Source organism: Salvelinus namaycush, chromosome 23 (assembly GCF_016432855.1).
Source record: "Salvelinus namaycush isolate Seneca chromosome 23, SaNama_1.0, whole genome shotgun sequence".
Classification (NCBI taxonomy): Eukaryota; Metazoa; Chordata; class Actinopteri; order Salmoniformes; family Salmonidae; genus Salvelinus; species Salvelinus namaycush.
Window position 1 is genome coordinate 26,431,722 of NC_052329.1, and position 143,642 is coordinate 26,575,363.

The following is a 143,642-nucleotide window of genomic DNA, read 5'->3' on the forward strand; positions in this document are numbered from 1 at the left end:
CCCTCCCTCTGGTTAGAAACTCTTTGTTTTGAACATCACTGTTTTTGACTTTTAATCCTACCCTGTGGTGACAGATCTTCTCTGTTTACCCACAGATCATAGAAACACACTGGTTTCACATCATGTGACACTGGTTTGGTGCTGAAGAGGAGGAATATGAGGTTGAAAAGTGGCGGAATTGCCCTTTAACTCCCCCCCCACACACACACCACCCTCCCATCAGTGTGTGGTACCTTAGGTCTCTTCCAGGTGATGGTTCCTATGCTGTTGGTCTTGTAGAACAGAGACTGGTCCGTAGCCGGAAACACAGAGTCTTCAAACAGGACCCGACGCTGCTGGCACTGCTTACGCAGGGAGGAGTAGCCCTGGCCTTCAAATGGCACCACCATCACCCTGCTGGAACACACACACATACACTGTCACACACACAACAGCAAAACACTGGTTCTCATACGACACAACCATCTCCCTGGAACACACACAGTTACAGACAAACAAGTCCAAACAGTGTAAACAATTATATTTTCAGGAAGGAAAAACACTGTGTAAACTTAAACGACTAATACCAGACAAAGCATGTAGAAATTATAACGGACCTATAACGTTATATTTATATAAATAAGAGAGAACTAACAGTCCCCTACATAAAAGCAAGATAATCAGGGAGAATTAAAAACAATGAATTTAGCAGTATTGATTTGGCTATTATGTTTGAACAAAAGAACGCTGAATTAGTCATGGGAAAATGCAAAGAATGGCTGGATATTAGCTTCAAACTGCAACATTTTCTCTCAGCTCCATGACAAAATTACAGCGCCAAGATGGGGGCCCGCGCGCCCATTCCCACGCCGACCACCTAAGCCACTTTTGATCCAGAAAAAAAACTGATATTGGTAATGGTAGCACAGGAGGTTGGTGGCACCTTAATTGGGGAGGACGGGCTCATGGTAATGGCTGGAGGAGAATGTTATCAAATAAATTAAACATGGTTTCCATGTGTTTGGTGCCATTTCATTCGCTCCGTTCAGGCCATTATTATGAGCCGTCCTCCTCTCAGCAGCCTGTGAATGGTAGTTACCGTAGCTTAAAGGCCATATTTTTCTGGTGGGGAGTCTATCAGATTTATGCCCAGAAGAGGGCAAACAAGAGAAGGGTGTATGTGTGTGTGTATGTGTGTGTGGTGTGTGAGAGTGACAGAGACCCATTATCTACATTCTACACTGACTCCTCCCATTGAAAGTAGAGAAAAAGAACCACCGTTGTTCAATGATATCCTCTTTTCAACACACATGACATGACAATGACACCATGACAACATAAGACTCCAGTCACATGACACATACACACAACAGACACTCCTAGTTTACCAATGGATCACTGGGAGTAACCAGCTCCAACTTTACAGTCTGAAGTTTTTTACCATTGAGTCTGTCTGCTAAACACACAAATTGCTGCTGTTCACTGGTCAGACAGTCAGCAGGACTCTCTTGTAGTCATGGAAATGCTTATGGGATGTAGCCAGGCAGTATAATCATGTTAGTGTTTGACAACCCTGTTAGAGACAGAACACACACACAGAGTTTACCATAGACAAGGAGAGGGGTGAAGGGAGTGGTCGGTTCACAACAGCTAGAAGTACTAACTACACTGAACAAAAATATAAACGCAACATGTAAAGTGTTGGTCCCATGTTTCATGAGCTGAAATAAAATTTGTTTACATCCCTCTAAGTGAGCATTTCTCAGTTGCCAAGATAATCCATCCACCTGACAGGTGTGGCATATCAAGAAGCTGATTAAACAGCATGATCATTACACAGGTGCAGCTTTGTCACACAACACAATGCAACAGATGTCTCAAGTTTAAGGGAGCTTGCAATTGGCATGCTGACTGCAGGAATGTCCAGCAGAGCTGTTGTCAGAGAATCTTATGTTCATTTCTCTACCATAAGCGGCCTCAAACGTAGTTTTAGAGAATTTAGCAGTACGTCCAACCGGCATCACAACCGTAGAATACGTGTAACTATGCCTGACCAGGACCTCCACATTCAGTAAAATCTTTGAAAATGTTGCATGTTGGGTTTATATTTTTGTTCAGTATACACTACTTGTTTGGATAACCTTTATTATTATGTATAGAATTGTATTGTTTTTTTTTTTTTAACTTTTTATGTGATGCACACTGCAGAGACCACCGGAAGAAGAATTATCACAGTCAATTATTGTAAAAAGTTTGTTTCTGTGTCAATTAATGCCATAAGCAATGGGTTTGCCAACTGGTGATTTGACACAAAAATAAAATGTAATTCATTCATTCCCTACAGGAATACTATATGCAGTTCAGTCAACCACCGCTACTGGTTGGACTTAGTCTACTGGAGGTCTAGATGGAGCTATCACGGTACTACCTACAACTATATATTCCTTGCAGATCTGAGGGAGTAGGAACTAAGGAAGGGGACTAGAGGTATGAATGGAATGTGGCCAGCCTAGCTGTGGTTTCTGTCTAGGAAGGGGACTATTGGGTTCTGTCCTGACAGGAAACATTGTCATCTCCACATGTCAAAATCCCTACTACTACAGAGGTCCCCTCCATATTCATCTCTATCGCTCTCATTCTCTTTCACGTACACTTCATCTCGTTTGTTTTAATTCTGTCTCACTTTCCTTTCTTTCCTTCTCCATACTACCCTTCGTTCTATCCCACACTCATCATGTATCTCTCACTCTTTGTACAGAGCATTTGGAAAGTATTCAGACCCCTTGACATAACATTTTATTACAGCCTTATTCAAAATGTATTCAATTGTTGTTGTTTTTCCCCCTCAATCTACACCCAATACCCCATAATGACAAAACAAAAACAGGTTTATAATTGTTGTTGTTTTTTAAAAGTGAAATATCACATCTACATAAGTATTCAGACCCTTTACCAAGTACTTTGTTGAAACACCTTTGACAGAGATTACAGCCTCAAATCTTCTTGGGTATGAGGCTACAAGCTTGGCACACCTGTATTTGGTGAGTTTCTCACATTCTTCTCTGCAGGTCCTCTCAAGCTCTGTCAGGTTGGACGGGGAGCGTCGCTGCACAGCTAATTTCAGGTTTCTCCAGAGATGTGCGATCGGGTTCAAGTCCGGGCTCTGGCTGAGCCACTCAAGGACATTCAGAGATTGTCCTGAAGCCACTCCTGTGTTTGTCTTGGCTGTGATTAGGGTCATTGTCCTGTTGGAAGGTGAACCTTCGCCCCAGTCTGAGGTCCTGAGCGCTCTGGAGCAGGTTTTCATCAAGGATCTCTCTGTACTTTACTCCATTCATCTTTCCCTTGATCCTGACTAGTCTCCCAGTCCCTGCCGCTGAAAAACATCTCCACAGTATGATGCTGCCACCACCATGCTTCACCGTAGGGATGGTGCCAGGTTTCCTCCAGACATGACGCTTGGCATTCAGGCCAAAGAGTTCAATCTTGGTTTCATCAGACCAGAGAATCTTGTTTATCATGGTCTGAGAGTCCTTTAGGCAGTGGTGTAAAGTACTTACAGCACCAGTCAAAAGTTTGGACACACATACTCATTCAAGGGTTTTTCTTTATTTTGACTATTTTCTACATTGTAGAATAATAGTGAAGACATCAAAACTATGAATTAACACGTATTAACCAAAAGTGTTAAACAAATCTAAATATATTTGCCTTGACAGCTTTGCACACTTCTATTTATTTAATTTAACTAGGCAAGTCAGTTAAGAACAAATTCTTATTTACAATGACGGCCTAACCTGTACGACACTGGGCCAATTGTGGGCTGCCCTATGGGACTCCCAATCACGGCTGGTTTTGATGCAGCCTGGAATCGAACCAGGGTCTGTAGTGACCTCTGCGCCACTCAGGAGCCCAAGGCTGTATTGTTGTCTCTACCTTCTTGCCCTTTGTGATGTTGTCTGTGCCCAATAATGTTTGTACCCTGTTTTGTGCTGCTACCATGTGCTGCTGCCATGTTGTGTTGCTACCATGCTGTGTTGTCATGTGTTGCTACCATGCTGTGTTGTCATGTGTTGCTGCCATGCTATGTTGTTGTCTTAGGTCTCTCTTTATGTAGTGTTGTCTCTCTAGTCGTGATGTGTGTTTTGTCCTATGTTTTTATTTTATTCAATTTTAATCCCAACACCCATCCCCGCCAGGCCGTCATTGTAAATACGAATTTGTTCTTAACTGACTTGCCTAGTTAAATAAATAAAAAATAATGGAGCGAGCATCACATTAGTCTGTAACAATCTGCTAGCTACTCTAACCACAACACCAACCCAATGTTAGCGGAGGGTGTGACTGGCATGGTGTGAGGGTTTCTTCAGGCATAACACCGAAAGACATGGTACAGACTGAAATGGCAGAGACAAACTATACTACAACCGTCTCTTTGTTCACAGTTTAGTCCCCATTTACCATACTCAAGAGTATAGGACTGCACTGACTAGTTGAGTCCTACATGACTCATCAGGCTTTAGAACTTCTACTGAGGAGAAACGAGGTGGGGATGGAGAGAGAAAGTCAGGATTCATAACAGACCTCCACAGCCTGGGGTAAAGGTAGTAGCTCTGCTCAGTAAGTCTAAACACATTTTACAGACTGCAGCTGCTGGGGGAAAGAACGTGTATATTCTGCTCTCCAGCGAGTAAACTAAGCATATCAACCACACCCACAAGTAGATAGTAGACTATTGAACTGAACTAACGTCAAAACGTGTTTTATACTTGCTGAAGACACAGCAGTTGGTAGCCAAGTAAAACTCAACTCCACAATGTACTGTACTTCACATCAACGGAGTTGCGCTACATCTAGTGTGGGCTCCGACATCACATACAATTCATTTTTTCATAAAACATTTTTTAATAATGCTTTTGTCCTGTGTACATGTGGGCTATTTTGGGGGGTGTTGAAATAGGTCGTTTATTATTTAAAAATAATAATTATGTAACTTCCGAACTCCAGTCCGCCCACTCGCGTCTTCACTCTCGTCTTCGTTCAACTCCGTTGATGTGAAGTAGGTCTACATCGTGGAATATAATTTCACTTGGCTAGCAGTTGGTAAAATCGTATGCTCTAGAAAAGTTTAAATACATTCACAGAGACAAACATATGCATAATTGCTGTAGGCTATGCTCTACAAAAGTTTAAATAAGTTCATTCATCGTCATACATTTCCGAAAAACCGACTGGCTGATTTAATTTGGGCTAGTTTACCTTGGAAGAGTTGACTCCCTCGGTGACGTATACGTTTCTCTCCGGTACTACTGGGGCATCAGTCGGTGAGACCCCCTGTTCCCTCCCGGAGGCTGCTCTTCTGATGCACGAGCTCCTTAGGGCTCGCTTGCTGTCTCTTTCTCACTCGCTCTCTCACACACAGGGGAGGGCTGAGTCTTACGGTGGGAGCTGAGCTCTGGCTACTCCTGTTCCCTGACCATGTTGATCAGAAACATGTGGTCTATTTTAGTGTCGACTAGACCTACTGCTCCAATGACATGATCAGGTTGAATCAAAGCTCTTGAAAATATTAATTGGAGCCTACTGCTTCCACGTCTCTTTTGGAAAGTGCCTATTTCGGCAAATTTCCAAACAGTAGTCTATTTCTGCCGTGTCATTGAAAAAAGTGTGATGTTTAAGCAATAAGGCACGAGGGGGTGTGGTATATGGCCAATATACCATGGGCTGTTCTTACTTGCGACACGGAGTGCCTGGACACAGCCCTTAGCCTTGGTATATTGGCCATATATCACAAACCCTCCAGGTGCCTTATTGCTATTTAAACTAGTTACCAACGTAATTAGATCATAAAAATAAATTGTATATGGTCTGATTAGTCACGGCTGTCACCCATTCAGGATTCAGGGCTGAACCATCCAGTGAACCTTTAGATTCTGGGCAAAACTCCTCACCTCACTCTTCATAAAGGATTGTAACTAAAGCAACTTCGCAACTCAATATTTTATTTTTCTCCAGAATTAGGTCTAATTCATTTCAAAACTCACAAAGAAAGATATAATGTTGGTGTACAATGTTTTCGAAGATGTATGCCTGATGGCACAGTGGCATGCGTTTGGGCTGCTTTCACACAGGCAGCCCAATTCTGATCTTTTTCACTAATTGGTCTCTTGGCCAATCAGATCTGACAAAGCTCTAATGTGAAAAGATCTGATGTGATCGGTCAAAAGAACAATTAGTGGAAACAATTAAAGAATTGGGCTGCCTGTGTGAACAAATCAAATTGCAGCCAGTATGCAGCAGATCAATCAATTTGCCAGTCTGGAAACAATGTAACACTTTCCCTATCCCATTCTGCTGTCCCCACATGCTTCAAGATGGCCACCATTGTTCCCGTACCCAAGAAGGCAAAGGTAACTGAACTGAATGGCTATTGCCCCGTAGCACTCACTTCTGTCATCATGAAGTGCTTTGAGGGACAAGTCAAGGATCATATCACCTCCACCTTACCTGTCACCCTAGACCCACTGCAATTTGCATACCGCCCCAATAGGTCCACAGACGATGCAATCGCCATCATACTTCCCTATCCTATCTGAACAAGAGGCATACCTATGTAAGAATGCTGTTCTTTGACTACAGCTCAGCATTCAACACCATAGTACCTTCCAAGCTCATCATTAAGCTTGAGGCCCTGGGTCTAAAACCCACCTTGTGCGATTGGGTCCTGAACTTCCTGACAGGCCGACCCCGGGTGGTGAAGGTAGGAAACAACGTCTCCACTTCGCTAATCATCAACACTGGGGCCCCAAAAGGGTGCGTGCTCAGCCCCCTCCTGTACTCCCTGTTCACCCATGACTGCGTGGCCATGCACGCCTCCAACTCGATCATCAAGTTTGCAGATGACACAACAGTAGTAGGCTTAACAACAACGAGACAGCCTATAGGGTGGAGGTGAGGGCACTCGGAGTGTGGTGTCAGGAAAACAACCTCACACTCAACGTCAACAAAACAAAGGAGATGATCGTGGACTTCAGGAAACAGCAGAGGGAGCACCCCTCTATCCACATCGACGGGACAGTAGTGGAGAAGGTGGAAAGTTTAAGTTCCTCGGCGCACACATCACAGACAAACTGAAATGGTCTACCCACACAGACAGTGTGTTGAAGAAGGCGCAACAGCGCCTCTTCAACCTCAGGAGGCTGAAGAAATTTGGCTTGTCACCTAAAACCCTCACAAACTTCTACAGATGCACAATTGAGAGCATCCTGTCGGGCTGTATCACCGCCTGGTATGGCAACTGCACCGCCCACGACCACAGGACTCTCCAGAGGGTGGTGCAGTCTGCACAACGCATCACCGGGGGCAAACTACCTACCCTCCAGGACACCTACAGCACCCGATGTCACAGAAAGGCAAAAAAGATCATCAAGGCCAACAACCACCCGAGCCACTGCCTGTTCACCCCGCTACCATCCAGAAGGCGAGGTCAATACAGGTGCATCAAAGCTGGGACCGAGAGACTGAAAAATAGCTTCTATCTCAAGACTGTTAAACAGACATCACTAACACAGAGGCTGCTGCCTACATACAGACTTGAAATCATTGGCCACTCTAACAGATGGATCACTAGTCACTTTAATAATGATGTTTACATATTTTGCGCTACTCATCCCAGATGTATATACTGTATTTTATAACATCTATTGCATCTCGTCTATGCCGGTCGATCATGGCCCCTCCATATATTTATATGTACATATCCTTATTCCATCCCTTTATTTAGATTTGTGTGTATTGGGTAGTTGTTGTGGAATTTTTAGATTACTTGTTAGATATTGCTGCACTGTCGGGAACTAGAAGCACAAGCAATTTCACTACACTCGCAATAACATCTGCCATGTGTATGTGACCAATACAATTTTATTTATTTTATTTAATCGGCATAAGGTAATAGTTTGCTTAGAAACAACACGTTTTTCACGTCTCTGCTATTTACAGTACTGCAGCTCCCACCTGTGGCCACCGGGTAAAAGGACAGCAGCGTAAAGTATTGCCGTGTAGAGCCAGTGGCCGTGACCGAGGTGCCTGTCTGTCGCGCTGTGTCATTAATGTTTAACACTAAGGGACTGGAGTCACCGGACATATGAAAAGTAATGTGAGAAACTGCACTTTACTGAACTGAAGAAAGACAACATTCACATCAGACAATGGGAGAGATGGACATGAAACATCTAACGTGTTAGGTTAAATGAAGACGGTTAGTTGTTTAAGGAGATACACTTAGAACAAACTACACAGTAAGTCATAATGATATTGTGATGAGGAGCAATGTATTGAAATATCATTTTTCCCACAAGGCTATTACTTATTCACCCTGTGTGTTTTAATGAAGTATGCCAAGAGAACGCATGTCAGATACTTGATTGGTTAATTTATTGATTGGTTGATTGCTTTATTATTTCTCTGTGGAATATAAAAACATGTTACTCAACATGGGTCCTCTGGGAAACATTTTCCTTACTCTGTGTGTGTAGAGTGGTGGGGATGGGGAGAATTCCAGGGTATCTGCTGATTGGCTCAGCACTCTGTATGGGCGTGGTCAGTCTAACCCTAAGCTACACCTCCAGGGTCAGAGTTCACAAAGGGAGGAGCCTCACACTGCCCTGCATGAACACAACACATGCAGGTGAGATAACACACACAAAAAATACTACCTTTTTGGAATGTCCCCATACCCCTGTTATACTGGTGTGTGTGTAGAAGTGGTCCAGTACTGGCAGACCCCATTCAGTCAGGTCCTGAACAGCAGTCTTCATGCCAACCAGAAAGATGTGGTTACTACGCAACGAGATGGTAGCCTGCGGATCCACATTGCCTGTGCTCACCACAGCAGCCTGTACTACTGCCTCCTACTGACCGGAGGACAAACTACACTCATCCTACCTGCTGTAAGTACTGTTGTAAGGCATCCATGTTGTGTTATGTTGTGTTTACAGTAGTGCACTATATAATAGGGTGCCATTTGGGACTCACACATGCATTCACTCTTTACCTCCCTCAGGACTGCCAGCAGTCGACAGGACCGTGCGGTCGAACCCAGGCGTGTGGTCAGGAGTGTTCTGGGTGGTCATGGAGAGGGATGTTGCCATGGTTTCTGACGGTGTGTTTGCGGCGGCGGTGACGGCATCAGTAGTGGTGACGTTCCTGGTGGGGTTCAGCTCTGGAGCTCTAAGCAGGAGTCTACTGGACAGGTGCATGATTTTATCTACCTATATTAAATATTACTTCATGTTAATGTTTCCTCATCCTGAAAGTAGAATATAGGCCAGGAGAAACTAAATCATGGTTATCTGAAACTTGTAGTGGTTGTTTAAATAAAACTGAACCATGCATTAGTTTCTCTTGGCCCATAGACTGCTTTCAGAGTGAACTTCCCATTTAAACATCATCAACATTAAATACAGATACATTTTACCAGCACTCCTAAGGTGTGTGAATTGGGTCCGGTCGTAACCATGGTGAAACAGTCAGCGTGGCATTCCGGCAGGATGTGGAACAAGAGGATGAGGATAACTCTGCCTCGACGACAAGCATTATCATGGATAAAGTCAGCCCATCTCCACCGGCCAAAACTCAGAAGCTTCAGGATCAAATGTCATGAAGAGAACAGTACTTATCCCCCGCCCCCTGGGCCAAGCAGTGCTCGCTGTTCCTCACCAGGCTCAACACCATCATGGCTGCTGCCAGCGCCGGCCCCCTCGACACCCAGAGCCCCCCGGGTAGAGACTCCGACCCCCAGGACTCAGACCCAGACAAAAGGGATACAGCCAGTCCATCCCAGGGCCAGGAGAAACCAGTCTTTCAACTGGAGATGTGACATACAAGATCTGGGCCTGTATTCATAAAGCGTCTCAGTATGGCTGCTGATAAATTATCCCATCCTGACCGGTTCATATAAATCTTAATCATTACGAATTAAAAGGCAGAACTGTTTCTAGATCAGCCCTCCTAGTCTTGATAGATGCAGCCCCTAAGCAGAAAGATCAGGGTCATGTTCAATAGGGCATACAGACACACCGTACCAAAATGGTTTGGAACAGAAAACAAAAATGAGTTTCTTACTGGACAACTTTAACAGATAGTGCCTTGCCATTTCACTCCATTGTAAAACATTTACTCAATCACAAATTCCCAGACAAATGTAAGATTCTAACTTGTCATCAAATCCAGCAGATTCCATTAATATTTTGTAAAAATGTTAACTTTGGATGATTGTGTTGTTAGTCCCAGTGTATATGGTTCTAACCTTGTCCCCAGGTTACAATTGTGCAAAGCTCTAATAAGCCTGGAATAACATCTATAGTCTGGCCTATGTAGAAGTGAACAAAAAAATATTATTTATTTCTACATTATTTGAGCTTAGCGAATCACACGACTGCAAGACAGGGCTCCAAATTAGAGGTACACAACATGTGAGGAAGTGTTCAGAGGGAAGTGATTGATTAAATATAAAGCAGATGGCTATTGGCTCGGGACTTTTTCGTCTTCTTTCTATTGGGTTAAAGGCCCAGGGCAGTTTTAAAAAACGTGATTTCCCTGTGTTTTATAGACACTGAGTGTACAAAACATTGGAAACGCCTGCTCTTTCCATGTCATAGACTGACCAGGTGAATCCAGGTAAAAACTATGATCCCTTATTGATGTAACTTGTTAAATTCACTTCAAATCAGTGTAGATGAAGGGGAGATAGTTAAAAAAAATTAAAAATAAGCCTTGAGACATGGATTGTGTATGTGTGCCATTCAGAGGGTGAATGGGCAAGACAAAAGATGGTAGTAGGTGCCAGGCGCACCAGTTTGATTGTCAAGAACTAACGCTGCTGGGTTTTTCCACGCTCAACAGTTTCCCGTGTGCATCAAGAATGGGTCCACCTCCCAAAGGGCATCCAGCCAACTTGACACAACTGTGGGAAACATTGGAGTTAACATGAGCCAGCAATACCTTTGGAATGCTTTCAACACCTTGTAGAGTCCATGCCTGACAAATTGAGGCTGTTCTGAGGGCAAAAGGGGGTGCAACTCAATATTAGGACAGTTTTCCTAATGCTTTCTACACTGTGTATATTTCCATACTGAGGCTGGAGAAATACTGTGAACATTCTGATAATGTACTTTTAGTGCAAGAGCTGTTCGAAAAGACCACCTGTTTTGTTGGGATGGAGTTTTGGCCTGTCTGGTGACATCACCAGGCAATACATTTGTTAATGGACCAATAAGAAAGAGTTCCCAAACCTCTCTGACAATAACATAGTTCTCTTCTCCCCACTCACTTCCAGACAGACCTAGCAAAATTCTTGCTTGAGAAAGTTCTGTTTCTTTTTGAGCATTTTAATTTAAAACAATCACATTAAAGGTATTTAATTGTTAACAAGAAAATATTTGATATCGATATAAAAACGTCTGCATTGGACCTTTAACGAAGGCCATGTTGATGTTGAGCATCACGCAAGTGTCTGGTAAACAAGATTCATTTGGTCGTACCAATCACAGCCCAGTATATTTGGTTGAATTCCATTCTTTATTCCTGTTCTGAAAACATACTATAAACAAGGTAAGACTCAAAAATGAAGGGAAAAAATGTTCAAGGAAACCGAAAAATTCCCCAGTCAAGCTTAACAATGGCTAGAGAACTGTGGCCACAGATGCAATATATATGAAAAATAGTTCCCCCTTTCGTTTAGCTTTTTGTTTGTTTTCTTCTTGTTGAACTTGTTTAAATTAACACTGAAAAAGTATCTTCAGAGAGAGGACTTCACTGTTTGGCCCACTAAGCACAGAGGCCGTCACTGGAAGTGTATCTGCGCTCCGTGACACCGTATGGGTGGGTGTGTGCGCACAGTCCATGGAAGGTGTGTGTGTGTCATCTCTGTATAGTGTGTGTGCCGTTTCTGTATATTTCAAACGGAGGGAGAACATCTTCATGTGTGCTTCTCTCTTTCCTCCTGCTCCCTCTTTCTCCTCTTCTGCGGTTTGGCGAGTGTGTCCTCAGCTATAACGCTGCCAGCCGAGCTTTCTGCCACTCCACAAACTCATCCAATAACACCGGCCCTACAGAGAGAGAGTAGTGTTAGTGTGAGAGGGACTGTGTGTGTGTGTGTGTTTTTCGTGTGTTTTTGTATGATTTAGTGTGTGTGTGTACGTACTCACAGGCTCCATCCTCGTCATAGTTACTGAGGTCTGTGCTGACTGTACGACTGAACTCTAAGACGTTAAACCACTGGTCCTTATTCATCACCTTGTACTTGGACTGCTGCAGGGGAGGAGAGAAAATAGAGGAGCGTGATAGGGGGAGGACAGGGGGAGGAGAAAGGAGATCGACATTAGGAGCGAGTCATTGCAGGAACCACACATTTGTGTTAAGCATAGGGTGTGTGTTACCTCCAGAAACTGGTTGAAGACAGGGAAGAGTGGCCATGTTCTCCCCAGTAGCAATGCTAGCATGGACTTAGCTGTGTCCATGTCCAGACTCCTCTGGTCCTTATCCTGGGGGAGGGAGGAGAAAACAGAGAGAGTCAGAGGGAGGGGTAAGGGAGATGATAAAGAGGAAGAGGTAATGTATGCATTCAGAAAGTATTCAGACCTTGACCGTTTCCACATTTTGTTACTTACAGCCTTTTGATTAAATTATGTGTTTTCCTCATCAATCTACACACAATACCCCATAATGACAAAGGGAAAACAGGTTTTTGAATTTTTTGCAAATGTATTAAAAATTAAAAACAGAAATACCTTACTTACATAATAAGTATTCAGCCCTTTGCTATGAGTTTTGAAATTGAGCTCAGGTGCATCCTGTTTCCATTGATCATCCTTGAAGTTTTTACAACTTGATTGGAGTCCACCTGTGGTAAATTCAATTGATTGGACATGATTTGGAAAGGCTCTACAAGAGAGCAAAAACCAAGCCATGAGGTAGAAGGAATTGTCCATAGAGCTCCGAGACAAGATTGTGTAGAGGCACAGATCTGGGGAAGGGTACCAAAAAATGTCTGCAGAATTGAAGGTCCCCAGTGGCCTCCATCATTATTAAATGGAAGAAGTAAGGAACCACCAAGACTCTTCCTAGAGCTGGCTGCAACACCATCATGACTGCTGCCACTGCCAGCCCCCTGAACACCCAGAGCCCCCCGTGAAGAGACTCAGACCCGAGGACTGGCCGCCCGGCCAAACTGAGCAACCCGGGGGAGAAGGGCCTTGGTCAGGTAGGTGATCAAGAACCCGATGGTCACTATGACATAGTTCCAGAGTTCCTTTGTGGAGATGGGAGAACCTTCCAGAAGGACAACCATCTCTGCAGCACTCCACCAATTAGGCCTTTATGGTAGTGGCCAGAGGGAAGCCACTCCTCAGTAAAAGGAACATAACAGCCCACTTGGAGTTTCCCAAAGGGCACCTAAAGGACTCTCAGACCATGATAAACAAGATTCTCTGGTCTGATGAAACCAAGATTTTACTCTTTGGCCTGAATGCCAAGCGTCACATCTGGAGGAAACCTGCCACCATCCCTACGGTGAAGCATGGTGGTGGCAGCATCATGCTGTGGGGATGTTTTTCAGCGGCAGGGACTGGGAGACTAGTCAGCATCGAGGGAAAGATGAACGGGGCAAAGTACAGAGATCCTTGATGAAAACCTGCTCTAGAGCACTCAGGACCATCAAAGTACTTATGTAAATGTGATTCCAGTTTTTTATATTTTATACATTTGCAAACATTTCTAAAATCCTGTTTTTTTTCTTTGTCTTTATAAGGTATTGTGTGTATATTGATGAGAGGGGGGGACTATTTAATCCATTTTAAAATAAGGCTGTAACATAACAAAATGTGGAAAAAGTCAAGGGGTCTGAATACTTTCTGAATGCAACCAGACCCTCTCCTCTCTTCTCAGGAGGTCAAACCATTTCCTGGCTGTGAACCAGTGATCAAGGACTCACCCTGGCAAAGTCGAAGGCGTATCTGTAGATGTTTTTAAAGATGATCGTGTCATTGAGATGATTGTGCAGGTAGTCCAGTTTCCCCTGTAACCTCTCTATGCAGTCACACCTATTATAGGGGGGGGGGGGGGGGTGTAGTGTCACTAACACACACGGTTTCCCAGTCACACCTATAGAGTGAGAAGCGTCAGGAACAGACATGTGATGTGGTAAATCAAGGTTACTCACTGTAGTAGAGTCATTCCCTTAAGCCACTCCTCCTTAGTGAAAAATCCCATATTTGGCGCTTCTAGTTTCCAGGCTATAACTAACATGATTATCTGAAAAAGAGAGAGATGGAGAGCGGGGCGGGAGAGAGAACATACATCATAATTATCAACGATGGATGGATGAAGAGAAAAGACGAGGAAGACTAACGTTTTCTGGTTCCACCCCAATGTCTTCACAGAACTTCTCCATCCCCTCTGGACCCAACACCTCATCTGGACCTGGTACACAGGAAGCATGTACAAAAACACACACACACACACACACACACAAAATGGTATAAATGACTCATACTTAATACTTAGTGACCAATAATCAGCTTCAGAGTTCCTTGCAATTTAAAAAGAGTTCTGAGTGTGTATCCAAGTTAATAGGCCATCTTATTTTTCTATCTATGATCATCATGACATGACATACAGTGCCTTCAGAAAGTATTCACACCCCTTGACTTTTTCCCACATTTTGTCATGTTACAGCCTGTATTTAAAATCGATGAAATTGAGATGTGTCACTGGCCTGCACACAATATCCCATAATGTCAAAGTGGAATTATGTTTGTAGACATTTTTACAAATTAATGAAAAATGAAAAGCTGAAATGTCTTGAGTCAATAACTTTTCAACCCCTATGTTATGGCAACCCTAAATAAAGTTCAGGAGTACAAATATCCTTAATAAGTCACATAATACATTGCATGGACTCACTCTTTGTGCAATAATAGTGTTTAACATTACTTTTGAATGACCACCTCATCTCTGTACCTCACACATACAATTAATTACCTGTAAAGTCCCTCAGCCGAGCAGTAAATTTAAAACAGATTCAACCACAAAGACCAAGGGCGTTTTCCAATGCCTCACAAAGAAGGGCATCTATTGGTAGATGGGTAAAACTAAACTAAAGCATACATTGAATATCCCTTTTTGAGAATGGTGACGTTATTAATTACACGTTGAATGGTGTATCAATACACCCAGTCACTACAAAGATACAGGCGTCCTTCCCAACTCAGTTGCCGGAGAGGAAGGAAACCGCTCAGGGATTTCATCATGAGGCCAATGGTGACTTTAAAACAGTTAGAGTTTAATGGCTGTGATAGGAGAAAATTGAGGATGGATCAACAACATTGTAGTTACTCCACAATACTAACCTAAATGACAAAGTAAAAAGAAGGAAGCATGTACAGAATAAAAAATATTCCAAAACATGCATCCTGTTTGCAATAAGGCACAAAAGTAAAACTGCAAAGAATTTGGCAAAGAAATAAACGATGTCCTGAATACAAAGCATTATGTGTGGTGCAAATCCAACACATCACTGAGTACCAGTCTTCATATATTTAAGCATGGTGGTGGCTGCATCATGTTATGGGTATTTGTATTTATTATGGATCCCCATTAGCTACTGCCAAGGCAGCACCTACTCTTCCTGTGGTCCAGAAAAATAAGGCAGTTTATACAATTTTAAAAAACATAATACATTCACAACACACTGTGTGCCCTCGGGCCCCTACTCCACCACTATCACATATCTACAGTACTAAATCCATGTGTATGTATAGTGCGTATGTTATCGTGTGTATGTATGCATGTGTCTGTGCCAATGTCTGTGTTGTTCACAGTCCCCGCTGTCCCATAAGGTTTTTTAAATTGTTTTTTCAAATCTAATTTTACTGCTTGCGTCAGTTATTTGATGTGGAATAGAGTTCCATGTAGTCATGGCTCTATGTAGTACTGCTTGTCATCTTCAAGGACTAGGGAGTTTTTTTTAGGATAAAAAGAAACAGAATAGAGCTAAGCACAGGTAAAAGCCTAGAGGAAAATCTGGTTCAGTTTGCTTTCCAACAGACTCTGGGAGAAAAACGCACCTTTCAGAAGGACAATAACCTAAAACACAATGCCAAATATACACTGGAGTTGCTTACCAAGACGAAATTGAATGTTCCAGAGTGGCCTGGTTAGTTTTGACTTAAATTGGCTCAAAATCTTTGGCAAGATTTGAAAATGGCTGTTTAGCAATAATTAACAACCAACTTGACAGAGTTTTAAGAATTTAACTTTTAGACTTAACCAGAAAGACTGACAGACAATGTTCCCTCTAACCTGCGTGCAGACTTGCAGCTCCCCCCACGCAGAGAAGCACGAGATTGAAATGTTCCCCTTTAGTTAACTATTTCAACGATTCCCTCCTTAAAAGTTTTTTATTTTTATTTAAGTTTTATGGAATGTAGGTCTACATTGAACACCACACATTGGCTGCTACTGTAGGCTGAATGATATAACAGCTATTTCCATGTAAACATGTTATGGGATGCATTTTCTCCATAGTTTTTTATGGTAGACCACTCTGATAGGCATACATTATGATCAAATAGCAACAGTAGCCTACTTGGAGAGAGAACATTGCTCATAGCTGTAATCGCTGCCAAAGGTGATTGTCTAACATGTATTGACTCAGGGGTGTGAATACTTATGTAAATGAGATATTTCATTTTCAATAAATTTGCTAATATTTCTAAAAACATGTTTTCACTCAGTCATTATGGTGTATTGTGTGTAGATGGGTGAGAAAAAAATATAGTTAATCAATTTTGAATTCAGGCTGTAACATAAAATGTGGAATTTTTATTTAACCTTTAACTAGGCATGGATACTTTCTGAAGGCACTGTACCTGTGTACTCGTAGAACCAGGCCAGACATCTCTTATTGGAGAACTGGTCCTCTGGGCTGATCAACCTGCCTGGAGCCTGGGGTCTGCAGAAGCTACAACACACAGGATAGAACAGTCAGAAACTACACCACACAGGATAGAACACAGTCAGAAACTACACCACACAGGATAGAACACAGTCAGAAACTACACCACACAGGATAGAACAGTCAGGAACTACACCACACAGGATAGAACACAGTCAGAAACTACACCACACAGGATAGAACACAGTCAGAAACTACACCACACGGGATAGAACAGTCAGAAACTACACCACACGGGATAGAACAGTCAGAAACTACACCACACAGGATAGAACACAGTCAGAAACTACACCACAGGATAGAACATGGTCACTAAACAGACTCAGACACATGCATTAGAGGAGTTCTTAGGATATTCAGTGTCACACACACTCCTCCCCCTCTTCTTTCCTGTGGACTGACTGAGGTCTGTGCTGCATAAGGGGACAAATATGTGCTGAGTGTTGAGTTCCCCAGTCAAGCAGCAAGGCTCACTGCACAGAGCAAAGCCAGCAAGCAGCAGCTGCAACACACACACACATACGGTGGAATGGGTGAGGAGAAGGAAGGTCTACAGTAGAACGGTTGGGTGAGGCAGAGTTCCACTACAGCTCTAAATACAGCAGGTTTTTAAGGGGTGGGAATCATGAAATGGGGTGTGTGTAGGGGGTGGAGGAAAAAGACCAAACATCCAATAGTGAAGGATGATAGGAGAAGTGGTGAGGAGCAGGAGACGTGAGGAACAGGATATGTGAGAAGCAGGAAAGGTGAGCAGCAGGAGAGATGACGGGTGGTGGGTGAGGAAGGGTTCCTCACCAGGTGATTTTACACTTCCTGAGTCCCGGGTCATCTGACCCTGAAGACTTCCTCTTTTTCTTCACAGGCATCGCGGAGTTTCCACACGGGTTAACTAGCTGAGCTGGGTCCACACACACACACACACACACACACACACACACACACACACACTGAGTCTGTCAGCTCACCGAGCTGAGAGCCATCCAATAAACAGTATACTATTTACAGATAGTATATAGGAGAAGTACCTATGTATTTCTGGTCTCCTTGTCCATTCAAATCTATAAGATTCTATAATAAAAACACAGTTTACAGTGAGACTTGAGGTGATGAACTACATAGTACCATAACATTATAAAGCATATATAAAGACAAGACAATATGGTCACATCACATAGCTAATCAACTCTCAGAATGCCCCTGCTCTGGCAGTGGCTCAACTAGCTATCTAGCTACAGTACTGGGTTATCCCAATAGTTCACTCATGAGTCTGTTAACTTACAAATCTGTCCAGTGTCTGTGATACCGTCTGTAGCTGTCTCCTCAGCCAGTACGAACACTGTGTACTATCCTACAGCAACAGACAGAGAGAGTGGGAGGGAGAGGGGAGATGACATAGTAGCTAATATACTCGCAAGCTAGCTTCGTCTTGTGTAAGTGGTTTTCGCGGTTGTAAGCCAGACAAGGCGTAAACCACAGATCAGATAACTCCTATGTTTAATGTTAGCCAGTTGGCTGTATATAGAAGCAGCTACCTCGTCTAAACAAACCGATCTCATCCAATGCATGCATTGTTAATTGGCTAGCTTCTATCTGGTCCATAAGTTATGTGGACCGTAGCCCATTCAATAGACAGTAGCTGCAGTGGTGTCTGGAGAAGTGGGTATACTCTAATTTTCTAAAAGGAAAGGCGCACTGTGCTGAAAATTGAATGTTTTCCAATAGTATGAGTTTTCCTCTCAAAATCACAATTCTTGATAGAAAAACAACAAAAATTTGATGTTCCAAGTCTACAACAATGCTTAAACCACACCAGGAGACCATTTATGAGGTCTGGGAATATCAAATAAAAAATTTGGGGAGGGTGTAGTTTCCCTTTAATTAAATTGTGCGCCTAGCAAGGGACCATTTGGCTAGCGGTGTTCCTGTACATACAATGTAGGCCTACAGTACAGTACATGCGATGTCAGAGTTTGCAAAACAAATGCCCTCCCGATTGATACAAATCATAGATATCATTCTGCCAGGTAGGCGTACTTTGCAGTCAACATTTAATTGGGTAGACTTTATAGGAAAGGCTTCAGAAATGTTCATTCAAACAGCGCATGATGGCTGAATTGCACATGGCAAAGATTCAACCAGGACTTCAGACAAAACTTTTTCAATACCTGGTTTGCATACCCATTGTTTCCTTAGTTAGCATTTACTAGTAGATATCCTGACTTGAAACGTCTTTCCTACCTTCCCTACCTGCTACTGATGTCGTTATTTTGTGAGATGCTCCATGCGACAACCAGTTTAGAGCCGCGCTCTTGCTGAAACTAGGCTGTGTGCGGCGGACATGTGAATACATTGAGTGTACAAAATAGTAAGAACACCTGCTCTTTCCATGACTGACCAAGTGAATCCAGGATATGATCCCTTATTGATGTCACTTGTTAAATCCACTTGTGTAGATGAAAGGGAGGAGACAGGTTAAAGAAGATTTTTTAAGCCTTGAGACAATAGAGACATGGATTGTGTATGTGTCATTCAATGGGTGAATGGGCAAGACAAAAGATTTAAGTGCCTTTGAAAGGGGTATTTTAGTAGGTTTCAGGTGCACAGGTTTGTATAAACTGCCTCCACTGCTGGGTTTTTCACGCTCAACAGTTTCCTGTGTGTATCAAAAATGGTCCACCATCCAAAGGGTAACAAAGCTCTAGAGACTGGAAGGGAGAGCTGACCAGCCACCATTTTTTTTATGGGGGGGGAGGGGGGGGGGTGTAGGCAATGCCCACTGAAAAAAACTGAGTATACTGCGCACAGCCCCCACTACACCACTGGGTAGATGGGTATACCCCCTTTGGGTTCTCGAGACCTGTGGACCTTTCTGTTTGAAGCTGATAAACAAACGTGAAATAACTGGATATTGTCAAATCAGAGCTAGAGGACAGATTTCATCCAAGTTACTTTGATAGTCTGGTTATCTAAAGTTACATTTCTACCGGATTCTTTAATGTACAGATAGCATATATATCAATGATCGCTACTCTAATAGTTAACGTTAGTTACCCAGTTAACGTACACAGAACTACAACAAATAACGATATGCATCGACACACATGCAGGAGTTTCCCCCAATTATTGTTGTAGGTGCTAACTAACGTTAAACAACGCTGGTCAGAATAACTGCGTCACCGTAATGCCGAACGATGCGAAACATTCAGAAACCCACTGCACTGGGTAACTAGCTAGATATAGTCTAAACTATTAACTATAATACAATGCCAAAGTACGTTATAACGGTTGTTATCAAATCCAATTTAAAAAAGATAGGCTAGACCTGTCATACGAAATATTGTCAGAGTACTAACGTTAGCTAGCGGCTAGCCAACTTAACTGCGATTGCAAAGGCTAACTAGACAGGTAGCTTACAACATGCATTGCTTTTCGAAATAAAATGTAATTCATCACATGAGCCAAATACAACAGGTGTAGACTTTACAGCGAAATGCTTGTTTACGAACCTTTCCCAACGATGCAGAGTTTCAAATGTAAAATTACCGGATCAACGTTATTTGGCAATCAATTACCTACTAACGTTAGTAAGTTAGCTAGCTTAGTGAAGCAAACAACGTTGTTATCTTGATCTGGCTGAATCAGGACTATACATGTGATTAATCATCTTAACCACAAAAGTAATTATCTGCATAAAGATTATACCAATACACACACGACTGGGGCTTAGAGTTTTTGTTGTTATCAAGAAAGATAGCTAGTTCGAGTTAACTAAAAATGTAAGCTGATTAGCTAGCTACCTAGCCAACTAACGCGGGTAGCTAAAAGCCAGCTACTTTAGCTAGCCAGTTTGCAGGTTATTTCTGTCATGATGACGTTTAAAAGCCAACATAATCGAATACGTGGGACCAGCCAAGGCGGCTGTATTTAACTAGCATGTCTAGCTAAGGTTAGCTAGAATACACTGGGTAAAGAGATCAATCGAATTCGACCAAAACAATGGAAACGATTAGCTGGAATACTAACGTTTGTCAACTTAATTTCTCAACAAGTCAGAAAACATATTTAGCCGTTGTTGGCTAACGTAGCTAGCTAAATATTTGCCACAGGTTTACGTCAGTGCATCCACCCAAGGGGGGGGGGGGGTATACAACAGCGTTTTGGATATTAAAAGTATGTGAATATTTTATGCAAACCTTGGATTCCAATAGTTGTGTTTCTTTTATGCGAGTAGATCATGTACTTTTACGGTTGCAACCTCGCGAGCTGATCACTTTCCAAGTGGTAAAAGCAAACTGCTTTCTTCCGGGGCAACAGAGAGGTATGGAACGTACCACATGATTTCAAGGGGTGCGCGATTGAGTCGTACTAGCTATGGAAATAAATCAAATTACAGGTCGAATTATTCGAATATGTATTTTACCGTACTTGATTAAAATAATATCGAACGCATGAAATTGGTAAGAAATATAAAATAACTAACGATTATGTATAAATAAAACGCCCCCTTCATCCCAATACCAGAAATGACGAATACCTCAGGTCTGCCTGTGTCTCAGCTTATCTCTTTCCCACATGTCCCTACAGTGTGAGGTATCTTTGCGTGTCAAAACAGACGTCAAATAACACTATTTTTAACGTGTTTATTACATAAGGTTGTTGACCAGTCAGGACCTGAATATGACTGCTCGTCACAATAATTTGACCCGTTCATTATTTTTTGTACGTAGTTATTACACATTGTTTACACTATCACTTGTATTTCACATGTCACAACGATTCAAAACTGGGACCGAGAGACTGAAAAATAGCTTCTTTCTCAAGGCCATCAGACTGTTAAACAGCCATCACTAACATTGAGTGGCTGCTGCCAACATACTGACTCAAATCTCTAGCCACTTAATAATTACAAATTGGATGTAATAAATGTATCACTAGTCACTTTAAACAATGCCACTTTATATAATGTTTACATACCATACATTACTCATCTCATATGTATATACTGTACTCTATACCATCTACTGCATCTTGCCTATGCCGTTCGGCCATCGCTCATCCATATATTTATATGTACATATTCTTATTCATTCCTTCACACTTGTGTGATTGAGTCTGTAATACCAACATGCTTCAAGCAGACCACCATAGTCCCTGTGCCCAAGAACACAAAGGCAACCTGCCTAAATGACTACAAACCCGTAGCACTCACGTCCGTAGCCATGAAGTGCTTTGAAAGGCTGGTAATGGCTGACATCAACACCATTATCCCAGAAACCCTAGACCCACTCCAATTTGCATACCGCCAAAACAGATCCACAGATGATGCAATCTCTATTGCACTCCACACTGCCCTTTCCCACCTGGACAAAAGGAACACCTATGTGAGAATGCTGTTCATTGACTACAGCTCAGCGTTCAACACCATAGTACCCTCAAAGCTCATCACCAAGCTAAGGAACCTGGGACCTCTGCAACTGGATCCTGGACTTCCTGACAGGCCACCCCCAGGTGGTGGGGATAGGTAGCAACACATCTGCCACGCTGATCCTCAACACTGGAGCTACCCAGGGGTGCGTGCTCAGTCCCCTCCTGTACTCCCTGTTCACCCACGACTGCATGGCTAGGCACGACTCCAACACCATCATTAAGTTTGCTGACGACACAACAGTGGTAGGCCTGATCACCGACAAGACAGCCTATAGGGAGGTCAGAGACCTGGCCGGGTGGTGCCAGAATAACAACCTATCCCTCAACGTAACCAAGACTAAGGGGATGATTGTGGACTACACGAAAAGGCGCACCGAGCACGTCCCCATTCTCATCGACGTGGCTGTAGTGGAGCAGGTTGAGAGCTTCAAATTACTTGGTGTCCACATCAACAACAAACTAGATTGGTCCAAACACACCAAGACAGTCGTGAAGAGGGCACGACAAAGCCTATTCCCCCTCAGGAAACTAAAAAGATTTGGCATGGGTCCTGAGATCCTCAAAAGGTTCTACAGCTGCAACATCGAGAGCATCCTGACCGGTTGCATCACTGCCTGGTACGGCAATTGCTCGGCCTCCGACCGCAAGGCACTTCAGAGGGTAGTGCGTACGGCCCAGTACATCACTGGGGCAAAGCTGCCTGCCATCCAGGACCTATACACCAGGCGGTGTCAGAGGAAGGCCCTAAAAATTGTCAAAGACCCCAGCCACCCCAGCCATAGACTGTTCTCTCTACTACCGCATGGCAAGCAGTACCGGAGTGCCAAGTCAGGACAAAAAGGCTTCTCGACAGTTTTTATCACTAAGCCATAAGACTCCTGAACAGGTAACCAAATGGTTACCCGGACTATTTGCATTGTGTGCCCCCCCAACCCCTCTTTTACGCTGCTGCTACTCTCTGTTTATCTTATATGCAGTCATTTTAACTATACATTCATGTACATACTACCTAAATTGGCCCGACCAACCAGTGCTCCCGCACATTGGCTAACCGGGCTATCTGCATTGTGTCCCACCACCTGCCAACCCCTCTTTTTACACTTCTGCTACTCTGTTCATCATATATGCATAGTCACTTTAACGATACCAACATGTACATACTACCTCGATAAGCCTGACTAACAGGTGTCTGTATATAGCCTTGCTACTCTTTTTTCAAATGTCTTTTACTTTTGTTTTATTTCTTTACTTACCGACACACACACATACCTTTTTTTCTCGCACCATTGGTAAGTAAGCATTTCACTGTAAGGTCTAATACACCTGTTGTATTCGGCGCACGTGACAAATAAACTTTGATTTGAAAAGGTAGTTGTTGTGAAATTGTTAGATTACTTGTGAGATATTACTGCATGGTCGGAACTAGAGGGCATAAGCATTTCGCTACACTCGCATTAACAGATGCTAACCATGTGTATGTGACCAATAACATTTTATTTGATTCATCTATACGTATGCTATGTTGCTGGTAAAGTTGTCCCGCGCACCTACAGTGCTGGACAAAAGAAAGCTAGCCAGCTCATGGATGCAAACAATGTTCTTCCACAAAAACACAGCAAAACGACATAATCTGTTTCAGTAGCTATAGTTAGCTAGCTAACTATATAGCTAGGTGTCATAATCTAAAATAACCCGAATTTATAAAGCAGTTCATATTTGATTAATGGTGGTCGGACCCATCTATGTGAAGCTAGCCTCAATAAGCATTAGCCACAATAGTTGATTTTGCGGTTAGCCTTTAAAATAAAAGTATGTCATTGACAGTGATGCAAATGAACACAAATAGTAGAATTATGCCATAATTGAATAGATCATGCTAAACGAGGTTGGAATGTTGTTATATAAAATCAGCATAAAACAAGAATTTGTTAATTTGACAAAAATCTGTTTAAATCACACTGGATGTGTTATACTTTAGAATTGCACTGGGGGCATACTTATTTGACTGTAAAGCCTTACCTATGGATTGTGGATCAATGACATGGGGTATCAGTCTACTCAGTGACACCCAGAGAACATTGGCGTCGTAGCTCTTATTGCGGGACTCTGAAACAACTGTGAATTGAGCCACATTTATTGTCAACCTATTTGTATGGAACACTATTCCCAAGGAAAAACAATACTGCGTGGATGTTTTGAGTCTGATAACTCAGAAGAGGACGTTGGGAAATAAATATATTGGGTATTGAGTAGACTGATACCCCATTTAATTGATCCCCAATCCTTAGGTATGGCTGTACAGTGCAATATGAATGTTAATACACACAATAGGCTGACTGGGGAGGTGATTTCACACAGTCACAGTCCTGCGATAAGAGCTACAACGCTAATGTTTGAGTAAACTCGACACAGTTGTGTTCTGTGGGTGTCACCTAGTAGACTGGTACGCCATTTCATTGCCTCACATTCCAACCTTGATAACATTATCTAGTCTAAATATGGCATGATTACACCAATTGTAACCTTCTCAATCACTTTCAGAGGAACTTTTATTTTGAAAGCAAACAGCAAATTCCACTATTGTGCCTAATCCATATTGTGGCTAGCTTCACAACACATAACCCGGTCCAGTCGAGGGGCACCAGCCAGATAACGTTAGCTTTGGGCAACAGGGTTAAGTAGTTGGCTCGCTATTTATTGAAGTTCAATTTCAATAGGCGAACAACAAGTGGCTACCTAGCTAATACTTCATCACAAGGATTCCTAAATCATTGATAAGAATAATGAAAATGACTGCAGTTTCTTCTGGTCATTGTTTTCAGGCTGGTTGGATGGTGCTAGCTAGGTAACGTTACCAAACTAAAGCTAGCTAGCTAACCCAGAAGTTGTGGTTGAACAAGTAATGCTTTAATACCAACGCGGTATTGTAAACACATCGTTCGTGGCCGGTGTTTGCTTGTTTGCAGACGTTTTTGTACAGCTTTGACAGTGCTACTGATAGTAGTGGTGGTGCTTGGCTTGCACGTGCAAATTTAGAACACACAACATTCTATAATAGAACTGTGTTACTTGTCTCTTTTTTGACACACAAAGACCCAAACGGCGTTCCATACATAGCAGGTCAATTAAACGTTATATATATAGATATATAAATGGGCAGTCATCACACTATCTTCTGTTCCATAAAGTTTCTGACCTCTTAAAAGAGGCATTGGTATGCTAACATTCAGGAGGGCTACGATCAAAGTACACTGAGAGGAAGAACAACATTTTGAATTGTGCCTGTCCTACACATGTCTATAGATAAGTACGTCTCTGTCTATAGAAAACATCAGAAGACAAAGGAAACCAAGAGCAGTGGAGATGACTGACTCTCTTTACAGTAGTTTTTATTTGCCAGGAAATAAATTATACAAAAAAAAGCAAAAAGTCTAACAAAAATATAATAATGCAACACATCTAAGTAGTTGAGCCCAACAGCCAGAATACTCCCATTCAAACAATGTACAGCATTATATCTTTACTCAAAGTAGGGACACACATTCATCTGGTAATGTTATGATCGATAAAACTTAGTTTTTCAAGTTTCCCCTCGGGGCTCCAGATATGCAAGTAGGGAAGGAGAGGAAGAGATACGTGTCTTATGATTACCCATCTGTTTACCATCATCACAAACACACTTAAAGACAAACTGAAGCAAGATGTCAGTCTCATAACACAGTAAGAGTTGCTCTATATGAAATTTCTGTGCAGAGAAAAACATGAATTGTTACAACAAAAATTGAGTTTGTCATAGTTTAATACTGTTTATTTGTTGTTACTCATAAAGTGACCTAAGTTGTGTCATCTTAAAACATTGTTGAACATGGCAAAAATCTAGAGAATAGCTAAGTGTATCAGACAGTTACATTAAGTACATTACTCTGATAACATATCTTAAGAATGCGCTAATTGAGTGTCTGCTAAATTACTAAAATGTAATAACACTTTGCATACGTCCCAAATTACACCTTATATAGTGCACTACTTTTGACCAGAGCCCTATGGGCCTTGTTCAGAAGTAGTGCACTAAATATGAAATAGGGTGTCATTTGGGACAAAGGCTTCTTCTCCAGGTTGTTTTGATGCGTAACCATTAATGTCAGATACCAGGGAAGGAAGACATGAAAAAGAACAATGTTACTAAAACCTGGGCCTGCTGGACACAATGTCATTCAGTGTACGATATCACCGCATATACTGTCAATAATGATAAACACACCTTTTATTCACAAAGATAGATATCCTTCAGAGTAACTGTTCTAAAGTTGAACTAGCCAGTCGGTTGAGAAATGTAACTAGTTCACGTGGAGGAGAGCCCTCGTATTGCCAGTTGACAGGTAGTAGAGTTAACCACACATGACATTACCCAGTAGAGTAAACTATTAACTGTTTTGTCAATAGTCATTGTGTGTACGTGTGTTTCTCATAGGTGTCCTCCACTGTAGAATGGTGGACTATACGGTATGTAGTGTGTATGAATTAAACATGGTAGGATGAAATACAGCCATGACATGATCAAACAATTCATAACTGCTAAATCCCAAGTAATGTTTCCATCATCTGACAATCACTTTGTCTTGAGGTGTCTAAATTGATTCCAATGTGGTTGCATTAAAATCAGAGTGAGAGAAAAGAGGACATTGACACCTAGGTTACGTCCCAAATGGCACCCTATTCCCTATATAGTGCACCACTTTTTTGTGCACTATGTAGGGAATAGGATGCCATTTGGGACGCATTTAATATCCCACACTACAACATTATCCCAATGCCAAAAGTAAAACTCAAACTAAAAAGAGTAAAAGCGGGATAGTGTTATTAAGTCGTCTCATACATTTAATCATGTAACATTACTACAAATCAATAAGTGGCTATGTACACCTAGTAGCCCACTACAGACCGGACCTATTTATCAAACACTCGCATACAAACCAACCACATTCTGATAAAAAATGAAATAAATAAACAAGTCAGCACCACACGACCGCAACACATTTCTTTTTTTCTATCATCACCCCTCCCCACTCATATCATACTGCAACACACAGTCTTCTGTAAAAGGTTGTGGGTAGGGTGCATTAATAGCAACACTGCAGTGCCGTTGCTTTAGCAACATGACCTCATCACAGGAAGTACTCTAGTAGGAGGGGCTGTCTAGCTATTGCACTGGAGGTATTTTACTGGGGCACCCTATTCCATATATAGGATATCAAATATTTTTCCCTTAGTAGGGAATATATATATTTTTTCCTATATAGGGAACATAAACTACTTTTTGACCCCATAGAGCTCTGGTCAAAAATAATGCAGTACCTAGGGAATAGGGTGGCATTTGGGAAGAAACCTGGGTCATGACACCCCCTCATGGTCTGACAATAACACACCTGTCATGTCCTGTCCTGCACTGGCTATAGGTGGGGGAGAGAGAAGAATCAAAGATCGCTAGAGAGCTTTGTGACTTCGATCGATTGGATGACGCTGTGCAGCATTTAACAATCGATAGACACAACACACAAGTGTTCATAAAAATAATGATGAGCATTGAAAAGTAGAATGAAATTGATATATAAAGCCATTCAGACACACTGAAACACAGAAAAGTGCTGATGTTCTCATTTGTTCTCACCCAGCGACTGGCTGATATGTGAGGAGTCATGATCCTCTCTGAGGGGTGTGGCAGTTGGGGGGGTGGAGGAAAGTGAGACACGCACACACACAGGCGCACACACACGCGCACACACACACACACACGCGCGCGACGGGTCCTCAGATGATTGCAAGACTTCCACAGAGCAACAAGCTGTCAAGGTGCAGACACACATATACATAGACACACACAGTACATTTGGCAAAATACACTCCTCTCTGTGTCTACTCCATAATGATATAGACCACTAGTCCGTTAGTCCTTTTGTCTGTCTCTGTGCGGACTGCGTAAGGAGGGTAAGGCAGGGAGTTTATTTATTTAATAATGTCTCTACTGTGATACTGAGACTGTCAGTCAGCCCCACTGTCCTCCTGGACCCCGAGGGGCACCACAGTCTGAAGACTACACCATCTATCTCATACAGCCAACCAACCCCCCCCGGCCGCAGAGATATTCTCCTTCCTCTTCTTCTGAAACAACCACTCCTCCCTCCTCTTACTGCATTTCTTCTTCCTCCTGCAGCAGCGAGGGTCCAGCCAGGTCAAGCGGTAGGTAGGGGGTTCCAGTCCAGGTAAAGGGGTTCTATGCCATGTAGATAAAGGTGTTGATGTCTGTCTCGTCCCGTTTGATGTATTTGTGTTCGATGAGCCACTCGATCTGTTCCTTGATCATCTTCTTCTGGGGCAGGAACATGTTCTTAAGGATCTCTACCAGTTCTGTCTGTAGCTGGGCGTTACTGATCCTCTTCCTCATCTTCATAATCTGGATGATGGCCTCCTGGAGAGGGGTGGGTGGGTGGGTCAAACAACGTACAGCATTATATATCTTTACTCAATGTCGCGGCACACATTCAACTGGTATTGTTATGATTGATAAAACCTTGCAGGGTGGAAGGCAGTAGTGCTCCATTAAAGTCTTTGGGGGAAAAAAGTGCTGAAACTTCAGATTCCTCAAGTTGGACCTTTCAATGTGTAAAGTTACCTGGGTTCTTAATATTCTCAGCTGGACAATGCCCTCATTCTCCTCCTCTCTCATTCGCTCCGTGGTCAGCTGCAGTCGACCAATCAGATTAATCTTGCCCCTTTTTTGGACCTTGGAGTTTTTACTGAGAAACAGAGAGACTAAAGAACTCAATATCCGATCAGCCATCACACCTGAAACTGCTCCTCAACATTCCATCCTGGTCCTCAGTAGGAAACCATGACAACAAAGCTTTCATCAACATTCAAACTTCCCCAAAATGAATGATGAGTTAGAATACATACAGGTACATTAACTAAATAGAGCATGAATCAACATGGTAAGCCAACAGCGGTTGAAGTGAGGTGCAATTAAGGTTGCAAAACACTGCCATCTTTCCCAAAAAGCCCAGGTTTTCAAGAAATCCCTGTGGGAATATTCCTGGATTCAGGATGTAATAAGCAGGGAAATCTGGTATGCTCCAATTAGTACTTCTGAATTTGGGGAAAGTTACCAGAGTTTAGCAACCCCAGGTGCATTCACTGCCTTTATTAAGGTCAGGGGGCTAACACAATGTTGTGGGTTCAAAGCTACGTACATGAGAGAGAAGTCCTGGTTGACATAGAACAGGGTGCTGTCTGTGAAGTCTTTAGGGGAGGAGACTGAAGGCTCATAGGACAACACCTGTCTCTTCAGTTTAGGGAACGCTACCAGAGACTAGAGACAGAGAGGAGACAGCAGAGAGAGGGAGAGAAAAAGGAGAGGTCATTAGTTTGTTCTCTCAGTCTCTTCTCTGTGTATGAATTGTGTTTATATTGGCATGTGTGCTTTCATTTTTCATTCCCAGAGAGTGTGAGTGTGTGTGTATAAAGTACCCAGAGTCTGTTTGTGTGTGTATGTTACCCAGAGTGTGCGTCGTAGCTCAGCATCGGGCAGCTCGGTGGCCAATTTAAGGTTCTCGAAGCTGATTCGCTCCCGCGGCCGCTGGTTCCAGGCAAATAGGACAGCCAGCTGAAAGGTCGTGACCTCCAGGTCATAATGACCCATTTCGTTCTTGAAGGTGATCTAAACACACACACACACACACGGGAGAGGAGGGGGATCACTATGCCGTTGGACATGAGATGATAGAAATATAATCCATGGAAAAACTACTGAGTGTGTGTGTTTGCTGTGTGTGTGTGTTTGCGCGCATCTCCCACTCACGATGCCATTGGACATGAGATGGTGCCAGTGTAGTTTCCTCCCGCTGTGGTTCCTCTTGTAGAAGTCTTCTACCTCTGGGATCAGATCCTCCAGCTCAGTAGGCAGAGAGACAAACACCTTCTCACTGCTCCTCGACCACGCCCCCGCATTCAGGATCTTTATATTCACACTGTCAGCTGTAGAGAGAGAGAGACAGAAACAGAGAGAGACAGAGAAAAAGAGGCAGAGGCACAGAGAGAGGAAAAGAGAGAATTTGTGTATTACTATGGTACACCAGCTGGTGGAGTATTGTGGCTGTGGTTAGTAATCACATAAGCTCAGGCCATAGGTCTAGGTGTTTGTTACCTGGTAAAGCCAGCTTGTTGTGTTTGTGCATCTCCTTGAAGACCTGGTTGAGATCATCCGATACTTTAATGTCCTGGAACATCCTGGCCAGCTTATTCACATAGTCTGCAGGCATCCCCACCTCCTACACACACACACACACACACAGACCCAGCGGAAAAAACTCAATCAAAAGGGGACATAGAGAGAGAGCGAGAGAGCGAGGGAGAAAGAGTGTGTGTGTTCTTACCCTGAGCCACTCCACCATGTTCTCTTCTATTTCGCTGTCGGCTGAGATGTCCAGGATCAGTCTTCTGGTCAGGTGGGCTTTATGGTACCTCATAAACACATCCTTATTCTGAACATACTTCAATACCAGCAACTAGAGAGAGAAGGGAGGGAGGGAGAGAGAACACATCCTTATTCTGAACATACTTCAACACCAGCAACTAGAGAGAGAAGGGAGGGAGGGAGAGAGAACACATCCTTATTCTGAACATACTTCAACACCAGCAACTAGAGAGAGAAGGGAGGGAGGGAGAGAGAACACATCCTTATTCTGAACATACTTCAACACCAGCAACTAGAGAGAGAAGGGAGGGAGGGAGAGAGAACACATCCTTATTCTGAACATACTTCAATACCAGCAACTAGAATAGGTGGGGGGGCAGGATAGAAGACAATGGATGCATCCAATTTCTACACCCTTCTCCGAAAGTGCACACTTCCCGTCATGGATTTCACAACAGACAATGCTTACACCAATCCCATGCTTGAGAATCAGGGCTCATTCTACAGTCCTAGGGGAGAGTCTCACCACTTCTTTGAGTTTGAGTTCTATCTCCTCTGACGTGAGTTTCTTGCTCAGGGTTGTTTTCCTCAGCAGCATGTCACAGTAGTTAGCTAGCAGCTCTGGACACTTCGACTCTGGCTGGGTCTTCAGACCTACCCTGTAAAGACACACACAGATTAATAGTACACATAGAAATCTAATTACTAGAACAGGCCTCCACATTCAAGTCTGGCTGCATCCCAATTCTCCACCCTTTTTCTGAAGTCTACATGTGCACACTTTCCTCCAGCCAATGGTTACACAACTCATATGCTTTTAAATCCATGATGTGGAGTTTGAAAATGCACCCCTCAGGAAAAGGGTGAAGAATCAGGATGCAGCTCATATTCTGTGATGGGTGGACTAGCAGCCATATTGACCCATAACCAAGGAATATAATATAAACATACAACCCAGGTTTGTCTCACCCTTTCTGTTTGAGAGGCAGCTCCAGTTTAAAGATGGTGGCATCGTTCACCACAGCTTTGTAGGCCTGAAGAGAAACACAGAACTGTCAAACCTCCCGCTACCCCCCCTTTGTTTCTCTTCCTCCATCCATCCCCCTTTTCTCTCCACCCCTCCATTCCATCTGCTCTCTTCAACCCTTTTCTCTCACTTAATGTCTCTGCCCTCTCGTCCCCCTTTTTTTCTCCTCCATCCCCCCTTCTCTCCACCCCTCCGTCTCCTCCCTTCACCCCCTTTTCTCTCGCTGTATGCATGTACAGTACCAGTCAAACATTTGGACACACCTGCTCTTTCAAGGGTTTTTTATTTTTTCTACAATGTAGAACAATAGTGAAGACATCAAAACTATGAAATAACACATATGGAATCATGTAGTAACCAAAAAAAGTGTTAAACAAATCAAAACATATTTTATATTCTTAAAGTAGCCACCATTTACCTTGATGACAGCTTTGCACACTCTTGGCATTCTCTCAACCAGCTTCATGAGGTTGTCACCTGGAATGCATTTCAATTAACAGGTGTGCCTTGTTAAAAGTTCCTTTTGTGGAATTTCTGTCCGTCTTAATGCATTTGAGCTGATGGTTTCGGATTTCTAAACTTTGAATATTATTAGTCATCAGTTATACTAGAGACATAAGGTGTGCCATAGTCTAGGGTCTACACCAGAAGTTAATGGGTATCTGTAGGAGGAATGGATAAGGTAGATGTAGTTAAGCTTGGAATGTACTGAGTGACGGGAAGACGATCACATGTTGGCAGGCACTGATAAGGGTGGAGAGCTGTGGATTAGTGAGGAAGGGGGTCAGGTCAGATTAAGGGAGAAGGAACAGTTTATTGCCCGTATCACTTAATTTCCTGCCTAGCAACAAAGATAAAATGTTTAGAGAGAAGGAGGAGATTCCACCCCAAATTGGGGTATATATATATACCACCACTCGTGGAACCATGTCTTTGTCTTATGTAGCTGTATCGACCCAATGGGTGAATAAAATTGGTTGGAGCTTTCATAGTGTCTGTTCATTTCTTACTCTGATATTTAGAACCTAACAGACCCAATCAGTTGTGTTGTGACATGGTAGGGGTGGTATACAGAAGATAGCCTTGGTAAAAGTCCAAGTCCATATTATGGCAAGAACAGCTTAAATAAGTAAAGAGAAATGACAGCCCATCATTACTTTAAGACATGAAGGTCAGTCAATCCGTAATATTTCAAGAACTTTGAAAGTTTCTTCAAGTGCTGTCGCAAAAACCATGAAGCACTATGATGAAACTGGCTCACATGAGGACCGCCACAGGAAAAGAAGACCCAGAGTTACCTCTGCTGCAGAGGATAAGTTCATTAGAGTTACCAGCCCAAATAAATGCTTCACAGAGTTCAGGTAACAGACACATCTCAACATCAACTGTTCAGAGGAGACTGCATGAATCAGGCCTTCATGGTCAAATTGCTGCAAAGAAACCACTACTAAAGGACACCAATAAGAAGAAGAGATTTGCTTGGGTCAAGGAACATGAGCAATGGACATTAGACCGGTGGAAATTTGTCCTTTGGTCTGTTGAGTCCAAATGTGAGATTTTTGGTTCCAAAAATGTGTCTTTGTGAGATGCAGAGTAGGTGAATGGATGATCTCCGCATGTGTGGTTCCCAACGTGAAGCATGAATGAGGAGGTGTTATGGTGCTTTGCTGGTGACAATGTCAGTGATTTATTTAGAATTCAAGGCACACTTAACCAACATAGCTACCACAGCATTCTGCAGCGATATGCTATCCCATCTGGTTGCACTTAGTATCATTTGTTTTTCAACAGGACAATGACCCAACACACCCCCAGGCTGTGTAAGGGCTATTTGACCAAGAAGGAAAGTGATGGAGTGCTGCATCAGATGACCTGACCTCAACAATCACCCAACCTCAACCCAATTGAGATGGTTTGGGAAGTGTTGGACCGCAGTGAAGGAAAAGCAGCCAATAAGTGTTCAGTATAATTGGGAATTCCTTCAAGACTTTTGGAAAAGCATTCCAGGTGAAGCTGATTGAGAGAATGCCAAGAGTGTGCAAAGCTGTCAGGAAGCCAAAGGGTGGCTACTTTGAAGAATCTCAAATATAACATATATTTAGATTTGTTTAACACTTTTGTGGTTACTAAATTATTCTATATGTGTTATTTCATAGTTTTGATGTCTTCACTATTATTCTACAGTGTAGAAAATACTAAAAATAAAGAAAAACCCTTGAATGAGTAGGTGTGTCCAAACGTTTGACTGGTGCTGTATGTGTATGTGTGTACCTTGTCTCTGGCGGTGAGGAATCGAGGGTCATCCTGAAAAGCCTCCTTCACCAGTTTACTGAAACGGTTAAACAACGTCAGCAGCTGCTCCACGTACTTCTCAGAGTCCTACACACCGGAATAAAAAGAGAAACATACAGATATACTGTATGTTACAGATAGATTTTGAGTGAGTGTGTGTGTGTCAGTGTGTATATACATGTTTTACTACACTTACTAGTATCAGAAGTCCTCACAAAAATAGTAAACCAACTAAAATTCAGAGAAGTGAGGACATTTTTAGGCTTAGGGTTAAAATTTGGGTTAGGTTTAGGCGTTACGGTTAGGTTTAGGAGTTAGGGTTAGGTGTTAGGGTTAGGGGTTAAGGAAAATAGGATTTTAAATGATAATCAATTGTTGGTCCCCAAAAAGTCCTCACAAGTATAGTAAGACATGGCTCTGTGTGTGTGTACATACAGAAGTGATAGTCTCTGCAGCAGCCACCATATCAGCCAGCCCAGCGTTCATGATGTGATCCTCCAGATCTTTCAGCATGGGCTCTATCCCACTAGGAACCTTATCCATCAGGGAAAACATCAGGTGGAGCTCTGCAGGGTGAAGGACATTAACGTCACACAACGAAGGACCCTTTCTACAACCGGTCCCAAGGTTGGTAGGTAACAGTAGTAATGTAACATGTTACTCACTGTCTGTCTCGTTGCGTTTGATCATGCCGGGACATTCGGCCAGGATGGTTTCTTTAAACGACGTCACCAGAGCGTTCACACAACATTCCATCAGCTGGAGAGAGACAACAGAGACTAACATTGGTCTACATGACATCTACATCATCATCTCTTGACTGTGAATATGAGTTTAAACCAGTCTATACAGCCTCATGGGTAAACCGTCTACTCACAGCTTGGACAGAGTTACATTCACGACGAGTCTCAAGGTATCGAACTGCCCTCTTCTCCTCTTCTCTTAGCTTTGTGTCTGCCTGCAAGACACACACACAGTCAGTGAATGTATACACACTCACTGAGAGACATTGTCATAACACACACACAGAGCGCAGTCCTTACATATTTCATGTAGTTCTGGACTCCGTTCTGCTGTAGGTATGATGGGGCCTGTGTTCTGTAGAACCTCTCAGTTGAGTCCAGGTAGGCCTTCTCAAAGTTATCTCTGTAGATCTGGAGCTTGTCTTCAGGGTTAGAGCACAGGTTGACTACACACACACGCACACGCACACGCACACACACTTTGTCAAAATACCGAAAACATACCATACTTCACAAAAACATCCCATATAAAATGTGTGGATGTTAGCCACCCATATGTCCTACCGTATGATTCTCGTACTCCTATAACCAGCTGGGAGTCAAAAGCCTCTCCCAGCCTCTCAGCGTGAACCAGCTTCATAGCACTGTCCTGAAGACGGCTCTTTATGTTGGAGAAGATTGACTCGTTCCATGTGTCCAACATCAACTAGAGGAGAGGCAGAGGGGGATATATATATAAATAAGAGAGAGAGCGAGAGAGAAAAAGCAGGACAAGACAGTTTATGCATACCATCAAAAAGAAGAGCATTGTCCATCTCTCCCCTCCTTACGTATGATGCTGTACTCTACATTAGACTCATTGTTGCTGCCCTGCCTCTCTCCTTCCTCCTCTCCCTCATTCCCATCTCCTCACCTTGCGTACGATGCTGTCCTCAACGTTAGACTTCTTGTTGCTGCCCTGCTTCCCCATCAGTGTGATCTCCAGCTGACAGAAGGGTTTGGGCAGGATGTCACACTGCGTGAAAAACTTCCTCCACTCCACAATGTAGGCCTTCAGTAACGCTGTGTCATCCTGGTGACTCAAAACACGCTGCCATGGAAATACATGTCAGAGGTTAGGTCAGAGACAGCTTGCATAGGTAGAGGTTAGGATTCAGAGGTTTAAGGGTCAGCCTCTTGCTTACAACTGTTATCACTGTACTGGAAAGGTGTGTGTGTATGTGTGTGAAGAATGGCACATTCCAACCTCAAATGGGATTTCAACCATTACCGAAACCCTTCCCCTGTAACCCACTGTTCCACTTACGTTCTGAGCTTGTTTGATGAAGTCTAGGATGTCTTCTTTGAGCGCCTGGTGGATCTTAGCTGGGCCCTTATCATCCCACAGACACACAGCATGGACATCTCTGCAACACACAATAACAAGCGTAGGGTTTTTGTGCGGTGCAGTATGTGTGTGTGTCTTCTGTGCAGTTTGGTGTGGTGTGATGCAGTGTGTGTATCTTACGAGAAGAGGTCGAACCACTGCTGCTTGGTGACAGCCTCCTGTCTCAGCAGCTTGAGAACAATGGGCCTCATCAAGTCCCACTTGTCCTCAAACTGCAAGGAGCCTTTATTCTGGAGAGAGATGATACTACTATTACTACTCACTACAACTATACTGTTACTACTCAGGGTCGTATTCATTAGTACACACGGTGGAAAATGTTTGGCAACAGAAAATGAAAACAAGCATTTATTTTTGGACAATTTCAAGTAGTCACTCTCTGTTTCGGCCTGTTTGCTTCTATTTTGTGCCTAGTGAATATGACCCAGTACTCACTACAACTACTGTCAAACTGCAATGGGACATTATTCTGGAAAAAAACTGAAACAATTACTTTCACTACCTGTTACTTAGTATCTCAGACTACAGAGAGCCTTCACTCTGCAGAGAGATGACACTACTCACGACCACACTACACAGTATCTAGAGCCATTCATTCTGGAGAGAGACGAGAACAACACTGCTCCTACTTACTAACCCATTACCCAGTAACTTGCTACTGACGCTGTTCTGAATCAAATTGTATGTTTAATAGTAGTTTTCTATTATATTCTTTTAAAACATAACGTTACAATGGTTTAGTTCGCTAAAATAAATCCGGCTTCAACTAAAACCTTAGCTACAGACAACAGTGTAGTTGCACCCAACTCTGATCAATCTGTAGCAGTCAAGACTGTATGCGCTAAAATAAATCCTGCTTCCACTAAAACCTTAACTACAGACTACATTGTCAACAGTGTAGTTGTACCCAACTCTGAACAATCTGTAACAGTCAAGACTGTATGTACAGTTTGCTGTGCTGGAGAACTGACAAACAGAACTAATGTAATGTTAGCTTGCCAATTCAGCTGATTGTTCCACCACCTGCACAAGCCTTCTGCATATTCTCTTACAGTTTGATGTGGACAGACAACCGTTACTACAATGAACTGTGAATTATATTATTGATTAACTATCAATTTAAAAGACGAAATGCTTATGCCGGTGACAACTGTATTGCACGTTAGCTAGATGGCTGGCTAGCTAAATTGTCTTAGCATCCCTTGCTAGCTAACTATCAAGAGAGACCTTTCTGTTGCCTTAAATGCAACAACAACTAAAAACTGTCAAACAGTGTTCGTGGTCGGGTTTGTTTTTAACTCATTCATTAACTTATTTACATCCAGACTATCGGCATCAGGCGCATAATTACGTGTTCAAATCCAGGTAAAATGTTGAAATTAAGAGGCTCTTACCTTTAACAAATTAGACGTCGCCATGTTTCCTCCAACTTGTGCCCCCCTCGCGCAGTCTCGCGAGAGTATGGTTGGACGGATTTAGGTAACGTAGCTTCCAACCTAAAAATAAACAGAGAAAAAGGCTAGATATTTGTCCAGTTTACAGTATTGTGTCATGACATTTTTAACTGCCCTTTTTATGTGCTGCTCTTTGTCAACTAAATGTACATAAGACACTGCACCAACTAGGATATTGCAGGTGTTGGAAAGTAAATACAGTAGGCCACAGTTGCCTGGGCTGGGCCAGTGCTAAACTTAGCTGCCATGGACTTGACTGCCATGGAACCACTGAGTTCTATTAAAGGTCCGTGCATGGTATGTACAGTAGCTATGTGACTTGGAGACAAGCAAGTAACATAGAGAAGGGATATGTGCCCTGTTCAAATCCACACAGCCTTCCCCTTTCCTCTTATTTCCTTCCTTTATTCATTCAAGCCTTTCCTCCCACTTTCCTTCCTTGGGTGGAGTAATTACCTAGCTGAAATGAAGTAATCACTGATCTAAATACCTCCCAACCCCCTCCCACAGTTTCACACACACCCATTTTCACCCACTTTGTACCACACACTTTCATCACTACTGTATCATCTGAAAACACTAAGTAGTCTTTGCACTTTGATTAGAGAACACTGTTAATCATTCAGCCCAGGCAGCACAGTAGACATTTAAAAGCCCCAGTACAGGCAGCACACAGCAGTGTATTCCCCATCCCAGGACCCCACTGTTACAGTGAGACAACATGGCTGAGAAGGACCCAGAGGGGATTATAGCTACAGACCCCAGAAATAATTATGATAGAAAATGCCTTATTATCCGGAAGCTTCTGAAGTTCAACCCTAAAGAAGTGTTTACATGGTGAGTCTGTGGGGAGAGAAAACTCAACTGGAGAGAGAGCGAGAGATGTTATATCAGTGATTATCTGCATTCCATCTGGCAACCTATCCTTTATATAGTGCACTACTTTTAACCAGCTCCCTATGGGCTCTGATCGAAAGTAGAGCACTATATAGGGAATATGGTGCCATGTCGGACAGATAGTGACATAGTGGAGATCTATCAATGTCTAAGAATGGAGGGTGTCCACTGTCCAGTAGTTGTGAATGTCCCTGGCGGCTACCATACAGATGCCTGGACTGAGTTGTGATAAAACCCTTATGAAGACTATAGGGCCGAAACATGTTGGTGTTACCAAGAAAGACACAGCTTTATCAACGTCTACTGTCTTCCAGAGTTGCTGAATTTCTGCTTCACTTATGCTTTGTCCTAACAGGCAGCTGGTGAAGACAGTAGCCATGGGTCAGGGTTTGGCTGTTCTCATGTGTGGCACAGCAGTAACATCCCAGTACCTGGCTTCAGACTACCACGTGGACGCGCCCATGCTCCAGAGCTTTATGAGCTACGCACTGCTCTGCATCACCTACACCACCGCTCTGCTGTTCAGAACAGGTACACACACACACACACACACACACACACACACACACACACACACACACACACACACACACACACACACACACACACACACACACACACACACACACACACACACACACACACTCACGCACACCAACGTGCTGTTCTGAAGAACAGGTAGTCTCTCTCTCACACACACCACCCCAGGGCGCTCCTCATCAGAATATTGCAGTTGTGAACTCTATAAAATGTTATAATTGTGTAGCAGTGCAATAACCTCCAGGCTACCCTCTCCTAACGTACTGTAGGGGATGGAAATATGTTTCAGATTTTAAAGAAGAGGTGGTGGAAGTATCTCCTAGTAGGCTTGGTGGACGTCGAGGCTAACTACACAGTGGTTAAAGCTTACCAGTACACTACACTCACCAGTATACAGGTCAGAACTACGAGAGGGTGTGTGTATGTCTGTATGTTTTTGTGTGTGTGCGAGTTTGCGTGCCTGCGGGCATGCAAGTGTTTATGTGTGCATGTGTGTGTGTGCTGAGTTATGTCAATGTATGTGACTATTCTGGTGTGTCTCTCTGTCTTCCAGCTGCTGGACTGTTTTGTGATCCCTGTGTTGATGATACTCTCATGCTGGTTCCTGAAGACGTGCTACAGACCCGTCCACTACATATCTGTGTGTGTCTGTCTGCTGGGGGTGGGGGCCATGGTGGGAGCTGACCTACTGGCTGGACGAGACTTGGGATCCAGTAAGAACCGACTCCATTCATTCGTTAATTCATTCATTATTTCATTCAATCTCTCAGTTCATATCATAATAAATAGTAACATATTAACCTCACCTCTTTCCACATCCTCTTCTCCTATCTCGCTCCTCTCCTCGCTCTCTCCTAGCCTCAGACGTTCTGCTAGGTGATGGCTTGGTCCTGCTCAGTGCCAGTCTATATGCTGTGTCTAACTTGTGTCAGGAGTACACCGTCAAACACCTCAGCAGTGTAGAGTTCCTAGGCATGGTCGGCCTGTTCGGCACACTCATCAGTGGCATACAGCTGTAAGTGTGTGTATTTACGTGTGTGTGCGCATGCGTGTGGATGTGTGTTGAGGGTACATGTTCGGGGAGAAGGTAGTAGAATGGGAATGTGGTTGATTTGAGTGGTCTGCTGTGTTCCTACAGGGGTGTTCTGGAGCATAACAACGTGGCAAACATCCAATGGGACTGGAGAATCGGTTAGTACCACATAAAACAAAATATACAAGTAACTGGCAAAATAAAATAAACTCTTGCGTAAATGAGGGATTCATAGTATATTGAAAGCAGTTACTTCCACACAGGTGTGGTTCCTGAGTTAATTAAGCAATTAACATCCCATCATGCTTAGGGTCATGTAAAAAATGCCCAGTTGCACATTATTTTGGCTACCATGACTGGAAGAAGAGAACTCAGTGACTTTAAAAGAGGGTTCTCAAAGGTGCATAGGGGGTGTAAAGGGTGTGTGTGTGTGTGTGTGTGTGTGTGTGTGTGTGTGTGTGTGTGTGTGTGTGTGTGTGTGTGTGTGTGTGTGTGTGTGTGTGTGTGTGTGTGTGTGTGTGTGTGTGTGTGTGTGTGTGTGTGTGTGTCAGTCACCAGATCTCAACACAATTGAACACTTATGGGAGATTCTGGAGCTGCACCTAAGACAGCGTTTTCCACCACCATCAACAAAACACCAAATGATGGAATTTCTTGTTGAAGAATGGTGTCGCATCCCTCCAGTATAGTACCAGACACTTGTAGAATCTATGCCAAGGTGCACTGAAGCTGTTGTGGCGGCTCGTGGTGACCCAACGCCCTATTAAGACACTTTATGTTGGTGCTTCCTTTATTTTGGCAGTTACCTGTATATTTGTTGACATTAAAAAAATAAAAATAAAAGATTAAAGAGACAGGACAGTGTAGAAGAAGGAAAGTATGGAGAGGGTTTGTTACAAAGTAGTTGTGGGTCCGCAGATTCGGTAGTGTAAACGACTAGACCACCCCAGGGCACCGGTTATTACCTCTCTCTTAGGGTTACAGACGTGGTCGTGGTTACAGATGTTTTGGTGGCAAGGTTACAGAGAGTACAGAATGTATGCTGTGTTAGCTTGCAGAAGTATAGTTTCAACATACAGCACTATGCTGCTCTTTATCTTGGGTTTTATGGGAGCTGCAACAGTTGATCTTCCTTGTTAATAATACTTTCTGCCCTGTATAATGACTGTATGTGTTTTCTGTTCAGGCCTATTGTTCTCTGACTACACCCAGTACAGCTGTATGAATGAGTAGAGAGAGTAGAGTAGTAGTACTCTGTTGATTCCAACTTGGGAAATTGTTTAATCACCACAAGCATAATCAATGATTACAAAACACAAGACAAGGATCAATAATATTCAGATAAGAACACATAATAAAATATTAAAAAGACAGATGCACCTTTGGAGTGATCAGAGAGCCACGTAAAACATATTAGAAATGCTGTTGTCGGTCATACTCTGCGAAAACAAGGATCAGCAATGTATAGTATAGTATGTTCATTTTATAATGTATACTTCTTCTCTCCCCAGGCCTGCTGTTTGCTGGCTATGCCCTGTGTATGTACATCCTGTACAGCTGTATGCCCATAGTGGTCAAGAAGACCAGTGCTACAGCAGTCAACCTCTCCCTCCTCACTACAGACCTCCTCAGCCTCTTCTGTGGTCTGTTTCTCTTTCAATACACGGTTAGTACACACACACACACAGCAGAAACACTGAGGATAGTGGGTACAGTAGGTTGAGTCATTTGACAGTTCAGTTAGTGATTGTGTTTCTGAACAGATAAAGAGATGAGTTAATCAATGATTTGATGACTCCATAGATGGATGATAGATTGATTAATTGCTGCTCAACTATGTCTGTACTCGCGGTAATCTCTGTCAAACTTGTCGAATCTAATCTCTGTGAGATCAAGGAGACAGTAGTAAAAAGATCACCCAGAAACAGAGGTAGAGCTGTCCTGATCACAGGACACAGCTGACCTTATCTTAAAACATCTTAGTCCAGCAGAGAAATCCCCTGGTCACCGTGTCCCTGTTCAGTGTATTGATGACTGTTGTTAACGTGTAATCTACTATGGCCTCATATAGCTCATCTGGTGTGTGTGTGTGTGTTTGTAGTTCTCAGGTCTGTACATTGTGTCTCTGGTGATCATCCTGGTGGGCTTTGTCTCCTTCAACGCTGTGGCAACGACCCCTAACCCTGCAGACCCCATCACCCCCTCTGTGGGCTGGAAGGAGGGTGGCTATGACAACCCTGATGACATCATCAATGAAGAAGTGGTGGTGGGAGTCTTGGAGGAGCAGGAAGAGGAAGAGGGTGAATGCCCAGGGGTATCGTGGAATCAGAGAACACAGTATGAGGAAGTACCGGCGATGTGATCTGATCTACCAGACGAGCACTTCCCAAGAGTCTATAGCTGTTCATCTCCTTGTCTCCTTTCTTTCATTCTTACCATTCTAACAGATCTACAAATTCACCAGTGTACAGTTGAAGTTGGAAGTTTACATACACTTAGGTTGAAGTCATTAAAACTTGTTTTTCAACCACTCTACAAATTTCTTGTTAACAAACTATAGTTTTGGCAAGTCGGTTAGGACATCTACTTTATGCATGACACAAGTAACTTTTCCAACAATTGTTTACAGACAGATTATTTCACTTATAATTCACTGTATCACAATTCCAGTGGGTCAGAAGTTTACATACACTGAGTTGACTGTGCCTTTAAACAGGTTGGAAAATTCCAGAAAATTATGTTATGGCTTTAGAAGCTTCTGATAGGCTAATTGACATAATTTGAGTCAATTGGAGGTGTATCTGTGGATGTATTTCAAGGCCTACCTTCCAGCTCAGTGCCTCTTTGCTTGACATCATGGGAAAATCAAAAGAAATCAGCCAAGACCTCAGAAAGAAATGGTAGACCTCCACAAGTCTGGTTCATCCTTGGGAGCAATTTCCAAACGCCTGAAGGTACCACGTTCATCTGTACAAACAATAGCACGCAAGTATAAACACCATGGGACCACGCAGCCATCAAACCGCTCAGGAAGGAGACGCGGTCTGTCTCCTAGAGATGAACGTACTTTGGTGCGAAAAGTGCAAATCAATCCCAGAACAACAGCAAAGGACCTTGTGAAGATGCTGGAGGAAACAGGTACAAAAGTATCTATATCCACAGTAAAACGAGTCCGATATCGACATAACCTGAAAGGCCGCTCAGCAAGGAAGAAGCCACTGCTCCAAAACCGCCATAAAAAAAGCCAGACTATCGTTTGCAACTGCACATGGGGACAAATAGCACTTTTTGGAGAAATGTCCTCTGGTCTGATGAAACAAAAATAGAACTGTTTGGCCATAATGACCATCGTTATGTTTGGAGGAAAAAGGGGGAGGCTTGCAAGTTGAAGAACACCATCCCAACCGTGAAGCACGGGGGTGGCAGCATCATGTTGTGGGGGTGCTTTGCTGCAGGAGGGACTGGTGCACTTCACAAAATAGATGGCATCATGAGGATGGAAAATTATGTGGATATATTGATGCAACATCTCAAGACATCAGTCAGGAAGTTAAAGCTTGGTCGCAAATGGGTCTTCCAAATGGACAATGACCTCAAGCATACTTCCAAAGTTGTGGCAAAATGGCTTAAGGAGAACAAAGTCAAGGTATTGGAGTGGCCATCACAAAGCCCTGACCTCAATCATATAGAAAATTTGTGGGCAGAACTGAAAAAGCATGTGCGAGCAAGGAGGCCAACAAACCTGACTCAGTTACACCAGCTCTGTCAGGAGGAATGGGCCAAAATTCACCCAACTTATTGTGGGAAGCTTGTGGAAAGCTAACCGAAATGCAACAGAATACTAATTGAGTGTATGTAAACTTCTGACCCACTGGGAACGTGATGAAAGAAATAAAAGCTGAAATAAATAATTCTCTCTAGTATTATTCTGACATTTCACTTTCTTAAAATAAAGTGCTGATCCTAACTGACCTAAGACAGGGAATTTTTACTAGGATTAAATGTCAGGAATTGTGAAAAACTGAGTTTAAATGTATTTGGCTAAGGTGTATGTAAACTTCCGACTTCAACTGTATGTACAGTATAGGTGTTTGGTATTAGTTGTAATATTTCTCCACTAGTTGGCAGGAGGAATAATAAATAAATGTTTTATTCCACATTCATTGTGGGGTGTGTCAATTTAATGAGTGAGTCTTCATTGATCTCAAACATAAACCCAATTAAGCAAGATATTTTCACATGAAGATATACATTTTCTATGTTAACTGCAGGCCTCAATGCGTGAAACATCACCTGATTAAATAATAATACATTGAGACAAAAAAACAAAAAACATAGATAGTTGAAATACTTCATACTTGAAATCTTGGAATGAGGTCGCACGTTGAGTATTTTTCACTTCATGTCCTCGCGTGGCTTCGCTCTTCCCGTAGGATAGCGAGCTGTCCGTGGTGCTGAAACCTTTACTAGCACGCGCACAACATTGTTTACAAACATCGGATCAGATCAGCTGATCAAATCTATGGACAAAAAACGTTGTTTTTCCCGAGGTAGTGCTCGTCAAATACTTTATTATAAACAGTTAGCGAACTAATAGTCTGCTTTGTGATTCACTCAATATATGATGCTAAACAAGGCACAGAAGCAATACTACTGATCTGCTTTGGGATAAATAATAACTGACATGTAGACACAACCTCCGTGTGTTCACAGACAGTTGAGATATAATAAGGTAGACTGCATGCAAATGTTATTCTTACCCATCTCCCTCTGTCAATCAATCTTCCATCTCTCTCCCTGAATCCTAAACTGTCTAACCAGCTCCACAGGAATGATCTATAGATAGACTACTAGGCTATAGAGCTTGCACAGGCCCCATATGGAAAATAATCATGAAAATCTAATAAGAATCTTGAATGGCAGAAGAACATTATTTTTCCAAAAATCTAGGTAATCTGATAAGGATCTAGTAAGATGTTGTATGTTTTTCCTTATATGGCAGTGTTGTATTTGTATATGTGTTACTTATATGACATACACAATTGAATACATGATTGTGGTGCATTTCCTACAAAGAAATGGTAAGACATATTTGAGACAAAATATATGAATTATGTTCTGAGAATGTAACCTCTAATAAATAAATGTTTTTCTTATAGGTTTCACATTGTGTTTTAAAAACAATGACAATTACTATAAGAAAAATACAGTATTTGTAAATAAAAGTTCAGATATGAGATTCCAAGGTTAAGGCTGGGTAGAACCTCCTACTGGACAGTTGATTCATCTACAGCTATGCCTTTGGTCTCCCATCCAGAGTTTTAATCAAATCCAGCCCTGACTACTACCAATGTGCCATTGTGAGAATGATCGTTGAAAGATCCCCACTTAATAACTACATAGACTCACTGCTGCTATCAAAGCCATTCCTCCTCCTCCCCTCCTCTTCCTTCTCTCCTCCTCCACCTCATCATCCTCTACCTGTCCTCCTCATCTCATTCAGTTGATGCCCCTAGTTTGCATAATATACAACCATAGAACATAAAACTGATAATAACGTTTTTGTGATTCTGTCCCGGGCTCTGGAGCGATCATGGACCCACGGTCTGAGGGATCCGACTCCCAGTCCGAGGGAACCGACTACGTTCCCTACGGTATTCCCTATATTCTGGATCACAGGTCTGAGCTGTGTGTGTCGGAGGCTCACAGCCAGCAGTTACTGGGCATGCTCAGATTGTTCAGAGAGAGAGGCCTGCTGTTTGACTTCACTGTAACAGTCCAGGAACAGACCTTCCCCTGTGTCCTGGCAGCCTGCAGCAACATCTTCAGGTTGGTATGTGTGTGTGTGTGTTTGTGTGTGCGTGCATGTGTGCATGCGTGTGTTTGCTCTAACGGTTCTCTGTCTGAGTGTGGGGATGGGATGGTACCCTGGGTAACCAGCCGTACGCTGCTACCTGGACTTATTTCACTCTGGAGAGATGGTCATCGCCCAACGAAAACGTAGACATGCTGTTCCAGCTCGTCTCTTTCCTACAGGTACACTACAACAGGGGTAACCCATCAGGGGTAACCCAAATTACACCCTACCCTATGCCCTACTTTTGACCAAAGCCCTATGGGCCATGGTCAAAAGTATTGCACTATAAAGGGAATATGGTGCCATTTGGAATAAACCCTAGATCTGGGTCAGATACATACTGTATGTCAAATCCATTCAGAAACTTCAGAGGTGATGTTGATATATTGACCTGTGTTCTGTTTCCCAGGTGTCTGTGCTCCTGATTGAAACCCTGGAGCTCTCCAACTGCCTGATGCTATTGGCCCTCACCGAGGGATACGGTTCTGCCGCTCTCCTCCAGCGGGCCAATGAGTTTGTAGTTCAGAACTTTCACGACCACTCAATGACTCCAGACTTCCTGGATATGCCGGTGAGGAGCCACTATGATAGGTTCCCATTGTAATTTATTGAGACTCATTGAAATAAAAGGGCCCTAGCACTAGCACACCTGAATCAACATATTAACTCATCATCAAGTTGAATCAGGTGTGTTAGTGCTAGAGCAAATACACCCGTCTGGGTCCCCAGAACCAGCATTGGGAAACACTGAAGTAGATAGTTACTCCTTTTAGCTTTGAGAAAGTCACTACATGTGAGCCATGTAAAATTGTGCATGGGTCCACTCCCCCTGAAGGATTTAAAAGCATTGGATTGCTTTTAAATACTAATGATGGGAAACACTGATCTACTTCCTGTCCTCCCAGGTGGGTGTGCTGGAGGTATGTATGTGGTCGGACAGTCTGAGAGTGCCCAGTGAGGTCATCACCTGGACCTCCGTCAGCCCTTTGCCCACAGCTATATACTACCCAGGTAAGGAACACACGCATACATACACAAATACACACAGACACACGCACACAAATACAGAAGACACACGCACACAAATACAGAAGTATACCGGGTTCAACGCAGGTGACGTGGGCGTTGGAGGAGACTACTCGCCCGATGAGATCACTGATGAAGTCCAGGTGTACCACAGTGGGTGGGGAAGTGACACCAATGCCACTCCCCCTGACAGAGTTTCACTGTCAGGTCATAAGCTTCAGCAGATACAGAGACCCCTGGGGAGGGACACGTAACACACACACACATACACGAGTGCATACGCGCGCACACACACACATATACACACACACACTGGGACTAAAAGTTGCACTCCGCATCAATTAAAGAAATTATGTTTAGTCATATCTCAAGTATTTATTCATTTTATCACATTTTATGTTATATATTTATTTAAAACATTTTCTATTCTCAAGAATGCTATTTGGGTTCAAAGTAACAGTAGAGGTTTCTAAGTCTTCTGACCCACAGACTTGCCTTGGTTGTTTCTGGACATGTCTGATCACCTGACCAAGGCAGTTGACATGTCATCTATTGCGGGCAGGATCTATTAAAGCATTTTTCTGTGTGCAGGTTTTCTGTCTTTATTTTCAGTGTAAGTGGATTGGGCCTGCCTTCACTATTTTAAAAGTGAGAGTGAGGCTACTGTCCCAGGTAACAAGTGTTACAACACCCTCTACTGGTAGACTATGGAATGTTTTTGTGCCAGAGTAGGCTTGACTAGCCAAACACCATGTTGTAATTTTGAAATATTTGTAAATACTTGCGCAGAAGGCTAACCATTTGACATAAACATAATGAAATTATGATTTTACATGGCTCACAGTGACTTTCTAAAAGTTTAAAACATGCAACTTCAAATCAGTTAAAATTGAATGAGGGCACCTGTGCTTCATGATCAGTTGCCGACTTTTCGCGGGAGATATGATAATATATCCTACTGTTCAGTGTCTTACTAGATGACGGACGGACTCAACCATCTGACTGGACAGGGGTGTTCCACAAAGGATACGCTATATGTAGTAAGTTTTGTTTTTAGTTGCGTCATGCAAATGTGTTATAGTATTATAATATTGTGCTACAATTTACAACGCATATTTCTTGTACTCCAATAGTTATTTTAGACAGTATTCGTTCAACCATCTAGGAAACGGGAGTTACCCTCCTCTTTTGAGTTAAAGCGGTCCTGTCCTGCTCCGGGGACTGATGTCACTAATAGAATGTGATCGTTTCGCGGATCTCCCACCGTCACGAGTCAGTGTACTTTTCGTTGCTTTTTATATCATAGGACAGCTTGCGCGGCAGCGACAAAGACAATTGTTCGTAGAGAGACTACCAAAGAACAGTACATTTTCGCTCTTAGTCTGCATTCTCAGACCGCTGGTTTATCATTAAACATTTTGTGAATCAAACAAAATCGTTGCTGACAATGCTAGAATGTCTAGTAGCTAAATGTTGTCTGTTGTAACTAGAACATCGAGATTTGTTATCCTAAAATACCTAATTTCGTCGATTGAAGATCAGGACAAGGCTACAGCCGAGCAAGGAGAACAAGACCTCACCCTCAGCATTTTGTTTGCAGAGACATACAACAATGTTAACCCAGGTATGTATGGTTTATTAGCCTACATTGTTGGTAAATGTTTTCCGAAGTGGTAAGAACAAACAAGTTTCCGTGTAGGTTGCAAGCTTGTTGTGGCGTGTCCAGGGCGCGCGACTTGGATACGACAACGTTCTTTCTGCGTAGCCTAATGAATCAAACACCTTTAAATTATGGTAGTGAAAAAACATCGACGACGATGGATGCTCTTTTATTTGCATTTCGTGTGAAACGTGACCACTAGTTTATTGGGTGTCCAGAAAACGTTGACACAACTTATTTTTTTCCTGCGCAGCATCGAGTGTGTGTAGCCTAGGCTAGACTACAGAAGCCATGTCAGGAGGAATTCTATTGTGTCGCTGAAATATTTGGCACTCCGCTCATTGATTTACAATCGCAACTTTATGTTAATGAAAAATGTGATCCTTGAGTAGACTAGGATGCCATCTGATTAAGCTCTCTAATTTAGAGAAACTATTTGGTGAAGTGAAGGTTACATTTTACTAGCCTACTTCAACAGTCTAACCCACTGTCATGTTTCTCTGGTGACCGCCCAGCAATCATGTTACGATGAAATTACATCATCGTCGCCATCTTTAGATACAATTACTTTTAAGGACAGTAGAGGATTATTTGATTGATTTTGGGAACAGTGTTTGTCTCGTTATGCGTTGATCATTTCCTATGCAGACGACCCCGGTGTAGAGACAGACATGAAGTTGATTTTTTTTCCTGACTGTCAAATCTCGGATGGGATGATAATGACAATACTGCTAGCCAGCCTATACACGAACAGTTGTCTTGTTGAAATGACGACTAGTCTACCGTTGGCGCGCCGAGAAACAACCGAGACCGGCTTCGTTGTCAGTGTTTCTGTTCTAGGTGCACCTACAGTCTTTCAGCCCTCGTTTCCTCCCCTCCCCCATTAGCCCCCGCTTTACACACTCCGATACAATGTTGTTATTAAGTTATACATGATGTCCAATCGAGTTGCGACATTGTTGCAATAGCCTATGTATATCAACACAGGTCTGTCTGTCTATGCAATATTCGCGAGACTTTCTTGGGCTAGGCTACATTTTCATGCGTTGTAGGCTGTTTGGCTACACGTTTTTGAAGGGCTGTCCATTTTGTCATTCCAGTGTCAGGCCTTTTGAAAGTTTGTCAAAATAATCTTAGCCTAAAGTTGTGGGTTCTTTCAAAGCACAACTCTAGATGTCTTATATACTCATATTGTTATTATTATTATTATTCCACTCGCTCTAGCGCTTAAACTGCTAAGGGGCAGGAGGTAGCCTGGTGGCATTGGACTAGTAACCGAAAGGTTGCGAGATCGAATCCCCAAGCTGACAATGTTTTAAACTGTCGTTCTGCCCCTGAACAAAGGCAGTTAACCCTTGGCCGTCTTTGAAAATAAGATTTTGTTCTTAACTGACTTGCCTAGTAAAATAAAATATATATTATTAAGTCAGCACGCCGGAAATCCATAACTACTAGAATGGTCTTGAATCAGTTGTTATTTCAATTGTGTAAATATTCCATAATAAACAATACATTTCTAAATGAATGCATGTATTTTGTTAAAATGTGTCATAAGAAACCTCAGGACACCAAATGTAAATTGTAATTAGACAGAATGTATTGATTGATCCAAAAGTGTAAATACTAAAATAAGATTATAGTGTATTTTCTGACTAAGACAACAGTTGACCTAAACTATATTGAAACTAATTTCAAACATATTATAATAAATATTAAATTGCCAATAGTCTAATGGGTGACAATGTTATCAATTGATTATGAAGAGGCTGATGACCAGCGCATTATGCGTTGACAAATGCACCAATGCATTGGAAAAGAAGGGACCGGGGCTTACGAAATAGCACTTCCATTTCAGTCTACAGAGGTCCATGCAGGCCAGTCGTTTTGATTGCTATACCCTGTCGGAAAGAGCAGATTTCAAGGTTTTTAATTAACCTATTTTTGCCAAACAACTCTACAAATTGGCAGATTGTCTGTTTTCAAAGTATGACTTTTTCCTAGAATAACTGAGGCTCCATACCGGTGCGTTCCTCATGTGAGTACTGGCGACAATCAGCAATAAATATCCTTTCTTGTTTCCATTACATTTAAACTGTAAAATGTTTTGACTGTGGTAGGGCAAGGGAATATAAGTCTGCTAAATGAACAAGTTGATTTCATAGCCTCTGCTATAAAGCACAGATAAATACAACTTAAAACATGCTATTCTGTTCTTTTGAAATAAATGTTTTTTATGACCTTCCTAAACATATTACTTTTTTAATTTCATATTGATACTTTTTCACCTATAACCATTTAAGATTTGCATAATTTAACATGGGTTTGAATGAGAACCATAGGACTACAGAGGTAGCTATTCAAAATGGTCCTGCTCCTAAAGACCAACTTTAAAATGTTCAGGCTATCCTAATTTTAAAATCTTTATCAACTATAGCTACATAAATGTCTATAAATTGTGGTCCCGTGTGGCTCAGTTGGTAGAGCATGGCGCTTGCAACGCTAGGGTTGTGGGTTCACTTCCCACGGGGGGACCAGGGTTCAATACCCACGGGGGGACCAGGATGAATATGTATGAACTTTCCAATTTGTAAGTCGCTCTGGATAAGAGCGTCTGCTAAATGACTTAAATGTAAAATGTAAATGTATAAATTAGCATAAAATAACTCACCAACAGCAACTCTTGAACCGTTCAAGCTAGACACGCCAAACCAACCTTATAATGTTCAAGCTATCCTCATTTAAAAAATCTTGATTAGCTATAAACATTTGCATAAATTAGCGTAAACTATCCCACAAACGGTCATTCTTTAACCGATCAAGCCGCCAAACCAACTTTCACATGTTCAGGCTATCATATCTTATCCTTTCAATCAATCTTTCCATCTACCTACATTTTTAACTATAACCATTCACTACCATTACTATAACTTATTTCACAACCACAAATACTTTTAAACAAGCTAACAAGCACACCACATTTTCTTCAGGTAATGTACTTTTCTAGTTTTGGTTGAACTTGATCACTTCTAGGATATATAGCTGTTGTTCCAGTATAGGATTCTCTCTTGGCCACACCGGGTCAGTCCCACCATCTATCCAGGTTAATAACGTTTACATTTCAAAAGGCGTGGGCCCTGACATTCTAAATCAGTTGGCAATCGTTGTATCATTACTATGATGCCTGCTTTCATACAGCGGGTTTGTCTGTTATAACTGTCTTGATGTTGTCGACCGAACGAAGTGTAGGCTAGCCTACAACTGGTTGGTTGGTCGGTGTGTGTGACAGCGCCTCCTGCGCTTTGGCTCATGGCAGTTTACTATTGCACTTAGGTGCGTTTGTTTCAGCTCGCTGGGTGCACCGAGTAGACGGAGTTTGCTTTCAAGACCAATGGAATGGTCTCAAATGTGCACACTCTGCCTACCCGGTGCTACGGGTCAGTTGCATGGATTGGAGGTACTCGGCACATGCTATGTGGTTATTAATGGTCTATAATAACAAGGTGTTTGTTTGTTTCCGCAGAGAAAGAGAAAACGCACTGTGGAAGACTTCAACCAGTTTTGCACCTTTGTGTTGGCCTACGCTGGATACATCCCCTATCAAACAGAGGTAGGTTGGTAAAACACAGTTTTCTCCTGTTCAATTAAGACTGAGATGTAGCTTATTAACACCAAATTGATGTCTTATTGTTTCTACATTGAAAAAATATATAAACGCAACATGTAAAGTGTTGGTGCCATGATTCATAGCTGAAATAAAAGATCCTCAAAATGTTGTACACAACATTTGTTTACATCCCTGTTAGTGAGCATTTCTCCTTTGCCAAGATAATCCAATCCACTTGACAGGTGTGGCATATCAAGAAGCTGATTAAACAGCATGATCATTACACTGTTGCACCTTGTGCTGGAGACAATGAAAGGCCACTCTAAAATGAGCAGTTTTGTCATACAACACAATGCCACGCATCTCAAGTTTTGAGGGAGCATGCAATTGGCATGCTGACTGCAGGAATGTCCACCAGAGCTGTTACCAGAGAATTCAATGTTAATTTCTCTACCATAAGCCACCTCCAACGTTGTTTTAGGGAATTTGGCGGTAAGTCCAACCGGCGCCATCACCTCCTGTTTCAGCATGATAATGCACAGCCCCATGTCGTAGGGATCTGTACACAATTACTGGAAGCTGAAAATGTCCCAGTTCTTCCATGGTCAGCATTCTCACCCATTGATCACGTTTTGGATGATCTGGGTCGACGTGTATGACAGTGTGTTCCAGTTCCCACCAATATCCAGCAACTTCGCACAGCCATTGAAGAGGAGTGGGACAACATTCCATGGGCCACAATCAACAGCCTGATCAACTCTATGCGAAGGAGATGTGTTGCGCTGCATGAGGCAAATGGTGGTCACACCAGATACTAGCTGATTTTCTGATCCACACCCCTACCTTTTTTTAAGGTATCTGTGACCAACAGATGCATATCTGTATGCCCAGTCATGTGAAATTCATAGATTAGAGCCTAATGAATTTATTTCAATTGACTGATTTCCTTATATGAACTGTAACTCAGTAAAATGTTTAAATTGTTGCATGTTCCGTTTTTATATTTTTGTTCAGTATATTTCTGTTGAATGATGTCCCCAGTTCTGCTGTTGTATTTCCATGGTGATGTATCCCCCTGTAGGAGTGGTGGTGTAGTGAGAGCAAGCCCAGGGACAGCAACCCCTGCAGCACCAGCCACAGTACCAGTCCATGGGCCTACCAGTCCTCTCCTACCTCAGACTGTGGCTCCTCTGCTCAGAGCCAGAAGGAGGAAGGGAAGGAGGTGAAGAGGAGGTCAGACAGGAAGCCAGTCGGGCCTGGTCAGGGGGAGAAGAAGCCTAGAGGAGGAAGTGCCAAGAAGTCTCCCAATACGAAACATGCTGCCCCTAGATCAACGGTCAGCAGAACGCCAGAGATCCATGAGCAGCACCAGCCCCAGTCTGGATGGACCAACCACAACAGCTGTCCTACTGACAACAAAACACATCCTCTGACAGATCCCAAACGTGACCATGACTGTATACTTCCCCAATCTTCCCTGACTCAACTCTTCCCTGAAGCCACCCCCAGCAGCTCTCTGTCTGACCACAGGAACAAGACCAACAACGGTCAGACAGACACACCAGACCCCAACGGGTCGGCTGGGAAGAAGAGCGACGCTACAACCCCTCAGAAGAAAGGAAGTGAAGAACAGGAAGTGACAGAGCAGCCAGTTGACATGACAATGGCAAGCTGTGAGACGGAGAGGAGCAGTCCTCACAGGCTGGGAGACAGAGAAAAAAAGAGAAGAAAGGAAGAGAAGAGGTCGCGGGAGAGCTGGGAGGGGTCTGGGAGTGAAGGAGGCATAGACAGGGGTCAGAGGTCAGATATCCTGAGGATGGTGATGGACAGGAGGTTGAGAGGTCAGCTAGCTGAAGACCAAGAGACAGGCTACCACACAGAGGAGGGCAGCAGCCCCGACCAGGACCGGGACCATGGAGGGAGCAACTACCAGACAGACCAGGGAGGGAGCGATGGAGAGGACACGTCTGCAGACAACCGCAAGATGGAGGGTGAGTAGAGGAACCCCACCTGAGACTAAAGAAGCATCCCAAATGGCACACTCTCCTCTTGCATACATTTTGACCAGGGCCCATTTCCCCTATATAGTGAACTACTTTTGACCAGGACCCTAGTAGGGCTCTGGTCAAAAGTAATAGGGAACAGGGTGCAGTTTTGGACACAGCTCACTCATTACCTCATCACTATCTTCAACCATCATTGATCGTTTAAAACAGAGACTGTGTTTAATATAACGTCTCTCTTCGATTTCTCTCTTCTCAGATGAGGAAGACTCGTGGGACCTGATAACCTGTTTCTGCCTGAAGCCGTTCGCGGGTCGGCCCATGATAGAGTGTAGTGAGTGTGGCACCTGGGTGCACCTGTCCTGCGCTAAGATCCGCCGCACCCACGTTCCTGAGGTCTTCACCTGCCAGCCCTGCCGAGATACCAAGACCAACATCAGACGCTCCAACCGGGCGCGGATCGCCCCCCGCAAACGCTTCAGCGACTAGAGACTATATAGCACCAGCTGGTTCATTGTCTGCGTCCCAATTGGCAGTAGGTAGCCTAGTGGTTAAGAGCATTGGGCCAGTAACCGAAAGGTCACTGGTTTGAATCCCCAAGGTGGAAAAATCTGCTGTTCTGCCCTTGAGCTATGTAGCAACCCCAAACAACAACTGCTTCCCGGGCGCTGTTGATGTCGATTTAAGGCAGCCTCCCGCACCTCTCTGATTCAGAGGGGTTGGGTTAAATGCTGAAGACACATTTCGGTTGAATGCATTCAGTTGTTCAACTGACTTAGGTATCCTATATAGTGAACTACTTTTGACCAGAGCCCTATGTAGGGTGTAGGGTGCCATTTGGGACGTTGACCACTAGTGAGCATCAAGTTCTAAGTTCTATGCTGGTCCATTTTTTCAATCTGCAAAAACCGCCACCAGGGTTGTGTTCAGTAAGACACAAAAAAAGTAAATTAACTTCTGTTATTGGACAAGTCCAGGTAGTCCTCCCTGTTTCGGTCCTTTTTCTTCCATTTTGTGCCTAATGAACACGACCCAGGACACTGGGTTTATTTACAATAAATATACATTTAAAAAATAAAATAAGAAAACAGTCAAACTATCAACACAAATAAACACTTTACATTCCAGTAAAATGTACAATGTAGCAACCGGTGAATGGCAACATGAGTCTATGAGTCTATGGTTGTGTTCACCTGCTCAGATGTTACATTCATCAACCAATGGTTGCGTGCCACATCAACTGTGCCGTTGGGCACCAGATTGTTATAACATATGTGGCTAGCTGATACTTAATACCTATCCAGGGATTGTAAGATCCTATCACTCTCACCAGAACAGTACAATGTCCATGCATTCACAGACAATCATGTCTACTCAGGAAGGAATGAGAGGCTACAGGAGAGTGAGAAAGAGGGATTGGGGGAATGGAGTGAGGGCAGGGGTGAAAGAGGAATGTGTTTGGTAACGGTCTGCTGTTATTGTTGTGGTGAGAACATAACATCTTCTCACATGCTAATCTCATTTACCCCCACCCCTCCATTCTGCCACCCACCCATATCTTCCTCCCTCCCTTAATTACTCCCTCCTTCCACCCATCTCTTCATTTGTGCATCACTGAACCTAAGGGCTTGCCTTGGCTCATCTACACTAGTATGTTCAATTCACTACTATGTAGGGAATAGGGTGCCATTTGAGACCCATGGACAGGTTTCTGGGGACTACTTTCTCTAAATATGCATTTTCAGTTATTTCCACAGTTGTTGCCATTTGATGTATAAGATTGTCACACTCGGTGTATATCAGATGGTAAACCTTTAGTAAGATGTAAATAGTTTGCTTTTTAGAGTTGTTTATTATATCTTATATCTGACACATGCAGTAATAAAGGTAAAGGACTAACTCAGTCTCATCTCTCATTCTATACTGTTTACATATTATTTAGTATATTGTACACAACATCAGTCACCAGACCAGATATGGTTTTGTCTGGTTTTAATGGAGTAAGGCTCCCGAGTGGCGCAGCAGTCTAAGGCACTGCATCTCAGTGCAAGAGGCATCACTGCAGTCCCTGGTTCGAATCCAGGCTGCATCACATCCAGCTGTGATTGGGAGTCCCATAGGGTGGCACAATTGGTCCAGGGTAGGCCGTTATTGTAAGTAAGAATTTGTTCTTAACTGACTTGCCTAGTTGAATAAAGGTTAAATACATTTAAAAAGCATCACCATTATAAAGCAAGTATTCTTCCAGTGCCTATTTAAACAACCGATCTCCAGCACAACTTCCTGTCAGCTGCCACACTACTGTTGATCATATATACTGAAAAATATAAACGCAACATGTGAAGTGTTGGTCCCATGTTTCATGAGATTCAATAAAATATCCCAGAAACTTTCCATAAGCACAAAAAGCTTATTTCTCTCAAATTTGTTCATATCCCTGTTGGTTAGCATTTCTCCTTTGCCAAGATAATCTATCCACATGAAAAGTGTGGCATATCAAGAAGCTGATTAAACAGCATGATCATTACACAGGTGCACTAGGTGCTGGGGACAATAAAAGACCACTCTAAAATGTGAGGTTTGTCACACAACACAATGTATCATGTTTTGAGGGAGCGTGCTGTTGCCAGAGAAATTCATGTTCATTTATCTACCATAAGCCGCCTCCAACGTCATTTTAGATAATTTGGCAGTATGTCCAACTGGCCTCAAAACTGCAGACCACGTGTAACCACACCAGCCCAGTGGGTGGACCTGGCTCCCAAGTGGGTGGGCATGTGCCCCTGTGGGTGGACCTGGCTCCCCAGTGGGTGGGCCTGTGCCCCTGTGGGTGGACCTGGCTCCCCAGTGGGTGGGCCTGTGCCCCTGCCCAGTCATGTTAAATCCATAGATTAGGCCCTTTTCATTTATTTAAAATGACAGATTTCCTTCTTTGAAATCAGTCAAATATTTTTAAATTGTTGCATGTTGTGTTTATATTTTTGTTCAGTAATAGGTTGATCTCTGCTCACATGAAATCAGCTCCAGGTATCTGAGATGTAAGGCAGGCATGGTTTATTTACATTCAAATATTTGACAGTAATATTTGACAGTAACTTTAACCTAAGTAATAGGTTAAAGTCTCCAAGCCTGCAGTCGCCATAGCCTTTTACCACAGACACAACCCAGACCAGTCCTTTACCACAGACACAACCCAGACCAGTCCTTTACCACAGACACAACCCAGACCAGTCCTTTAACACAGACACAACTACAGTTTGTCTCAGGACTTCCATATCTGACATCTTGAACCAGCTAGTCACATCCTGAACAAGCTAGCTACTCCTCCGGCCTCATATCTGGTAAGTCTCTGATGTAGGGCAGGACAGCATCGGTGTAGAACATCTCCAGCTTGGCCAGGGTGTCGTCCCAGAACACAGGGTCAAAGGTCACCGGGACAATGGCTGTTTCCTTCAGGGTGAACACCACTAGGTCAGCCTGGGTTAACCCTGTCACCGCCAGCTGGCACTGGATCTGGGTGAAATAGCTGTGGTCTGGCTTCAGATGGTACCTCACCTGTAGAGAAATGAAAAATTGGGAAGTGCTGCTAGAATACACTAGTAGGTAGATCTTTATAGATTGAAGGTGCTCTTTGGTTAAGGGGTTGGTCACTAACTGGTCATCAAAAACAAGGGAGACCAAGACAAGGCACTCTTCAAATAATTAAAATGCTTTTATTATGATAGTATGTTTGAACAAAAATTAAATAAAGCTTGGTATAGCCCAAGTCAGGGGGTACAATGATACAACAAACAACATGTCTTAACTAACCTGTTCCCCCTCCTCCCCCTGGTCCTGTATTATCAGGCAGAAGGCTGGGTCCTCTCTACAGGCCTGGGCTACAGTGTTCTGACGGTGCTTGTAGGGACACTTGACCTCTAGGCAGAGCAGCCGTTGGCCGGTCCTTTGGTCCTCTACGATGCCATCAGGACTGCCTGCTAGCCAGGGGCGCTGGGGGTCGATGAACAAGCCACACTCCTGCACCCTCACCGCCCGGCCCAGGGTCTTGCTCTTCAGGCTCTGATATCTGAGATAAAATGAGATGAGATTGTACTTCATTACAGCCACAGAATACAACATTTAATACAACATTTAAAAACAATCGCAGAACAATTAAAGTAAATGCATAGATGGTACCTCCGCACGGCCTCGGCTTCCCGCTCAATGCCCCAGGTCATGGCGCGGGTCTTGACGTTGGGGCCGCGACCTGTGATGGCGGCCAGGTAGGAAGCCGGCGGGGTCATGCTCTGGCCAGTAACGAAGCGGCTATGGGCGAGTCGGTGAGCGACCGACGCTGTGATTCGGCTCTGACGCCAGGAGAACCAGCTGGGGTTCTCTCTCTGGCCCCGGGTCTGGAGCTCCACCGCCTCCACCTCTACTTTCTGACCTAACCTCAGGGGCAGTGCTTTGGGCCTGAGGGGAGAGACCATGGAGCTCCCCCCAACTTGGTTGGTCCTGGGGGGAGAGACCACAGGCTTACCCCTGACCTGGCTGCTCTTGTCAGGGCTATGACTATGCTGATGGGCCTCAGCTCTCTTCTCTGCGATGTCAGGATGATATCTGACAGTAGGGATGTTCCTTTTGGCGTAACGTGTGTCTGTGGTCTTTTCTCCTGCTCCCCTGGCCTGGCTGGCCGGGGCTCTGCTGATTTTATTCGATTTTATTTGATCCTGATTGGTCCTGGGGGGAGAGACCACAGGCTTACCCCTGACCTGGCTGCTCTTGTCAGGGCTATGACTATGCTGATGGGCCTCAGGTCTCTTCTGTGCGATGTCAGGATGATATCTGACAGTAGGGATATTCTTCTTGGCATAACGTGTGTCTGTGTTTGCTCCTGCTTCCCTGGCCTGGCTGGCCGTCGCTCTGCTGGTTCCTGAGTCCCCTAAGCCATTAGAGGGATTTAGGGTGGAACCTTTGTTGATATGCCTTTGTTTCGGTGGGCTCTTTAAGGCTGAGCTGTCAGCGTGAGAGACATTTTTGCTTGTATTTCTGGGACTCATGGTTCCGTGAGTTTCAAGAAGTTAGTATTCTGTAAATTCAATACAAAAAAGAGGAGGTAAGATACTGTGGTATGTAAACCATTCCTATGTCCTATTCCTAGAGCTGGACATGCTGTGTGTGGCATGGTTTACTGTTCGTAATAAATTGCCATGTTTGTTGCAATTTTCAGTGGTGTATGAAGTCTGAGTTCAGCATGTGGGAAAGATCAGGGTCCAGAGATCATACCCATGTTTCCTAGTAAGTGGGTCGTATTTAAGAGTTCCCGACATGAACGCGGCATTAGGCTGGCTGCCACACACACAACCGTGTGAGCTGTTGGTCAGCTCAACTCTCTCTTTCTCCAGACTAGCTCAGCTCAGCCATCCACTCAACATCTTACATCAAATGCCCACTGCATTACCTCCCGAGAGAATTTTCTTCGGTTATTGTCGTGTATATTCCCCCCCAAGCCCGACATTGTGATGGCTCTCAAGGAACTACACTTGACTTTGTGCAAACTACAAACCGCATATCCGAGGCCGCATTTATTGTAGCTGGGGACGTTAATAAAGAAAATCTGAGGAAAATCTTCTGTGCTACACGCGGGGAGAACATGCTTGACCATTGTTACTTTCCCTTCCGGGGCGGCTACAAGGCCCTCCCCCGCCCTCCCTTTGGCAAATCAGATCACACCTCCATGCTGCTCCTCCCTGCCTAAAGGCAGAAACTTAAGCAGGAAGCTTCAAGACTATTTTGATCACTCGAACAGGGAAATGTTCTGTCCTACTGTGACGATTAGAACTTATCCAAACCAAAAATCATGGATAGATGGCAGCATTCGCACAAAACTGAAAGCACAAACCTCTGTATTTAACCACGGAAAGGTGACTGGGGACATGGACATGTACAAACAAACGTAAGGCAATCAATGAGGCAAAACGACAGTACATGGAAAAAGTGGAGTCGCAATTCAACGGCTCGGACAAGAGATGCATGTGGTAGGGAAAGCCAGCCAAGTCGGGGACAGTGACGCTTCGCTCCCGGACAAGCTAAACACTTTCATTGCCCACTTCGACGAAAACAACACTGAGCCGCCGATGTGAGGCCACACCGCTCACAAGGACTGTGTGCCGCATCATCATAGCATGTGCAGACCAGCTGGCTGGAGTGTTTACGGACATATTAAATCTCTCCTTATCCCAGTATGTTGTCCCAGCTTGCTTCAAGATGTCCACCATTGGCCTCCCGGGTGGCGCAGTGGTCTAGGGCACTGCATCGCAGTGCTAACTGCGCCACCAGAGTCTCTGGGTTCGCGCCCAGGCTCTGTCGCAGCCGGCCGCGACCGGGAGGTCCGTGGGGCGACGCACAATTGGCATAGCGTCGTCCGGGTTAGGGAGGGTTTGGCCGGTAGGGATATCCTTGTCTCATCGCGCTCCAGCGACTCCTGTGGCGGGCCGGGCGCAGTGCGCGCTAACCAAGGGGGCCAGGTACACGGTGTTTCCTCCGACACATTGGTGCGGCTGGCTTCCGGGTTGGAGGCGCGCTGTGTTAAGAAGCAGTGCGGCTTGGTTGGGTTGTGCTTCGGAGGACGCATGGCTTTCGACCTTCGTCTCTCCTGAGCCCGTACGGGAGTTGTAGCGATGAGACAAGATAGTAATTACTAGCGATTGGATACCACGAAAATTGGGGAGAAAATGGGATAAAATTTTTAAAAAATAAAATAAAAAAAAAGATGTCCACCATTGTTCCTGTACCCAAGAAAGTGAAGGTAACTGAACTAAATTACTATTGCCCCTTAGCACTCACTTCTGTCATCATGAACTGCTTTGAGAGAATGGTTAAGGATCACCTCCACCTTAACCGACACCCTAGACCCACTACAATTTGCATACCGCCCCAACAGATCTACAGATGATGCAATCGCCATTGCACTGCACATGGCCCTATCCCACCTGGACAAGAGGAATACCTATGTAAGAATGCTGTTCATCGACTACAGCTCAGCCACTAAGCTCAGGACCCTGGGCCTGAACCACTCCCTGTCCAACTGTGTCCTAGACTTCCTGACAGTTCGACCCCAGGTGGTGAAGGTAGGCAACAACACCTCTGCCACGCTGATCCTCAACATGGAGGCCCCACAGGGGTGGATGCTCAGCCCCCTCCTGTACTCCCTGTTCACCCATGACTGCGTGGCCACGCACGTCTCCAAATCAATCATCAAGTTTGCTGACGACACAACAGGGAGGAGATGAGAGCCCTGGCGGAGTGCTGCCTGAAAACTAACCTCTGCCTCAACATCAACAAAACTAAGGAGCTGATCGTGGACTCCAGCAGACAGCAGAGAGAGCATGCCCCCATCCACATCGACAGGGCCACAGTGGAGAAGGTCAAAAGCTTAAATTCCTCTGTGTGCACATCACATCACAATAAATACCTAGGTGTCTGGCTAGACTGTAAACTCTCCTTCCAGACTCATATTAAACATCTCCAATTCAAAATCAAATCTAGAATCGGCTTCCTATTTCGCAACAAAGCCTCCTTCACTCACGCCGCCAAACTTACCCTAGTAAAACTGACTATCCAACCGATCCTCGACTTCGGCGATGTCATCTACAAAATAGCTTCCAACACTCTACTCAGCAAACTGGATGCAGTCTATCACAGTGCCATCCGTTTTGTTACCAAATCACCTTATACCACCCACCACTGCAACCTGTATGCTCTAGTCGGCTGGCCCTCGCTACATACTCGTCGCCAGACCCACTGGCTCCAGGTCATCTATAAGTCTATGCTAGGTAAAGCTCCGCCTTATCTCAGTTCACTGGTCACGATAACAACACCCACCCGTAGCACACGTTCCAGCAGGTATATCTCACTGATCATCCCCAAAGCCAACACCTCATTTGGCCGCCTTTCCTTTCAGTTCTCTGCTGCCAGTGACTGGAACGAATTGCAAAAGTCGCTGAAGTTGGAGACTTTTATTTCCCTCGCCAACTTTAAACATCAACTATCTGAGCAGCTAACCGATCGCTGCAGCTGTACATAGTCCATCTGTAAATAGCCCACCCAATCTACCTACCTCATCCCCATACTGTTTTTATTTTATTTACTTTTCTGCTCTTTTGCACACCAGTATCTCTACTTGCATATCATCATCTGCTCATTTATCACCCCAGTGTTAATCTGCTAAATTGTAATTATTCGCTCCTATGGCCTATTTATTGCCTACCTCCTCATGCCTTTTGCACACACTGTATATAGACTTTCTTTTTTCTACTGTGTCATTGACTTGTTTATTGTGTTCTGCTCTTTTGCACACCAGTATCTCTACTTGCATATCATCATCTGCTCATTTATCACCCCAGTGTTAATCTGCTAAATTGTAATTATTCGCTCCTATGGCCTATTTATTGCCTACCTCCTCATGCCTTTTGCACACACTGTATATAGACTTTCTTTTTTCTACTGTGTCATTGACTTGTTTATTGTTTACTCCATGTGTAACTCTGTGTTGTTGTCTGTGTCACACTGCTTTGCTTTATCTTGGCCAGGTCGCAGTTGCAAATGAGAACTTGTTCTCAACTAGCCTACCTGGTTAAATAAAGGTTAAATAAAAAATTTAAAAACTGAGGACCTGAAATGGTCCTTTCACACCGACAGTGTGGTGAAGAAGGCGCAACAATGCGTCTTTAACCTCAGGAGGCTGAAAAATTTCCTTGGCCCCTAAGACCATCACAAACTTCTACAGATAAACCATTGAGAGGATTCTGTCGGGAAATATCACAGCAAGGGTACTTAAAATGCACTGCACGCAACCGCAGGTCTCTCCAGACGGTGGTGCGGTCAGCCCAATGCATCCTCGGGAGCACACTGTCAGCCCTCCAGGACATCTACAGAACCCGGTGTCACAGGAAGGCTGAGAAGATTATCAAGTACCTCAGCCGCCACCCGAGCCACGGATGATCGGGTTCAAGTCCGGGCTCTGGCTCTGCCACTCAAGGACATTCAGAGACTTGTCTCAAAGCCACTCCTAGGTTGTCAGTCGCTCGGTTCCAGCTTTGATGCAGCTGTACTGTCTCCACCTTCGAGATGGTAGCATGGAGAACAGTCCCTGCCGCTGAAAAACATCCCCACAGCATGATGCTGCAACCACCATGCTTCACCGTAGGGATGGTGCCAGGTTTCCTCCAGACGTGGTGCTTGGCATTCAGGCCAAAGAGTTTGATCTTGGTTTCATCAGACCAGAGACTCTTGTTTCTCATGGTCTGAGAGTCTTTAGGTGCCTTTTGGCAAACTCCAAGCAGGCTATCATGTGCCCTTTACTGAGGAGTGGCTTCTGTCTGGTCACTCTATCATAAAGGCCTGATTGGGGGAGTGCTGCAGAGATGGTTGTCCTTCTGGAAGGTTTTCCCATCTCCACAGAGGAACTCTAGAGCTCTGTCAGAGTGACCATCGGGTTCTTGGTCACTTCCATGAACAAGGCCCTTCTAGCCCGATTGCTCAGTTTAGCCAGGGGCAGCCAGCTCTAGGAAGAGTTTTGGTGGTTCCAAACTTCATCCATTTAATAATGATGGGGGCCACTGTGTTCTTAGGGACCTTCAATGCTGCAGAAATGTTTTGGTACCCTTCCCCAGATCTGTGCCTCGACACAATCCTGTTTCGGAGCTCTACAGACAATTCCTTCGACCTCATAGTTCGGTTGTTGCTCTGACATGCATTGTCAACTGTGGGACCTTATATAGACAGGTGTGTGCCTTTCCAAATCATGTCCAATCGATTGAATTTACCACAGGTGAACTCCAATGAAGTTGTATAAGGGTGATCGATGCACCTGAGCTCAATTTCGAGTCTCATAGCAAAGGGTCTGAATACATATGTAAATAAGGTATTTCTGTTTTTTATTTTTAATACATTTGCTAAAATTTCTCTACCTGTTTTTGCTTTTGCTTTGGGTATTGTGTGTAGATTGCTGAGGAAATTTATTTATTTAATCCATTTTAGAACAAGGCTGTAACAAAATGTGGAAAAAGTCAAGGGGCCTGAATACTTTCCGAATGGCACTGTAAGTATATACAGTTGAACTCGGAAGTTTGTTTTTCAACCACTCCACAAACTTCTTGTTAACAAACTATAGTTTTGGCAAGTCGGGTAGGACAACTACTTTGTGCATGACAAGTAATTTTTCCAACAATTGTTTACAGACAGATTAATTCACTTATAATTCACTGTATCACAAGTTTACATACACCAAGTTGACAGTGCCTTTAAAGAGCTTGGAAAATTCCAGAAAATGATGTAATGGCTTTAAAAGCTTCTGATAGGCTAATTGACATAATTTGATGTATTTCAAGGCCTACCTTCAAACTCACTGCCTCTTTGCTTGACAACATGTGGCTCAGTTGGTAGAGCATGGCGCTTGCAACGCCAGGGTTGTGGGTTCAATTCCTACGGGGGGACCAGGGTTCAATTCCCACGGGGGGACCAGGATGAATATGTATGAACTTTCCAATTTGTAAGTCGCTCTGGATAAGAGCGTCTGCTAAATGACTTAAATGTAAATGTAAACATGGGAAAATCCAAATAACTCAGCCAAAACCTCAGAAAAATGTGTAGACCTCCACAAGTCTGGTTCATACTTGGGAGCAATTTCCAAACGCCTGAAGGTATCACGTTCATCTGTACAAACAATAGTATGCAAGTATAAACACCATGGGACCACGCAGCCATCATACCGCTCAGGAAGGAGACGAGTTGTCTCCCAGAGATGAACGCACTTTGGTGTGAAAAGTGCAAATCAATCCCAGAACAACAGCAAAGGACCTTGTGACGATGCTGGAGGAAACAGATACAAAAGTATCTATATCTACAGTAAAACGAGTCCTATATCAACATAACCTGAAAGGCCGCTCAGCAAGGAAGAAGCCACTGCTCCAAAACCACCATAGAAAAGCCAGACAATGGTTTGCAACTGCACATGGGGACAAAGATTGTACTTTTTGGAGAAATGTCCTCTGGTCTGATGAAAACAAAATAGTTCTGTTTGGCCATAATGACCATCGTTATGTTTGGAGGCAAAAGGCGGATGCTTGCAAGCCGAAGAACACCATCCCAACCGTGAAGCACGGTGGTGGCAGCATCATGTTGTGGGGGTGCTTTGCTGCAGGAGGGACTGGTGCACTTCACAAAATAGATTATGTGGATATATTGAAGCAACATCTCAAGACATCAGTCAGGAAGTTAAAGCTTGGTTGCAAATGGGTCTTCCAAATGGACAATGACCTCAAGCATACTTCCAAAGGTGTGGCAAAATGGCTTAAGGACAACAAAGTCAAGGTATTGGAGTGGCCATCACAAAGCCCTGACCTCAACCCTATAGAACATTTGTGGGCAGAACTGAAAAAGCGTGTGTGAGTAAGGAGGCCTACAAACCAGATACAGTTACACCAGCTCTGTCAGGAGGAATGGGCCAAAATTCCCCCAACTTATTGTGGAAAGCTTGTGGAAGGCTACCTGAAGCGTTTGACCCAAGTTAAACAATTTGAAGGCAATGCTACCAAATACTAATTGAGTGTATGCAAACTTCTGACCCACTGGTAATGTGATGAAAGAAATAAAAGCTGAAATAAATCACTCTCTACTATTATTCTGACATTTCACATTCTTAAAATAAAGTGGTGATCCTAACTGACCTAAGACAGGTAATTTTTACTAAGATTAAACGTTAGGAATTGTGAGAAACTGAGTTTAAATGTATTTGGCTAAGGTGTATGTAAACTTCTGACTTCAACTGTAATGTATTCTATGGCTCATCCTATACATCTACTGCTGTACACACATTTTCTATTCACATACTGTCCATACACACCCTTCACATACTTATATATTTATATTCCTGACTCTGGTCCAGAAGCAAATTTTCTGCAATCCTACACTATTAGAAAAAATGGTTCCAAAAGGGTTATTCCGCTGTCCCCATAGGATAACCCTTTTTGGTTTCAAGTAGAACTCTTTTGGGTTCCATGTAGAACCCTCTGTGGAAAGGGTTCTACATACAACCCAACGGGGTTCTACCTGGAACCAAAAAGGTTCTCATATGGGGACAGCCGAAGAACCCTTTTAGGTTTTTGGCCGTTTCAAACGAATAGTTTTAGAAAGAATACAGCAGACCTATGTCAATAGGCTATACGGTCGTATAAACGGAGGACATCATTGTCCTACTCTACTTTTCTATTAAATTACAGGCAATAATGGTATTGCGTAAAATATTTGTTTCGCTTACCGGATGAAGTTCTGTCTAGTCTCGAGCTGTGTATGAAAGTGAAACTGGTTCTAAGGTGGAATTGAATATCTACTACGTGACTCACTATCTCATGACAAGCACGTCAGATTCATCCTGTTGGCTTGCTGCTGTGTGTGTGTGTGTCTGTGTTTTTGTGTATCGAACTTGTCTAGTGTCAGTTGTCGCCTTAACGACAACTGGGAACTCGGGAAAAAACGAGCTCCGATTGGGAAAAATTGTTTTGAGAGGTCTTTCAACTCGGAATTCCAAGTCGGAAACTCTGCCATCTTTCTGAGCTCCGACTTTCTGAAGTCATCGTTTGACCTCGTTTTTTTCTGAGTTCCAAGTTGTCTTGAAAGCACCAAGTGAGATAAAATAGCCCATACATTCTACAGACCCTACTGAGTATTCGCTGCAATACTTTGTGTGGCACCCAGAATAGTTTTTAATCTATAAACCAATATGTAATATATGTACATTGATTCGCATTGGGGTCATTTATTTGACATTTGAACATGTTTTAAAACCCAAATGTCACTTAAATAGGAACAAATATTGATCATTGTTAATGTTTAGACAATTATTTGTTATATATCATGAGCAAATACAGGTTTTTGACACCTTTCTACTATTACGTCGGGGGACTTTTATTTTGAAAATCTCTGAAATTCCGTGACCCAGAAGTACTTTTTTGTGTTTCTGGCGAGACGCTGATTGGTACGCAGTTTTGTTTTTTTTAGCTAGCAGCTTCCTTCCTTGATGAATTTGGAGATTCGTTGTGCTAGTGTTTTTGTAATGCCGAAACAATTATAAGGCGCCGATATACGGCATTTTTGGTTCAGCGCAAGCAACTGGATATCAGCTGTTTCTTTTTTGATCAATTTTTAAAAAACTGTACCCGCAGCTAGGAAGGCTCATTCAGTGTGACAAGCAGCATGGCGTCCAGTGGCGGTTCAACAACAACTGTCGGAGATATTGAGGAGGACGCTTCTCAGCTACTTTTCCCCAAAGGTTCGTATCCAAATGTTTTTATGTTAACTAGATTGAATATAACGATTTACTTAAGGTACCAAGGTAGCTATCTAACTAACTATATTCCAAATTATAAACTGGGTGGTTTGAGTCCGGAATTCTGGTATTTCAGACCGTATACCACTGGTATTTTTACTGCTCTAATTACGTTGGTAACCAGTTTTTACAATAGCAGTAAGGCTCCTCGAGAGGTTGGTGATTAATGGCCAATATTCCACGGCTAAGGGCTGTTCTTAATCACGACGCAACGCGGAGTGCCTGTACACAGCCCTTAGCCGTGGTATATTGGCAATAAATCACCAACCCAGAGGAGCCTTATTGCTATTATAAACTGGTTATCAACGTAATTAGAGCAATAAAAATACCCGTTTTTACTGCCCTAAGCCGTGGTATATTGGCCATAATCCACACCCCCTCAGGCCTTATGGCTTAATTAAAACCCACCCCTCCCCTGCGTTCTTCAGAGTTCGAGAACGCGGAGACACTTCTAAACTCTGAGGTACACATGCTTCTGGAGCATCGCAAGCAGCAGAACGAGAGTGCAGAGGACGAACAAGAGCTATCTGAGGTCTTCATGAAAACTCTGAATTATACTGCACGTTTCAGCCGGTTCAAAAACAGAGAAACTATCGCCAGTGTTCGCAGGTCAGTATAACTGTTGTCACTATCAAAAATAAAAGTCAATGTACATTTATATGGTGGTGAATGTTTTCATTAACTTTTCATGTTGACTGAAATTATTGTCCTGTATCCCACAGCTTGCTCTTGCAGAAGAAGCTGCATAAGTTTGAGTTAGCCAGTTTGGCCAACCTTTGTCCTGAAGCAGCGGAGGAGGCCAAAGCCCTCATCCCTAGGTAAGACCTGCTGTTACTGTCTCCTCACTTATCGCCATATTCAGCCCTCTAAACCAGTGGTTCCCAAACTGCCGGGGGGGGGGACAGTCCGGTTTTCAACTTACTCTAGAAAGTGCACAAGGTGCCATTTTGAAGGTGGGTAGTGCATCATCAGTTCCTCTTGTCATGTCAGTCATTGCATACCTTAGAGAGCTATTTATAACTTGTCAAGAATGTCCAGATCAACTATCCCATGTCAGTTAACTTTTTAAAGCGTGTTTTTTTTTTTTGCTTAAATATTTTGTAATGTTTGAGTCACTCATATCACATGAATACACATTAGAAAGGGCAAAATGTAATGAATTTGAAGAAAATTAGCTTTAAAACAGCAACATTTTCTCTGCACCCCATGACAAAATGTGTACAATTGCAGGAATGAAGCTTTAAACCTTCAACATGTTCTCTCTGCCAACAAGAGGGTTGTGAACAGTTTGTGTCACGAACAGAGCTTGTGCCCCTAGAAATAGATGTGGTGCTTACGCAGGGGGGCGTGGGATGTTCCCCAATGCTGGAAGGAGGGCCTGAGTGAAAAACTTTAGAAACCCCTGCTCTAACCCAGACTCTAAACCTTGTCTCTGATTGGGTAGCAGTCGGCTCTTGACCAGGAAATCGGGCTTAAACGTTTGGTATAACCAAACTGTGTGGCAGGTAGCCTAGTGGTTAGAGCATTTGGCCAGGAACTGAAAGGTGGCTGGATAAAATCCCAGAGCTGACAAGGTGAAAATCTGTCGTTCTGCCCGTGAACAAGGCAGTTAACCCACTGCTCCCCGGTAGGCCGTCATTGTAAATAAGAATTTGTTCTTAACTGACTTGCCTAGTTAAATAAAGGTTACATTTAATTATACATTTAGTGACAGTAGTTGTGCTGTTTTGTTCTGAAACCTGTTTGTTCTCTCTGCAGCGTGGAGGGGCGATTTGAGGATGAGGAGCTGCAGCAAATCCTTGATGACATTCAGACCAAGAGAAGTTTCCAGTACTGAGGACAATTCCTCATCTGGCCTATTCTAACCTAAACCCATTATGTCAGAATATACTGGTCTCCGCTACTCACCCAGAAGGACACTGAGTACCAAATGACACCCTATTCACTATTATAGTGCACTGCTTTTGACCGTTCTCCCCAGGATGGGTACCTCCAGATCAGACTTTTTTTGTGGGGGGGTTAACAGATGTACATTCATTATATCCATTTTGAAGACCATACCAAGCTAGGATGAATACATACATTCCTAAATGTAAATACTTTTCAAATAAACATCTGAAATACTTTTCATAGCAATTTGTTTTATTTTCATTTCGCTGCTATACAAAGTGGTTGTTCACTTCATCTTGTCAAATGCAATCAACATTTTCTCAAATGAATGCCACCGTATGAAACGGTACATAGTTGGATATTGCTGGTAGAGAAAATTTTTATGAAAAGAGTCCCAGTGTCCCACAGTCCCAGAGTCCCACAGACTATTTCACAGTAATTGTCTCCAAGTTAGGACATGTCAGTCAGGTCTACTTGCACTCATTACTTTCTCAGACATTGCAGAAAGCCATCTGACAAGCCATCGTTCTGTCCCAAATGGCAGCTTATTCCCTTTAGGCCCTGGCAGAAGTAGTGCACTATATAAGGAATAGGGTGTCATTTGGGGGACACCCCATAAGCCACTCACACAGTAAAGAGCCGCCTCTTGTCCGTCCAGGGCCTCAGGCAGCACACCGCAGGAGGTAGCAGCCATCCTCAGTGTTCTTCCCATAGAACCTTTTCTCATACTCCATCAGCTGCCTCCAGAATACAGCGTTGGGTCGGATGTGAGGTCTGTATTTCAGGACCCACTCCTGGGCCTGGTGCAGTGATACACCCCCCCCCTCATTCATCATTGGTAAGCTATGATCAGGGTAGGAGTATGGCTCCAGCCTGCAGTGCACTACACCAGTGTACTACCTGACTGGTTGTTATGGATACACTGCGACAACAGTGAAGTGGCAGGCCAAAAGGGCGTGAGGCTGGTTCACGATAGGTACCTGGAGACACTGCCTCCCCCCGTACAGAGGACAGGGGTGCTCTGCTGTGGTGCTGACTATCAGTTATGTTCCTCCTGGAGATACTGGTGGGCTTGAAGACTGCATCCACACTACACAGAGACGTGGTGATCTGGGAGACTGACATGGGAAATGGACATTGACAGCTTCCTGGCTGGCTCACTGCAACAGAGAAACAAGATTCAATTGTAAAAAGATGCAAACAAGTCTTTAGTTCAGTACAGCACAAACGTGAATATCTTTACATAATTGCGATTTGACTTACTTACCAGAAAAGAAGATCCAATGTACAGTTGAAGTCAGAAGTTTACATACACTTAGGTTGGAGTCATTAAAACATGTTTTTCAACCACTCCACAAATTTCTTGTGAAGTTTTGGCAAGTCTGTTAGGAGATCTACTTTGTGCATGACAAGTAATTTTCCAACAATTGTTTACAGACAGATTATTTCACTTATAATTCACTGTATCACAATTCCAGCGGGTCAGAAGTTTACATACAGTAAGTTGACTGTGCCTTTAAACAGCTTGGAAAATTCCAGAAAATTATGTCATCGCTTGAGAAGCTTCTGATAGGCTAATTGACATAATTTGAGTCAATTGGAGGTGCACCTGTGGATGTATTTCAAGGCCTACCTTCAAACTCACTGCCTCTTTGCTTGACAACATGGGAAAATCAAAAGAAATCAGCTAAGACCTCAGAAAAAGAATTGTAGACCACAAGTCTGGTTCATCCTTGGGAGCAATTTCCAAACACCTGAAGGTACCACGTTGATCTGTACAAACAATAGTACGCAAGTATAAACACCATGGGACCACGCAGCCGTCATACCGCTCAGGAAGGAGACGCGGTCTGTCTCCTAGAGATGAACGTACTTTGGTGCGAAAAGTGCAAATCAATCCCAGAAAAACAGCAAAGCACCTTGTGAAGATGCTGGAGGAAACAGGTACAAAAGTATCTATATCCAAAGTAAAAGGAGACCTATATCAACATAACCTGAAAGACTGCTCAGCAAGGAAGAAGCCACTGCTCCTAAACCGCCATAAAAAGCCAGACTACGGTTTGCAACTGCACATGGGGACAAAGATTGTACTTTTTGGAGAAATGTCCTCTGGTCTGATGAAACAAAAATAGAACTGTTTGGCCATAATGACCATTGTTATGTTTGGAGGAAAAAGGCGGATGCTTGCAGGTCGAAGAACACCATCCCAACTGTGAAGCACAGGGGTGACTGCGTCATGTTGTGGGGGTGCTTTGCTGCAGCAGGGACTGGTGCACTTCACAAAATAGATGGCATCATGTGGATGGAAAATTACGTGGATATAATGAAGCAACAGCTCAAGACATCAGTCAGGAAGTTAAAGCTTGGTCGCAAATGGGTCTTCCAAATGGACAATGACCCCAAGCATACTTCCAAAGCTGTGGCAAAATGGCTTAAGGACAATAAAGTCAAGGTATTGGAGTGGCCATCACAAAGCCCTGACCTCAATCCTATAGAAAATGTGTGGGGCATAACTGAAAAAGTGTGTGCGAGCAAGGAGGTCTACAAACCTGACTCAGTTACACCAGCTCTGTCAGGAGGAATGGGACAAAATTCACCCACCTTATTGTGGGAAGCTTGTGGAAGGCTACCTGAAACGTTTGACCCAAGTTAAACAATTTAAAAGCAATGCTACCAAATACTAATTGAGTGTATGTAAACTTCTGACCCACTGGGAATGTGATGAAAGAAATAAAAGCTGAAATAAATCACTCTACTATTATTCTGACATTTCACATTCTTAAAATAAAGTGGTGATCCTAACTGACCTAAGACAGGTAATTTTTACTAGGATTAAATGTCAGGAATTGTTCAACTGAGTTTAGATATATTTGGCTAAGGTGTATGTAAACTTCCGACTTTCACTGTATATTAATATGGGCTATTTTCAGCCCTTTCCTGGGTAGCTTATCAAAGAGACATCATATTGAAAAGAGCAAACAAAGCAAGATAAAACATACTTTCTGGAGTCCATTAATCAGTTTGTGTGTGTGTGCTGCGGGGTTGAAGCTACGAACCCATAGGCTTGGCTCTCTCATCACTTCCAGGCTTTTGGGAGGGTGGACAATGAGCCTGTCATAACGGATGTAAGCAATGCCCCCACACACTCTGGCAGCTTTCTTGGCTGGGATAAGTTCTTTCCTCTTCTGGCGCACAGCTTTAGGATAGTCCTTGTATAGGAAGATGTACATTCCTCTCAAGGTCTTGGCTCTTTCCAGAACAGCTACCTTGTCCTTGAACCTCAGGAACTTGACCACTATCAGCCTGGGCCGGTGGTGGGTTTTCCAGTCCTGTGGTCTTTGTCATGGTAACAACATAGGTTACCCTGTTACTTCCGCAGTTCAAGACATGACATGTCACAGGGAACCCTGGAAACAACAACAAACAGCAGAGATCTAGACAGCAACAAGCCCGGGACAATCCGCGGTTCTAGCCACAATGGCTAACCGTGTCGCGGGCTGCTTTCAAGCCCTCAAGAAAACCCAGCAAGCTTGGGTGATAGGAAAATTACCTATTTACTTGCTTAGTTTGATATTAATAGTTAGCAATTAATACTTAACAAATAGGACATTTCTGTTCTGTTTAATTCTGTGTTTCTGTAAAGAGATGGTTTCCACTCTAGCTTCCTGCAGTTAGTCTGCTAGAAATGGCTTGAGCTGACAATGACTGGTGATAAAAACCTAAATGCTGGCATTCCATAGACAAGATGTGGTGTGTGACCCGAGATAGAGAGAGCCTGGAAGAGTTTAGAACAATGCCTCATTGTCTCACCTACCTGGCATCTGGGAAACTAAGCCGGGTTGGGGGTGAAACACCATCCTGTGTAGACAACCAAGGTGGCTTATGGGAGCTGAAACCAGTCTGACTTAGCATTTTTAAGTCCTATATAAGGTCTCTGTTTTATCATTATCCGTTAGGCTCTCGGCCCAAATGTCAAGACTGTTGGGTCGATGGTTTCATTATTGCAATAATTAGTCGATATTGAATAAAGATGATTGTTTGAAGAAATGACAAAGTCTCTCTCACTTGAATAGAATATTCCACCACACTTGATAGGCAGCTAGCTAGCTAGCAGCTACACCAAGCGACTCCTCAGACCCGGCCTTGGTCGGCAGGATCACTGGACAGATAGTAGCGGTTCCATCAACTAATGCCAACCGCATCGCCGGATCCAAACTCAAAAGGTAGCTTTCTATTAACCAGACTTTCAAAACTTTCCAAAACAGCGAACTCCCTTGTTGCATGTTCAACCGGAAGTGGCGTATAGAGGGGGGAATAAGAAATGTAGCTAGGCCCATAAACTACATGGATGAACTGTAGTTGTACGTTCTTGAACAGACTTTGAGGTACGCTTCCTCCCTTTTTGTGGGTGTGGCGAGGTGTGGCTTAAAGAAATGAATTATGTATTTTAAAGGTCATTGGAAAGCTAACGGCATTCCCCAACTCACAACCTATGGGCGCATTTGAGTGGTAAGGCCAAAGCAACCGACAGTGGACAAAAGTCGAGGAGTGAAGTCGAGGGAAGTGCATCTGTGACAGCTGAAAGTCGGACACTAATGTGGCTTTCCAACAGCAAGGCTCATATCAACATGGCAATGTTTCCAATTTACTATAAAAGGGTTTCTTTATAATGTTGAGATAAATATGTAGGCATATCTAACCCCCATATCACACACTCACAAACTGAAATAATAATATAATAATATGTGTGTATGTAGGCTACACAGTGTACAATCTATTAGTGAGAGAGCCTCAAGTATCACATTTATTGGTATACTGTATATCCACTGTACACATGAATCACAACAAATTGGTTCATGTTTTGGTCATGTTCGCGTGGATCTAACTAAAACATCCTAATGATTGTTGACAATAGCCTCCCACAATGCAGCAGGATGATGTTGGTGAAGAGCAACTACAGAAACTAGCAGTTGACCTCAGTCAAAACTTCATGAACTTTGATCACATGATTTTTGTAAAGTTCATGCAGTTGACATGTAGGCAAGTTGGAAAAATGTTATCCCCAGAATGCAACACACTTTGAAAGGCGGTGACCATTAACTTGACAAAAGTGATCTGCCCACAACCAAACCCCTCCCTGTTTTTCAACTGGTTCAGTATAGCAACGTTTATGTTCAATTGAACATTCTAGACCCTCTCTTTCTAAAATTATCCGCCGCAATTGTTGCAACCCCTATTACTAGCCTGTTCAACCTCTCTTTCGTATCGTTTGAGATCCCTAAAGATTGGAAACCTGCCGCGGTCACCCCCCTCTTTAAAGGGGGAGACACTCTAGACCTAAACTGTTACAAACCTATATCTATCCTACCCTGTCTTTCTAAAGTCTTCGAAAGCCAAGTTAACAAACAGATCACCGACCATTTCGAATCCCACCGTACCTTCTCCGCTATGCAATCTGGTTTCCGAGCTGGTCATAGGTGCACCTCAGCCACGCTCAAGGTCCTAAACGACATCATAACCGCCATCAATAAGAGACATTACTGTGCAGCCGTATTCATCGACCTGGCCAAGGCTTTCCACTCTGTCAATCATCGCATTCCTATCGGCAGACTCAACAGCCTTGGTTTTTCAAATGACTGCCTCGCCTGGTTCACCAACTACTTCTCAGATAGAGTTCAGTGTGTCAAATCGGAGGGCCTGTTGTCCGGACCTCTGGCAGTCTCTATGGGGGTGCCACAGGGTTCAATTCTCGGGCCAACTCTTTTCTCTGTATACATCAATGATGTCGCTCTTACTGCTGGTGATTCTCTGATCCACCTCTACGTAGACGACACCATTTTGTATACTTCTGGCCCTTCTTTGGACACTGTGTTAACAAACCTCCAGATGAGCTTCCATGCCATACAACACTCCTTCCGTGGCCTCCAACTGCTCTTAAATGCTAGTAAAACTAATGGCATACTTTTCAACCGATCGCTGCCTGCACCCGCCCGCCTGACTAGCATCATCAGCCTCCAACACTCTACTCAGAAAATTGGATGTAGTCTATCACAGTGCCATCCGTTTTGTCACCAAAGCCCCATATACTACCCACCACTGCGACCTGTATGCTCTCGTTGGCTGGCCCTCGCTTCATATTCGTTGCCAAACCCACTGGCTCCAGGTAAAGCCCCGCCTTATCTCAGCTCACTGGTCACCATAGCAGCACCCATCCGTCGCACGCGCTCCAGCAGGTATATTTCACTGGTCATCCCCAAAGCCAACTCCTCGTTTGGCCGCCTTTCCTTCCAGTTCTCTGCTGCCAATGACTGGAACGAATTGCAAAAATCTGAAGCTGGAGTCTTATATCTCCCTCACTAACTTTAAGCATCAGCTGTCAGTGTAAATTACCGATCATTGCACTTGTACACATCCCATCTGTAAATAGCCCACCCAACTACCTCATCCCCATATTGTTATTTTTTTTGTCCTTTGCACACCAGTATCTCTACTTGCACATTCATCTTCTGCACATCTATCAATCCAGTGTTTAATTGCTAAATTGTAATTATTTCGCCACTATGGCCTATTTATTGCCTTACCTCACTAATCTTACTACATTTGCACACACTGCATATAGATTTTTCTATTGTGTTATTGACTATACGTTTGTTTATCCCATGTGTAACTCTGTGTTGTTTGTGTCTCACTGCTTTATCTTGGCCAGGTCGCAGTTGTAAATGAGAACTTGTTCTCAACTGGCCTACCTGGTTAAATAAAGGTGAAATAAAAAATAAAAATACAGTGTCATTTCATTTGGCTCTGAATAGTACGGAGTGTTGCTGGCCTTTTACTGTGGCCAAACAGCTTAAAATGGGGTGCCTGGACACTATATGGTACATTTTGGAAAATTTACCCAAAAATGTACCAAGTTTCAATACCGGGAATAATTCCTATTTATCCAGAGAGTCCCTGGAAATATGTCAGGGTTCTCCCAAAAGACGATTGTCGCTGGGCCACATTGAGGCTGCACCATCATGTAAAGATTTCACAGCAAGTGACACTGATATTAAGTAATAATAGAGTAGGCCTAACTTTGATCGCCAAGGACATTAATGTGAATTGCAAAACAGGCCATTCATAAATTCAGAGCGTTATCATGTTCCTCAATTAATTCAGCACATTTCAGCAGTAGCATAGGCCTAGGCTATCTCGACATAGCGTGACACCTAAAGACTCTCAGACCATGAGAAACAAGATTCTCTGGTCTGATGTAGCCAAGATTGAGCTCTTTGGCCTGAAAGCCAAGTGTCATGTCAGGAGGAAACCTGGCACCATCCCTACGGTGAAGCATTGTGGTGGCAGCATCATGCTGTTGAGAAGTTTTTCAGCTGAAGGGACTGGGAGACTAGTCAGGATTGAGGCAAAGATGAACGGAGCAAAGTACAGAGAGCTCCTTGATGAAAACCTGCTCCAGAGTGCTCAGGACCTCCGACTGGGGTGAAGGTTCCCCTTCCAACAGGCCAACGACCCTAAGCACACAGCCAAGACAACGCAGGAATGGCTTCGGGACAAGTCTCTCAATGTCCTTGAGTGGCCCAGCCAGAGCCTGGACTTGAACCTGATCGAACATCTCTGGAGAGACCTGAAAATAGCTGTGCAGCGACGCTCCCCATCCAACCTGACAGAGCTTGAGAGGATCTGCAGAGAAGAATGGGAGAAACTCCCCAAATACATGTGTGCCAAACCTTTCTAAAAATCTGTTTTTGCTTTATCATTATGGGGTATTGTGTGTAGATTGATGAGGGGAAAAAACTATTTAATCCATTTTAGAATAAGGCTGTAACGTAACAAAATGTAGAAAAAGTCAAGGGGCCTGAATACTTTCTGAAGGCACTGTATGAACTGATACGAAAAACAACACTTGATTCAACACTTGATTCAACACTTCCAGTTTTTCTATTTCAATTATTATACAACATTCTTGCCACCAACAGAATGCTATATATATGTTCAACATAATCTCACACTCAATTCCTGCAAATATGTTTAAAAAAAAGTATTTCAGCACATTTCATGCGTTTTGTGTGGCTTAATTCGTGTGAAAATACACACATTTTTGTGCAACTAAATTCATAGGAAAATATAAAAATATTTGTGCGACTTCATTCATAGGAAAATATGTTTTTTGGGGGGCAAACTTCCGAACAATCTTTTGAAAGTTATTGGAACAATGCATTTTGGGCAATGGTGTTCTACACTGCCTTTTTTGTGTCCCACAATTATTTATATAACAAAACAAACATGTTAACAAACCAATATTGTTAATCAACGAGGTTGTCACTGAAATATTTATAATATAATAGTAGCCTTACGTTTAAAAAAAAAAGTTTTAATGCCATTGCTGTTTTCTATGCTTGTTTTCATTTTTTTGTGGTATCGATAAACGTATTTGATTCGGGAATGGGGATACATTTTCATGATGGGAAATTAATTCATCAATAAATGTGAGGAAACAGAAGACCTGCAAAAAATATATGTTTGGTTTAAATTCCCCTGGTGCAACTGTATGGTATTTGCAACTATAACGAGTCTGGACTATGATCAATTAAGCCATATCAATGCAGGTAAACACGTTAATGTAAAATAATGCATTTTGTTGGCTTACACTTCCAAGGCCGTCTAATGATGATTATTATGGTTGTGTTAATCATGTTATATACTTAGGCTATTGTAACAAGGCATATGCCAGGATTGTAGGCCTACTGCCTCTGCCCAGAGGCCTACTAGGCTTTCATGGCAACATCAGTTAGAGCTCACTTTGCCAAGAATGAGCCCTGGTTAGAGTCCCTGTTGCAGCTTTCACTTTCTTACGCCACATTGGTGGCAGCTTTGGGATCACGTACAGATCACGTCTAGTTATGTGATCTAGTGGTGGGAAGCATTCTGTTTTTCAACATTGTGTTGGGAATAATTACGTTGATATGTCTAGTGAACAATGGATAAGCAACAATGGGCATGACGGATAGAAGTAGTCACTACAGGTGTGATCAAGCCTTACATTAAAGTTGCCTGAAGCTGAATGGAAAGTGCTATGCCCTGACCAGTTATTCAGAAGAAAATCCTCTGTGACTGTCTAATTTACATAAGTTAACTTAACAGTGTGGACTCATGACAAACATATTGTACACAAAAAGTACCTGTTTAAAGTGTTGTTACAACCATGGTGTTATTTTGTTACTGAAGCTTATACATCAAATAACCTAACAGTGATCTACATCATATGGGTAGACAAATAATGTAAGTGTGTTCTGCAGCAAAACACAACTAGTCTTTTTTTAGGATGCAAGTAATATGAATCATTGTTGATCCATCCTGTTCTGATCTAATGAGATGGATGTAGGATTTTCTACGGCCTAGAATTGAGGCCTTTCCCAGTCATGAAGGAGGAAGCTAGGCCCCTCTTGGTTCTCATTAGCGAAGATTGAACAGTGCTGTCTAAAATATTGCATGTGACTAACGAACGGACGGAGACAGACCACAGTCCCCTCCCCGATTTCATCGTGGGGGACAACAATGTGATCAGTGGATGGGGTGTTAACTGACTGGCATACTTGTAAATGACCTATATTATCCCAATGCTGATGAGCACCTGATTTGTATTCTAGGGACAGTGAGTAGACTGGACCCTGGTTTTATGGACACACAATCGATCATTTTGCCTGTACAGTGCTATATTTGTGCCATAGTGTCCAGTTACTCCATTCAAACCTATCTGACGACAGTAAAAGTGCAGCAACACTTCCTATGACCTAGCTTGTTGTTCAAATTCACTTTTTTTGTAAAATAGGGATGGACACTAGTGAGTAAACTGGACAATGGTTTTATGGACACACAATCGGTAGTTTTTTCTGTGAAGTGCAATTTGTTCGTGCAACACAACAAACATAAACTAAGACTTTTCTTAAACATTACATTTCTAAATTGCACCCTTGAACAATAGCAGCAGTAAATTAACAATAATCATACAATCAAAATAATGTTACATTTTTTTAAATGGTCATTTTAGGCCTATATTTTTTGTTTTACCGGTAGGCTATTACTACTTACTGTATGTTCTTTACATTCATTTACTTAATCTCCAACCATTTCTCAATGTACTCCACTTTATAATATTATTTGTCGTATATATTGTAGTAATTCTCTTTGGTAAAAATGTTCACCCCATACATTTTTTGGACATAATTTTAACATTATGCACTATGCAAATCTGCAAAAACTATTGATTTTGTATCATACACATAGCGTTTTCACCGCGGACATTTATTTTGAAGGCATAATACGAAAACCGGATGTCTTAACCTTGCTGAGGTGATGCTATTAAAGCAAAGCTTGACATAGCTTCCGAGTTCGACTAGAGACCAAAATCGTCGGGCGTCGCCAGGTGGTTGAAGGCTATATTACAACCCTTTTTGAACATCTTCATTCAATGTTGCATTGTTGTCACTTTTGTGCCGGTTATTGTATGGGAAAAAAATATGTAGAAAATGGTTTGCATATAGCTATATAGCTTATAGCCAAAATGCTTTCACATAAGAATTACAAAAAGATTTGCGTTGGCCGGGAATCGAACCCGGGTCAACTGCTTGGAAGGCAGCTATGCTCACCACTATACCACCAACGCTGACATAAAGTAACTATGAAACATGATCATATTTGAAGTAATAACTGTGATGTTTTTGTAATTAAAAAAGTTTAATTTAAAGTTTTTTAACTTGACCATATACATATCAGACTAGCTAATTAGCTAAATGTTCATAGAAAATAGGCAAACTTTTTGAAAATACGTCACGATTAAATAATGGAGATGTGCTAATGTTGCTAATGTTGTTCATTAGCTTGCTACTATTTGCGAGCGCCCCTGAATGAAGTCAGAAGCAGCAAACCAGCGAAAGAGCCTTCTTCAATATGGATTTATTTGACGATCTTCCAGAACCAACCCAAACCGCAGGTTGATAACTTGATATGTCACATTAAACATGTTTCATGAATTACACATTTAACATGTTTCAAGGTGTCGTAATCAAATAACGTTAGCTTGCTAATGCTAGCCCAGCCTCTGCTATAACGTGTTTGCTAACATTACATTAGCCAATTATGTGACGTTAGCTAGCCTTGTTTGGGTTAGCAAGTCAGCTGCTATCTAGCACAGAGACAGAGAGAGCAACCAAATCGAGCTAACGTTACCTGAACAAATATCATCTGACAGTTTCTTTTTTATAAGAATAGCTAGTCATTAATTTAATAGGCCCAGTGCAGTGGGTTTCCCGACTAGCTATCAAACGTTACTTGTTAGCTAAGCTGGAACAGCTAAGCTAGGTAGTTGACAGTAAGCAGTGGATGACTGAATAGCTATCTTTTCCCTTCATTGTCTGTCCCTGTTCGTCCTGCATCAGGTGAAGCCTCGGTACAGAAGACATGTCCATCACCCCTGGAGGACAGGGGGGGCAAGAGGAAAAGAGAGGCACCTGATGATGATGATGATGAGGTGGTGGAAGGACAAAAACTAGAAGAAAAGAAAGTTTGTAAAGGTTTTCGACATTTCCACATGAATGTGCAGTATGTCACTTATTTTAAGTTTGTCTGTCTTGTCTGTTTGTCTGTGTCTGGGTGTAGAGTTACAACTAGCTATGAATCACTCTGTGTCCCCAGATGATCAATCTGAGTGAAAGTGATCACTCTGTGTCCCCAGGTGTGCCTATACTGAAGGGGTATGTAGCCGCTCGGAGGGGAGAGAGAGAGGAGATGCAGGACGCTCACATTCTCCTATCTGACATGAAAACCTGCCTGTCCACCCTTCCAACTACAGTGTAAGTCCCCTCTCTGACACAGGGCAGTGTCAGGATGAGTCCCAAAGTGCACCCTATTGCCAGTCATGTAGTGTCCTACTTTTGACCAGACCTTCCATAGGGCTCCAAAAGTAGTGCACTATATAGGTAAGAATATGTCTTTTGGGAGACATCCTAAGTCCCCTTCTCTCTAACATAGGGGAGTGTCAGTCTGTTAGGACCTGGAAGGTGTGATGGTGTGCTCCAGTGAAGTGACGTACACTACTGTCTGTGTTGAAGGTCTCGTCTGGCCTATTTCGCTGTGTTCGACGGCCATGGAGGAGCTAGAGCCTCTCGCTTCGCTGCAGAACATCTTCACCACACTCTGGCCCTGAAGTTCCCTAAAGGTGAATGGAAAGACTCAGATCCCCTCTTCACTGTCAAAATACTGGGCTGTATTTATTTGTTGTGTTATCTCTTCACATATTCAATATACATCAGTTCATTCTTGAGATTTGGCTCCTGAGTGTCGCAGCGGTCTAAAGCACTGCATCTCAGTGTTAGAGGCGTCACTACAGACCCTGGTTCGAATCCAGGCTGTATCACAACCAGCCGTGTTTAGGAGTCCCATAGGGCGGTGCGCAATTGGCTCCGCGTTGTCTGGGTTTGGCCGGGGTAGGCTGTCATTGTAAATAAGAATTTGTTCTTAACTGACTTGCCTGGTTAAATAATAAAAAATTACTCAGATCACATGCCTATTCATCTTCAATAAACTTGGCTTTCAATTCTAGTGGTATTATCTCTTCACAATATTCTAGAAGATTCATCAATATCTAATGCATATTGTGTGTCTCCTCCCACAGTAGAAACTGAGAACTTGGACAAACTCGTGAAGAAGTGCCTACTAGATACCTTCCGACAAACAGATGAAGACTTCTTGAAAAAAGCCTCCAGCCAGTAAGTGCTTAGTCTTGTAAACCCGACCCTAGGCAACAGCAGTGACTAGGTTCTGGTAGATATGACGCACTCTCTTGGTAACTACGATAACATTTACATTTACATTTTAGTCATTTAGCAGACACTCTTATCCAGAGCGACTTACAGTAGAGTGCATACATTTTTTATTACATTTACATTTACAAGGATATCCCTACCGGCCAAACCCTCCCTAACCCGGACGACGCTATGCCAATTGTGCGTCGCCCCACGGACCTCCCGGTTGCGGCCGGCTGCGACAGAGCCTGGGCGTGAACCCAGAGACTCTGGTGGCGCAGCTAGCACTGCGATGCAGTGCCCTAGACCACTGCGCCACCCGGGAGGCAGATAAGGAGGGGAAACAATCTGGGGTGGGTCCTCTTCAGACAGACAACTCTCCCAACAAATCACGAGGCAAACATGCCAGTACGTCATTATTTAAAACCAAAATTTGTGGTTTCAGTGAGTTGGTAGTTGATGTAAACTAGCCACTTGCAAAATGCACTCATTAAAAATCTCTGTGATCTCCATCTTGCTAGCTACTATTTGGTATTTTATTCAAGCGGATAAGGCAGTGATGTAGGTAGTGACGTAGTTCCTCTTTACCAGACTGACATTCTATTACGTACAGACGTGTTAAGCCGGAACAATGAAACATTGTGGGAGGCAACACGGATGTCTAGTAAGTGCTTTGAATGTCTGTGCATTACTAAGGTTGAGTCCCAAATTACAACCTATTCCCTACATAGCTGTGTATCCCAATTGGGCCATGATCAAAAGTAGTGCACTATGTAGGGGATAGGTTGCCATTTGGGAGTATTTTAGAAGGCTTATAAATTGATGAGCTAATCTGTCCTACATGAATGAATGTATGAAGCGATGTGTACAGTGTGTTTGGTCCCACAGGAAGCCTGCCTGGAAGGATGGCTCTACAGCCACCTGTATGTTAGTGGTGGATGACATGGTGTATGTAGCCAACCTGGGAGACAGCAGGGTAAGGTGCTCCTCTGCTCACACATTCCATATATAGTGCACCACTTTTGACCAGTGCCCTATTGGCCCTGGGCTAAAGTAATGCACTAGGGAATAGGGTGCAATTTTATACATAACCTTAGTTTGAACCTGTTTATTTAGCCATCATCAATGATGATATTGCCATAGGAAGCTGCTTTTTTATTCTGTTGCGTTGTAGTAAATTTCCTCACCTGTAACATTGTGTCTCTGTCTCTCTGTAGGCGGTTCTCTGTCGGATGGAACAGGAAATGCAGGGCGGAGATAGGAAGTGTGTCACTCTGGCGCTCAGTAAGGAACACAACCCCACCATCTACGAGGAGCGCATGAGGATCCAGCGGGCGGGGGGCACTGTGAGGTACTGGGCTTTCATATCCTTTCTCTGTATATCTGTGCCTGGAAAAAAACATCAATAACAAAAATAATCTTTGATAAGTACTAGTGATGTCCTTGACCTGCTCTGTGAGGAGGAATAACTATTTAATCAACTCTTTATCCATGGTTGCTGCTGTGTATGTTGCTGCAGGGATGGGCGAGTCCTTGGGGTGCTGGAAGTGTCCAGGTCTATAGGAGATGGACAGTACAAACGCATTGGAGTCATATCCACACCTGACCTCAGGCGCTGTCAGCTTACACCCAATGACAGGTAAGACACTGACTTTCAACCAATGATCGGTAAGACATGTACGGTTTCAACCAATGACAGGTAACACTATGCCAGGTACTCCCAGCCGAGCCCTGTTCCAATACTTTGTAAATGCATGTTCTTTTACTCCCTTCCTTGAAGTAGTCACTGAACTGACATGATGTGGGCTTGGAAAAGCTAATTGAATTTGTTGGCGGACTGATGGGTGAACTCTCTTTCTCTTTTTCTCTCTCTCAGGTTCATTATCCTGGGCTGTGATGGTCTGTTTAAAGTGTTCTCTGCAGAGGAAGCTGTTAAATACGTTCTCAACGTCTTGCAGGTATACATCATGCTCATAATGTGTGTTTATGGAAAAAAAGAGGTCTCATGATGTGTGTGTGTTTGCTGTGGTGTGTGACTGTCAAGAGGTCTCATGATGTGTGTGTGTGACACTGTTTTGCGGGTATTTTCAGAATGGGAGTGTTGAGAGGAAGGAGGGACAGACTGAGGAAGAGGGCCACTATGAAGCAGCATGTCAGAGACTGGCCAACGAGGCAGTGAGGAGAGGATGTGCCGACAACGTTACCGTCATACTGGTGTCTGTTAGCTTCTGAACAACAGACACCTGATCTGGCCCATCATTGATGTGTCTCATTGCGTGCCTCAGTGCCTCTGAGTGCTATGTCCACCGTGGCTCCAGACCTTAAAACACATGAACATGATCCCACCGCTGCCACCAACAGACGAACATCAGAAACATGTTGGTCAACCGTTCATTATAAAGGAGGTGTTCTAATCTCTAACTCAATGTGAACTGTATACACTACGCATGCACACAATGCAAGAACGCAAATTTCTAATTGCTTGTGTTGCGTACCTGCGTAGGGTGTAAATCAGGCCCTGTACTGCCCTGTACTGCTTATCCTGATGACTACTGATGATTTAAATGGGCTTTATGTTTTCTGATCAATACCTTGTCTTATCTCATTTGTGCACATGTTGTTTTATTGCCCTCGATGTTACATTTTCTTTTTCTTTGGTGTACTTTTAAGAAACTATTTCAGAACATAATTTCAGAGATTGACCCCCAAAAAATAAAAAATGTATACAACTCTGTATGATCCAATCTGAAGCTGGTCTAGATTTAACGGACTCATGTCTTCCTCCAAGTCCCCTCCCCCCTGGATAATACAGATGTACAGTACCAGTCAAAAGTTTGGACACACCTACTCATTCAAGGGTTTTTCTTTATTTTTGCTATTTTCTACATTGTAGAATAATAGTGAAGACATCAAAACTATGAAATAACACATATGGAATGACGTAGTAACCAAAAAAGTGTTAAATATGTCTGAGATTCTTCAAAGTACCAGCCTTTTTTCAACTTAACCTTTATTTAACTAGGCAAGTCAGTTAAGAACAAATTCTTATTTACAATGACAGCCTAGGAACAGTGGGTTAACTGCCTTGTTCAGGGACAGAACAACAGATTTTTACCTTGTCAGCTCAGGGATTCGATCTAGCAACCTTCCGGTTACTGGCCCAATACGGTAACCACTACGCTGCCTGCCACCCCATGACAGCCTTTATGACAGCTTTGCACACTCTTGGCATTCTCTCAACCAGCTTCATGAGGTAGTCACCTAGAATAATTTTCCAACAGTCTTGAAGGAGTTCCCACATATGCAGAGCACTTGTTGGTTTTCCTTCACTCTGCGGTCCAACACATCCCAAACCATCTCAATTGGGTTGAGGTCGGGTGATTGTGGAGCCCAGGTCATCTGATGCAGCACTCCATCACTCTCCTTGGTCAAATAGCCCTTACACAGCCTGGAGGTGTGTTTTGGGTCATTGTCCTGTTGAAAAACATGATAGTCCCACTAAGCGCAAACCAGATAGGATGGCGTATCACAGCAGAATGCCTTGAATTCAAAATAAATCACTGACAGTGTCACCAGCAAAGCAACCCCCCCCCACACCATCACACCACCATGCTTCATGGTGGGAACCACACATGCAGAGATCATCCGTTCATCCGTTGGAACCAAAAATCTCTCATTTGGATTCATCAGACCAAAGGATGGATTTCCACCGGTCTAATGTCCATTGCCCAAGGAAGTCTATTCTTTGTATTGATGTCCTTTAGTAGTGGTTTCTTTGCAGCAATTTGACCATGAAGGCCTGATTCACGCATTATCCTCTGAACAGTTTATGTTGAGATGTGTCTGTTACTTGAACTCTGTGAAGCATTTATTTGGGCTGCAATTTCTGAGGCTGGTAACTAATGAACTTATCCTCTGCAGCAGAGGTAACTCTGGGTCTTCCTTTCACGTGGCGGTCCTCATGAGAGACAGTTTCATCATAGCGCTTGATAGTTTTTGCGACTACACTTGAAAAAACTTTCAAAATTGTTGAAATATTCCAGATTGACTGACCTTCATGTCTTAAAGTAGTGATGGACTGTCATTTCTCTTTGCTTATTTGAGCAGTTCTTGCCATAATATGGACTTGGTCTTTTACCAAATAGGGCTATCTTTTGTATACAAAATCTACCTTGTCACACCACAACTGATTGGCCCAAACGCATTAAGAAGGAAAGAAATTCCACAAATTAACTTTTAACAAGGCATACCTGTTAATTGAAATGCATTCCAGGTGACTACCTCATGAAGCTGGTTGAGAATGCCAAGAGTCTTCAAAGCTGTCATAAAGGCAAAGGGTGGCTACTTTGAAGAATCTCAAATATAAAATACATTTTGACTTTGGTTACTACATGACTCCATATGTGTTATTTCATAGTTTTGATGTATTCACTATTATTCTACAATGTAGAAAATATAAAAAATAAAGAAAAACGGTAACGAATGGGTTTGGCCTTTAGATGGTGCTATCAAACCGTTTCTCAACCTTACTCATGATGACGGCCTGTAATGGGTGAGACAGAGACTTACGCTATCAGACAGAGCTACACATCTTCAGCTTCTCTTGGTAGGTATGCCTCAGGAGATTTACACTGTACAAACATATAAACGCAACATGTAAAGTGTTGGTCCCATGTTTCACGAGCTGAAATAAAAGATCCCAGAAATTTTCGATACGCACAAAAAAGCTTATTTCTCTCAAATTCTGTGCACATATTTGTTTACAGCCATTTTTAGTGAGCATTTCTCATTTGCCAAGATAATCCATCCACTTGAGAGGTGTGGCCTATCAAGAAGCTGATTAAACAGCATGATCATTACACAAGTGGGCCTTGTGCTGGGGACAATAAAAGGCCACTCTAAAATGTGCAGTTTTGTCACAACACAATGCCACAGATGTGTCAAGTTTTGAGGGAGCGTGCAGTTGGCATGCAGACTGCAGGAATGTCCACTGGAGCTGTTGCCAGCGAATGTAATGTTAATTTCTCTACCATAAGCCGCCTCCAAAGTCGTTTTAGAGAATTTGGCAGTATGTCCAACCAGTCTCACAACAGCAGACCACGTATATGGGTTGTGTGGGTGAGCGTTTTGCTGTCAAGGTTGTGAACAGAGTGCCCTATGGTGGCGGTGGAATTATGGTATGGGCAGGCATAAGCTTAGGAAAATGAATAAAATTGGAATGCACAGAGATACTGTGAAGAGATCCTGAGGCCCATTGTCATGCCACTCATCTGCTGCCATCACCTCATGTTTTAGCATAATGCATAATGCACGGCCCCATGTCGCAAGGATCTGTAAACAATTCCTGGAAGCTGAAAATGTCCCAGTTCTTCCATGGCCTGCATACTCACCAGACATGTCACCCATTGAGCATGTTTGAGATGCTCCGGATCGACGTGTACGACAGCGTGTTCCAGTTTCCACCAATATCCAGTAACTTTGCACAACCATTGAAGAGGAGTGGGACAACATTCCACAGGCCACAATCAACATCCTGATCAACTCTATGCAAAGGAGATGTGTCTCACTGCATGAGGCAAATTGTGGTCACACCAGATACTGACTGGTTTTCTTATCCATCCCTCCACTGTTTTTTTTAAGGTATCTGTGACCAACAGATGCATATCTGTATTCCCACTCATGTGAAATCTATAGATTAGAGCCTAATTAATTTGTTTCAATTTACTGATTTCCTTATATGAACTGTAACTCAGTAAAATCATAGAAATTGTTGCATGTTGCATTTATATTTTTGTTCAGTATATATGTAGGCCTACTACTTTTTCTCCACATTGAGTTCACAATATTATAATATTTATTTGGTATGGAACGAATGACCGGTCATTCTAATAATGATATATTTCATTTGTATAGCACTTTTCATTACAGCAAGAATCTCAGAGTTGCTCTTAAAACAACAAAACAAAACATTTCAGTTAGCCTATTGACAATTCTTCCACGGTCATCCACAGAGGCAGGTGCAAGTCCAACAGGTCACATCCTGTGTCTGATCCACTCTCCATGCGCACCTTCCTCACCCTTCCGTCCACGTCTCTTCCGACAGGCCGAAATGAAGAGTTGAGGCCCAGATTATTACGTCCGTTGTCAATTGAATGTGACCAAAGCGCAGCGTGGAAAGTGTTCATCGTACTTTATTAGAATGAACACCAAAAACAACAAAGGGAAAACAACGAACGTAAAGTTCTGCAGGGCTAAACAGCTACTGTGCAAAAACAACATCCCACAAACTAGGGTGGAAAACAGGCTGCCTAAGTATGATTCCCAATCAGAGATAATGATAGACAGCTGCCTCTGATTGGGAACCATACCCGGCCAACAAAGAAATAAAAAACTAGAATGCCCACCCAAATCACACCCTGACCTAACCAAATAGAGAAATAAAAAGGCTCTCTAAGGTCAGGGCGTGACACAGATGAAGGTTTGAGGCCCAGATGAAGGTTTGAGGCCCAGATGAAGGTTTGAGGCCCAGATGAAGGATTGAGCAGGGGAAACAATGTTCAGATCCAGGGGGGAAACAAGTCAGCAGTCAGGTCACTTCTTGCCACCCCCAGTCGTATTATAGGCATATAGCCTGTTCATAAATATGTCATATTGATATAGAAAACATGGCTGTTTTAGAGTATTTGCGAATATGTGTAGGTGTGCAGACAGGTTATCCAAGGTTTGCAGACAGTGTATCCATGGTGCGTACCCTGACAGAATGTTCAGTGCTCTCTGGGATCTTTGGGACTTCCCTACCCTAACTGTTCTGTGCACAGACCCTGACAGAACAGTTGTTTTTTCTGTTATCTGTGTTCCTCCTGAATCAGTGTTGTGTTTATGGAAGACGTTGGATGTTCTAATAGCTTGCCTCAGGCTGTTGAATTAAATAACCATATCATTCTTCAGATAACTCTGCTCTTATATCATCACCAGCCAGCCAGACTGACTGAGAGCTGCATCTGTTAGAGCAGGCTGCAGGATTCCTCTCTCTCTCTCTCTCTCTCTCTCTCTCTCTCTCTCTCTCTCTCTCTCTCTCTCTCTCTCTCTCTCTCTCTCTCTCTCTCTCTCTCTCTCTCTCTCTCTCTCTCTCTCTCTCTCTCTCTCTGTGTGTGTGTGTTTCTCTCTGCCCCCCCCCCTCTCACTCTGTCAGTTTCCCTGGCTCCCTCTATCTCTGTCTTTCTCTCTCTGCCCCCCCCCCCTTCTCTCTCTGTCTGTCTGTCTTTCTCTTTGTTTTTCTCTCAACCTCCCCCCCTCTTGCTCTCGCTCTTTCTCTCTATGCCTGCTTATATGAAAGGTTTCGACTCCTGCTGTGTTGACTAACTAACACTGAGGTTTCTGACTGATCCAAGAATATAGAATCCATCAGAATGTCCAGCATCACACAACCAATAGGAGTCACACAGCATTGGGACCAGCCTGACTAAGACAATCTGACTGATATAGCAGAGAGAGAGATACATAATCTCACCACCACAAAGTACTGTATGTCTTGCAGTAGTAAACATAAAATATCAGTAATAGTATGCTGCCTGGTAGTAATACTATGCTGGTACATAGCCTGGTAGAAATAGCATGCTGGTACATAGCCTGGTAGAAATAGCATGCTGGTACATAGCCTGGTAGAAATAGCATGCTGGTACATAGCCTGGTAGAAATAGCATGCTGATACATAGCCTAGTAGTAGTAGTTTGCTGCTCATGTAGATTTTTTAAATAAAAAATAAAAATAATTCTTCCCTTTATTTAACTAGGCAAGTCAGTTAAGAACAAATTCTTATTTTCAATGACGGCCTAGGAGTGAACAATGAGAATGATGGGAGGATGAGTGGAGGGCAGGAGGGAGGTAGAGAGGGAGGGAGAGGAGGAGATGAGGGAGGGAGAGGAAGAGTTGAGGGAGGGAGTGGAGGGCTTGAGGAAGGGAGTGGATGGAGGGAGAGAGGGAGAGGAGAGCTGGAGGGAGGGACAGGAGGACTGGAGGGGGGAGAGGAGAACTGGAGAGAGGGAGAGGAGAGCTGGAGGGAGGGAGAGAAGTGGTGGAGGGAGAGGAGGGAGGGAGAGGAGGGCTGGATAGAGGGAGAGGAGAGCTGGAGAGAGGGAAAGGAGAGCTGGAGGGAGGGAGAGGAGAGCTGGAAGGAGGGAGAGGAAAGCTGGAGGGAGGGAGAGGAGGGCTGGAGGGAGGGAGAGGAGAGCTGGAGGGAGGGAGAGGAGAGCTGGAGGGAGGGAGAGTAGGGTTGGAGTGAGGGAGAGGAGGGCTAGGGGCCCCTGTAAGTGCATGTAAATGAGATGAAGCTGTCAGTTATTCAGTTCTTTCTTTCTTCGGACTCCCCTCTTTTCATTTCCTTCCCTCTTCTCCCTCTCCGTCTCTATCACTCTCTTTCCAGATTCTTCTGTATATTTTAAATCAGTTGTAAGAATCGCATTTGGACTGTGCTGCAGTTGGAATAGTTAATGTGATGTAATTAGCTCACCACTGGAGCTTCCTCAACCCTCCGTCTCTGTCCTCCCCTACACCCCTCCCTTTAAGCTGGTGTGTATGTGTGTGTGTGTGTGTGTGTGTGTGTGTGTGTGTGTGTGTGTGTGTGTGTGTGTGTGTGTGTGTGTGTGTGTGTGTGTGTGTGTGTGTGTGTGTGTGTGTGTGTGTGTGCGTGTGTGTGTGCGTGCGTGCGTGCGTGCGTGCGTGCGTGCGTGCGTGCGTGCGTATGCTTATACGTGTGTCTGATTGAAGGGGGATGGTCGCTTTTGTCACCAGCTGACAGGACAGTGACAGCGTTTCATACAGATTTCACACTGCAGTCGTACCAACAGGACAGGACATTCACTGCCCACTGTCCTCCTCAAACACACTGCACACTGACGGAGGAGATTGGGAGGGGTAAGTAACCATGATGAGTTATTATATTTGACAAATTTTACAGCTCTTATTTGCTGAAAAGTTCAATAATTATTTTAATAAATGTTTTAATCTGATGATTTCAACCAAATGAGTTGTTCAGTCTACTGTTGTCACAGTGAGTACTTTATGTAATTCTGTCTCTCCATCTATCTGTCTACATGTCTGTCTTTGGGTTGTTGGAAGACGACTGCTAGGTCAAGGTCACTGGCTGTCTGGTTTACTGTGGGCCACAAGGCTGTACTTAAAGCCTGGTACTAGGGGGTTAAATACAGTAGGTGTGTGTGTGCAGGTGTGTCTGTGTGTGTGCATGTCAGACGGATTATTATGCCTACCCCTGCTGTGGGAGACCGGTGCTCTGGGAAGAGGAGGAGAAAAGAGGGGAGAGGAGAAAGGACTAAGGAGGAGAGAGAGCTGCATTGGTCTCAGGTGCAGCAGAGTGACAGTCTCATTATACAGAGAGCTGATTAGACAGAATCGATGGCAGAGTTCAGTTCAGGGCTTCATTGAGCAATTCAATTACTGCAGGCCTGTAGGACACAGGGCTTTTAACCTGATCAAGATAACCTCACTATTGATTAATCGCATCAGCTTATTGACACAAGCCTATGGCCAAATAGTGTCCCAAATGGCACCCTATAGGATGCATGGCTGTGGGCAAGAGGATGGAAATGGCTGACGATTATAAATCATTCTGCTGTGTTGTTTTGTCTTGACACTGACTTACTCTAGTGTAACACCACAACAACAATGGAAGTGGAACAACACCTCGTGGATGTGGACAGTTATCATATACAGTGGATCTGTGGTACACATGGACTATATGGTGTCACAGTGAAACAGGAAGTTCTATTGGCACCAACATGTACAGTAGGATGAGCAGCTGTCCTCTCCTGTGGTGCAGATATTTCGGCCTGACTGCTCCCTGCACTGTGTGTGTGTGTGTGTGTGTGTGTGTGTGTGTGTGTGTGTGTGTGTGTGTGTGTGTGTGTGTGTGTGTGTGTGTGTGTGTGTGTGTGTGTGTGTGTGTGTGTGTGTGTGTGTGTGTGTGCATGCATGTCTGGTGTGGTCTGTGTAGTAGCAGAGACAATGGGAGAGACAGGCGTTGAGACAACTGCTCAGCAGCTTGGCATGGCTTCCTTAATCCCATACAAGACACACACACACACACACTGAACAACAACGTCTCTCCCACTGTGAGGCTACAGGGCTGTCTGGCAAGCCCACACTACAGCGTGTCAGCATCCCAAATGGCACCCTTTTTCCTATACAGGACACTACCAGGGGGTTCAGGTCAAAAGTAGTGCACTATGTAGGAAATAGGGTGCCATTTGGGATGCAACCCATGACTCACTGTATTGTTCTACAAAACCCTCTGGTCTAGTGATGTGCGGATCAGCTATTTATTCACCTGCACTCGCAATTGCCATTATAAACTGGGCGGTTCAAGCCTTGAATGCTGATTGGCTGAAAGTTGTGCCATATCAGACCGTATACCACGGGTATGACAAAACATGTATTTTTACTCTTCTAATGAAGTAGGTAACCAGTTTATAATAGCAATAAGGCACCACAGGAGTTTGTTGTATATGGCCAATATACCACGGCTAAGGGCTGTATCCAGGCACTCCGTGTTGTCATACATAAGAACAGCTCTTACCTGTGGTATATTGGCCATATACCACACCTCCTCGGGCCTTATTGCTTAAATAACCCATTCGCAGCTGCCCGACTATATGTGATAAAGTGAAAAGAGTCCCACACCCGACCCTAACCCGCAAACATAGACAATGCGCTATAGTCAAAGACGACACAACGATTTTTTTGCAGGCTTTATATATGTTTCTGCTTGTAATTTCCGATTTCGTAGGCTATTTGTTAGTCAGTTTGTCTATAATTGATACATGCGCAAGCTGTGAAAATGGCCCAACATGTTTCTGATTTTAGTTCAGCTTGGATGAATCTTTTATGTGGTTGATAAACACCCGTACAAATGGTATCAAATGGAGCATTTTCTTTCTGTCAATACACTGAAAGAAAAAAATCATAGTCTCTTTCTCCACTCCTGTTCCCTACTCAAAAGGTTGCCTACATTTTGTGTATAATTTAACTGCAAGAAATGCTTAATTCTGCAGGGGTTAATATTAAGGCTGTGTGAGAGGTTATTGACCGACAGTCAGTGTTCAGATTTCAGTTTCCATTGAACCTATGTGAACAGTAGGCTACCATTCCCTTGACCTGCCATAGTCCTATTTGAAGTCCTTGTCGGAGTGACTGTCGAATTTGCATAGTGCCTCACAATCATCACACCTAACATATCATCCTCTTTTATCACTTCACCCAGCCTTTCGCTGGTTACATCTAGTCTATGAGACCAGGCTGTTCTCAAACAGGAATTTTCTGGTCCTCCCTTCTCTTTATTTTCAACTCTCCTTTAGCAGATTTTCTTATTGAACTAAACTCTGACATTGTTCTTTTGGATTGAAGTGAACTATTTCTGCCCGTTTCCAAAAGCATTTGACAGTTGGCGTGTAGGCAATTTGGAGCGTGTACAGTTAGCCAAAAGTATAGATTTTTTTAAAGGTATTGTGTTCTATTCATTCAACCTGCACCACCCGCCCTTCATCCACACAATATTTAATGACCCTAAACCCGTCCGCCCCATTGGTATATGCCTAACTGCGGAAACCGCGGGCTATGAGTCAACCCGTGTCACTACTCTGGTCCTCTCTCTCTCTCTCTGACTCACTGTGACTACATCTACTATTATTGTTCTTCAAAACCTGAGGGACTTGTGTTTGTTCCTGTGGTGGTGAGTTGACTTGTGGTTCCTTGTGGTGAACTGTCATACATTGTAAGGCTTTTCTTTTGTTGTTTGACTGTGTTTTTTGTTCTATAAACTTCTGTGTGGTGTGACATATTTACATAATACAGGAACTAGGTTTATTCTCTAGAACAGGGGTACGCGAAATGCCGTTGGGGGTACGCCAAATAAAAATGTGATTCACATTTAAAAAAAATAATAATAAAAAAATATCTTCACATTTTCAAACAGTCCATTTATATTTTCCAACGGGGCTATACATTTGGGTGATTTTTTTCTCTCGCCTGAGTAGCATCGTTTCACTGCCAAAAGTAAAATTAAACCATCTAGTGTTCAGCGAAATAACAACACAATGTCAAATACAGGTAGCCTAGTCAAATAATTAACATCCAATCACATTAACCGTTACTCTCTCGCGGGAATTCCGCTAATGGTCCGCCAAACGTAGCTGCTGCTCATGTTGGTATCTGTACTTATGGCGCAAAAGCCATGACAGGGAGACATAGTGGAGTGGTAATGCATGTGCAAGCAGTTGCTCCCATTTGGGTAAACTGCAGCATCCACCGAGAGGCTCTTGCTGTCAAGGGAATGCCTGACAGCTTGAAAGACGTTTTGAACACTACAGTGAAAATGGTTAACTTTGTTAAAGGGGCAAAGTATTGACACGTTTTTTTAATTGAGAGACGAGCTTAAAGTTTTCTTTACAAACCATAATTTTCACTTGTCTGACCGCTTGCATGATGACGAGTTTCTCACACGACTGGCCTATCTGGGTGATGTTTTTTCTCACCTGAATGATCTGAATCTAGGATTACAGGGACTCTCCGCAACTATATTCAATGTGTCTTCCGGTTGAGCAATGTAGAAAGAAGTCGCACGAGGTCTCTTCTATGACAAATTTAGTAAATAATCCTCAATTGGCTCTCCGGCCACAACAACCAACTCACTACGCTGGAAACGACGCTTGACGATGTGGCCACCGCCAACAAGTCTTTGCAGCTACAAGTGGAAGATTTGATTTTACGTTCAAAACGCCAGAATATCCACGCGATTCGACTGCCAGAGGATTCTGAGACAGGATATCCAACCCAGTTCATGGCGGAGCTATTCAAGGAAGTTTTGGGCGATGAGGCTTTTCCCAATCTCCCTGAACTTGATAGAGCCCACCGCAGCCTTACACCGAAACCTTGCCCAGGCGGCCGACTGCGTCCCATCATAGTGCGGTTCCATCGATACAAAGAAAAGGAGCTCGTCCTTCGGTGGGCAAGGGAACATGGCGACATAACTTTCCAAGGCCACAAGATCAAGTTCTACAAGGATTTCAGTTCTAGCCTGGCGAAGAAACGGGCCGCATTTAACGACATCAAGTCCACTCTATACAAGAAGGGAATCTGCTTTGGGCACGACTCCGTGTCACCTTTAACGGCGAGGTCAATTTTTTCAAAAATTCTGAAGAAGCTGAGTCCTTCTACCGACAGCACATACATTGAATGCCTGAAATACATTGAATGCCTGAATTGGGATGATTTCTCACCTGCTTGTATTATGTGAGAAACATTAGTTCTAGTGACCGTGTGGACACTATGGCCATCTATCGATCCATTTCGCGTGAAACAATCCTATGCTATAGCTTGCTGCCTACAGTAGGTATGTTTGAAGCAGCACATACAGTTGAAGTCGGAAGTTTACATACACTTAGGTTGAAGTCATTAAAACTTGTTTTTCAACCACTCCACAAATTTCTTGTTAATTAACAAACTATAGTTTGGAGAAGTCGGTTAGGACATCTACTTTGTGCATGACACAAGTCATTTTTCCAATAACTGTTTACAGACAGATTATTTCATTTATAATTCACTGTATTACAATTCCAGTGGGTCAGAAGTTTACATACACTGAGTTGACTGTGCCTTTAAACAGCCTGGAACATTCCAGAAAATGTCATGGCTTGAGAAGCTTCTGATAGGCTAATTGACATAATTTGAGTGTACCTGTGGATGTATTTCAAGGCCTACCTTCAAACTCAGTGCCTCTTTGCTTGATATCATGGGAAAATCAAAAGGAATCAGCCAAGACCTCAGGAAAAGAATTGTAGACCTCCACAAGTCTGGTTTATACTTGGGAGCAATTTCCAAACGCCTGAAGGTACCACGTTCATCTGTACAAACAATAGTACGCAAGTATAAACACCATGGGACCACGCAGTTGTCAAACCGCTCAGGAAGGAGACGCGTTCTGTCTCCTTGAGATGAACGTACTTTGGTGTGAAAAGAGCAAATCAATCCCAGAACAACAGCAAAGGACCTTGTGAAGATGCTGGAGGAAACAGGTACAAAAGTATCTATATCCACAGTAAAACGAGTCCTATATCGACATAACCTGAAAGGCCGCTCAGCAAGGAAGAAGCCACTGCTCCAAAACCCTCATAAAAAAGCCAGACTACGGTTTGAAACTGCACATGGGGACAAAGATCATACAGAGAAATGTCCTCTGGTCTGATGAAACAAAAATAGAACTGCTTGGCCATAATGACCATTGTTATGTTTGAAGGAAAAAGGGGGAGGCTTGCAAGCCAAAGAACACTATCCCAACCGTGAAGCACGGGGGTGGCAGCATCATGTTGTGGGTGTGCTTTGCTGTAGGAGGGACTGGTGCACTTCCCAAAATAGATGGCATAATAAGGAAGCAAAATGATGTGGATATATTGAAGCAACATCTCAAGACATCAGTCAGGAAGTTAAAGCTTGGTCCAAAGTTGTGGCAAAATGGCTTAAGGACAACAAAGTCAAGGTATTGGAGTGGGCATCACAAAGCCCTGACCTCAATCCTATAGAAAAAAATTTGTGGGCAGAACTGAAAAAGTGTGCCTCGAGCAAGGAGGCCTACAAACCTCACCCAGTTACACCAGCTATCAAATCAAATCAAGTTTATTTTATATAGCCCTTCGTACATCAGCCAATATCTCAAAGTGCTGCACAGAAACCCAGCCCAAAACCCCAAACAGCAAGCAATGCAGGTGTAGAAGCACGGCGGCCAGGAAAAACTCCCCAGAAAGGCCAAAACCCAGGAAGAAACCCAGAGAGGAACCAGGCCACGAGGGGTGCAGCCCCCCTCCGGCCGTGCCGGGTGGAGACCACAACAGAACATGGCCAAGATGCCCAAACGCCCACAAATGACCAGCATGGTCAAACAATAATCAGGAATAAATGTCAGTTGGCCCTCCACAGCCGATCACTAAGAGCAGCTCCACCGCTCCCGCGGTCCCCAGAGAGCCGAAAACAGCAGGTCCGGGACAGGCAGCACGTCCGGCGGACAGACCAGGGCCCCTCAGCCGCAGGCAGAACAGCCGAAACCGGAACAGCAGCAAGGCCAGGTGGACTGGGGACAGCAAGGAGTCATCATGCCCGGTAGTCCTGACGCATGGTCCTAGGGCTCAGGTCCTCCAAGAGAGAGAAAGAAAGAGAGAAGGAGAGAATTAGAGAGAGCATACTTAAATTCACACAGGACACCGGATAAGACAGGAGAAGTACTCCAGATATAACCAACTGACCCTAGCCCCCCGACACATAAACTACTGCAGCATAAATACTGGAGGCTGAGACAGGAGGGGTCAGGAGACACTGTGGCCCCATCCGATGATACCCCCGGACAGGGCCAAACAGGAAGGATATAACCCCACCCACTTTGCCAAAGCACAGCCCCCACACCACTAGAGGGATATCTTCAACCACCAGCTATGTCAGGAGGAATGGGCCAAAATTCACCCAACCTATTGTGGGAAGCTTGTGGAAGGCTACCTGAAACGATTGGCCCAAGTTAAACAATTTAAAACCAATGCTTCCAAATACTAATTGAGTGTATGTAGACTTCTGGCCCACTGGGAATGTGATGAAATAAATAAAAGCTGAAATAAATAATTCTCTCTACTATTATTCTGACATTTTACATTCTTAAAATACAGTGGTGATCCAAACTGATTTAAGACAGGGAATTTTTACTAGGTTTAAATGTCAGGAATTGTGAAAAACTGAGATGAAATGTATTTGGCTAAGGTGTATGTAAACTTCCAACTTCAACTGTACACCTTAGCCAAATACATTTCATCTCAGTTTTTCCACAATTCCTGACATTTAAACCTAGTAAAAAACAACAAGTCAGAATGGTACTTTTAGGCTTCTAGTCAGACTGGTGACATGGAACATTCGCGGTTGTGGGGGGCAAAATAAGCGCTCCTGAGTATTTTCACATCTGAAGAGGCTGAATACTGATATCGCATTGCTTCAAGAAACGCACCTACGTGTTAACGACCATACTAGATTGCGAAAAGCATGGGTTGGACAGGTTTTTCATTATAATTTTAATGGGAATGCCATGGGAACAGCAATAGTGATTCACAAACGAGTACAGTTTTCACCCTCACAGATCATTTCAGATCCTGGAGGACGTTATACAGGAGACTGCACCCTCTTCCAAACCCCTGTAGTACTTGCGGATGTTTACGCCCCTAACTGGGATGACACTAGATTTATGACATCTCTTTCAGACTCCCTCCCTAATCTTGACACCCACCGCCTCATCTTCGGCGGGGACCTTAACTGTGTTATTGAACCAAGACTTGACCGGTCTAATTCCAGAACACTTACTCCTTCCGGGATGGTAAAAGCTCTTTCTACATTCATGACCCAAATAGGTTGTGTTGATCCATGGCGCTTCCTCCAGCCGGTCACAAAAGACTTCTCCTACTTTTCTCATGTTCATCAAGCCTACTCGCGCATAGACTACTTTTCTTATAGATAGAGCCCTTCTCCCCTCAGTTAAAACTACAGAATATTCTGCGATAGTGATTTCGGACCATTCCCCCCATATTCTGGACTTAGCACTTACTCCGAATGCAAACAAACAATCGAATTGGAGATTTAACACGGCCCTATTGTCTAACAAAGAATTCTGTAACTTTATTTCGATCAACATAGATATATTCAATCAAACAAATAAAAATGAAGACACCTCCCCTTCTCTTCTTTGGGAGACTTTCAAAGCTGTATTACAGGGAAAGATACTTTTTTACAATGCTCATTATGTCAAACAAAGAAAGCTGAAACATCAGGAACTGGTGGACTCAATCCTGGCAATAGACCAGTAATATTCAACTTCACCATCCCCTGAATTATACGCAGGCTGAAACTTCAAACTCAATTTAATCTGCTTTCTACTGATAAAGCAGAGTTTCTATTGCAAAAAACAAAGGGGACGTACTACGAATATGGTGACAAAGCCAGCCGCCTTTTGGCACACCAACTTAAACGCCAGTCAGCTTCTCATATTATCTCTCAGGTAGAACCCAAGCCTCCATCTCACTTATACTTAAGAAAGATAAAAATCCATCGGAATGTGGTGGATATCGGCCCATTTCACTTTTGAACGCTGATGTAAAATTAATAGCTAAGGTTCTAGCATGCCGGTTGGAACCCTGCCTTCAGGATGTCATATCTGATGATCGTACAGGTTTCATCAAAGGGCGACAACTGTTTTCCAATGTACGACGGCTTTTGAACATTATACTCTCTCCTTCTATCTCTCCAGACCCCAAAATTGCTGTTTCTCTTGATGCGGAGAAGGCTTTCAACCGGGTGGAGTGGAATTATTTATTTAAGATTTTGGGAAGATTTGGTTTTGGGTCCAATTTCATCTCATAAATATGTCTGCTCTATTCTGCTCCTATGGATAGCGAACACACCAATTCTCAACATTCAAAATACTTCCCCCTCTCCAGAGGGACCCGTCAAGGGTGCCCTATGTCCCCCCTTCTTTTTTGCCATGGAAAGCGATAGAACCACTTTCCATGGCCTTAAAATTATCACCATCATTTACTGAAATCCACCGAGATGGTGAAGAGCACAAAGTGTCACTGTATGCAGATGATCTGCTATTATATATCACTAACCCTGTGAACGCTGTCTATAACATAATGCATATTTTAAACACGTTTGACTCATTTTCAGGTTACAAATTGAACATTCAGAAAAGTGAATGTTTTCCGATCAACCCTGTGCCAAGCATATTCCCCTTGGAGCCCTGCCTTTCCGTCTGTTGCCCTCTGGTTTTTCCTATTTTGGTGTGAATATAACACACTCTCTGGCTACCCTCCATAAAACTAACTTTGCAAGTTAAAGCAGGCTTACAACGATGGGATAGTCTGCCTCTCTCATTAGCTGGCAGAATCCAATCTTTTAAAATGAACATTTTACCTAGGTTTCTATACCTTTTTCAATGTCTTCCGCTCTTTCTGCTGAAATAATTTTTTACCAAGTTGGATAGGCTCATCAGTCATTTTATCTGGGCAGGCAAATCACCAAGGATACGTAGAGCAATACTTCAAAGAAGGAGACAATATGGAGGATTGGCACTTTAAAATTGACTGCTTTACTATTGGGCAGCCAATATTCAAAAGATTATGGTCTGGTGTAATGCTCCAGCTACCAACTGGTGCTCATTACAGGCACACTCCTGACAATCATCCTCCCTTGTGCTTTTGCTCGTGCTCCACTGTCCTTGTGTCCTTCAAAGTATACGGGAAACCCCATTGTGCGCTCTACTTTGAAGATCTGCAGACAATTTTGTCAAAATTTTAGACTTTCTGCCCCTTCTCTTCTAAGACAAATCTGTAACAACCACCTATTTTTACCCTCCAAACTCAACCAGGCTTTTGTTTTGTGGCCTAAGAGAGGTTTGGTTTATTTCAAATATGTATTTTTGATGGGAAGTTTGTCCGTTTTAATGATCTCGTAGCTAAATCTAATCTGGCTCATTCTAATCTTTTCCGCTATTTTCAAGCCCGTAACTTTGTTCTTTCTCATTTTCCCACCTTTCCTCAACTACCTCCCAAGACGTTGCTAGAGGAGATTTTGTCCCTCCCGTGGAGTCAGCAAGGTCTGACTTCTAGATTATATGACATTATGCTGTCCCCTGAACCCTCTCCAATAAACAAAATCAAGACAGACTGGGGTAGTGAACTTGAACTTGACCTTACAGATGACTGGTGGGAGGAGGCCCTTCTTAGGGTTAACTCCACATCCTCATGTGCTCGGTTAAGTTTCATTCAGTTCAAAGTCTTGCACAGAATTCACTACACTAAAGAAAAACATAGTAAATTCCTCCCAGACATGAATGACACATGTGATAGATGTTCATTCACTCCGGCAGACCACACCCATATGTTTTATTCATGTTCTAAGCTGTCTGAGTATTGGTCTTCCTTTTTTAATATTCTCTCTAGAATTCTAGATATTGACCTGCAGCCTTGTCCTCTAATAGCTATATTTGGAGTTCCATCTTTGTTGCATAGTCTCACTAAAAGTGAAACTGTTTTTTGAACAGTTGCCTTCTATTGATCAGGAGTAAGAATGTTGGCGAACGGGATACGGGAGCGTGTGGGAAAGAAGGGATAGTATGTTGTGATCATTTTATTTATGGGGTGGCAGGTAGGCTAGTGGTTAGCGCGTTGGGCCAGTAACCGAAAGGTTTCTAGAATGAATCCCAGAGCTGACAAGGTAAAAATCTGTCATTCTGCCCCTGAACAAGGCAATTAACCCACTGTTCCTAGGCCGTCATTGTAAATTAGAATTTGTTCTTAACAAAAAATGATGTGTTTGTGTGCATTTTTTATTATTATACCTTTATTTAACTAGGCAAGTCAGTTAAGAACAAATTCTAATTTACAATTTTTTTTTGTGTGTATGCTGCTTTTGTTGGGAGGGAGGTGGTTCAATAAGTATAGGGGGTAAAGGATGTATCTGTTCAATTTGTATTTCTTTATATGTCCAATAAAATAAAATAAAATACAAATATATATATTCAATGTGCGGGACAAAATTGAGGCTATGATTAAGAAGTTGGAGGTCTTCTCTGTCTGCATTAACAAGGACAACACACAGGTCTTTCCATCATTGTATGAATTTTTGTGTGCAAATCACCACAAGCTTACAGACAATGGCAAATGGGAAATAGTGAAGCACCTGAGTGAGTTGAGTGTGCAATTACGCAGGTACACGAAACGGATGACACAAACAACTGGATTCGTTATCCCTTTCATGCCATGCCTCCAGTCCACTTACCGATATCTGAAGAAGAGAGCCTCATCGAAATTGCAGCAAGCGGTTCTGTGAAAATTGAATTTAATCAGAAGCCACTGCCAGATTTCTGGATTGGGCTGCGCTCAGAGTATCCTGCCTTGGCAAATCGCGCTGTTAAGACATTGATCCCATTTGCAACTACATACCTATGTGAGAGCAGATTCTCGGCCATCACTAGCATGAAAACTAAATACAGGCACAGACTGTGTGTGGAAAGTTATTTAAGACTGAGACTCTCTCCAATACAACCCAACATTTCAGAGTTATGTGCATACTTTCAAGCACAACCTTCTCATTAACCTGTGGTGAGTTATTCACAATTTTCGATGAACAAATAAGGTTTTATATGTAAGATGGTTAAATAAAGAGCAAAATTATTGATTATTATTATTATTTGTGCCCTGGTCCTATAAGAACTCTTTGTCACTTCCCACGAGCCGGGTTGTGACAAAAACTCAAACTCATTCTTATGTTTAATAAATGTATTGTTTAGTGTGTGTGTGGCAGGCTTACAATGATGGCAAAAAACAACACCCGGACCCGACGTCACCAACAACAACAACAAAAAACTCCCTGATGCTTCGAAAATTGGTGTCAGCATTCTGTGAGGACAGGCACTGGAGACGAGAAGCAAGTACAGGGAGTGAACATTTAATGAAACACGGACAGGAACAGAATACGGACAGCGTCTGGACAGGGGAAAACAAAAACGACAATAATGCTGACACGGGGGATGAAACAGAGGAAACAGATAGATATAGGGAAGGCAATCAAAACGTGAAGGAGTCCAGGTGAGTCCAATGAGCGCAGATGTGCGTAATGAAGGTGACAGGTGTGCGCAATGAAGGGCAGCCTGGCGCCCTCGAGCGCCAGAGAGGTGAGGCGGGAGCAGGCGTGACAATAACAGAGAGTAAAGTCAACAGCTCCTGCAGACAGACAGTGTCACGCCCTGACCATAGAGAGCCTTTTATTCTCTATTTTGGTTAGGTCGGGGTGTGACTAGGGTGGGTGATCTAGTGTGTTGATTTCTATGTTGGCCTGGTATGGTTCCCAATCAGAGGCAGCTGTTTATCGTTGTCTCTGATTGGGGATCATATTTAGGCAGTCATTTCACCACTGTGTTTTGTGGGATCTTGTTTCTGTGTAGTTGCCTGTGAGCACTGCTTGAGCTTCACGTATCGTTTATTCTTCTTTGTTGTTTTTGTGAGTTTCATTTGATTAAACATGTGGAACTCTACGTACGCTGCGCCTTGTTCCGTTATTTCATGAGATGATCATAATAGACATACTGTGTGTGTGTGTGTGTGTGTGTGTGTCAGTGTGTGCCTGTGCGTGTGCCTATGCATGTTGTGTGTGTGTGTATGCCTGGCCACAGACTATTCAGCCAGTGTTTGAGTTCGATAAGTCTACACACTGAGAGATCATATAACTGCAAAATGAATGTTATCAGGATTTACAGTATGTTTAACACCACAAGCCTGAGATAACTATGCTGTGTAGATAGGAGTAACAGTTGTCTGGGTGAATAGGGAGAGCATCCCAAATAGCACCCTATTGCCTATAGTGCACTACTTTTGACTAGAAATAGAGTGCCATTTGGGATGCAACCTCAAATGTTTGTTGTCTGACCTGTACCGTAGAGGGGTGGGAAGGTGGGATCTGACATCACGCTGAGCATTCAAACATACCTGTTAATTGCACAGCCGTTATAACATCGATCCCCCCCTCTCCTCCCACCTCTCCCTCCCCCTCTTCCCCCTCCCTTCTCTCCTCCTCTCTCTGTCCCACCTCTCACCTCGGAAGGAAAGAATTTGCCATCTGATTGCAAAGCTGGCAGAGCATGTTGCAGCAGGTGGGACGGAGCTTGTTGTTCAGGTGAATACAGTGCCTTCAGAAAACATTCACAACTCTTAACTTTTTTCACATTTTGTTGTGTTACAGCCTGAATTTAAAATGGATTAAATTGAGATTGTGTGTCACTGGCCTACACATAATACCCCATAATGTCAAAGTGGAATTATGTTTTTAGATATGTTCACAAATTAATAAAAAATGAAAAGATGAAATGTCTTGAGTTAATAAGTATTCAACACCTTTTTTAGGGCAAGCCTAAATAAGTTCAGGAGTAAGAATTTGCTGAACAAGTCACATAATAAGTTGCATGGACTCACTCTGTGTGCAATAATAGTGTTTAACATGATTTTGGAATGACTACCTCAGCTCTGTACCTCACACATACAATTATCTGTCATTTCAAACACAGATTCAACCACAAAGACCAGGGAGGTTTTCCAATGCCCCGCACAAAGAAGGGCACTTATTAGTAGATGGATAAAAAATGTAAAAAGCAGACATTGAATATCCCTTTGAGCATGGCTAAGTTATTAATTACACTTTGGATGGTGTATCAATACACCCAGTCACTAAAAAGATACAGGCGTCCTTCCTAACTCAGTTGCCGGAGAGGAAGGAATCCACTCAGGGATTTAACCATGAGGCCAATGGTGACTGTAAAACAGTTACAGAGATTAATGGCTGTGATAGGAGAATACTGAGGATGGATCAACAACATTGTAGTTACTCCACAATACTAACCTAAATGACAGAGTGAAAAGAAGGAAGCCTGTACAGAATATAAATATACCAAAACACGCATCCTGCAATAAGGCACTAAAGTAAAACTGCAAAAAATGTGTCAATTTTGTTTTATTTTATGTCCTGAATTACAAAGCATTATGTTTGGGCCAAATCCAACACAACACATCAATGAGTTCACTCTTCATATTTGAAAGCATGGTGGTGGCTGCATCATGTTATGGGTATGCTTGTCATCAGCAATGACTAAGGTGTTTTTTAGGATAAAAATAAACGCAATAGAGCTAATCACAGACAAAATCCTAGAGGAAAACCTGGTTCAGTCTGCTTTCCAACAGACACTGGGTGACAAATTCATCTTTCCGCAGGACAATAACCTAAAACACAAGGCAAAATATACACTGGAGTTGCTTACCAAGACGACATTGAATGTTCCTGAGTGGCATAGTTACAGTTTTGACTTAAATCGTCTTGAAACTCTATGGCAAGACTTGAAAATGGCTGCTTAGCAATGATCAACAACCAACTTGACAGAGCTTGAATCATTTTTAAATAATAATGTGCAAATATTGTACAATACAGGTGTGCAAAGCTCTTAGAGTCTTACCCAGAAAGACTCACAGCTGTAATTGCTGCCAAAGGTGATTCAACATGTATTGACTCAGGGGTGTGAATACTTATAGATGAGATACAGTGGCAAGAAAAGTTTCTGAACCCTTTGGAATTACCTGCATTTCTGCATAAATTGGTCATAACATTTTATCTGATCTTCATCTAAGTCACAACAATAGACAAACACAGTCTACTTAAACTAATAACACTAACAATTAAACATTTTCATGTCTTTATTGAACACACCATGTAAACTTTCACAGTGTAGGGTGGAAAAAGTATGTGAACCCTTGCACTTAATAACTGGTTGACCCTCCTTTGGCAGCAATAAACTCAACCAAATGTTTTCTGTAGTTGCGGATCAGACCTTCACAATGGTCAGGAGGAATTTTGGACCATTCATCTTTACAAAACTGTTTCAGTTCAACAATATTCTTAGGATGTCTGGTGTGAAGCGCTCTCGAGGTTATGCCACAGCATTTTAATCAGGTTGATGTCAGGACTCTGACTGGGCCACTCCAGAAGGCACATTTTCTTCTGTTGAAGCCATTCTGTTGTGGATTTACTTCTGTGTTTTGGGTCGCTGTCCTGTTGCATCACCCAACTTCTGTTGAGCTTCAATTGGCAGACAGATAGCCTTACATTCTTCTGCAAAATGTCTTGATAAACTTGGGAATTCATTTTTCCGTTGATGATAGCAAGCTGTCCAGGCCCTGAGGCAGCAAAGCAGCCCCAGACCATGATGCTCCCACCACCATACTTTACTGTTGGGATGAGGTTTTGATTTTGGTGTGCTGTGCCTTTTTTTCTCCACACATAGTGTTGTGTGTTCCTTCCAAACAACTCAACTTTAGTAGAATATTTTGCCAGAAGCACTGTGGAACATCCAGGTGCTCTTTTGCGAACTTCAGACGTGCAGCGATGTTTTTTTTGGAAAGCAGTGGCTTCTTCTGTGGTGTCCTCCCATGAACACCATTCTTGTTTAGTGTTTTACGTATCGTAGACTCGTCAACAGAGATGTTAGCATGTTCCAGAGATTTCTGTAAGTCTTTAGCTGACACTCTAGGATTCTTCTTAACCTCACTGAGCATTCTGCACTGCAAGAGTGCAGTCATCTTTGCAGGACGCCCACTCCTAGACAGAGTAGCAACAGTGCTGAACTTTCTCCATTTATAAACAATTCGTATTCATGTGAACTGATGAACATCAAGGCTTTTAGAGATACTTTTTTTAACCCTTTCCAGCTTTATGCAAGTCAACAATTCTTAATCTTAGGTCTTCTGAGATCTCTTTTGTTCGAGGCATGGTTCACATCAGGCATTGCTTCTTGTGAATAGCAAACTAAAATTTTGTAAGTGTTTTTTATAGGGCAAGGTAGCTCGAACCAACATCTCAAATTTTTTAAGTAAAATTTTATTTCACCTTTATTTAACCAGGTAGGCTAGTTGAGAACAAGTTCTCATTTGCAACTCCGACCTGGCCAAGATAAAGCAAAGCAGTTCGACACATACAACAACACAGAGTTACACATGGAATAAACAAGCATACAGTCAATAATACAGTAGAAAAAGTATATATACAGTATGTGCAAATGAGGTAGGATAAGGGAGGTAAGGCAATAAATAGGCCATGGTGGCGAAGTAATTACAATATAGCAATTAAACACTGATGTGGTAGATGTGGTAGATGTGCAGAAGATGACTGTGCAAGTAGAGATACTGGGGTGCAAAGGAGCAAGATAAATAAATAAATACAGTATGAGGATGAGGTAGTTGGATGGGCTATTTACAGATGGGCTATGTACAGGTGCAGTGATCTGTGAGCTGCTCTGACAGCTGGTGCTAGTGAGGGAAAGCTAGTGAGGGAGATATGAGTCTCCAGCTTCAGTGATTTTTGCAGTTCGTTCCAGTCATTGGCAGCAGAGAACTGGAAGGAAAGGCGGCCAAAGGAAGAATTTACTTTGGGGGTGACCAGTGAGATATACCTGCTGGAGTGGAGTGGGTGCTGCAATGGTGACCAGTGAGCTGAGATAAGGCGGGGCTTTACCGAGCAGAGACTTGTAGATGATCTGGAGCCAGTGGGTTTGGCGACGAGTATGAAGCGAGGGCCAGCCAACGAGAGCGTACAGGTCGCAGTGGTGGGTAGTATATGGGGCTTTGGTGACAAAACGGATGGCACTGTGATAGACTGCATCCATTTTGTTGAGTAGAGTGTTGGAGGCTATTAAATAACATCGCCGAAGTCAAGGATCGGTAGGATGGTCAGTTTTACGAGGGTATGTTTGGCTGCATGAGAGAATGATGCTTTGTTGCGAAATAGGAAGCCGATTCTAGATATAATTTTGGATTGGAGATTCTTAATGTGAGTCTGGAAGGAGAGTTTACAGTTTAACCAGACACCTAGGTATTTGTAGTTGTCCACATATTCTAAGTCAGAACCGTCCAGAGTAGTGATGCTGGACGGGCGGGCAGGTGCGGGCAGCGATCGACGAGCATGCGTTTAGTTTTACTTGCATTTAAGAGCAGTTGGAGGCCACGGAAGGAGAGTTTTATGGCATTGAAGCTCGTCTGGAGGTTAGTTAACACAGTGTCCAAAGAAGGGCCAGAGGTATACAGAATGGTGTCGTCTGCATAGAGGTGGATCAGAGAATCACCAGCAGCAAGAGTGACATCATTGATGTATACAGAGAAGAGAGTCGGCCAGAGAATTGAACCCTGTGGCACCACCATAGAGACTGCCAGAGGTCGGGACAACAGGCCCTCCGATTTGACACACTGAACTCTATCAGAGAAGTAGTTGGTGAACCAGGCGAGGCAATCATTTGAGAAACCAAGGCTGTTGAGTCTGCCGATAAGAATGTGGTGATTGACAGAGTCGAAAGCCTTGACCAGGTCGATGAATACGGCTGCACAGTATTGTCTCTTACTGGTGGCGGTTATGATATCGTTTAGGACCTTGAGCGTGGCTGAGGTGCACCCATGACCAGCTCTCAAACCAGATTGCATAGCGGAGAAGGTACAGTGGGATTCGAAATGGTCGGTAATCTGTTTGTTAACTTGGCTTTCGAAGACCTTAGGGTAGGATAGATATAGGTCTGTAGCAGTTTGGGTCTAGAGTGTCTCCCCTTTTGAAGAGGGGGATGACCGCGGCAGCTTTCCAATCTTTGGGAATCTCAGACGATACGAAAGAGAGGTTGAACAGGCTAGTAATATGGGTTGCAACAATTTCGGCAGATTATTTTAGAAAGAGAGGGTCCAGATTGTCTAGCCTGGCTGATTTGTAGGGGTCCAGATTTTGAATCTCTTTCAGAACATCAGCTATCTGGATTTGGGTGAAGGAGAAATGGGGAGGCTTGGGCAAGTTGCTGTGGGGTCTGGAGGGCTGTTGATCGGGGTAGGGGTAGCCAGGTGGAAAGCATGGCCAGCCGTAGAAAAATGCTTATTGAAATTCTCAATTATAGTGGATTTATCGGTAGTGACAGTGTTTCCTAGCATCAGTGCAGTGGGCAGCTGGGAGGAGGTGCTCTTATTCTCCATGGACTTTACAGTGTCCCAGAACTTTTTTGAGTTTGTGCTACAGGATGCAAATTTCTGTTTGAAAAAGCTAGCCTTAGCTTTCCTAACTGCCTATGTATATTGGTTCCTAACTTCCCTGAAAAGTTGCATATCACGGGGGCTATTCGATGCTAATGCAGAACGCCACAGGATGTTTTTGTGCTGGTCAAGGGCAGTCAGGTCTGGAGAGAACCAAGGGCTATATCTGTTCCTGGTTCAAATTTTTTGAATGGGGCATGCTTATTTAAGAAGGAGAGGAAGGCACTTTTAAAGAATAACCAGGCATCCTCTACTGACGGGATGAGGTCAATATCCTTCAAGGATACCCGGGTCAGGTCGATTAGAAAGGCCTGCTCGCTGAAGTGTTTTTGGCAGCGTTTGACAGTGATGAGAGGTGGTCGTTTGACCGCAGACCCATTACGGATGCAGGCAATGAGGCAGTGATCGCTGAGATCTTGGTTGAAAACAGCAGATGTGTATTTGGAGGGCAAGTTGGTTAGGATGATATCTATGAGGGTGCCCGTGTTTACGGATTTGGGGTTGTACCTGGTGGGTTCATTGATAAGTTTAGGTCACCTAGCAGCACGAGCTCTGGAGATAGATGGGGGGCAATCAATTCACATATGGTGTCCAGGGCACAGCTTGGGGCATAGGGTGGTCCATAGCAAGCGGCAACAGTGAGAGACATGTTTCTCGAAAGGTGGATTTTTAAAAGTAGAAGCTCGAATTGTTTGGGTACAGACCTGGATAGTTAGACAGAACTCTGCAGGCTATCTCTGCAGTAGATTGCAACACCGCCCCCTTTGGCAGTTCTATCTTGTCGGAAAATGTTATAGTTAGGGATGGAAATTTCTGGGTTTTTGGTGGTCTTCCTAAGCCAGGATTCAGACACGGCTAGGACATCCGGGTTGGTAGAGTGTGCTAAAGCAGTGAATAAAACAAACTTAGGGAGGAGGCTTCTAATGTTAACATGCATGAAACCAAGGCTTTTACGGTTACAGAAGTCAACAAATGAGAGCACCTGGGGAGTTGGAGTGGAGCTATGCACTGCAGGGCCTGGATTAACCTCTACATCACCAGAGGAACAGATGAGGAGTATGATAAGGGTACAGCTAAACGCTATCAGAACTGGTTGTCTAGTACGTTTGGAACATACAGTAAAAGGAGCAGGTTTCTGGGCGCGATATAATAGATTCAAGGCATAATGTACAGACAAAGGTATGGTAGGATGTGAGTACATTGGAGGTAAACCTAGGCATTGAGTAATGATGAGACAGATATTGTCTCTAGAGACGTTTAAACCAGGTGATGTCACCGCATATGTGGGAGGTGGAACTAAATGGTTGGTTAAAACCTCTTGACGCTAGGGGTAAGATTTTTTTTTTTTTTTTTTTAAATAACGTTCCCAAGGTAAACAGACTATTTCTCAGGTCCAGATCGTAGAATATGCATATAATTTACAGATTAGGATAGAAAACACTCCAAAGTTTCCAAAACTGTCAAAATATTGTCTGTGAGTATAACAAAACAGATTTTGCAGGCGAAAACCTGAGGAAATCTAACCCGGACGTGATTTTTAAAATTTTAAATCTGTGTTTCATTTCCCGTCTTTCTTCCATTTAAAGGGGTATCAACCAGATTCCTTTTCCAATGGCTTCCTCAGGCTGTGACCAGGCTTTAGACATAGTTTCAGGCTTTTATTTTGAAAAATGAGCGAGATTTTTTAAAAACTAGTCAGGTGTCCTTTGATTAGTTCATGCGCGCTTACCGTCACCTTTATTTAACCAGGTAGGCTAGTTGAGAACACCTTTATTTAACCAGGTAGGCTAGTTGAGAACACCTTTATTTAACCAGGTAGGCTAGTTGAGAACACCTTTATTTAACCAGGTAGGCTAGTTGAGAACACCTTTATTTAACCAGGTAGGCTAGTTGAGAACACCTTTATTTAACCAGGTAGGCTAGTTGAGAACACCTTTATTTAACCAGGTAGGCTAGTTGAGAACACCTTTATTTAACCAGGTAGGCTAGTTGAGAACACCTTTATTTAACCAGGTAGGCTAGTTGAGAACACCTTTATTTAACCAGGTAGGCTAGTTGAGAACACCTTTATTTAACCAGGTAGGCTAGTTGAGAACACCTTTATTTAACCAGGTAGGCTAGTTGAGAACACCTTTATTTAACCAGGTAGGCTAGTTGAGAACACCTTTATTTAACCAGGTAGGCTAGTTGAGAACACCTTTATTTAACCAGGTAGGCTAGTTGAGAACAAGTTCTCATTTACAATTGCGACCTGGCCAAGATAAAGCAAAGCAGTTCGACACACAAACAACACAGAGTTACACATGGAGTAAAACAAACATACAGTCAATAATACAGTTGAAAAATAAGTCTATATACAATGTGAGCAAATGAGGTGAGATAAGGGAGGTAAAGGCAAAAAAAGGCCATGGTGGCGAAGTAAATACAATATAGTAAGTAAAACACTGGAATGGTAGATTTGCAGTGGAAGAATGTGTAAAGTAGAAATATAAATAATGGGGTGCAAAGGAGCAAAATAAATAAATGCAGTAGGGGAAGAGGTAGTTGTTTGGGCTAAATTATAGATGGGCTATGTACAGGTGCAGTAATCTGTGAGCTGCTCTGACAGCTGGTGCTTAAAGCTAGTGAGGGAGATAAGTGTTTCCAGTTTCAGAGATTTTTGTAGTTCGTTCCAGTTATTGGCAGCAGAGAACTGGAAGGAGAGGCGGCCAAAGGAGGTATTTCATTTTCAATCAATTTGAAGATTTTTGTTGAAACACGTTTTCACTATGTCATTATGAGGTTTTGTGTTAAATCCATTTTTAATTCCAACTGTAACAGAACAAAATGTGGAATAAATCAAGGGGTATAAATATGTTCTGAAAGCACGGTACATTTCCAGTGTATAGTGGCTGTGTGTATGTGCCTGTGCATGTGCACATCTGTGTGCCTGTGCGTGTGTGTGGGCAGCCAGCTGCTCACCCGCTCGCCTGACTCTACCTCACCGTAATCACAGAGCAGCAGCATGGAAATGACATGCTTGATAATGGGACAGACAGACAGTGGTCTAATATAGCAGTATTTCAGGTCATGTTCAACCCCTCTCTTTCCATTGTCATTTCAACTAGCGCCTTGATCATCTCCGCTCACACATAGTTCTGGATGTTTGAGAAGTTGTTTGGGAAGTTGTTTAGGTTGTGACTTCAGGGATGGAGGTGTCCTGTTGTTATGGTGTATTACCTATTTACCACTACGCCCCAAATGGTACTCTATTCCCTATGTAGTGCATTACTTTTGACCAGAGCCAATGTGGTGCACTATATAGGGTGCTATTTGGGATGCAACTATGTGTAATCTTTGTTCTTCCTTCTCTCCTGACCGGGATAAAGAGTCTGACATTACTTTAGATTGTTGGGAAGACCCCAATGGCTGTAATTATTTGTTCATGTCAGCACTAGTTTATGCACCAGTTTATATGCAAAAGCAGCTCTTATCACAGTGTAATATCTAACACAACACACTGGAACATGTGTGAGTTTGTTCAAGGTCTAGCCTGTTCTCAAAGATAAGGTTGACACATTGCAATAAAGCATAATGAGATTCAATTCTATTTTTCCATCTAAAGATTGAAAGCTAGTCTTCAGTAATAATCTCTGTTTTAGGTCTGATGCTACCAGCTGCTGTTACCCACAGATAAACCAAATGAGATGCAGGTCCAGTCTCCTGGATATTCTAAGGATAACAGTTAACTGCGTTCTGAAGATTAGAACAATTAATTCACTATGGCTCAATCCCAATAGGGCCTGGTCAAAGTAGTGCACTAAATGGGGAATATGGTGCCATTTAGGACGCGGGCTGTATTGATAATCTGTGGTCCCTGGGGGAGGAGGAGAAGGGTCTAGCCAAGCCTCTCCTCCATTGTCTTCTGGGGCCCTCCCAAATGGTACCCTACTCCCTATATACATTTTTGACCAGAGTCCTATAGGTTGGTTAAAAGTAGTGCACTATATACGAAATAGAGTGCCATTTGAGACAGCCTGGTTCTTCTGTATCACATTCACATCCCTCAAAGACTTTCAAATCCTCTCTCTCTCTCTCTCTCTCTCTCTCTCTCTCTCTCTCTCTCTCTCTCTCTCTCTCTCTCTCTCTCTCTCTCTCTCTCTCTCTCTCTCTCTCTCTCTCTCTCTCTCTCTCTCTCTCTCTCTCTCTCTCTCTCTCTCTCTCTCTCTCTCTCTCTCTCTCTCTCTCTCTCTCTCTCTCTGTCCCACCTCCTCTCTCTCTCTCTCTGTCCCACCTCCTCTCTCTCTCTCTCTCTCTCTCTCTCTCTCTCTCTCTCTCTCTCTCTCTCTCTCTCTCTCTCTCTCTCTCTCTCTCTCTCTCTCTCTCTCTCTCTCTCTCTCTCTCTCTCTCTCTCTCTCTCTCACTCTCACTCTCACTCTCTCTCTCACTCTCTCTCTAAATCAAACTATTCAGTAAACCATCTGTAGCACTGTAGGCTACACTGTAAAGGGGTTGCCGTGAATAGACAGTAATTTATAGGCAGTTAATTGGTAAGTACATTTCTGTATTTCATATTGCAGTATATCTACTGTAATCTAAATACAGTATCAAAGCAAGCACTGTGTAATGACACACTACAATACTGTAAATGTACTGTATTATACTGTAAAAAGGTAAATGCTACTGTAATCATAATGGATGGTTGAATGAATGAAATTTGTTGAGGGGAGATTGGGCTTGTATTTCACAGTATTTTGCTGTAATTACATGGTATTGCTGCAAGCAGGCTGCTTGGTAGTACTATGTTTACACATTACAGCATTACAGAACATTACAGTGAATATTTGGTGTTTTATATCACTTGCACTTCTAGAGACTTAACAAAGGCTTCCAAACTGGCAGGGCAAAAAATACCAAAAGGACATGGCAAAATTTTCAACGCTGCTGTCACTCCAATCTGTCCCCTATACCTTTGAAGTTGATGGGGCACTATAACCACACAAGTTAAATTGGTACAGCCTTTTCATTAAAGGGTGCAACAAATACAGCCAATTACAAGGCACACCTCAAAATATGTTAATGAGCCAGAAACAACAATACCATGCACCTACTAGTGGTCAAATGGTTTTTGGTGCTCCAGAAATATGACATGGTACTGCATTCTGTGGGGTGGAATTACTGTACCATTCGAAATAAAGCAATTCTTTCCCTGCCAACAAAATTTTGCCACAATGCACCATAATTTACAATGTTTCACAATATTTTCCTGTTGGTAATACCCCAAATTACTGTATAAATTACAGTTTTCCATTACAGTGTACTGTAATGTAAATTTTTTTTTACGAATGTAGTGGAGTAAAAGTAAAAGTTGTTAAAAATATAAATAGTAAAGTAAAGTACAGATACCCCCCCAAAATACTTATGTAGTACTTTCAAGTATTTTACTTAAGTACTTTACACCACTGGATGGGGGGGGGGGGGGGGGGGGGGGTAGCAGGGAGGAGAGAGAGAGAAATTTCTATTTTTAGTTATTGTGACTACTAATTTATTTCAAAACACCACAGAATCCTCCTCTGAACCCCCCCTTCCGAAGAGAGAGAAAGAGAGAGAGATTGTTGGGAGGAGGCATAACACGGAACATCTGTCCATGCTCTCTGGAATGCTGGGAATCTGCAGGAGAATTTATAAAGGAATGGGAATGGAATCGGAATATTGAGTCAAGGACAGAGGTATTGCTGCAATGTTCTACAAAAGAGTGTTGTCTCATTGTGGTATTTTATTCATTGTCCTTGGGTGGTGTAAATATTGTGACTGTTGCGTAAGAGTATCATTTGAAATGTAATGTCTGACATCCAGGCTGCGACCCAAATGGCAGCCTATTTTGTATATAGTGCACAAATTTTAACCAGAGCCCAATGGATGCATCCCCAGATATGCTTATTGTCTTGTATGGGTAGGTGATCTTAGAGGTTTTACACAAGTTTGAAGTTAAGTGAAGAGAAGTCTCTCAGACTTGGCTGAGCACAACAGTAACATGTTTTGTTGTTGGAAGGCAGCAGGCCCTCAACCATACAGCCACATGTTGCAGCTGGCTGTATGGTTGAACCCCCCACCCCCTCTCTGTCCCCCCTCTGTCCCTCTCTGTTCTATAGGAACCACAGTCTTTTGACATTCCTCTCCTGTCCTGACAGTCAGTCTGGTTCATTCCACTGATTAGAGAGAATATAGAGGAAAGGCAATGCTCTTGACAGATGAAAATATGCTGTGCAGCCTTGTGGTAATAGCAGTATTTAGCTGGTGGTTAGCATGCAGTGTTAGGAGTGGTGTCCCAGTTTACTGAGAGATTTATTACTGAATGAGCCCTCATCTCAGACCCTAAAAGCGTCTGCATGCTTCCCATCCGAAACAGTTCAGAACAGTTTGTGCATATATTACGACAACATTTTGTGACGTTTTTGTTTGTTTTGGTCTTCGGCAAGGTTTTCTTCTGCTTCGGGCACACATTTTTTCTCAAGGCAAGCCGAAGTCGGTAGCCGAAGTCTACGCCCCTTTGTCTGTGATTGGTCAACAGTCGAGATTGTTCAATGAAATGTTTGCTGTCATTCCAAGAGAGACGAATAGTTTTCATGCACATTTTTTTCACTTGAAAAATACTACATCAAACATCTTAGTTAGATATAAAATTGCGCGACTAAGATCTTGGCAAAAAGATCAAAATGTACGACAGATATCTTGAGTTATCTTAGATTAATTCTGACAATTTTTTCTGGATATAGAGTCTCAAGATGGACAAACAGTACTATATATGCTTTTTTCTTGTTTTTTAAGCATAGGTATTTTAAGGGCGTATGCGAGCGCACTCGTTCGGTTCACGTAAGGCGCCAGCCAAACCAAAGCATGCTGACGCCTTAATTCCTCTGTGATTGGGTCATGACCCCTGTCAATCACAACCTTGTCCAATAAGCTCTCTGTTAGCGGGAGGGAAGTCAGGTTTCCTGTCTATATACTGTACATCAGCAGAAGATGAACAGGTGTGGGGTAAAAAACACATCTTAAAGGAAAATGAAATAGAAATACCCAGTAGAAACATTGTAATCAACTATAGAGAAACAGCAGTATCCTGTTTCTGGCCCTGGCATGCTTGCATCTGTAGCTGTTGGTTGTCTTTGGCAGCCTCCCCGAGGCCCTCCGACCATGTCTTCACATAGCTGTCGTAGCAGCCTGCGGTATGGGGAAACGGCTCTACATTGCTCACCGCTCACCAGCAGAGCAATATCCCATCAACCTTGCCTCCTGAATCACACACACACAGACACACACACACAGACACACAGACACACATGCATAAGTACACGCACACACATACACAGTTGTTGTAAGATTTTAGTTCACGGCTAGATAATAGGTACTGTCATTACATTAGCCAGTTAGGATTGAGACAATTAAATAAGCTCTTGTGTTTGATGTATTTAGTCCCTAGTGCTCAGTGTGACTGACTTTATGTCAGGTCATGTTCAGTTCTCTGGCTGACCCTGCAGATTCTATGGCTTCTATGTCCCAACTGGCAACCTATTCCCTATTTTGACTATAGCCCAATAGTGTGCAATATGGGACGCAGACAGGGTCTAAACCAAGCTCTGCATAGCACGGCTTGACTCAACTGCTTTTCAGCCCAGGTGCCCTCTTTCTGTCATTTAGTCTTTCCTCCTCTCTCACTCTCGCTCTCTCTTTCTCCGTGGAAACAAACAAGTCTGTTTTCCAGCAGAGCAGCAAGAGCCTCCTTTCGAAACATCCAGATATGTTTGACTAGAGCTGTTCCCACTCCTAACCCTAACCCCTGGTCAGGTAGAACCTGGAACAGACAGACCCCGGCAGTGTCCCAAAGTGCACCCTATTCCCTATGTAGTATACTATGTTTGACCAGGGCCTCTGGTCAAATGTAGTGCACTATATAAGGGATAGGGTGCCATTTTGGACGCAGTCAGGACCTCTTCACCTCAGCAGCTGAGCCAGATGAGACCAGATGAAGATAAAGGCAGCCTTTCACTAAAGCAGCCAATTGTTCAACGTGTTCCTCCAACTGTTGCCCCAATTTTTTATTTGTATTTATTTAACCTTTATTTAACCAGGAAGGGCTCATTGAGATTTAAAATCTCTTTTTCAAGAGCATCCTGGCCAAGATAGGCAGCACCAAGTCATTACAAAAATTACAGACAAACAACATGAAAAAACTACAAGTAATCTAGTACAAACCATAGAATTCACAAGAGTATAACAAAAATCAAAAACAGCAAATTAAAAACATTGACAGGTCAGGGAATCAGTCTCAAGATCATTCATCGGTGATTTAAAAATACCAATCGGGACAAGTTCTTCCAGTTTAAAAGTATTTTGTAAGGCGTTCCAAGACGATGGCGCAGAGTACATAAAAGCCCTTTTACCAAATTCAGTTCGGACATTTGGAACAGTTAGCAGGATAAAGTCCAGGGAACGAAGAGAGTACCCACCACATTTCTGAACAATAAAAATGCCCAAATAAAAAGATAGTAAACCCAAAATGTCTTTATAAATAAAAGTATACCAGTGACTGAGCCTACGAGTGACTAGAGAAGGCCAGCCAACCCTGGAATACAAAGTGCATTGGTGCGTAAGGGTTTAGCAGTTTAAAATACATCTCAAAGTGCCATGGTAAAGGGTGTCAATTGATCTCAAACACTGAGCGGAAGCATATAAAATATCCCCATAGTATAGTAAAGGCATAAATGTAGCTGATACTAGCCTCCTTCTGGCTTCAAAAGAAAAACAAGCCTTATTCCTAAAATAAAATCCCAATTTCAGCTTAAATTGTTTTGTAAGTTGTTGAATATGCAATTTAAAAGAGAGGCCGTCATCAATTAAAATTCCAAGATATTTATATGAGGTTACAACCTCAATCTCCTTGCCCTGACAGGTTGTAATAGGTGAAAGGTTTAGAGGTCTATTTCTTGCTTTAGAAAACACCATTAGTTTAGTTTTGTCAGTATTGAGGATAAGCTTCAATTGACACAAGGTATGTTGAACAGTATAAAAAGCAGTTTGCAAGTTCTGGAAAGCTTTTGTAAGAGACGAGGCACAACAGTAAATAACAGTATCATCAGCATAAAAATTAAGTTGCGCATTTTGGACATTTTTGTCTAAATCATTTATATAAATAGTGAATAAGAGAGGACCAAGTACAGAGCTTTGGGGCACACCATTAAAGACAGACAATTTAACAGACATAAGCCCATCAAATTGAGTTCTATCAGACAGATAGTTAGCAAACCATGCAACTGCATGCTCTGAAAGACCTACACTCGACAATCTCTGCCTTAGTATAGCATGATCAACTGTATCAAAAGCCTTAGAGAGATCAATAAAAAGTGAGACACAGTGCTGTTTTTTGTCAAGGGCTTCAGTGATATCATTTAAAACCTTCATGGCTGCTGTAATTGTGCTATGCTTCTTCCTGAAGCCCGATTGGTACATTGATAAAATTGAGTTAGTAAATAAAAACTCTTTTAGCTGTTCACTCACAAGGGTTTCAAGTATTTTCACCAGGGGTGACAGCTTTGAGATTGGCCTATAATTATTTGTTCATAAGAGCTGGCAAAAGGAAGAATGAGTTCCCCCCTCTTCTCCTCTCCTCTCCTCTCCTCTCCTCTCCTCTCCTCTCCTCTCCTCTCCTCTCCTCTCCTCTCCTCTCCTCTCCTCTCCTCTCCTCTCCTCTCCTCTCCTCTCCTCTCCTCTCCTCTCCTCTCCCTCTTCTACACTTAACAAAAATATAAATGCAACATGTAAAGTGTTGTTCCCCTGTTTCATTAACTGAAATAAAAGATCACAGAAATGTTCCATACGCACAAATAGGTTATTTCTCTCAAATGTTGTGCACAAATGTGTTTACATCCCTGTTAGTAAGCATTTCTCCTTTGTCAAGATAATCCATCCACCTGACAGGTGTGGCATATCAAGAAGCTGATTAAACAGCATGATCATTACACAGGTGCACCTTGTTCTGGGGACAATAAAAGGCCACTCTAAAATGTGCAGTTTAGTCACACAACACTATGCCACAGATGTTTCAAGTTTTGAGGGAGTGTGCAATTGGCATGCTGACTGCAGGAATGCCCACCAGAGCAGTTGCCAGAGAATTCAATGTTAATTTCTCTACCATAAGCCGCCTCCAAAGTTGTTTTAGAGAATTTGGCAGTACGTCCAACCGGCCTCACAACCATATTGTGTGGGCGAGCGGTTTGCTGATGTCAACATTGTGAACAAAGTGCCCCATGGTGGCGGTGGGGTTATGGTATGGGCAGGCATAAACAATGGACAACAAACACAATTGCATTTTATCGATGGCAATTTGAATGCACAGAGATGCCTTGACGAGATCCTGAGGCCCATTGTTGTTCCATTCATCCGCCACCATCACCTCATGTTAATGATGATAATGCACAGCCAAATGTCGCATGAATCTGTACACAATTCCTGGAAGCTGAATTTGTCCCAGTTCGTCCATGGCCTGCATACTCACCAGACATGTCACCCATTGAGCATGTTTGGGATGCTCTGATCGACGTGTACAACAGCGTGTTCCAGTTCCCGCCAATATCCAGCAACTTCGCACAGCCATTGAAGAGGAGTGGGACAACATTCCACGTGCCACAATCAACAGCCTGATCAACTCTATGCAAAGGAGATGTGTCGTGTGCCATGAGGCAAATGGTGGTCACACCAGATACTGACTGGTTTTCTGATCCACACCCCTACTTTTTTAAAGGTATCTGTGACCAACAGATGCATATCTGTATTCCCAGTCATGTGAAATCCATAGATTAGGGCCTAATGAATTCATATCTATTGACTGATTTTCTTATGTGAACTGAAACTCAGTAAATTCTTTGAAATTGTTGCATTTTACATTTATATTTTTGTTCAGTATAGTTTAGGGAGAGTAGCTCCATTTATTTAGTAGCAGGCTACTGAACTGGTTGGAGTTTTCCTTATTTTTGTCTCGTTCCAAAGTCGTGCCCTTCTGCACACAGAGGTCAGAACTCAGACTACAGTCTATCATAGCAGACCGTATAAGACACTGTAGTAAACAAAAGCGATGTATTTTGCATTCTGTGAGCTTTTTATCTGCTTGTTCAGACAACAACAAAGCCAACGCAAACACAGATAGGACCACCAAGGCCACTAAGGAATGTCATTCAACCTAGCAGCACGCAACAGAACCAAAAGGGGACCATTCTATCTAATGTACACTCGCTCCATATCTCTCTAGTTACACTGTATATTTACCAGACACTCTTATCAAGACCGACATACAGTAGTGAGTGAATACATTTTTATACTGGTCCCCCATGGGAATCAAACCCACAACCCCCCATGGCATTGCAAGCACCATGCTCTACCAACTGAGCCACACAGGACTTCTGACTCTTTTCAGTTTCAATCGCCTTTGAACACTATTGTATGTGAAACAACCCAGGACAATCGCTATACAGTGCCTTTGGAAAGCATTCAGACCCCTTGACTTTTTCCACATTTTGTTATGTTACAGCCTTATTCTAAAATGTATTAAATTATTTTCCCCCCTCATCAAGCTACGCACAATATCCCATAATAACAAAGCAAAACAGGTATTTAGACATTTTTGGTAATTTATTAAAAAAAATATATAATAAAATATCACATTTACATAAGTATTCAGACCCTTTACTCAGTACTTTGTTGAAGCCCCTTTGGCAGCGATTACAGCCTCGAATCTTCTTGGGTATGACGCTACAAGCTTGGCACACCTGTATTTGGGGAGTTTCTCCCATTCTTCTCTGCAGATTCTCTCAAGCTCTGTCAGGTTGGATGGGGAGTTCTGCTGCACAGCTATTTTCAGGTCTCTCCAGAGATATTCGATTAGGTTCAAGTCCGGGCTCTGGCTGGGCCACTCAAGGACATTTAGAGACTAGTCCCTAAGCCTCCTCTGCGTTGTCTTGGCTGTGTGCTTAGGGTCGTTGTCCTGTTGGAATGTGAACCTTCGCCCCAGTCTGAGGTCCTGAGCGCTCTGGAGCAGGTTTTCATCAAGGATCTCTCTGTACTTTGCTCCGTTCATCTTTCCCTCGATCCTGACTAGTCTCCCAGTCCCTGCTGCTAACAAACATTCCCACAGCACGATACTGCCACTACCATGCTTCACCTTAGGGATGGTGCCAGGTTTCTTCCAGACATGACGCTTGGCATTCAGGCCAAAGAGTTCAATCTTGGTTTCATCAGACCAGAGAATCTTGTTTCTCATGGTCTGAGAGTCTTTAGGTGCCATTTGGCAAACTCCAAGCGGGCTGTCATGTGCCTTTTACTGAGGAGGGGCTTCCGTCTGGCCACTCTACCATAAAGGCCTGATTAGTGGAGTGCTGCAGAGATGGTTGTCCTTCTGGAAGGTTCTCCCATCTCCACAGAGGAACTATAGTGCTCTGTCAGAGTGACCATCGGGTTCTTGGTCACCTCCCTGACCAAGGCCCTTCTCCCCCGATTCCTCAATTTGGCCGGGCAGCCAGCTCTAGGAAGAGTCTTGGTGGTTTCAAACTTCTTCCATTTAAGAATGATGGAGGCCACTGTGTTCTTGGGGTCCTTCAATGCTGCATAAATGTTTTGCATCCTGCATCCTGTCTCTCGACACAATCCTGTCTTGGAGCTCTACGGACAATGCACCTGAGGTCAATTTCGAGTCTCATAGCAAAAGGTCTGAATACTAATGTAAATAAGGTATTTCTGTTTTTTATTTAGAATACATTCACTTTGTCATTATGGGGTATTGTGTGTAGATTGCTGAGGTTTTTTATTTATTTAATCCATTTTAGAGTAAGGCTATAACGTAACAGAATTTGGTAAAAGTCAAGAGGTCTGAATACTTTTTTTGAACTATTTTACCCATTGAAAACATCTTAACCTTTACTATGTACTCTTAGAAAAAAAGGTGCTATCTAGAACCTTAAAGTGTTCCTCGGATGTCCCCATAGGAGAACCTTTTGACAAACCCTTTTTGGTTGCAGGTAGAACCCTTTTGGGTTCCATGTAGAACCCTTTCTACAGATGATTCTACATGGAACTCAAAACGGTTCTACCTGGAATCAAAAAGTGTTCCCCTATGGGCTGTCAACCCTTTTGGAACCCTTTTTTCTAAGTGTCTTTTTTCCTTACAACTATGGCACATTTAATTTAGATATGACAATACTGTGCAAGCATACAGTAACAGTAGTGTTTCCTGTGTTTATGACTGTTCTCTGATGTTTAGATGTACTAGTATGTTAAGGCAGGGCTGGTTGCTCATAAACACCTTAAATTAGATGTACGGAGTTCCGTGACAACAGCAGGGCATAAAACAGCTTTCAAAGAAGATGTCTGGAAACTATTGTTGACAGAGAAAGATAGCCATGGGTGGATAGCAGAGTTTTTTATGAATGAGAGTAAGACTGGGAGGAGGTCAGAGTGCAGCAGGGGCTGATTTGTGATTATGGCTTCGAGAGAGAGGAGGAGAGATGATGGGGAGGAGGATGGGTTAGGAAGATCAGGGAGAGGGGGTGAGGAGTGGTGAGAAGAGGGGGTGAGGAGAGGGTATGAATGAATGAAGCTGCTCTCTCTCTCTCTCTCTCTCTCTCTCTCTCTCTCTCTCTCTCTTTCTCTCTCTCTCTCTCTCTCTCTCTCTCTCTCTCTCTCAGGTTAGTTCAGACTCCTTCCTTTGCTAGTCTGATGTCGTGCAGAGCTGCCATCAATGACTCCTGTCTGTCATTCAGTAATGGACAGTATATGGTAGAACTAAAGTAGATTAGTTATGACTAACTTCACATTTTAACAATTTTTTGGGGGGACAAACAAGGCACTATCATTATGGCAAATACTTAACATACCTTATTATATCTCGGTTTGACACTTTTCCCTACAACATAGCAGCATATCTTTGACCCTGAGAGGATCCTTTGGAATTCCTTATTTGTGCTATCTGTGTCTTTGTATTTTAACCAGCTACAGCAGGATATCAAGGCATGGTGTCGCTCCTCCTCAGTAGTAATCTGCTCTACTGCGCCTCAGGAATGACTGCCATGCTGTTGCGTCCAGATGGGATAACACACACACGTACACACAACACACACACTCTGAGTCCAGTGACAATACAGCCATGAGGTCACTCTGTCTTCACATCCGAACATGTTGTGTTAGTTGGAACCACATATTACCTTGCTCTCTTACGGTGCCAAATACCGAATACTGCTCCTCTCTCTCCCTTACTCCCTCTCTCACGCCCACTTCATCTTTCTCTCTCCTACAGTATCTCTTCTCTCCTCCCCTTTCCACCTCCCACACAAATACACACACTCACTCTCACACTCCATGCCCTTACGCATATTCTGAATGGCTTAGTCAGAGCGCTAGCAGCATGCATAGAGGTAGCCAGCGCTAACCTCCACCAGCCCCTGAGGGAGGACAGATAGAGGGATAGTTGAGATGACAGTATTGCCCTGCAGAGGAAGACCTGCTTGACATGCTGACTGGAAACACAGTGGCTGCACTTCTGACAGGAGACTCTTCTACTCTCTTTCTCTTCTACTCTCTCACTTTTCTTTCTTCTCTCTCTCTTTTACTCTCGCTCCTCTGTCTCTTCTGAGAGAATCTCCTAGTCCCTCACTCTCTCTCCTGCTCTCTCTTGTGTCTTAAGAGAACTTCCACTACGACTGTCTCTCTCCAGTGTTTTGTTGCGATGATCTCAGTTTGTCTGTTTAGACAACAAACATGACTATTCTCCACCTAACAGGTAAGACTACTTGCATCTCAAATGGCACCCTATTCCCTATATAGTGCACAACTTTTGACCAATTCCTATCCATATCGGCCCGGGTCAAAAGTAATGCACTATAAAAGGAATAGGGTTCCATTCTCTGTCTGTTTGTTTTCTGTTTTCATAGCCCTTTGAGGCAGTTTTTTAAATGATTATTTTTTTATTATTATTATTTATTGCAGATAGATTGTAGCTTCCATCAATGTAATTGTTTGCATCACTTCCAATCCCTCATATATCTTTTTGCAAATATATATATAGACCAGAGGACATTTCTCCAAAAAGTACGATCTTTGTCCCCATGTGCAGTTGCAAACCGTAGTCTGGCTTTTTTATGGCGGTTTTGGAGCAGTGGCTTCTTCCTTGCCGAGCGGCATATCAGGTTTGTGTCAATATAGGACTCGTTTTACTGTGGATATAGATACTTTTGTACCTGTTTCCTCCAGCATCTTCACAAGGTTCTTTGCTGTTTTTTTGGGACCCCTTGATATTATTGTTGGATCTGATTTAAATAGCTAACATTTCGATGGCCATAATAAATAGACATGCCGATAGTGGACAACCTTGTTTTACACCTCTTGACAATTTAGAACTTTCTGAGATGTAGCCATTATTTATTATTTTACACCTAGGGTTACTATACATGACTTTAACCCATTTAATAAAATATTCTCCAAAATTGAAATGTTCCAGGCATTTATATATAAACTCGTCGCACTTTATCAAAAGCCTTTTCAAAGTCAGCTATGAATAGCAGGCCTGGTTTCCCAGTTTTTCATAGTGTTTTATTGTTTTCAGTACTTGTGTTATATTATCTCCAATGTATCGTCCATGTGAAAAACCTGTCTGATTAGAATGAATAATATCCGACAATACCTTTTTAATTCTATGTGCTATACATTTTTTTTGTTTAATTTTTCCATCACACACTGAAGTGTAAGGGGCCTCCAATTTTTTTAATTAATGGACTGGATTTTTATATTTACCACTTGTATCCTGTTTCAGTAATAACAAAATCAGACCTTGTTGAGTTTCTGATAATCTACCATTTACATGGTTAAAGGAGGAGTGGTTAAAACATGCTAATAATGGTCCTCTGAGTATACCCCAAAAACGTTTGGTATACCTCAACTGATATGCCATCCAGCCCTTGGAGTTTTCACAGACTTAAAGGCTTTAAATGCATCAAGAAGTTCCTCCTCTGTAATTTCGCCTTCACAAGAGTCTTTCTTCACAGATGTTCATTTTACATTATTAATAGAAAAAAAATCCATACAATGAGCTTCGGTTAGAGAAGATGCAGGAGACTGAAATGAAAACATATGCTTAAAGTACTTTGCTTCCTCTTTCAAAATATAATTTGATGAATCATGGGTGACTCCGTCATTTGTAACAAGTTTCAGTAAATTCTTTTTGGTAGTATTTCTATGTTGAAGATTTTTTTAAATTGTGAATTTTTCCCAATATTCCATACAGTTTGCTTTACTTTTATAATATATTACACTTGATCTTTCTTGAATGAGTTCCTCCATTTCTTTTTGTATTTCCTCTAATTTAATCTGGTACAGTTTTTATTGCTATCCATCTGTTCTGTTAGACCTTCTATTTCCTTTGTTAATATGGACTCTTTTGACCTAAATTGCGTTTGTTTTAGAGCTGAGTACTGCATTTCATGGCCTCTAAAGGCACATTTAAAAGTGTCCCATACAATAAGGGGATCTGTTGTACCTATGTTATGTCGGAAGAATTCACTTATAAATTCCTCTGTCCTAGATAAAAACAAGTTATCATCCAATAGGCTTTGATTAAATTTCCAATATCCTCTCCAACGTGGAAATTCAGTAAGAGTAATGTATATGCTAATTATCTGATGGTCCGACCACATTCTGTCCCCTATCAACACTTTTTAAACTTTTGGTGCCAACGAGAATGACATAAGAAAGTAGTCAAGACGACTAGCTTGATTGAGCCTCTGCCATGTATATCTCACTATAGTCAGGATATTTAAGCCTCCATATATCCACTAGTTTCAATACATCCATGACATTTGAGGGTGATAGTTTGTAGTGTGATTTCCTTTACGGTCCATTGAGGTATTTAAAACAGTATTATAATCTCCCACCATAATAATAGAGTCTTGTATTGCTTGTAGGGTGGATAATTTATAATAAATATTTACAAAGAAATGTGGATCATCATTATTTGGTCCGTAAAGGTTAATGAGCCATATCTGTTTATGGTCCAATAACATATTTAAAATCATCCATCTACTTTGCGTATCTGTTAGGACAATTTGTGCATTCGGATCAAAATTACTGTTAATTAATATCATCACCCCTTTTGAGTTTCTTTGCCCATGGGAGAAATATATTTCGCCCCCAGTCATTTTTCCACACAACTTCATCTAAAATTGTTGAATAAGTTTCCTGTAAACAATAGATATTATATTCCTTCTCTTTAAGCCCGGTAAATATTGTTTGTCTTTTCTTATTATCTGCTATGCCATTACAATTATAACTGGCTATACAAAAGTTTATTACTAGTACAGGGGCAGGCAAAACGACAGGTCAAGGGCAGGCAGAGGTCAGTAATGCAGATAGGGTGCACAAGGTACAGAACGGCAGGCAGGCTCAGGGTACGCAGAATGGTCCAAACCGGGAAAACTAAAACAGACAGGAGCAAGGGGAAAAACGCTGCTAGGTTTCACGAAACAAAACGAACTGGCAACAGATAAACAGAGAACACAGGTATAAATACACTGGGGATAATGGGGAAGATTGGCAACACCTGGAGAGGGGTGGAGACAAGCACAAAGACAGGTGAAACAGATCAGGGTGTGACAGTAACCCTCCAATTGTTCTCCACTATTCCACCCGCTAAAGCCCCTCCCCATCCCAAGTTGGGTTGTCATTCCAGTTCTCCACTATTCCACCCGCTAAAGCCCCTCCCCATCCCAAGTTGGGTTGTCATTCCAGTGACCGGCAGGCCACCCCCACCCCCCTGGATCCCTAGGCCCCCCAAAAGGCCAGGACCCATCCTTTGAAAAGAGCACATGGTGCCACCCACAGAACAGAAGTAGATCAACCGGTAAAAGCATTTCCAATGCTCTCACCTCAATTTGCTTTATATATAGCTATTAAAAACTATATATATTCCAAAATCTTGCGTATCTTAATTTCCATAATTAACAATTAATATGCGTAATAATATCGACAGTTCATGCCCTTTGAGTCTGTTTTCCTCTCTGACTTCCAGGTCTGTCTGATTTGTTAGTCCTGGTGTCCTCACCGTGGGTTAGTATGAGCTGTAGAGGTAAAATGTTGTAGGTTTCTTAAATCCAGGAAAATAGTTCAGATACAATGAAACAATAGATTGAGTTCCTCAGTTGTGGGATCTGTTTCACAGAATAAAAACATGTAGAGACTAGGGTTGAATATTTCCTTGAGAATCGACAGATTCTTCTTCCCGAGAAAATTGCAAGAAATTACTGGGCTTCCCGGTATTCCCGTTAAAATCGGAAGTGCTAAGTAAAAGCATATAATACCAGCGAAAAATAATCAGACATGATTATACCATACATGGCTAAATATAGACTACACATGAATCTAACGATTTCTTGATTTTATAACTCAAAGTTCTCTCAGTCACCACATTATTTTGTTGATGTAGCCTAGCTTTAATGTAGGCCTATGAAGCATTGTTGGCTGACTGGTAAAATATTATATATACTGTAGTTAGTTAAATAGTTATTATATATAGTTATATAGTTATTATGTTATATATAATTAGTATAGTTATAACTAGTCTACATTCATTTTAGCCTACCTTTGATTGAAATATGCATCTTGGTCATTTTCTCTCCCCTTGCACCTGGCTATCGGGGGAATTTGGGAAAGTTTTGGCTGTTTATGATAACCCGCTTATCTTATTGTGGTGATTTTGTTAGAGAGAACATATCTGATTCTCCGCTAATCAAACAGGTTGATCATTGCCCACGAATCTATACCGGCCGTGCATTATGTTCCTTTCTAACGTAGAATATATTTAACATAAAAGCTAACATTTTCTTATTGCATTCATTATCATTCGTTAGCCTAAAAATCTATACTATTTCTAGCGATTTCTAGTCAATGGTCATGGTCTTGTTTTAAAATGTTTGTCACAGAATAAAATAAATGAATCGTGAGACCTCAGGCTACACAAAATTGGACTATATAATGAAATGAAATAAAGAAGTCAAGCTCCTGAGATGATTATTTTCTATTATCATGACCTGAACACCTCCCTCTGCAACTGGATCCTGCACTTCCTGACAGGCCACCCCCAGGTAGTGAGGGTAGGCAACAACACATCATCATGGCCGTGCACGACTCCAACATCATCATTAATACGTTTGTTGACAACACGACGGTGGTAGGCTTGATCACCGACGACGATGAGACAGCTTATAGGGAGGAGGTCAGTGAACTGGTAGGGTGATGCCAGGACAACAACCTTTGCCTCAACGTCAGCAAGACAAAGGAGCTGATCATGAATTACAATTACCCTTCCACATAGGGGGCATGCTCGGGCCTGTGGAGCTGTTCGAGAGCTTCAAGTTCCTCGGTGTCCACAACACTAAGGAATTAACATGGTCCACACTCACCAACACAGTCATGAAGAAGGGACAACAACACCTCTTCCCCCTCAGGAGACTGAAAAGATTTGGTATAGGCCCTCAGATCCTCAAAAGTTATACAGCTGCACCATTGAGAGCATCTTGACTGGCTGCATCATCGCTTGGTATGGCAACTGCTTGGCATCCAACCACAAGGCGCTACAGAGGATAGTGGGTATGGCCCAGTACATTACTGGGGCCGAGCTCCTTGCCATCCAGGAGGTGTCAGAGGAAGGCCCTAAAAATTGTCAAAGACTCCAGCCACCCAAGTCATAGACTGATCTCTCTGCTACCGCACAGCAAGCTTTACCGATGCAATAAGACTGCTAAATAGTTAACGAAATAGCTACCCGGACAATCTGCATTGAGCCCTTTTGCACTAACACTTTTGACTCATGACATACGCTGCTGCTACTGCTTATTACCTAACTGTTGCCTAGTCACTTTACCCCTACCTATATGTACTGTACATATCTACCTCAATTACCGCATACCCCTGCACTTTGATTCAGTACTAATTTCAGTTTATGTGACAAAACAAGCAAGTATAGTGTAGAGAATCATTGTACCATCCAAACTGCTATGAAATATATTTTCTATAACCAAACATATTGTATTTTCAGGTGTTTGAAGCTGGTGTACAAAACAGAAAGTAACAGATGCAAAAATTAAACTTAAAGCGGGAAGCATAGAAATATATGTCACGACTCCGACCGAGGCAGGCTCTCCTTCCCGTTCGGGTGGCGCTCGGCGGTCGTCGTCACCGGCCTATTAGCTGCCACTGATCTTTTTCCTCCCCCTCCTTATGTGTTCATTGGTTACACCTGTTTGTTCGTAATTAGTTGGGCTTTATCTGTCAGCCGGCCCACCCGTTTCTTTGTGCGGGATTGTTTTATTGTAAGCTTGGTATTTGTTAGTCTGATCGTTACGTGTTTGTGTTAGTGTGCATTTTCTGAACTGTTTTCGTTCCCCGTGTCTGGGGCAGTTTATTGGGAGCACCCAGTGTCAAGTGGGGTGGCCGTTGCTTGTCAGTGGTTCATTAAATGAACGTGATCATTGTATCCTCTGTCTTCCTGCGCCTGACTTCGCACTCCGACACCCAGTCCTTACAATATAACACATAGAACAGATCTACCGCTTCTTAGACTTGCTTTTATTTCTATGTGAATTTTGTCGGGTCAGCCAAAAAGTTCCATATTGCAGCTTAACATTTTCATGTTCAATTTTCATGTTTAACATAAAAGACCCCTTCACTTTTTCCACATTTCGTTAAGTTACAGCCTTATTAAAAAATAAATGAAATATATTTTTCCCCTATCAATGTACACACAATTTCTCATAATGACGAAGCAAAAACCGTTTTTTAGAAATTTTTGCAAATGTATTAAACATAAAAAACTGAAATACCTTATTTACATAATCATTCAGACCCTTTGCTATGAGACTCAAAATTTAGTTCAGGTATATCCTGTTTCCATTGATCATCCTTGAGATGTTTCTACAACTTAATTGGAGACCACCTGTGATTGGACATGATTTGGAAAGGCACACACCTGTCTATATAAGGTTATTTTTTTTGTATTTTTTGTTGTTGTCTGTATAAGGTCCCACAGTTGACAATGCGTGTCAGAGCAAAAACCAAGCCATGAATTCAAAGGAATTGTCCATAGAGCTCCGAGACAGGATTGTGTCGAGGCACAGATCTGGGGAAGTGTACCAAACAACTTCTGCAGCATTGAAGGTCCCCAAGAACACAGTGGCCTCCATCATTCTTAAATGGAAGAGGTTTGGAACCACCAAGACACTTCCCAGAGCTGGCCGCCCGGCCAAACTGAGCAATTGGAGGAGAATGGCCTTGGTCAGGGAGATGACCAAGAACCCGATGGTCACTATGACAGAGCTCCAGAGTTCCTCTATGGAGATGGGAGAACCTTCCAGAAGGACAACCAACTCTGCAGCACCACCAATCAGGTCTTTATGGTAGAGTGGCCAGACGGAAGCCACTCCTCAGCAAAAGGCACCTACAGGACTCTCAGACCATGAGAAACAAGATTCCCTGGTCTGATAAAACCAAGTTGAACTCTTTGGCCTGAATGCCAAGCGTCACGTCTGGAGGAAAACCGGCACCATCCCTACGATGAAGCATAGTTGTGGCGCCATCGTGCTGTGGGGATGTTTGTCAGCAGCAGGGACTGGGAGAATAGTCAGGATCAAGGGAAAGATGAACGGAGCAAAGTACAGAGAGATCCTTGATGAAAACCTGCTCCAGAAGGTTCAGGACCTCAGACTGGGGCGAAGGTTCACCTTCCAACAGAACAACAACCCTAAGCACACAGTCAAGACAATGCAGGAGTGGCTTCAGCCAGAACCCGGACTTGAACCCGATCTAACATCTCTGGAGAGACCTTAAAATAGCTGTGCAGCAACGCTCCCCATCCAACCTGACAGAGCTTCAGAGGATCTGCAGAGAATATTGTGAGAAACTCTCCAAATACAGGTGTGCCAAGCTTGCAGCATTATACCCAAGAACATTCAAGGCTGTAAGTGCTGCCAAAGGTGCTTAAAGAAAGTACTGAGTAAATCCATTTTATTTTAAGGCTATAACGTAACAAAATTTGGAAAAAGTGAAGGGGTCTGAATACTTTCCGAATGCACTATATTTCCATCGCATTTTAACCACTATTTGTCAAAATGGCAATCAGGCATCGATCATCATGTCACCAGAATAAGACCCTCTGCATTTATTGGAAAGGAGCATAAAGCTCATACCGTGCATTTCAAGGCCGCGTGTACAGTTTCAGCATAAAGAATGTGTGCGCTTTGAATAAATGGCAAATTCTTTGTGGAAGTAATTACGGTAGGCTACAAATACACACACGTCCTGAGCGTTGATTATTGATCATGCAGATAGTAGAGCAGAAGGCCATAGCCAAGATAGATTTAGACATTACATATCATTTAACAGTTCCATTCCACATCACGTTGTTCATAGACATAATTTACTATAATTTACTGGTTTCTCGCAGTTATTTATCACAGAAACAGGGAATGGGTTTCGGAGGTAAATCCTGGTAAATCTCGGTAACCTGGACGTGGCAGGGGTGTGGTAGGGGTCTTGGCAGGAACGCAGTCTGCCTGTCACCACAGCTGAATTTTAGAGAACATTTTAGAGGCCCCCCATCTTGCCAGTGTAGAGATGTTTTTAAATTTTTAAGCCAATTTCCTGCTATTCTATAAATGTCTCCATGGAGCTGAGAGAAATGTTTGCAGTTTTAAAGCTTATTTCCTGTCATTCTATGCAATTTGCCATGGCTAATGCTGTGTTATTTTGCTCAAACATAATAACAAAATCAATACCACTAAATTCATTGTTTTGGGAATTTTCAATTCTCCCTGACTGTCTAGCTTTTATTTTGGTGATTGTTAGTTCTCAAAGATTAAATGATTTAAAGATATACAGGTCCATTATCTTTTCTACATACTCTATATATGTTTTTAGTTGTTGAACTGCTTTTTAATCCCCAAAATTAGTAAAAAATGTTAAGCACTGTTTGGCCGACCTGAAAGACACAACGTTAGGCGACCCGCCCAAGGATTTCAATTGCAGAAAAAATCCCTGCACACATGTGTTGGTGTCACTGTGTTCCTCTCCCTCCATGTGAATATACTATGTGTTGGTGTCACTGTGTTCCTCTCCCTCCATGTGAATATACTGTGTGTTGGTATCACTGTGTTCCTCTCCCTCCATGTGAATATACTATGTGTTGGTGTCACTGTGTTCCTCTCCCTCCATGTGAATATACTGTGTGTTGGTGTCACTGTGTTCCTCTCCCTCCATGTGAATATACTGTGTATTATTGTGAGTGTGTGTGTGTGTGTCATCCTATTTGTATGAGGCTGTATGGTTTGAGGCTGGATTATATTGGGTTTAGATCAACCATACTAATAAATAATCATCCATTACACCATACAGATCAATCATACTAATCAATAATCATCCATTACACCATACAGATCAACCATACTAATCAATAATCATCCATTATACCATACAGATCAACCATACTAATCAATAATCATCCATTACACCATACAGATCAACCATACTAATCAATAATCATCCATTACACCATACAGATCAACCATACTAATAAATAATCATCCATTACACAATACAGATCAACCATACTAATAAATACTCATCCATTACACAATACAGATCAACCATACTAATCAATAATCATCCATTATACCATACAGATCAACCATACTAATCAATAATCATCCATTACACCATACAGATCAACCATACTAATAAATAATCATCCATTACACAATACAGATCAACCATACTAATCAATAATCATTCATACAGATCAACCATACTAATCAATATACTTCAAGCTCTCCATACATACAGAAGGCAAAGTTATTTTCCAGGGAATTTAAGGACAGTTGCAAAGGCATTCATGACTGTGTTTAAGCTGTACCAAGACCTCACAGTTGGGGTTAGTGTATCTATCTGTGAAATGTAGGGGATGCAGTTACTGATGTAACTTTGTTGTCAGCTTGTTTGGAAAGAGCAGTCTGAGAAAAGCCTCCCTTTGTACCCTGAACAGATGGTTATCCCCTACACAGAGTGGAGTGCTTATGGAATGTGTGTGTGTGTGTGTGTGTGTGTGTGTGTGTGTGTGTGTGTGTGTGTGTGTGTGTGTGTGTGTGTGTGTGTGTGTGTGTGTGTGTGTGTGTACATCAGCTGCTGGGCAGAATAGCTAGATTCCTGTGTGCAGAGATATCACTGCTGTAGTGTTTGAAACAGATCCAGACTTGAACGTTGCGACTGCAGCCAGATGTTCAGATTCACAGCTAGCAGCTCCTCTCTGGGGTCTATGTCCCACATCGCACCCTATTCCCTACATATTGCACAACTTTTGACCAGAGCCCTATGGACCCTGGTCAAAAGTGGCGCAATATATAGGAAATAGGGTGACATTTGGGACACAGCCTGGATATTAGCTCCGCTGGACTCTCTGGCTTCACTCCAGCTGTAGTTAGCTCACTGCTAGTAGAAGAGTCAGAAGGGGAAAGAAGAAACACACTTACAATATACTATCTTGGTATATCTGTGCTTAAAGGTAAAGTTATTACTATTCTTTTAGTTGAAATGGATGTGTGTGATGGATCTGAACCCGAGGACAGCAGGCAGTCTTTGAGCAATGTCATTGTGAGATGTTTATGGCTTGGAACTAATGTGTTTTCTTGTCTGTTTGTTTAATGCAGTATTTTTCTTTGTATCTTCTCTAATGCAACATCTTTTCTAATGCAGTATCTTTTCTAATGCAGTATCTTCTCTGTATCTTCTCTGTATCGTCTCTGTATTGCTGTATCTTCTCTGTTTGTTTAATGTTGTAACGTTATCTTCTCTCTCTGTTTAATACTGTATCTTCTTAGTTTTTAATGCTGTATCTTGTTTCAGGTGATCTGCTGTTTGATCTGTTTGAAAGCTGGTGTTGCTGATCCAGGTGCTGAGGTGGTCTGAGAGGAACATGGCAAATCCATATAGCTCTTACATCAGACAGCAGTCCCTCTGGATCTACCTGACCACCAGTCACACCACCAGACTACCTGTTCCCTAGTAACACACCGTAACAGACTGTAACAGACTGTAGAGACAACATGGACACAGTTCTGATGGTTACTCTGGAGGAGCGACAGTCTCTGGTCATGTCAGCATCATCTGGTAGGACCTTCTCACCCCAGACACAGCCACTGGCACGGACACAGGTACAGACACAAGTACAGCAACAGACACAACCAGAGACACAGACACACCAGTCCTCCTCAGAATGTGCTTCAGAGTCTTCTCGCGATGACGACAGCTCCACAGAGAGCAGTGAGGATGTTTGTTTGGCTGGACCTCTAAGCCTGGAGCTGTCAAAACTGGAACTAGACCACCAGAACACACCCCAGCAGGATAGGGAGGCTGGTAGTGACTATAACAGGACTGGACCTCCTGGGATAGAGGAAAAACTAGCTGTTAGTACTGGAGATACAGGAGGGCCAGTAGAGTCTGGTTCTGATGTCTCCCCTCCTGACCCTCTAGACCCTCTCCAGATCGTCTGTCCCGCGGGTCTCCTCAGTGAGCCAGGTGATGCCAATAACAATGGATTGGATTTACACAGCACTTCTCCAGCTGAGGACCCCTGCCTTGCCTCCAAAGTTCCTTCTCCTAGGATAGAGGGAGATGTGGATGTTCTTGCTCCTAGGATAGAGGGAAACCTGGAGGTTGAGGACAGTGACAGACCTGTAGAATCAGGGCATTCCCTGGATGCTAACTTCTCTGATCAGCTAGAGGACATGGAGCTGGGGCATACCTCGCCCAGACAGACAGAGAGCGACATGGAGCTAGAGGGGGAGTCACCCAAATGGACAGAAACAGACAGCCAGCCTGAGGACCACTCAGAGGGGCCTGTGGAGAACGGACATGTCCCTACTGATCTGGAACACACAGAAGACAACCATGTGCCCTTCCCTCTAGGACCTATCCGTACCCGTCTGGTCCAATCAGAGGCAGAGGTCAGCCATGTCACTATCTCCGTGGTCCAATCAGAGACTTTTAGCTCCATCCCTTCTCTAGTGGTCAGTGTGGACAACAACATGGATCTCTTCAGACCTCCCTCCCTCCCCCTGGCCCTCTCTGAGGCCCCCTTGGCGGGGCTAGGCCTCTGCGATCACCCCCGCATCATCAAACACAAACCTAGCTCCATCACCTTCTCAGACTACACCTGTAGTTCTTCCACCTGTCACTCTAGCACCGACCACAGTGTCTTCATCAATGACAGCTCCGACTGCAGGGAGTCTTCTTCAGAGGAGGATGATGAAGGTGATGTTGATGAAGATGGGGATGATGACGACATATTCCCAGAGCTGCTTCAGAGCAGGGAGTTCCTGGTCAGTCGGAGGAGACGGAGCAGCAACAGAGACAAAGTAGTTAAGAAGAGAAGTTCTCTGAATCCCCAGGCTGAGGCACCAGTCAGCTCTACAACCAACACTACAGCCAGCTCCCACCTCTCCTCCTCTTCTTCCTCCAAAAACCAGAACCACAGCGGCTACGATGCAGAGACTGAGACCAGCAGCACAGAGGTAGGCTACTGTTTGTTGACAGTCATTACAGACATTACAGTATTTTAGAGACACAACTGTAAAGATAGTCCCACCTATATTCCTCACATATTTATGTAATATTCATGTCTTTGTTGAATGGTTCAGTAGAGATGTGTTTGAAAGTTTATGTCAGGGTTAGGCACTGTGCACTAACTGTAGTTTAACACCATTAGATACAGTATATTAATATACATGAATCTATTGTATATGAATATAATCCATCCTGTTCTCTCAATGAGGAGATGTGACTCCCCCAGGCTGTGTATTTCCTGCCTCCTGGCCAGGAGCCATATGTATCAAGGGTCTTAGAGTAGGAGTGCTGATCTATGAGCAGTTCTTGGGTTAAATGTGGAAGACCCAACCCAAGTTGTACAGCCTACTAGGTATCCCCTTTCCTTTACTCTGAGATGCTTGATACAAAAAGGCCCCATAATAATGTCTTCCATTATTTAATTCCACTTAGACTCAATACAAACACAGTGCTTTGCTATACAAACACTTTCAATAGTCTGCTCCCCACTGTTTGTTGTTTTTGCATTCTGAGATATTACTCTATTGGAATGAGTTTGTGGGAGTACATTGAAAATCTAGCATTTTCCACAGCATTTTAAAACACAAAACCCAGCAGGCATTGCAGGAATGCAGACATCCTTAAACAGCCTTTGCTTTCCCTCCAGTCCTGTTTTGTCAGAGCTCCTACACAGGCATCATCGTGTCTATTACAGTAACAGTGAACTTAGTCTAACCTTAACCAACAGTATCTACAGCTTTATTCAGCTTCATTCTCCCCTATAATGTCTATAGTGCACTCCTCAGCTCTGATCAAAAGTAATGCATTATAAGGAATAGGGAGCCATACTGCAGCAGCTCTGTGGTGTTTTTCTCCCAACCGTCCCTCTGATCTTGGTAGTTACCAGGCTGTGACTCCATCCCTCCAGGTTTACTAGTTACCAGGCTGTGACTCCATCCCTCCAGGTTAACTAGTTACCAGGCTGTGACTCATCCCTCCAGGTTTACTAGTTACCAGGCTGTGACTCCATCCCTCCAGGTTAACTAGTTACCAGGCTGTGACTCCATCCCTCCAGGTTTACTAGTTACCAGGCTGTGACTCCATCCCTCCAGGTTTACTAGTTACCAGGCTGCGACTCCATCCCTCCAGGTTTACTAGTTACCAGGCTGTGACTCATCCCTCCAGGTTTACTAGTTACCAGGCTGTGACTCTATCCCTCCAGGTTTACTAGTTACCAGGCTGTGACTCCATCCCTCCAGGTTTACTAGTTACCAGGCTGTGACTCCATCCCTCCAGGTTTACTAGTTACCAGACTGTGACTCCATCCCTCCAGGTTTACTAGTTACCAGGCAGTGACTCCATCCCCCCAGGTGTAATAGTTACCAGGCTGTGACTCATCCCTCCAGGTTTACTAGTTACCAGGCTGTGACTCTACCCCTCCAGGTTTACTAGTTACCAGGCTGTGACACCAACCCTCCAGGTTTACTAGTTACCAGGCTGTGACTCCATCCCTCCAGGTTTACTAGTTACCAGGCTGTGACTCCATCTCTCCAGGTTTACTAGTTACCAGGCTGTGACTCCATCCCTCCAGGTTTACTAGTTACCAGGCTGTGACTCCACCCCTCCAGGTTTACTAGTTACCAGGCTGTGATTCCATCCCTCCAGGTTTACTAGTTACCAGGCTGTGACTCCATCTCTCCAGGTTTACTAGTTACCAGGCTGTGACTCCATCCCTCCAGGTTTACTAGTTACCAGGCTGTGACTCCATCCCTCCAGGTTTACTAGTTACCAGGCTGTGACTCCATCCCTCCAGGTTTACAGTTACCAGGCTGTGACTCCATCCCTCCAGGTTTACTAGTTACCAGACTGTGACCCCACCCCTCCAGGTTTACTAGTTACCAGGCTGTGACTCCATCCCTCCAGGTTTAATGGTAGTTACCAGGCTGTGACTCCATCCCTCCAGGTTTAATGGTAGTTACCAGACTGTGAGTGACCCCATCTTCCAAGGTTTACTGGCCTTTAAAGTCTCTTCTGGACCTTGATGAATCATGTTTACATCATACACCTATGGTTTACCTGTGTCAGAGACACCAGATCTCTGACAGTGCATAGCTGTCATTCCTCAGCTTAACCCTCTGTAGATAACGACATATAATGTAACCTTTATTTAACTAGGCAAGTCAGTTAAGAACAAATTTTTATTTACATTGACGGCCTACCGGGGAACAGTGGGTTAACTGCCTTGTTCAGGGGCAGAACGACAGATTTTTACCTTGTCAGCTCGAGGATTCGATCCAGCAACCTTTCGGTAACTGGCCCAACGCTCTAACCACTAGGCAACCTGCCGCCACAAGAATAGTAAAATAGCAACCCTAACCCTGGAGATTAGAACATACAGTAAAACAGAGGGGAGAGGTTAGGTAGGGAACACTCCCACTGCCTCTGCTGATAGCCCTGGCAGGCTTTACAGGCTGTATGACACAACACTGGGAATGGGCTGTTTGTGAGCATAAAGGTTGTTTGGGGAAAGGGAGGAGGAGTGCTTTAAATACCTGGAACTGGTTTAAACTGGGACTTGGTCTAAATAGGAAACAGGGTGCCATTTGGGATGCAACCAGGGGCTCTGACAGGCAGCACTCCTGTTTGTTTTTCAGACAGTCCATTTGAACTACAGCTTTTCATACTAGCCATCTGAGGGCACCATTGCTACATAGTAATCCTACATGGCCTATGCACACGTCTCTCTAGCTTTCTCTCCCACTCTCTCTCTCTCTGTGCATCAATCAGTTGGTTATGGTATGTTTGTGTATACTGTAAAAATACGTGTTTCTGTGATGTTGTTTATCTTTATCTAGTTTAGAAGTGAAAAGATTATACTGGTGTGACTCAGTGCAGAGTAGAAGCCTGTTCTCAACAGGGGATAGACCTGGGAACTTAGCAGGTAACTCCTAGAAAGTTCGGAGAGAATGGGTTATAAGTTAGGAGAGAATGGGTTTGAACTATTTTTCAGCTGAGTAACCTATTAGCCTAGCCGTTGTTCCCTTTCACATGCCACCCTGCTCCATTTCTACCCCAATCATCAATCCATTCCAACCCAATCAACCCTCTCCCTGCCTGGTGATCTATGCCTCTCTCAGTGGGTGGTATGGTCCAGGCACAGCGCCCAGAGCTCACACACTTCATTCCTCATTATCATGTCAAAGACCCGGCCTTGGGGTTTACAATGTGGCCAATTTACCCTGATGAAGATATCGTCCCTCTCACGTTTAGTTTTCCCCTGAAGATAACACTACTGTCTGTCTCATGCCGACAGCATTGCCATGGCATCAGTGTTTTTCACCATTTATGGGGCCAGAAAGAGGAGGTAAAAGGAATCATGGGTAGTGTCTCTCTCAGCTTCAAGCCTTCTCTGAAATTCCACTCATTCTGAGAAAAAGTGTCCGCATTCCGAGGCGGGCAGGCAGCACTGTGTGTGGCTGTCAGAGAGAAGAGAGACAGTAGGAGACATTGTGTTCTAGTGTGTTCCAGATATAGCACAGAGAGACAGACAGATAGACAGATTGAGGCGTTTCCCCTGTCGGAGGGGAACCAGCTGACCCTAGGTGGACTGACTTCTGCTCTGATCACTACTAGTAACACCTTTATGTTGTAGGAATTTTCTAGATGCATTACCACCTCTAGATCCCTGTCTCTACATTGATTATTGTTTCTCCTGAACTGTATTTCCTATATTTTCTTGTCTATTCCCATTTTGTTTTCATTCTGATGAAGGCCGTTGGGGGCCAAAACGTCATGGCTTTAACTTGAACTAAATTAAAATAGCATCACGATTTTAATAGTGAGGGAAAATCACGCCTATTTACTGTATGTTGGGACTGAGACTCACTGCCTCTACATTGAAGCAGGAAGAACAGGAGGCCAATGGGAGGGTCACACCCATGGCTCAGACACCAGCACTACTACAGTAGATCCTCTAGAGAACACACTCCTCAATAGGATGATTGTTAGGAGGAGAGGGGTTTTAATGCAGCATGGAGAAAGAGCTGGGCGCACAGGGGCTCCTGGGGGCACTAACAGACAGAACACAGAGCCAGGGGCCAGGGGGTTCCAGGGGGCCGGGGCTCCAACAGACAGACACACTCAGAACACAGACAACAGTTCCGCAGTTTAATTCCAGGAAATTAATGAATGGCTTTGTTTCGGCTGCTTGCCTTCTGAGTCACACTGTTGCGCAACAAGGTTCTCAAAGAGAGAGAGAGAGACCTTAACCTCCAGATCTTCCAACATGTTTGTCTCTGGATGTGTCCCTATATAGTGCCTATGGGCCCTGGTCAAAAGTAGTGCACTATAAAGGGACTAGGGTGCCATTTGGGACACAACCAGAGACAAACATGAGCTGTGTTAGAGAATCTGGACTGTAGGTTAAGATCTGTGATACTGCGTGATGACTGCTAAGAACTAGGTGGTGAAGATATCACATTTCCCTCTATGCTGGTCAGTACTGTTTACGTTCAATCTGACATTTATGCAAGTATTTTTCTGCTCCTCTAATGATCTCTTAAATGTATTTAGAGTTTTTAGTTGTCACCTGGTGCTCATAACCTTCTCCAACTATCTGAACGATTTCAACGTTATCATCCAGATAATTAAATCGTAGCTCTCTGAATGATCTTATTTTTTTCCTGTACAACTACAGAGTAGTGATTGTTGTAGTCCTAATTAATTTACCTTTCTTCCTGATACTGCATGCTACGGCTTTGTACATGGTGTCACAATAGTCTGTTTCTGCAGAATCTATAGGTTTCTCCAGTGTTGTCTAATAACCGTCTCCCCCCTGCCTTTCTCTTCCCCCAGGAGTCTCCCCTGGTCCAGCCTCAGACCCTGTGGTGTGAGTCTATGAGCCAGCTGATGAGGAAACTGGACCAGCTCAACCTGGACATAGAGGAGGCTCTAAGTGCATCATCCTCCCCCTCGGACACACCCTGCACAGCACGCAGACAACAGGTCAGTCACACACACACCCTGCACAGCACGCAGACAACAGGTCAGTTACACACACACCCTGCACAGCACGCAGACAACAGGTCAGTCACACACACACCCTGCACAGCACGCAGACAACAGGTCAGTCACACACACACCCTGCACCGCACGCAGACAACAGGTCAGTCACACACACACCCTGCACAGCACGCAGACAACAGGTCAGTCACACACACACCCTGCACCGCACGCAGACAACAGGTCAGTCACACACACACCCTGCACAGCACGCAGACAACAGGTCAGTCACACACACACCCTGCACAGCACGCAGACAACAGGTCAGTCACACACACACCCTGCACAGCACGCAGACAACAGGTCAGTCACACACACACCCTGCACAGCACGCAGACAACAGGTCAGTCACACACACACCCTGCACAGCACGCAGACAACAGGTCAGTCACACACACACCCTGCACCGCACGCAGACAACAGGTCAGTCACACACACACCCTGCACCGCACGCAGACAACAGGTCAGTCACACACACACCCTGCACAGCACGCAGACAACAGGTCAGTCACACACACACCCTGCACAGCACGCAGACAACAGGTCAGTCACACACACACCCTGCACCGCACGCAGACAACAGGTCAGTCACACACACACCCTGCACCGCACGCAGACAACAGGTCAGTCACACACACACCCTGCACAGCACGCAGACAACAGGTCAGTCACACACACACACACACCCTGAACCGCACGCAGACAACAACTCAGTCACACACACACACACACACCCTGCACTGCACGCAGACAACAGGTCAGTCACACACACACACACCCTGCACAGCACACAGACAGACAGCAGGTGACATGACCATGTTAACTGAAATGCGAGCCATGTACTAACCAGTGATACATTTGGGAAATCTATACATTCCTCTGCAGCCTATCATGATGGCACATGCTTTTTCATGCTCTCTGCTGTCTATAATCAATTTACTGAGCTTTGTGAATAGGAAGTCCTGATGGATTATTGTTATAGTCATTCAACAGGTGTCTAACAGGACTATAAATCCATGCTGCTATATCATGTACTTTACAATACACATACAGTACGTTCACCTAGCTAACATACATTTAATCTAGGAATCATACTAGACTCAGGATGGCACCCTATTCCCTTTATAGTGCACTACTTTTGACCAAAGCCCTATAGGTGCCATTGGGATGCAGCCTCAGAAGCTTGTAGGTCTGGGAAGGACTGTTCCGTCATAAGCCTTAAGGATAACTGTGATATATGTTGATATATTGTACATACAGCAGGTTGTCATACAGTGGAAGCTGTCTGTCTGAGACACTATGGCCATTGTCAGGCAGTCTTTGATTCTGCTTCTCTGAATGCTACAGGCATCCATTTTATGACGTGAGAGGAGGGAGCTGGCTGTTAGAAAAGCTGCGTGGTGTGTCTAGCAGTAGTCTGGCCAGGGTGGTGGGCCAGGCGGGGCAGAGACAGACAGACAGCCATTGTGTGGAGATGTTACCGGGACCTTGTAGCTCTGGTCCTACATAAGACTCCTCTCATGGAGGCTTGCATCATGACATACCCCAGCAGTTAGTTAGCAGAGGGCAACAACAGAAAGAGGCCTGTATGGTTCTGTATGTGATCAGCACAGAGGTCTTGTTGTGTGGGTAGAGGAGGTTGTTTGTATGATTGAGCACGTTAGGAATGGTTACAGAGTGGTTAGCAGAGGGGCACATGCCTGAAGGCATCACATCATGCAGCCATAACACACATTCAGAGAGACAGCTTTAACTAACGACAGGCAGCCGCCGGCGGAGGAGACCACACGACATCTTTACTAGAGGGACTTGACAAGGACACACTCTTTGTCCTTTCAGAGGACGATTAACAGGCTGCCTTGTCTCTGTCTGTCACTGTCTGTCCGATAGAACTTTGAACTGAAGACTGCGTTCCCTGCCGCTGACCATCCCAGAGACAGACAGACAGACTGAAAGACAGACAGACAGGCAGGCAAGGATCCAGTGTTGACGGTTGTTATTGTGCTGTTGTTGCAGTGTGGAGCTGTGTCTGGGACGGCAGTAAACCAATCTCTTAATGAGAAGGACAGTACACTGCTGCAGCGAGGGGAACCAGACACAGGAGAATGTCCCAGACAGGACCAACACAAGACCACGGCCCCTCGTAGCTCAGCCATAGGAACCAGAGCCAGGACCAAGAAGACAGTCGTAAGTTCCTCTGTGACTCTCCCTCCTCCTTTCGACTCCTGCTTACTCTGTGCCTGTCTGTCTGGGTCTGGGTGAAACAATTTGATATAGATATCATAAGCGAGCTCTCAGTGCCTTCACAAAGTATTCATACCCCTTAACTTATTCCACATTTTGTGGTGTTACAGCCTGAATTCAATATAGATTCAATTTTAAAAATTATCTCACCCATCTACACGCAATACCCCATAAAGACTAAATGAAAATATGTTTTTAGAATTTTTCAAATGTATAAAAAATGAAATACAAAAATACAGTATCTCATTTACATAAGTATTCGCACCCCTAAGTCAATGCATGTTAGAATCCCTTTTGGCAGTGATTACAGCTGCGAGTCTTTCTGGGTAAGTCTCTAAGAGCTTTGCACATTATAATTTATAAGACAGCCATTTCCAAGTCTTGCCATAGATTTTCAAGCCGATTTAAGTCAAAACTTTAACTAGGCCACTCAGGAACATTCAATGTCATCTTGGTAAGCAACTTCAGTGAATATTTGGCCTTGTCTTTTAGGTTAATGTCCTGCTGAAAGGAGAATTTGTCTCCA

General features: G+C 43.2%; 8 protein-coding genes, 1 long non-coding RNA gene, 1 other non-coding gene and 1 pseudogene across 23 annotated transcripts in view; 5 read left to right on the forward strand and 6 right to left on the reverse strand.

The window, feature by feature from the left end:
• LOC120018580 (calpain-5-like) overlaps positions 1–389 on the reverse strand; it is a 26,098-nt gene extending 25,709 nt beyond the window's left edge. The window contains exon 1 of the mRNA XM_038961793.1: positions 234–389. Coding sequence (XP_038817721.1) covers positions 234–389 — 156 coding nt within the window. The remainder of the gene's footprint in view (positions 1–233) is intronic.
• An 8,134-nt stretch (positions 390–8,523) lies between these two features.
• Positions 8,524–10,632, forward strand: LOC120018868. The gene is made up of 3 exons (XR_005472270.1): positions 8,524–8,927; positions 9,041–9,230; positions 9,458–10,632. It is a non-coding gene; the product is annotated as an uncharacterized LOC120018868 (long non-coding RNA).
• Positions 10,633–11,535: 903 nt separating this feature from the next.
• LOC120018244 (DCN1-like protein 5) lies at positions 11,536–21,317 on the reverse strand. Of its 14 annotated transcripts, none has more exons than XM_038961328.1 (11): positions 21,187–21,317; positions 18,273–18,341; positions 18,019–18,061; positions 17,789–17,891; positions 16,908–16,999; positions 14,387–14,457; positions 14,198–14,289; positions 13,970–14,078; positions 12,417–12,521; positions 12,186–12,288; positions 11,536–12,086 (listed from the first exon to the last, which is right to left on the reverse strand). In XM_038961328.1, the coding sequence occupies exons 4-11, from the start codon at positions 17,857–17,859 to the stop codon at positions 12,028–12,030; spliced, it is 702 nt and encodes a 233-aa protein (XP_038817256.1). In that variant the 5' UTR covers positions 17,860–17,891; positions 18,019–18,061; positions 18,273–18,341; positions 21,187–21,317; the 3' UTR covers positions 11,536–12,027. The 14 variants fall into 14 exon arrangements, with proteins under 14 accessions (XP_038817256.1, XP_038817261.1, XP_038817257.1 ...); XM_038961333.1 differs by having other exon boundaries at positions 12,182–12,288; XM_038961329.1 differs by lacking the exon at positions 21,187–21,317 and adding an exon at positions 20,500–21,040.
• Positions 21,318–25,792: 4,475 nt separating this feature from the next.
• LOC120018246 (cullin-5) lies at positions 25,793–37,768 on the reverse strand. Its single transcript, XM_038961343.1, has 19 exons — positions 37,734–37,768; positions 36,460–36,569; positions 36,259–36,358; positions 35,866–36,042; positions 35,517–35,658; positions 35,253–35,398; positions 35,087–35,167; positions 34,875–34,968; positions 34,645–34,775; positions 34,189–34,296; positions 31,860–31,924; positions 31,417–31,549; positions 30,850–30,981; positions 30,621–30,744; positions 30,276–30,451; positions 29,973–30,134; positions 29,668–29,786; positions 29,091–29,214; positions 25,793–28,886 (listed from the first exon to the last, which is right to left on the reverse strand). The coding sequence occupies exons 1-19, from the start codon at positions 37,755–37,757 to the stop codon at positions 28,692–28,694; spliced, it is 2,343 nt and encodes a 780-aa protein (XP_038817271.1). The 5' UTR covers positions 37,758–37,768; the 3' UTR covers positions 25,793–28,691.
• A 746-nt stretch (positions 37,769–38,514) lies between these two features.
• On the forward strand, positions 38,515–42,727 carry LOC120018581 (solute carrier family 35 member F2-like). The gene is made up of 8 exons (XM_038961794.1): positions 38,515–38,630; positions 39,046–39,221; positions 39,500–39,627; positions 39,784–39,943; positions 40,089–40,245; positions 40,369–40,421; positions 41,775–41,929; positions 42,365–42,727. Exons 1-8 carry the CDS (start codon positions 38,515–38,517, stop codon positions 42,623–42,625), a joined length of 1,206 nt encoding a protein of 401 aa, XP_038817722.1. The 3' UTR covers positions 42,626–42,727.
• A 5,643-nt stretch (positions 42,728–48,370) lies between these two features.
• LOC120018247 (PHD finger protein 13-like) lies at positions 48,371–56,312 on the forward strand. The gene is made up of 4 exons (XM_038961344.1): positions 48,371–48,770; positions 52,327–52,413; positions 53,492–54,401; positions 54,673–56,312. Exons 1-4 carry the CDS (start codon positions 48,759–48,761, stop codon positions 54,900–54,902), a joined length of 1,239 nt encoding a protein of 412 aa, XP_038817272.1. The 5' UTR covers positions 48,371–48,758; the 3' UTR covers positions 54,903–56,312.
• Positions 56,313–57,265: 953 nt separating this feature from the next.
• LOC120018773 lies at positions 57,266–66,852 on the reverse strand. Its single transcript, XM_038961977.1, has 4 exons — positions 66,712–66,852; positions 58,590–59,481; positions 58,224–58,479; positions 57,266–57,968 (listed from the first exon to the last, which is right to left on the reverse strand). The coding sequence occupies exons 2-4, from the start codon at positions 59,450–59,452 to the stop codon at positions 57,732–57,734; spliced, it is 1,356 nt and encodes a 451-aa protein (XP_038817905.1). The 5' UTR covers positions 59,453–59,481; positions 66,712–66,852; the 3' UTR covers positions 57,266–57,731.
• A 567-nt stretch (positions 66,853–67,419) lies between these two features.
• Positions 67,420–69,915, forward strand: LOC120018774 (DNA-directed RNA polymerase II subunit RPB4-like). The gene is made up of 4 exons (XM_038961979.1): positions 67,420–67,722; positions 68,208–68,388; positions 68,502–68,597; positions 69,538–69,915. The coding sequence occupies exons 1-4, from the start codon at positions 67,647–67,649 to the stop codon at positions 69,614–69,616; spliced, it is 432 nt and encodes a 143-aa protein (XP_038817907.1). The 5' UTR covers positions 67,420–67,646; the 3' UTR covers positions 69,617–69,915.
• A 214-nt stretch (positions 69,916–70,129) lies between these two features.
• On the reverse strand, positions 70,130–73,526 carry LOC120018582 (annotated as a pseudogene).
• A 6,734-nt stretch (positions 73,527–80,260) lies between these two features.
• On the reverse strand, positions 80,261–80,332 carry trnag-ucc. The gene has a single exon. It is a non-coding gene; the product is annotated as a tRNA-Gly (tRNA).
• Positions 80,333–80,520: 188 nt separating this feature from the next.
• Positions 80,521–85,203, forward strand: LOC120018775 (integrin-linked kinase-associated serine/threonine phosphatase). The gene is made up of 10 exons (XM_038961980.1): positions 80,521–80,659; positions 81,105–81,239; positions 81,401–81,518; positions 81,777–81,883; positions 82,340–82,433; positions 83,358–83,445; positions 83,687–83,820; positions 83,989–84,108; positions 84,346–84,427; positions 84,561–85,203. The coding sequence occupies exons 1-10, from the start codon at positions 80,617–80,619 to the stop codon at positions 84,699–84,701; spliced, it is 1,062 nt and encodes a 353-aa protein (XP_038817908.1). The 5' UTR covers positions 80,521–80,616; the 3' UTR covers positions 84,702–85,203.
• Positions 85,204–143,642: the final 58,439 nt, after the last annotated feature.

What these genes read in the sequence shown, in the direction of transcription:
- LOC120018246 (XM_038961343.1), bottom strand. Translation starts at nt 37,757, where the DNA reads ATGGCGACGTCTAATTTGTTAAAG. An exon ending in TCATCAAACAAGCTCAGAAC is followed by an intron (nt 36,043 to 36,258) that starts GTAAGTGGAACA and finishes TTTCCATGGCAG; the next exon opens with CGTGTTTTGAGTCACCAGGA. An exon ending in CAAACGCAACGAGACAGACA is followed by an intron (nt 34,776 to 34,874) that starts GTGAGTAACATG and finishes TTCACCCTGCAG; the next exon opens with AGCTCCACCTGATGTTTTCC.
- LOC120018581 (XM_038961794.1), top strand. Translation starts at nt 38,515, where the DNA reads ATGGCTGAGAAGGACCCAGAGGGGATTATAGCTACAGACCCCAGAAAT. An exon ending in CCTAAAGAAGTGTTTACATG is followed by an intron (nt 38,631 to 39,045) that starts GTGAGTCTGTGG and finishes TTGTCCTAACAG; the next exon opens with GCAGCTGGTGAAGACAGTAG. An exon ending in CGCTCTGCTGTTCAGAACAG is followed by an intron (nt 39,222 to 39,499) that starts GTACACACACAC and finishes AACGTACTGTAG; the next exon opens with GGGATGGAAATATGTTTCAG.
- LOC120018247 (XM_038961344.1), top strand. An exon ending in ACATCCCCTATCAAACAGAG is followed by an intron (nt 52,414 to 53,491) that starts GTAGGTTGGTAA and finishes ATCCCCCTGTAG; the next exon opens with GAGTGGTGGTGTAGTGAGAG. An exon ending in AGACAACCGCAAGATGGAGG is followed by an intron (nt 54,402 to 54,672) that starts GTGAGTAGAGGA and finishes CTCTCTTCTCAG; the next exon opens with ATGAGGAAGACTCGTGGGAC.
- LOC120018244 (XM_038961330.1), bottom strand. Translation starts at nt 17,859, where the DNA reads ATGCCTGTGAAGAAAAAGAGGAAGTCTTCAGGGTCAGATGACCCGGGA. An exon ending in TCTTCAACCAGTTTCTGGAG is followed by an intron (nt 12,289 to 12,416) that starts GTAACACACACC and finishes CCTCCCCTGCAG; the next exon opens with CAGTCCAAGTACAAGGTGAT. An exon ending in CTATGACGAGGATGGAGCCT is followed by an intron (nt 12,087 to 12,185) that starts GTGAGTACGTAC and finishes CTCTCTCTGTAG; the next exon opens with GGCCGGTGTTATTGGATGAG.
- LOC120018773 (XM_038961977.1), bottom strand. Translation starts at nt 59,452, where the DNA reads ATGAGTCCCAGAAATACAAGCAAAAATGTCTCTCACGCTGACAGCTCA. An exon ending in GAAGCCGAGGCCGTGCGGAG is followed by an intron (nt 58,480 to 58,589) that starts GTACCATCTATG and finishes ATTTTATCTCAG; the next exon opens with ATATCAGAGCCTGAAGAGCA. An exon ending in AGGGGGAGGAGGGGGAACAG is followed by an intron (nt 57,969 to 58,223) that starts GTTAGTTAAGAC and finishes ATTTCTCTACAG; the next exon opens with GTGAGGTACCATCTGAAGCC.
- LOC120018775 (XM_038961980.1), top strand. Translation starts at nt 80,617, where the DNA reads ATGGATTTATTTGACGATCTTCCAGAACCAACCCAAACCGCAG. An exon ending in AGAACCAACCCAAACCGCAG is followed by an intron (nt 80,660 to 81,104) that starts GTTGATAACTTG and finishes GTCCTGCATCAG; the next exon opens with GTGAAGCCTCGGTACAGAAG. An exon ending in TTGAAAAAAGCCTCCAGCCA is followed by an intron (nt 82,434 to 83,357) that starts GTAAGTGCTTAG and finishes TTGGTCCCACAG; the next exon opens with GAAGCCTGCCTGGAAGGATG.
- LOC120018774 (XM_038961979.1), top strand. Translation starts at nt 67,647, where the DNA reads ATGGCGTCCAGTGGCGGTTCAACAACAACTGTCGGAGATATTGAGGAG. An exon ending in TCAGCTACTTTTCCCCAAAG is followed by an intron (nt 67,723 to 68,207) that starts GTTCGTATCCAA and finishes TGCGTTCTTCAG; the next exon opens with AGTTCGAGAACGCGGAGACA. An exon ending in GCCAAAGCCCTCATCCCTAG is followed by an intron (nt 68,598 to 69,537) that starts GTAAGACCTGCT and finishes TTCTCTCTGCAG; the next exon opens with CGTGGAGGGGCGATTTGAGG.